We start from the raw sequence: 113,696 nt of genomic DNA, 5'->3' as shown, positions 1-113,696 counted from the left end.
GAATCTAAAAATGGGACAATAAGAACTATGCTATTATTAATATGTATATATATACATATGATATCATGATAGACATCAACGTGACTCCCATAATATTAGTCAAATGTGTCCGATTTTCAAATTTCATATCATTTTTATTAACATATAGGTGACATCCTTTCGAGTTATGTTAAATCTATCTTGGATAATATTTTGGTTTTAGCTTTCAATTACACTCCAAATTATTTTTTAGACTCAAAAAACGTGTTGTTTATCTTTAGTTTTTTTTAATACAATTTAATACAAAATATTTATTATCGTAAATAACAAAAATGCCAATATATATGTGTGTGTGTGTGTGTGTGTGTGTGTGTGTGTGTGTGTGTAACGACCCTAACTTGTGCCAAAATTTAAAAAAAATTCGGCAGAACCTCCCCTAAAAATGGGCTTTCAATAACCTGTCCCAATACATAAAACACATAAAATCATCCAGCATCCCATTCATCCGTTCATTATACCTCAACATAGTTCCTCTCATGGTGGAACATCCACACACCAATTAATCTAAATTAACATAATTACAGTCCCAAAATACATGGTTAAGATTTAAAATCCCTGTCTTACAACGTTACATGATACAATTGCATGGAAACATATACCATAATTCCATTAATTTCATTTACATCAAACAAAAGATAAGTTCGTTCTTAAGTTACAAAGTCATGAATACTAACTTAGTTACATTTCCACAACTACGAATATACATAGAACGGTCAAAATATAAAATAGCAAACAACTTTCAAGCTTGAGGTGGATTGTCGTCCACCAGTTCATTTCCAAGACCTGAAAAAAAATAATATAAATAGTAGGGTGAGCATAAAGCTCAGCAGGTGACACTTTGTGAATCCAAACAAAGCATAGGCCAATGGGAAATGGGGATCATACAATGTCGGGAAATAATACAGCATAACGATTCAATCTCAAGTATATCCAATGCAATGGTATGAGATGCAATGTATGCTAGTGTCGCTCCTCATTTTCATAATCCAAAACATCGTTTCCAAACTGTTAATACAGCCCGCCCTTTAGTAGCCCCGCCGCGACACGAGAGGAGGATTGGCTAGTGTCCCTGACCCTTGGTAACCCCGCGGCGTCATTATGGGGCCCAGCTAGCTCAACCACGCTAGGGCGACTCCCTAGTCCCCTCTAGGTTATATTAACCTCCGGTCCGTTGGTAACCCCGCAGCGACCGGGTTTCGCATAAAACCATTTCATCAAAAACACTTCCCTGAAATTCCCTATATTTATTTCAAGAACAATTTCTCCCATTTCATGCAAACCCAATGGTATGTGCATGTATATATGTTCCATACATTCAATGTCATGGCATTTAAAATTCTACACCATAAAATTAAACATTCAACATGTTCAACATCTCCCAAGTAATTATTAACACATTAAGATATAACAAAATACATTTAAGCATGTTTTACACATAAAACAACTCACAATCAAATACATGAATTTCTTTAGACAACATTTAAAATAATCATTGATACAATTAACTTTTAATTAAGCATGCTTGGCACAACAAATGATTATAACTCACAATGGAACAAGAAGGTAGTGGATTAAGGTGTCCCTACCTCAAAATGAGCAAAATCCCTGGAAATGGGTTCTTAAATTCGAGCTCCCAAAGAGGACCAAAAGCTGGAATTTCTGGTACTAGCACGTAGAGCTCGTCGTGCTCGTCGTTTTGCCTCAAACGGCACCTTAATCCGATAAGAGATGAGGGAGAAATCAAGAGTGAAAGCTTGCAAAAGAAAAAGAAAAAAGAAATACAAAGAGGCAGAGAGCTGCGAGATAGAAGAAACAACAGAGAACAAAAACAAAAGGGAAAAAAAACGTGGTCTTATAACCACTTAAACTTCGTGGGTCCCACACACTTTTTTTTTTCTTCTCTTTTTCTTTTGCCTTTTTAAGTTACAGACATTACATTCTCCCCAACTTTAAAAGATTTCGTCCCCGAAATAAAGACATACCTGGAGAAGAAAATAACTTTGGATACTTGGAGCGAACCTCCTGTTCGAACTCCCAAGTAGCCTCCTTGACTCCGTGGTGTCTCCAAAGGACTTTCACCATTGATATCGTCTTGTTCCTCAACACCTTTTGTTGTGTGTCAAGAATCTGAACTGATCCTTCCTCGTAGGAAACATCCTCATCAATGTCTACATCAACCCAACTCAAAATGTGAGATGGATCTGGCTCGTACTTCCGTAACATCGATACATGGAAAACATTGTGGACCCTATCCAACTGTGGTGGCAAAGCAAGTCTGTAGGCAACCTCTCCTACACGGTCCAAAATCTCAAACGGTCTGATGAATCGTGGCGACAACTTGCCACTTTTCCCGAATCTCATCAATCCTTTTCGTGGAGAAACCCGTAGAAAAACATGGTCTCCGACCTCAAAGGATAACGACCGTCTCCGCTTATCCGCATAACTCTTCTGTCGACTCTGAGCTGTAAGTAACCTCCGTCTTATCAACTTAATATTTTCAGTAGTCTCGAGTACAATGTCAGGTCCTAAGGTGGCTGTCTCGCCTACCTCAGTCCAACAAACAGGAGACCTACAAGGTCTACCATACAACGCCTCAAATGAAGCCATCTGAATGCTCGCCTGATAACTGTTGTTGTAGGCAAATTCAATAAGTGGAAGGTGATCCTCCCAACTACCACCCAAGTCAAGCACACATGCCCGGAGCATATCCTCCAAAATCTGGATAGTACGCTCCGACTGATCGTCAGTCTGTGGATGGAATGCCGTACTCAGATGTAACGCTGAACCAAACGCTGCTTGAAGTCCTTCCTAGAACTTCGAAGTGAACTTAGCATCCCTATTTGACACAATGGTTACAGGAACTCCATGTAACCTTACAATCTCTTTCACATAAAGAACACCAAGCTTCTCTGCATCATCTGTTGCCTTAATAGGCAAAAGTGAGCCGTCTTGGTCAATCTGTCAATGATGACCCATACGGACTCATTGCCCCTTCGTGACCTTGGAAGACCTATCACAAAATCCATAGCATTATGCTCCTATTTCCACTGCGCTACAGGCAATGGTTGCAATAAACCGGCTGATTTTTTATGCTCGGCCTTTGTGATACCCCTCGGATCCGAGACACAGGTTGATCAGGCCCAGGCCCAAACCCGAGGGAATATCAAACAATTAAAGTATTTTAAAACGAACACAGATGACAAAAACCAATAATGATAAAATAAAACTAAAAGAAATAATAATAATAAAATCCTCCATTTGTAACTAAAAATTTAAAACTCCAATCTTCCAAAACTTCAAAGTTACAACTTGGGAATCCACTGATGGACCCCTAACTAAAAATTCAACTGAGACTGAAACTGAAAAATAGATAATACTAGAAACATCGGGGAAAAGTCCTACGTAATCCGATGAAAGTGAGACTGTCCTCGACAAGCACGATCAAGCTCTAAGGTTGGTACCGTCCTGTACCTGAAAAGAATAATAAAGGAGTGGGTCAGACCCACGAGCAAGTTCTAATCTAACTTCAATCCATACAGTGACCCGATACGCAGATATACCGTAGACACCTCACAATATCTATCTAGTCCATACGTATAAATATATCCACACTAAGGGACATTCACTAGTCTATAATAGGGGTCTCAACCTGAATAGAAGGCAACATGCGAATACGCACCCAAAGGTGGGCATGAGTACCTAGACCTAACAGGGTACACCTCAATCTATTATAACCAGCTACGCATCTACTGCATATACGCACCCTAACCAACGAGTCTGAGACTCAAGCTCAACTCGTGGTACCATAAACATATATATAAAGTCCGTCCAAATCCAGGGTAAGCAGTTCAACTATTTATTAAACTGGCCTACAATAAACCAACTAGTTAGTCACTCAACTTATTCAGTGGATATGACTTAACTACCATCCGTTAATCCAGGAAGTCATCTAACTTGGTTACAGCTGGTCTGACTTAATCACAATTAGGATTCGATATCTTTCAATCCATTCCATTAATCCATTAGGTTAGGTTTATGCGTTTTGAGCTAAACCGTCTCTAGTATGTCACCGTCCCATACCGGTACATACAATCCTCCATATTCAGGTAAATTACAACATATATAACAGTTTAATAATTTACAGACCCAAAAACCACCATCCAAACAATTGCAGAAAAATATTTAAAGCTTCAACAATTTAAATCCAAGCATTTAACCATATAGTTGCAGGAGACGATTTAACAAATCAACAACTAACATCCAGAGCATGCATAAACCAAATTTAATATGTCAGGGACTCCATCATGCATGTGAATAGGTTAAATAATCCTATTATTATCCAATAAATTGCTAAAACAATTTCAGAAGATTGTTTAATATTTCGGCAATTTAAATCCAAGCATTAACCATATAGTTGCAGGAAACGATTTAATAATTCAGCAACTAGCCTCCAAAGTATGCATAGATCAAAATTAATAATTAAATGACCTTATCATGCACTTGAATGCATTCTAAAATAAGTTTTATAAACACATTATATTCCATCAAATTGCAGAAATTGAATTCAACAATTAATTCAACTTCCAATTGTTAACAACATAGGAAGTGCCTTAATTTTTACACTGTTTGTCCCGACAATTTAGAATTAAACTTTAATCAATTTAGGGTCTTAATAACACTCAAAATTCATTCCTTAATCCCTCTGTAAAGTTCCAAATTCACTCAAATAGTCTCCATGCTCCAACAGTGAACATAGTACGTAGAAAATTAAAAAAAAAACTTAAAATAAATCAAAAATAACAAGGGAGCCTGCTCCAAAATTTGGAGCATGCTCTTTTCTAGCCTAGAGCCGGCTTTAGGACTCCTTAGAGCCGGCTCTACTTTGTTGTGGGAGCCGCCTCCCACTTCTATGGAGCCGGCTCTCACCTCCTTTGAGAGCCTTCGTCCCCGGTGCGTCGTTTCAGCTCTTATGCTCCTTCTCCGGCTTATTCCTAACACTCTGTTAGTTTTTAAAACCAAACTTAGGTGTCATATTAATACCCAGTAGCATCCCAATGGCTTGATAACAACAATTAAAATCAATTACAAAGATTAAATTTGCTACCGAACTAACCCGCGTTAGGAACAAAACTGAAACTATAATTCTATTCTAACCTCTCTGTTTCTCTTCACAAACTGATCTGAGGAGTCTTGTATCATCCCATTAACATCCCCAGGGTTTGTTTACAGAAGATAGAAACAAGAATCGTAACTAAAATCTCAACAGATTTTAATATGCTTTAATGAACAGAACTGGGAGCAACAATACACGAACTGTAAACAGATTTGAATTCAATGCAAACAAATAATCAACAAGCATACATTAAACACATAAGTTTCATTTACTAATTAGTTAATCCCTAGAGACTATCTAGGTGCACAGAACACGAGCCAAAGAGAAGGAGGAAGATAAGAACTTGCTTTTGAGTTTCAGACTTGAAACTCTAAATTCCCAGTTCTGTATTGCCCGTTCAATTCCCCACTGCTGTTCCACAAACCCACGTTCCTTCTACCTTGCTTCCACCTATCCTTCCTTTCCTATCTATCTCTATTCTCCCTCTGTATCCCACGGTCTCTGTTGTTTTTACAGAAATTATGTTTAATTATTCTCAAACCCTAAACCACCGTGACACACATACTTATAGGCTTAGTGATTAAACCCTAATCCATGTAACCTTAAAGCCAGAGCCCATCTCGGCCCATAAACCGACCTAAGATAAATACCTACGTCGGCCACCTATGTAAATTGCAACCCTAAATTCACGTAAAGAACAGAAAACTAAATTCCCTTAAATTTAAATTTTCATTAAATAAATTGATTAAACAATTCAATAAACACAACTAAATAAATAAATAAAATTATATAAACAGTTACCAAAAACATATTACATCAAATTAATAAATAAAATAAACACATGTCACATAGGTAACCAATTAAATCAAATTAATAAAATAATTAAACCAAATAATCACCCAAAAATACAATAAAAATAATAAATAATTGCCGAGACTATCCTTTTAAAATTAGGGGTATTACATTCTTCCCCCCTAACAAAAGGAATTCCGTCCTCGAAATTCGCTCTTACCTTATTCCAATATTTCAGGAAACTGCGAGCGAATGACATCCTCCCGTTCCCAAGTGGACTCAGCCTCATTGTGATGACTCCACTGCACACGAACCAAAGGGATAACCTTATTGCGAAGGATTTGATCCCGACGGTCAACAATTCGACATGGTGGCTCCAAATAAGTTGCATCCGGCTGCAACTCAATCTCCCCAACATCGATATGCTGATACCGATCCTCATCTCGAAGAAATTTCCGCAACATGGAAACATGAAACACGTTGTGGACGCGATCCAAAGTATCCTGTATACAAATGAGTGTGTAGCACCTGTATCAAATAAAACACGTCCATATAAACCATGAATAGGAAACTTACCCTCAATAGTTTGAGGTGCCTGAACATCCTGTGGCATGGGGTTATACACCCTGCCATAGTGCAACTGCTGTGGTGCCTGTCCCTGAGTCTGCGGTGGTGCCGGTAAAGCCAGATGTGTCTATCCCTGAATCCGTGGAACCTGTGGAGCTGGTAGAGGCACTGGCGCCCTCTGTCCCTGCTGCACATACTGTCCATGTCCCTGTCCTGCTTTAGGACACTGCCTGGTGGTATGACCATACTCTCCATAAGTGTAACAACTACCCTGGAAAGTACCAAATGGCCTCCTCTGTCGGTTAGCCTGTGGCTGACCCTGTCCTGCCTGTGGTCCCCCATTCTGTTGCATCTGAATAGGTGCCCCATTCCGGTGAGCATCTGAACCACCCTTGTGCTTCTTCCAAGGCTGTTGTCCCTGGAACTTGCCTTTGTCATTCTACCGGTGACCATTGCCATTCCCCTTTTCAGCTGACTGGTTAGTAGAGTCTTTATCACCCCGCTTCTCACCACGAGCCTATCTAATGTCCACAGTCAACTGATACTGTTGTAGAGCGGCGTCTACCACCTGAGCATAGGTAGTATAGGCTGGACTACCAGTAATAGCTCTTTCGATAGACCACATCAGTCCCTTAACGAAGCTGTTACGCTTCTTCTCGTCTGCATCCACCTCCTCCGGTGCAAAAAGAGACAAGCGTGTGAACTGCTGCTCATACTCCGCCACTGTCATGTTTCCCTGCTGCAGATTTAGAAACTCGGTTTTCATAGCTGCCCAGACCGCATAGGAAAAATATTTCTCATCAAAGCGAGCACTGAACTCATCATAAGACAATGTCATCCTCTCCTCTGGGGTGATAACTGACTCCCAACTTGAACGTTGTAAGCATCTGTTTCTGAACCTCCGTGCACTGAACCAAACGAAGATGATGCTCAATGTCCTGTTTCCACTGGTGAGCTGCTCTCGCATCGGTAGAGCCTGAGAACACAGGTGGACTCCCCTTTGTGAAAGAGCTCCTAGCCTTTCCCCAAGAATCCGACTGAACCACTGGTACTGGTAGCGGTGCCGGCTGTACCTGAGGCTGATTCTGAAGTGCAGCTGTTACCCCAGCTTCTATAGCCCGAGCAACAAGGTCATTGAGGTGTGGAGGAATCTCTGGATCTCTGTCCCGACCCTAAGTCTGTTGAACTTCCTCCTACTCCTCCTGAAACCCTGGCATTTGCTGCTCTTCTTCCATTTGCCGACGTTGTAGACGTTCCTGCTGTCTACGTGTCGCTCTCCTCTGTCGACTGTTCATGTTCTGTCCTCTTCCAGTGTTAACCATGCTGTTAACATAGAATGACAGACATCAGTACGAGTTTAAACGAACCGTGAAAGAATTCAACGAATCCAAAACATGAGCTCTATATAAAAAAAAAACACTACGCGGAAGTCTTAATACGAAACGTCCTAGAGACACTTGAACCTGGAGTGCTCTGATACCAACTGTGATACCCTTCGGATCCGAGACACGGGTTGATCAGGCCCAGGCCCAAACTCGAGGGAATATCAAACAATTAAAGTATTTTAAAACGAACACAGATGACAAAAACCAATAAAGATAAAATAAAACTGAAAGAAATAATAATAATAAAATCCTCCATTTGTAACTGAAAATTTAAAACTCCAATCCTCCAAAACTTCAAAGTTACAACTTGGGAATCCACTGATGGACCCCTAACTAAAAATTCAACTGAGACTGAAACTGAAAAATAGATAATACTAGAAACATCGGGGAAAAGTCCTACGTAATCCAATGAAAGTGAGACTGTCCTCAATAAGCACGATCAAGCTCTAAGGCTGGTACCGTCCTGTACCTGAAAAGAATAATAAAGGAGTGGGTCAGTCCCACGAGCAAGTTCTAATCTAACTGCAATCCATACAGTGACCCGATACGCAGATACACCGTAGACACCTCACAATATCTATCTAGTCCATACGTATAAATATATCCACACTAAGGGACATTCACTAGTCTATAATAGGGGTCTCAACCTGAATAGAAGGCAACATGCGAATACGCACCCAAAGGTGGGCATGAGTACCTAGACCTAACAGGGTACACCTCAACCTATTATAACCAGCTACGCATCTACTGCATATACGCACCCTAACCAATGAGTCTGAGACTCAAGCTCAACTCGTGGTATCATAAACATATATATAAAGTCCGTCCAAATCCAGGGTAAGCAGTTCAACTATTTATTAAACTGGCCTACAATAAACCAACTAGTTAGTCACTCAACTTATTCAGTGGATATGACTTAACTACCATCCGTTAATCCAGGAAGTCATCTAACTTGGTTACAGCTGGTCTGACTTAGTCACAATTAGGATTCGATATCTTTCAATCCATTCCATTAATCCATTAGGTTAGGTTTATGCGTTTTGAGCTAAATCGTCTCTAGTATGTCACCGTCCCATACTGGTACATATAATCCTCCATATCCAGGTAAATTACAACATATATAACAGTTTAATAATTTACAGACCCAAAAACCACCATCCAAACAATTGCAGAAAAATATTTAAAGCTTCAGCAATTTAAATCCAAGCGTTTAACCATATAGTTGCAGGAGACGATTTAACAAATCAACAACTAACATCCAGAGCATGCATAAACCAAATTTAATATGTCAGGGAGTCCATCATGCATGTGAATAGGTTAAATAATCCTATTATTATCCAATAAATTGCTAAAACAATTTTAGAAGATTGTTTAATATTTCGGCAATTTAAATCCAAGCATTAACCATATAGTTGTAGGAAACGATTTAATAATTCAGCAACTAGCCTCCTAAGCATGCATAGATCAAAATTAATAATTAAATGACCTTATCATGCACTTGAATGCATTCTAAAACAAGTTTTATAAACACATTATATTCCATCAAATTGCAGAAATTGAATTCAACAATTAATTCAACTTCCAATTGTTAACAACATAGGAAGTGCCTTAATTTTTACACTGTTTGTCCCGACAATTTAGAATTAAACTTTAATCAATTTAGGGTCTTAATAACACTCAAAATTCATTCCTTAATCCTTCTGTAAAGTTCCAAATTCACTCAAATAGTCTCCATGCTCCAACAGTGAACATAGTACGTAGAAAATTAAAAAAAAAACTTAAAATAAATCAAAAATAACAAGGGAGCCTGCTCCAAAATTTGGAGCAGGCTCTTTTCCAGCCTAGGGCCGGCTCTAAGGAGTCTTAGAGCCGACTCTACTTTGTTGTGGGAGATGCCTCCCACTTCTATGGAGCCGGCTCTCACCTCCTTTGAGAGCCTTCGTCCCCGGTGCGTCGTTTCAGCTCTTGTGCTCCTTCTCCGGCTTATTCCTAACACTCTGTTAGTTTTTAAAACCAAACTTAGGTGTCATATTAATACCCAGTAGCATCCCAATGGCTTGATAACAACAATTAAAATCAATTACAAAGATTAAATTTGCTACCGAACTAACCCGCATTAGGAACAAAACTGAAACTATAATTCTATTCTAATCTCTCTGTTTCTCTTCACAAACTGATCTGAGGAGTCTTATATCATCCCATTAACATCCCCAGGGTTTGTTTACAGAAGATAGAAGCAAGAATCGTAACTAAAATCTCAACAGATTTTAATATGCTTTAATGAACAGAATTGGGAGCAACAATACACGAACTGTAAACAGATTTGAATTCAATGCAAACAAATAATCAGCAAGCATACATTAAACACATAAGTTTCATTTACTAATTAGTTAATCCCTAGAAACTATCTAGGTGCACAGAACACGAGCCAAAGAGAAGGAGGAAGATAAGAACTTGCCTTTGAGTTTCAGACTTGAAACTCTAAATTCCCAGTTCTGTATTGCCCGTTCAATTCCCCACTGCTGTTCCACAAACCCACGTTCCTTCTACCTTGCTTCCACCTATCCTTCATCTCCTATCTTTCTCTATTCTCCCTCTGTATCCCACGGTCTCTGTTGTTTTTATAGAAATTACGTTTAAACCACCGTGACACACATACTTATAGGCTTAGTGATTAAACCCTAATCCATGTAACCTTAAAGCCAGAGCCCATCTCAGCCCATAAACCGACCTAAGATAAATACCTACGTCGACCACCTATGTAAATTGCAACCCTAAATTCACGTAAAGAACAGAAAACTAAATTCCCTTAAATTTAAATTTCCATTAAATAAATTGATTAAACAATTCAATAAACACAACTAAATAGATAAATAAAATCATATAAACAGTTACCAAAAACATATTACATCAAATTAATAAATAAAATAAACACATGTCACATAGGTAACCAATTAAATCAAATTAATAAAATAATTAAACCAAATAATCACCCAAAAATACAATAAAAATAATAAATAACTGCCGAGACTATCCTTTTAAAATTAGGGGTATTACAGTCTTCACCTGCTGACAGGTGAGGCATCTAGCTACAAACTGTGCAACATCATTCTTCATCCCGTTCTACCAATACTGACGTCTCAAATTGTGATACATCTTGGCACCACCTGGATGAACTGCAAAGCGGGAAGTGTGAAACTCCCGTAAGACGTCCTCACGACAAACCGTAGGAACCACCAACAAACCCCTAAACTGTAGACCCCCATCTGCATACAAGGCCCAATCTTTCACTGTTTCACCACTGGAGATCAAAGCGTGAATGGCATCTAAATCCGGGTCTTGTCTCTGTGACTCAATCACTCGTACAATAAGAGTAGGCTGAGCCACAAGACTAAACAAGAATGTTGGCTCACTGTCAACATCGTCATCAAAACAATACAATCCCATCTCTGCCAAATCCTTAAGCATCTTCCACTTCCGAATAGCCAGACAGGCCAAAGTTCCAGGAGATTTTTGGCTTAAGGCATCTGCTACCACATTTGCCTTGCCCGGATGATACTGCAAGTCAAAATTATAATCTTCCAAGAATTCAACCCATCTTCTCTGTCATTGTTCAAGTCCTTTTGGGAGAAAAGGTACTTGAGACTTTTATGATTCGAGTACACCTCGAATCTCTCACCATACAAGTAGTGTCTCCAACACTTCAAAGCAAACACAACTGCCGCCAACTCCAAATCATGAATAGGGTAGTTGTACTCGTGAGTCTTCAACTGTCGAGACACATAAGCCACTACTCTACCATCCTGCATCAACACACACCCTAAACCATCATGTGAAGCATCACAATAGATTACATAACCCAAGCCACGCTCAGGTATCACCAACACTGGAGCCGTAGTCAATCTTGTCTTCAATTCCTGGAAAGATGACTCACAGGCTTCATTCCTTGCAAACTTAATCCCTTTCCGGGTTAAACGGGTCATAGACGCTGCTAAACGGGAGAAATCTTTCACAAATCTCCGGTAGTAACCAGCTAGACCAAGAAAACTACGGATCTCAAACACATTCTTGGGTTGCTCCCAATTCAAAACAACTTCAATCTTTGATGGATCAACTGACACTCCGCCTTCTGAAACAACATATCCCAAAAACTTCACCTCTTGTAGCCAAAACTCACATTTCTCATATTTGGCATACAACCGGTGCTCCCGCAAAATCTGTAAAACAATACTTAAATGGATCTCATGCTCCTCCCGAGATCGTGAATGCACAAGAATGTCATCCACGAAAACTACCACAAACTGGTCCAAGTAATCGTGAAAGACGAGGTTCATTAAGTCCATGAATGCCGCTGGAGCATTAGTCAAGCCAAAAGGCATAACAAGGAACTCATAGTGTCCATACCGTGTACGGAATGCTATCTTCGGGATATCCTCATCCCTAACCCGCAACTGATAATAGCCAGACCTCAAGTGGTTCCCCTCAACTAATCAAATAAATCATCTATCCTTGGCAAAGGATATTTGTTCTTGATGATGGCGCGATTCAACTTCCGATAATCGATGCACAACCTCAAAGAACCATCTTTCTTCTTAGCAAACAAGACCGGTGCGCCCCATGGTGACACACTCGGTCGGATGAAACCTTTCATCCTCAAATCATCAAGCTATCTTTTTAATTCCTCCAATTCAACTGGTGCCATACGATACGGTGCCATAGAAATCGGTGCGGTACCGGGCATCAAGTCAATAGTAAACTCCACTTCTCGGTGTGGAGGCAACTCTGTCAAATCCTCCGGAAACACATCCAGAAAATCACGAACAACTGTAGGATAATATTCTTCCACAACATCATCCTCTTCGGCTATAAGGCTAGCCAAAAAGTAATCACCACGACTCCGTCCACGAATTCCATAAAACGATAAAATGTGGGAATCACTCCGATCTCCCACAAAAAAGAAACAGTCTCCCTCGGGAGTACAAACTGTAACCCTTCCTCTGTAACAGTCAATCGTGGCATGAAAGGAAGCTAACCAATCCATCCCGAGAATGACATCAAAGCTAGTCATCTCTAGGAGGATAAGGTCAAACACAAAAGTCCGCCCGGCTATCACAATGGAACAGTCCCTCGCGACTCGGCTCAAAGACACTGAAACTCCAGCTGGCGTATCAACACACAACGCCCGATCCATAAAACTGACCTCTAACCTCGATGCAAATACAAATGATGATGAAATGAAAGAATGAGATACACCAGAATCAAACAAAACACGGGCCCAAGAACCAAACACTGGAAATATACCTCGGAGAACTGAAGATCCATGAGATGCATCAGTTGGTGCAAGGGCAAAGACACGCCCCTGTGGTGCCTGTGCCTATGAACTACTAATCTGAACACCAGACTGTTGTGCCGACACAGTAGGAGTATCCCTCCTAGCTAGTCGTGAACCCTGAGAAGACAAGGCAGGCTGTGGTGGTGGCGGTGGTCTGAAACCTGATTGAACCGTAACCGACTGTAATGCCCTCTACCGTGACCCTCTGCCACTGGTGGTGCCTGCTCCCTGACTCGGACAGTCCCGAATCAAATGGCCCTGCTGGCCACACCCATAACAAGCCTTCGGAGCTGAAGAAACTGAAGTCAATCTCATAGGACAATTGGACTTGTAATGCCCAGGCTGCTGACATTGAAAGCAAACAACTGCACTCCTATCAGACCCAGCTGGCAACGGAGTGGTAGGAGCAGATCGTGCAGACTGCTGTCCCTGAAACTGAGATGGATCGCTCCTGTTCCTTTTCCAAGAAGATCCTTCTGAAGATGGCCCTGCACCCCTCTTTTGCTTCAATTGCTCTCTTCTTGCATCCTTCTCTTTATTACCAGCTTCCAGCATCAAAGCCCTTTCCACTGCTTCAGAGTAAACCTTAATGAACTGTGCTGTGATCAACGGCCTCATCTGATCATTAAGACCAGAAACAAACTTCCGAGTCTTGTTAGCTTCATCTTTCACCATTTCTGGAGCAAAGCGAGAAAGTGAAGTGAACTTGTTTTCATATTCTGCCACTGACATGCTCCCTTGGATAAGGTTATGAAACTGGTCTTGTAACTCCCATCTTTTGGAAAGCGGAAAGTACTTTTCATAAAACAATTCCTTAAACTTGTCCCAACTCATCTCCTCCACCTTGTACAGGCTCGTAACCGACTTCCACCATAATTTGGCATCCTTAGCAAACTTATAAGTAGTTAGGATGATCTTCAAATGATCCTCCGTCACATCCATTGAAATCAATTGAGTTTCAACTTGCTCCATGTAGTCATCTACTATCATTGGATCCGCACCGCCTTCAAACATAACCGGCATCGGCTAAGAAAACCCCTTAATAATCTTGAGACGCTTCTGAGCTGGCGTCTCCTCAACTTGAACTGTAGGTTGTAGTGCCGACTGTGACTGAGCAGCAATCGTTGCCCTCACGACATTTTGCAACAAACGATTAAACTCCAGTGCCACAGAACCTTCACCCACTTCTACGGGTGCTTCAACATTATCCCTCCTTGTGGGGACAACTCTCGGGGGAATCAAATCCCTAAGAAGTATGTCCTCATCATTTAGCTCCTCCGGATTGGAGCTGGAGCTCTCGCCAACATCACCCCTAGTCGGTCTAGGGCCAACTTCCCTGATTTCCTCACGCCGTGACATCGTTTGATAAAACAAAGGAAACAATTCAATAACGACAACACAAAGGTCCAACCGTGAACAACCCAACGCAAAAAGATACTGTACAAACATTTAACATGTAATACTATGCAATGAAAACATTAATATAGGCATATAAGCACATAAACACGTAAGCAAGTAAGCAGTTAAGCATGCTTTTTCACATAGCAAAACACTTTTCCAAACAAGGAAATAACAATGCAAATGACTTCCCAGACAACCCTAGGTAAGCCTCTACCCGTCATCCTAATGGTATTCGAACCATCGCTCTGATACCAAATTTGTAACGACCCTAGCTTGTGCCAAAATTTAAAAAAAATTCGGCAGAACCTCCCCTAAAAATGGGCTTTCAACAACCTGTCCCAATACATAAAACACATAAAATCATCCAGCATCCCATTCATCCGTTCATTATACCTCAACATAGTTCCTCTCATGGTGGAACATCCACACACCAATTAATCTAAATTAACATAATTACAGTCCCAAAATACATGGTTAAGATTTAAAGTCCCTGTCTTACAACGTTACATGATACAATTGCATGGAAATATATACCATAATTCCATTAATTTCATTTACATCAAACAAAAGATAAGTTCGTTCTTAAGTTACAAAGCCATGAATACTAACTTAGTTACATTTCCACAACTACGAATATACATAGAACGGTCAAAATACAAAATAGCAAACAACCTTCTAACAACTTTCAAGCTTGAGGTGGATTGTCGTCCACCAGTTCATTTCCAAGACCTGAAAAAAATAATATAAATAGTAGGGTGAGCATAAAGCTCAGCAGGTGACACTTAAGACACACATCTTGTGTCCTTGTGAATCCAAACAAAGCATAGGCCAATGGGAAATGGGGATCATACAATGTCGGGAAATAATACAGCATTACGATTCAATCTCAAGTATATCCAATGCAATGGTATGAGATGCAATGTATGCTAGTGTCGCTCCCCATTTTCATAATCCAAAACATCGTTTCCAAACTGTTAATACAGCCCGCCCTTTAGTAGCCCCGCTGCGACACGAGAGGAGGATTGGCTAGTGTCCCTGACCCTTGGTAACCCCGCGGCGTCATTATGGGACCCAGCTAGCTCAACTACGCTAGGGCGACTCCCTAGTCCCCTCTAGGTTATATTAACCTCCGGCTCGTTGGTAACCCCGCAGCGACCGGGTTTCGCATAAAACCATTTCATTAAAAACACTTCCCTGAAATTCCCCATATTTATTTCAAGAACAATTTCTCCCATTTCATGCAAACCCAATGGTATGTGCATGTATATATGTTCCATACATTCAATGTCATGGCATTTAAAATTCTACATCATAAAATTAAACATTCAACATGTTCAACATCTCCCAAGTAATTATTAACATATTAAGATATAACAAAATACATTTAAGCATGTTTTACACATAAAACAACTCACAATCAAATACATGAATTTCTTTAGACAACATTTAAAATAATCATTGATACAATTAACTTCTAATTAAGCATGCTTGGCACAACAAATGATTATAACTCACAATGGAACAAGAAGGTAGTGGATTAAGGTGTCCCTACCTCAAAATGAGCAAAATCCCTAGAAATGGGTTCTTAAATTCGAGCTCCCAAAGAGGACCAAAAGCTGAAATTTCTGGTACTAGCACGTAGAGATCGTCGTGCTCGTCGTTTTGCCTCAAACGGCACCTTAATCCGATAAGAGATGAGGGAGAAATCAAGAATGAAAGCTTGCAAAAGAAAAAGAAAAAAGAAATACAAAGAGGCAGAGAGCTGCGAGACAGAAGAAAAAACATAGAACAAAAACAAAATGGAAAAAAAAAACGTGGTCTTATGACCACTTAAACTTCGTGGGTCCCACACATTTTTTTTTTTTTTCCTTCTCTTTTTCTTTTGCCTTTTTAAGTTACAGACATTACAATATATATATTCAAACTAACACATTTTTTTTCCCCTGTAAAAAAAACCTAACAAATTATATATTTATAATTTTCTTTCCTTTTTCTCATCTCCACTATGTACGCGTAATAAAACCCCACTAGAAAAACAACAATAATAATAATTCTTTCATCTTATTTAGAAAAAAAAAATAGTAAGGAGAAAGAAAAGAGAAAATGGTTTTCTTAATTAACTGAATACAATGTGTAAAATAAAAATTAACTTGTTATAAAAAATACTGTATATATTTAAATAAATTGTAATTATGAAAAACATACATCGAGCAAGTCCCGATTCTCTTATCCTCATTTTATTTCAAACTTTACCACTTTTGGAAGGAAAATTATTTTGCCCAGACAAATACGTACTTTGCCACTTCGGTCAAATAAAAATAATGCAGTAGGCACATGAAGTGGTAAGTATGGCTATTGAGAACTGATAATCAGATTTGATACTTCAAAATTTGCAATGCTGTTTAGCAAAAGATAGGCACAACTCTCTTAAACTAAACGCCAAACTCTCGGCCTAACTTAGTGGTGGGGATGATGGTTGCATTCCAGAGCTAACCCAGGCACTCCTACGCATCTCAGTGAACCGAACTGTGTCCTTTACAATAGTCATAGACCAAGTGCTTGGTGGCTTCTGTGCCTGTTTAACCCAATCATGACCAGAACCGTCCTAGTTTACCACACTTTGCGTCATCATTTTCCGGCATCGACCTCGAACGATTGGAATGTTGAAACGACGGGGTGACTCCAATTAGTCTTCACTCTCCCTCCTTGTGTGGCCCAATCATTAGCATTCCACACCAATCCATGAATTCCCATAGCTTGACCTTTTATCCTAACATTATCGACCATTAACCTGCAAAGATGCCAATACGAGTAATACTGCTATTGCGTAAATCCAACAACTATGTATTAAAAAGATAATGAATTATATTTAAGAACCTACACTATTGTAAGTTTCGCAATAGTGGTTGTGAACATGGTGTAACGGATTCGGTCAAAAAAAACTAACTTTGTTTTTTTCCTGAATAACTTGCATTTCTTTTCAACGGAAAGAAATTGTAATATGCGTGAATTTCCTTCAATATAAACCAGGAGGCATATATGTAATATGTTTGTCTACCAGTGGTTTGTAAGAAGACAACACAAACTTCATGTTTGTGCATGCTTTAACATTTCTAAAGTATATATATGCGCGTGTAAGTGTGCGCATTGCACATTCGGTTGCAAGGTTTGGTTTGAAATGCGACACAAATTCCGGTCACGAATTATTATGTACCTTCACTATTACCACAATTTTTTTTCCTAGTAACTATTACCACAATAATAGCAAGAAGACATACAAATATTGATGTATGTGACTTAACATTATACAATGTGGGTAAAACACAAAGGTAAATATGTACAGTTAACGAGTAGCCTATCACAGAGCAATTTATTCGATCCCTAACAGTTTGGTTTTCTTAATACTTTAAACATGGTCATTACTAATTAATTTATTCAAAAATAATTTTTATATGTGGAGATTATAAAGTGAATGGTGAACTAGTATCATAGATTACGAAGACTGCCACAAAACATACACTATCCATATCGGATGACATTAGCAAATCGTTGCATCAAGTCCGTCTGGAGGAATTTTATGGTCTTAAATTATTTATCAAGACTATATGCATTGGTTGAAATTACAATATTAAAAAATGACAATCACAAACTAGAGAATTCGCGCACAAATAATGGTTGGATCAACAATTCAGAATGAATAATCATAGAAAAGTCACAAGATGCCATGATAATAGTGCCAGATTGCAACACAACAGTTTACAGTCAATGGAACTTATTAAGAATAAATCACCCTGATATTATCTCAACCGCAAGTTCGGTAGCCCTCTAACACCAATACACTAGTAATAAGGTTTACAATGTTCATCTTCATGCTAGAATTTTCAATGAACCCTAAATGAACCCAAATGGCATGTCTAACTCAATTGTAAACACTGATTTATCTGCGACTGGTAGGTTAGATCATTTGAATTTCGTTTCCAACTTACTTTTGTACTAAAAGATATAAAGGAATGTCAGAACACATGAATGCTCCAAAGTTAAAGAAAAATTTGCAGATGCCTGAAGTTCGAGGCCATAAGAGGTATTGCGATATTAGTGTGTGGTAGACTGCGTGCTGACTTAACGAAACACTAATTTCACAAAGTGACTGCCCTCAATTCAAACCTCTGTTTTCGCCCTCTAGTCTAACAATTGTTTTATGAGAACTTTGTTTTTGTTTTTTTTTTTTTTTTTTTTTTATAAAAAAAAAATGCCTGTTTTTACTTTTTAGACAATTATCTTTTATATTAGCAAAAAACTGCTTCTGAATTTAAAACTTAGAACGAACCCTAACCCTAACCCCAAAATGCTAACGATAACAACAGCAAAGAAAAAACCCAAATCAAGCACATATATGATCATAAATAAAAGGAAAGGGGAAGCAAAGAAACTAATGCATTCCCCTAGAAAAATTAGAATTGCTAATGGCATGAGAATCACAATTAGAGTTTCTGCAGCGAGCTCGCGGAAGCCCAATTTTCGTGAGCCAATGGACTAAAGGCCTCGTAGCGGCCTAACTAAATGGACTGGGGCCCACTAGTGATCGCTGGAATTTTTTTTTTGTCCGCCGTTTTGCATTAGACAGTTTTTGTTTTATTTTGCAACGGCTCTGAGTACCAAACAGTGCCTTTTGGCAGAAATTTTTTTTTGAAATAACCTAAAAATAGGTTATTTAGAGCTCTTTTTTGGGTAATAAAAAAAATAAAATTCATTAAATAAAAAATATATTGTTTAGGCATTGTTTGTCCCAAAAAAAAAAAAAAAAAATTTGCTCCAAAAATAAATTAAATTTTTTTTTTTTTTTTTTTTTTTTGTTTTTTCCCTTAAAATTTGGCTTTTTTTTAAAAAAAATTTTTGCTTTAAATTTTAAATGTGTAGACCAAATAGTATATTTGGCCGTTAAGGTACTGTTTGGCTGACACAAATAGTGCCTTAACGGCTATAATTTTAAAAAAAAAGTTTAAAAATTCAAATTTTTTTAACTTTATTCAAAAATAAAAATTTAATTAAAAATTTTAAACTCTCTATAAATACCTCAACTCCTACCATCACTCATCACATCTAACACATCTCTATTATATACCATTTAATTTATTTCTTCTTCTATTTTCTCAATCTTAGTTATTATTTTCAAAGTTATTTCGATTCCATAGATTCTCGACATCTATTTTATTACAACACCCAATTTAACCCATCAAACGATGAGTTTTTGCCATTTTCAGAAGACAATATCAATTTTTATGGAAGAGATTCTCAATTTCCTTCTCATCAACCATCCCAACCTTCTTATCAATCATCCCAAACTTCTCATCATGATTGTGGTACTAGTGTTCCACAATCAAGTAACTCAAAACCCCCGCCAAAACAACTGGCTATCCGACCTACTAATTGGACCAAGGCTGGAGATGAGGCTTTATGTTGGGCGTGGATGTCCATTACCTCTAATGCGATTATGGGGCAGACCAAAGTAAGAAGAAGTCATGGAAGTGAATTCTGGAACAATATAAACTACATATTGGTGTTCCAACTAAGCAAAAGGATGAAGGTTTGATGAATCGTTGGTTGGTGATCCAATAAAAAATCAACAAATTTTCCAGCTGCATGACTACCATATAAATGAATCATCCCAGCGGCTTCAACAGTGATGATATGCTAAGTTATTTATTGTTTAAATATAACTCGTAAATATTTTAAATAGTCAGTTTTTAATTTTTTATTAATTTTTTCGTGTAGATGATAGCAGCTAAAAACTTGTTTCGTAGCCAAATAGGTGATGAATTTAAGTTAGAAAGTTGCTGGAAGATCTTGAAGCATAACAATAAATGGAATTCACATTGTGCCGAACAAGTGAGAAAAGGAAAAAAGAAAAAAGAGCCGCAGCATAGGAGTGGATTTGACTTTGACATTAATTAGTCTGTTGGGCACTCATTACCATCTACTCTGTCAAGTCATGCAGCCACGACAGATGAAAATTCAATTGAGGAATCACCACACATAGGGGAAAATGATTCACCCGATGTGGAAGAATATCAACTACAAAGACCAGCAGGAAGAAAAACGGCGAAGCAGTGTCGAGCAAAAATTAATTCAGCGAATGAATTGCAAATTTCATTCGTTTTGAAATTTAATAATATCACCACCAGTTTTGAGAGTCGTCAGGAGAAAATGCAGGATGCCCAAGTGGCATAAGAGGTAAGAAAATGGAGAAAGAGAAGATAAGGCAGCTAGAGATTCTAGAGAAACAGAGACTTGAAGAGAATGAGCTCATGTTAACAGATCCAAATTCGGCACCAATAGAAGCGGGGAAAGTTTGGATTATTGCACGACAAAATGAGATATTGGCATCTTTGAATTCACGGTCCGCCCCAAAGTTCCCATAGGATTTTGTAATTCTTGGTCTATTTATTTTCTTATTCCAATTTAGGATATTGTATTGTTTAAGTTATTTTTAATTGTTTTGTTTAATTTATTTTTTTTAATTCATAATGGATAATGTATTGTTTCAAGTTCTAATATCAATCGTAATTTTTTTAATAATTTGGAAAAATATTATTTGATTGAAAAATATTGCTGTTGCAAATATAGACGCTAAAAATATAACCGTTACGAATATAGTCGTTTAGGAAAAGTTAAAAAAAAAAAAATTTAAATTAAATTAAATTAAATTTATTATTATTATTATTATTATTTTGGCAAGCAAAAATTCGGAAACCCTAATGGATTGCATGTTTTTGGAGAGCGAAAGTTACTGACGTATCTTTTGAAAAAATTGATGTGGCGTTTTTAAAGAGTCAAAATTTAGAAGCAAAAACATATATATTTAATATATATATTTACTTATATAGAGAGAGTGTGTGAGAGAGAAAGGAAGCGATAACTAACTATCATGTGTGAGTCGCTGCCCTCAACACTCACCATAACTATAATATATTGATGGAGTAAATATACACGTATATCTATTTTATAGTGTGTGTGTGTGTGTGAGAGTGTGTGTGTGTAGAGAGAGAGAGAGAGAGAGAGAGGGGGGGGGGTGGTTGGGGTGGGAAAGCTGAGGGTACACACTCTACGGTAAACTTTTGGTGAGTCTCAATGCGGATGAGAAGACACGTGGAAAAATGCAGGGATACTGTGGGAAACTGATGAATTAGGAGGGTGTTTTTGTAAAAGCAGATGCCAAAGATTTGGAGCAAAAAAGAAAAAAAAAAATTTGGACCATTTCTCGATTTGTGCGTGTCATCCTTGCGCAGGGGCCATGCTAATCTTCTCTGTATCGTTCCAATTTTATCGGATGTCCCCGAAGGGACGCTAGTCTATTGTGAACCAACCGTATATTAAATCCAAAGACTTTTAGTTTCTAGTCGGTGTGGGACAAGAAGTTATCTCTTCGAAAAAGGTGCCTTGCACAGCCTAAAAGGCTAAAGCTGTACTCTACATAAATAGCCTGCAAACTTTTGCAATCCAAGTATTATATTCTAATAAAATTCTTCAATTTCATCATATCTTTATACAATTTGGATGTCGGTTGCCCAAAACGAAGTGGAAAAAGTAAAAAAATTAAAAAAATTTGCTCACAGTTGCATGAGCTCTTCTCTAAACTTAGGTACAAATATAATTTTTCTTAAAATATAAATACATTATATGTTCTATCAATTTTAATTTGTATGACATTCTTAAAAGTATGTTTAATTAAAATTTAAATTATAGGTAATGCAGTGAAAAAAGGAAAAAAAAAAAAAAAAAAAAAAATGTTTCCATCCATTTAGCAAGTAAAAAATAATTTGAGAGTTTTTATTAACAATCCAAAATTGTACGCAAACACTTCACTTTTATTTATTCATAAATTAATTGACAAAAATTATCCTCACTCCTCCTTTTTCTCTCCTCCTTGATTTCTATGACTTTCCCAAAAAAATATATATCCTTTTCGTCTCTTTTTTTTTTTTTTTTATCTTTACAGTAAGAGTGCACCAAAGAACCGAAATCGTGGAACCGGAACCGTGAGAACCGGAACCGTTTCAGGTTCCAAATTTAGGAATCGTGTACATACGGTCCCGGTTCCGATTCCAGCCCGTGGGAACCGGTAAGAACCGGAACCGTATATATATATATGTGTGTATATATGTATATATATATAATATATATTATATATTTAATTTTATACTAAAAAAAGAAGTAAAGATAAGGCTGGAGGTCAAATTTCTGAGCAAGGTGTCTCCTTAAGTGATGACCTCCCCTCCCATGGACCGAATAATAATGAAGTCATAGAAAATTAACATTTGATCTAGTCGAACCTCCAAAATCAAAATAAATATGCTATATCTTAGCCTTTCAGAGTCTTAAATACGTAGTTTATGTTCCATTTGTAATCTAATTTATGTTCCAATTGTAATCACCATTCAGGAATACATTAATAATAGCTTCTTTATCTCTAAAAATAAGAATATGTTTTTTTTTATATTTTTTATCGTAGATGATAGAACCACATCACATTTAAAAATCATCTAAACTTTCGGCAGAAAAGGCAACAAAAAGCATAAAACAAACACAAAAGGCCAAAGGTAGAGCCTTGTCTTGAAAGAAAGTGGATATGCATCTCTCATTAGTCTCATATTCGCCATGCCCTTAAGTAAGGAATGGTGAAACTAGGTATATGTGCTTGCACAGAAATAGTTTTCAACCAAAAAATCTGGTTAAGTCACACCTTTTTCCCCACCCTTTAAGTGGGCAATCAAGCCGTGCTGTGCATAGGGGAAATGCTGGAATGATGATATCATGGTGAACATACATATTTGAATCATCATCAGCATCCTCATAAATCCAAACCTGCTTGTAAACATTGAGCTTACCCTGAGTGGCTGGCTAATATCAGTGTTTAATTTTATGAAACACTACTGAGTTACAAGTTACAACTTACAACATTTCAGTGTTAAATTCGGGGAACATTTCAGTATTATAACTTATAATACTGCAAAAAGGAAAAAAAATCAAACAGTTAACGGTTCTCATAAAACCGAATCGGTTCTACGGTTCCGGTTCCGTTTTCAAGGAACCGTCGTGAATGGTTCCGACCGGAACCATGAGAACCAGAACCGTGTGCACTCCTACTTTGTAGGTCTTTCATTTTTTACTCCAACTAAAACATGAGACCTACCATCAAATTACTCTCGTTTTCATTTCTTCTCTTTCTCTTTTGTATGCTTGTTGTTTTTACTCCAATTGAATAGCGAACGCCTACCATTTACAAATATCTATTTACCAAGTATTAATTATTTTTGTACACCATTTACAAATATCTATTTTCCAAGTATTAATTATTTTTTGTACAATGGTGAATGAGTAATGTATAATTCCGACAAACTTATGTCACTTAGCCTTTTTAAGTCAATTTTTGGGATTACATGGAAATAAATAAATAAAAATTTAAGAACATTAATAAGTATCTATTTTTATCAAAAGACGAAGCTATCAAAGTTCGGAAAAATTATCCCTACTCTGTGCAATTAGGAAAAAAAAATTTTCTAAAGTTGAAAAGCTATGGAAAAAAGAAAATAACTTTTAAATAAACCATAAACACTACACAATTTATTATTATAACTTTTGAGATTTCTATTAGTCCATATTTGTCTTATTGTCCCCATTTTCGTGTTAACATTGTCAAAGTTATTTGGTTTCCATTCTTTCTTTGGTATGGGTTCTTTTTCAACTTCTTACTGTATTGCTCTTATTAATCTCTCTTTTTTATTATTATTTTAAGTTGATATGTTGACAATAATTTGTGTTTTAATATATTGAAGGCAATCTAAATGCTAATAGGAGGGGAAAGATGGTAGGAAGAGAGGAGAAACAGCAAAATAGATGAAGGGTCGTACCAAAGAGGAGAGAGAAAAAAGGTTATGTATGAAACAATTTGGAGGTTATTTTTGTCATTTAATTTATAAAGATATAGAAGTGGACCGCGGTAGTATAATCTTGGAACGAGATTTTCTGCTCCCAAAAATTTTAGTATTTAATTTAAAATTCTTCTTCTTACAGCATAGCATAGCATTTGGTGTGAAACACTGCTATACTTTTTTTTAAAGTGTGAGTTACGCCAGCAGCTACGGCTGACGTGGCTCTACACCTGTTTTTGAAGACTCCTTTTTGTTTGTCTGCACTCCTTTCTTGTTTTTAACTTTATTATTTTATTATTTTTTAAACTTTATTTATCAAATGATTTTTTTTTTTCAATTGTTTGTTTTTATTTTTCAGAACAGAAAACTTAATTAAATTCTTATACAAATTAAATGACTTTTTTAATTAATTAAATTGTGATTTTTTTTTTAATTAATTGATAAAACATATACAATAAAACTGAAACAAATACATACACTATTTATTTCACACCCCCCACCCACACCATCACTTTTTCTTTTAAAAACATAAATGGACACAAAGACCCTTTAAGCAATTGTCGCTACTATTTCATTCGCCACAGCAAAAGCCATTATCCAAAGTAGGCTTGGCTGTGGATGCTCCAAGCATAGTATCTAAACGAATTACATACATACTTGAGTTACAATATAACTGTTATATGATCAGAAAAAGAGGCGGAGTGTGGTAGACAAATGCAGAAACTAGCGTTTGGACTTTGGACCCTCTTTTGTATAGACCAAATCTTGTAAAGACTTGTTCCACTCCTCAGCAAGCAGCTTCAAAGGTCTCCCCAGCCACAAGCTCTGGGACCTCATTATCATCATCCTCTTGTGCTGTTGCCGTGGCCGAACCTGCTCCGGAACCAGGTGCCTCTTTTTGGAACAGCTCTGCCAGCTTAATCCCTCAAGTTGCCCAAGTTATCAGGTCTTAAAAAGATGAAACAAAAGGTCATATTTAACCAATCTTTTCATTTCTCTTATGAGTTCCAGTGAAGGGAAATAAACAGGAACAAAAAATAGCTGTAAAGACACAGGTACATACCCATTTGATTAATAATTTCAGGAAGAATATCTTGCAATTCTGGAACAGAAGAAAATTCAAGGTAATATTAAATCTCTAGTCAAAATAATCTAAAACTAGCAGATGACAAAACATACATATTGAAATAACAGTTGAGATACAATATTAGTTAAATGACCCAAAACCTACATTCACAATTTTATCATTTCAATTCTGCTGTAAATATAATGAATTAAATGACCCAAAAGCTACTTTCACAATTTTATCATTTGAATTCTGCTGTAAATATAATAAATTAAATGACCCAAAGCTACTTTCACAATTTTATCATTTGAATTTTGCTGTAGATATAATGAATTAAATGACCCAAAAGCTACTTTCACAATTTTGTCATTTGAATTTTGCTGCAAATAACAGATGTGTAGCAGACACAATGTAAGTAAACGATCAATAAATTATAAAGCAGGGGAGAAAGCATACTCTTGGTCTGAGGAGAACCACTAACCACCCAAGTGTTGGCAGCAATAGAGGCTTGAATTGATACATGAAAGAAAATAAGTTATCAGTTGTGTAAGAGGAGCAGAAGGATTCACTGAAAATACAAGGTTTACTGCCATAACTGGTGTTACCTTTAGGATTAATAAACTAGATTAGACATCATCATCTTTGAATATGTTGACTTCCTCAATTGCAGGAATGGCATTCCCCCCTATTCTCTTCAGGGTGCTTTGAAGTCTCTTGTCATCTGTGGTGGTTGTCTTGTGAACAGCTTTCTTCTTTCTGCAGTTACGAGCAGTACGCTTAAAGAAATTGAGCACAAGAAGGAAAAGAAGCTAAATTTAAGGAGGTGAGATGCCAAACGTTTAAGTTAAATCCACAGGAGAGGTATGCTTTAATCAATACAACTTGATGCATACCAATTAGCAGGACATACAAATTCTCAAAATTTAATTCTCATCTGGTTTGCGCAACAACAGTGCTACTTCACCAATACAAGATTTTAGGTTTCCTCCAAGAGACACAAGTGTTCCGCGCCCCATCCAAGCCTCCTACCAGCCCAATAGTCCCTTTCTTTACAAAATAAGCCATGACACCAAGTAACTAGTGCAATCTTGCTAAATATTCTATATATGAGGTCAGATTTTGAACTAACAATAAAAACAAGCAAGATGATGATGTCTAATCAAATTCAACAATAGGCGGGAAAAAGGTGATGATGAGATGATAATCTATAACCAAATTGTTCAAGAGTTAGAACTATCTTAATTTTTAACTATCTTGTGATGCCACGCCAACTGGATATTTACAGATACAACTTTTTTTTAGCTAATACAACTTTGAAGTTAGTTTGATTAGAATGTACTCAAAATTATTATTGGCTTAAGAGAAGTTTAATTCATTGCCGAGTAAATCCAGCAAATTTGATCAGAATTAAGCAGCAAGACAACACACACCTTCGGGTATCATAGATTATAAAGTGAATGGTGAACTAGTATCATAGATTAAAAAAACTGCCAAAAAAACACACATTGTCCATATCATACGACGTTAGCAAATTATTGCACAAATACTATATGCAATGGCTGAAATTATGATCTTAAAATATGACAATCATAAACCACAGAATTTGTTCGCAAATAATGGTTAGATCAACAATTGAGTTTGAATAACCATAGAAAAATTGCAAGATCTCATGGCAATAGTGCCAGATTGCAAAACAACAGTCACTATTCACTAAAACTTAATACTAAGAATAAATCACCATAATATTATCTCAATTGAAAGTCCAGTAGGCCTCCAACACCAATGCACTAGTAATAAGGTTTACAATGTTCACCTTCATGCTAAAATTTTCAATGAACACTAAATGATCACAAATGGCATCTCTAACTCAATTGTTACCATTGATTTATCTGCAACGGGTAAGTATGATCATTTGAATTTAGTTTCCAACTTACTTTTGAACTGAAATATATACAGAATGGATGGATTTTCCCGCAAAGCAAATTTTGCAAAGGCCTGATGATAGAGGCCACAAGAGTATTGCGATATTAGTGACTACCCTCAACTAAAACTTGTGTTTTCACGCTTGGCATTGATCAATTTGGGATGGTTGGGTTCTGTGTCAACCCAAAACAGGATGGAAAAAAATATGCTCCATAAAATCTTACTCGAAAATAAAACAAAGCAGAAACTAGCTCTACCATGATTAATTTTGGGTTCGTTCAGTCTGGTACAGTTATTTGGTTTAAAATAAAAACAATAAAAAGAAAAGAAAGTTTCTATAGAATTTGAGATGCCATGATTTACGAACAAAGAATGAAGCAGGATAAAGGAGAAAAAGACGATTGCAATGGCAACTTCTGTTTTACTAATATAATTAGGCATCCTAATTATAGAAATTAAGCAAACACTGTTATTGTTGGCATTTAAATTTGTGATGAATTGAAGAAACCAATTAAAGGACAAAGATACAAGCACGTCAGTACGTGAATATCATACACCGAAACGCACAAAAAAAAAGGGGAAGCAAAGAAACTCATGAATTCCCTAAAAAAAAAAAGGTTTAGAACAAAGCAATTAGTGATGTTACTACTCCAAGAGAAGCCAAAACATTTATTGAAGCAAAAAACTGCTAACGAACCCTAACCTCAAAATGCTAACGATAACAACAGCATAAAAAGAATCCAAATCAAGCACAAATATCCACGCACATACATAGACCCACGGAGAGAAGCTGATAGAGAGTGAAAAGGGAAGAGATGACTAACCTTGCCCCTTGGTTTCGAGGGTTAGAATTGTTGCCCTCAACAGCACCATAACAATTATTTTATAGAGTAAATATATACACATATATCTATTATATGTCCAGAGAGAGAGAGAGAGAGAGAGAGAGAGGAGTAGACAAATTGTTGGGGGGAACGCAGAGATGAAAGAGAGAGTTGGGAGTTGCAGAGGGAGCTCCACGGTAAAGCTTCTGGTCAGTCTCAAGATGGATGAGAAGACACGTGGAAAAAATCAGGGGTACTGTGGGAAACTGACGAATTAGGAGGGTGTTTTTGTAAAAGCAGATGCCAAAGATTGTGGCAAAAAGGGAAGAAAAAAAAATTTGGACCATTTCTCAATTTTTGAGTGTCATCCTTGCGCAGGGGCCATGCTAATCTTCTCTGTATCGTTCCACCGAAGGGACACTAGCCTGTTGTAAACCAAACCTATATTAAGTCCAAAGACTTCCAGTTTCTAGCCGATGTGGGACAATAAGTTATCTCTTCAAAAAAAGTGCCTTGCATAGCCTAAAAGCCTACAACTGTACTCTACATAAATAGTCTGCAAACTTTTGCAATCTAACCATTATATTCCTATAAAATTGTTCAATTTCACCATATCTTTATACAATTTGGATGTCAGGTGCCCAAAACGAAATGGAGAAAGGAAAAAAAAAAAAAAAATTGCTCACAATTCCATGAGCTCTTCTCTAAACTTAGGTACAAATATAATTTTTCTTAAAATATAAATACATTATATGTTCTATCAATTTTAATTTGTACGACGTTCTTACAAGTATGTTTAATTAAAATTTAAATTATAGGTAATGCAGTGAAAAAAAAAATTGTTTCCATCCATTTAACAAATAAAAAATAAATTGGAAGCTTTTATTGGAGCTCCAAAATTACACGCACACATTTCACTTTTATTTATTCATAAATTAAATAACAAAAATAATCCCACTCTCCCAAAAAATATATATATAGTTTCCATCTCCCTCTCTGTTTTTCTATCTTTGTAGGCCTTCAGTTTTTTACTCCAACTAAATCATGAGACCTATCATCATATTACTTTAAGAAAAAGTGATATCAGTGTTTAATTTTATGAAACACTACTGAGTTACAAGTTACAACTTACAACATTTCAGTGTTAAATTCGGGGAACATTTCAGTATTACAACTTATAATACTGCAAAAAAGAAAAAAAAATCAAGCAGTTAACGGTTCTCATAAAACCGAATCGGTTCTACGGTTCCGGTTCCGTTTTCAAGGAACCGTCGTGAATGGTTCCGACCGGAACCATGAGAACCAGAACCGTGTGCACTCCTACTTTGTAGGTCTTTCATTTTTTACTCCAACTAAAACATGAGACCTACCATCAAATTACTCTCGTTTTCATTTCTTCTCTTTCTCTTTTGTATGCTTGTTGTTTTTACTCCAATTGAATAGCGAACGCCTACCATTTACCAATATCTATTTACCAAGTATTAATTATTTTTGTACACCATTTACAAATATCTATTTTCCAAGTATTAATTATTTTTTGTACAATGGTGAATGAGTAATGTATAATTCCGACAAACTTATGTCACTTAGCCTTTTTAAGTCAATTTTTGGGATTACATGGAAATAAATAAATAAAAATTTAAGAACATTAATAAGTATCTATTTCTATCAAGAGACGAAGCTATCAAAGTTCGGAAAAATTATACCTACTCTGTGCAATTAGGAAAAAAAAAATTTCTAAAGTTGAAAAGCTATGGAAAAAAGAAAATAACTTTTAAATAAACCATAAACACTACACAATTTATTATTATAACTTTTGAGATTTCTATTAGTCCATATTTGTCTTATTGTCCCCATTTTCGTGTTAACATTGTCAAAGTTATTTGGTTTCCATTCTTTCTTTGGTATGGGTTCTTTTTCAACTTCTTACTGTATTGCTCTTATTAATCTCTCTTTTTTATTATTATTTTAAGTTGATATGTTGACAATAATTTGTGTTTTAATATATTGAAGGCAATCTAAATGCTAATAGGAGGGGAAAGATGGTAGGAAGAGAGGAGAAACAGCAAAATAGATGAAGGGTCGTACCAAAGAGGAGAGAGAAAAAAGGTTATGTATGAAACAATTTGGAAGTTATTTTTGTCATTTAATTTATAAAGATATAGAAGTGGACCGCGGTAGTATAATCTTGGAACGAGATTTTCTGCTCCCAAAAATTTTAGTATTTAATTTAAAATTCTTCTTCTTACAGCATAGCATAGCATTTGGTGTGAAACACTGCTATACTTTTTTTTAAAGTGTGAGTTACGCCAGCAGCTACGGCTGACGTGGCTCTACACCTGTTTTTGAAGACTCCTATTTGTTTGTCTGCACTCCTTTCTTGTTTTTAACTTTATTATTTTATTATTTTTTAAACTTTATTTATCAAATGATTTTGTTTTTTCAATTGTTTGTTTTTATTTTTCAGAACAGAAAACTTAATTAAATTCTTATACAAATTAAATGACTTTTTTAATTAATTAAATTGTGATTTTTTTTTTAATTAATTGATAAAACATATACAATAAAACTGAAACAAATACATACACTATTTATTTCACACCCCCCACCCACACCATCACTTTTTCTTTTAAAAACATAAATGGACACAAAGACCCTTTAAGCAATTGTCGCTACTATTTCATTCGCCACAGCAAAAGCCATTATCCAAAGTAGGCTTGGCTGTGGATGCTCCAAGCATAGTATCTAAACGAATTACATACATACTTGAGTTACAATATAACTGTTATATGATCAGAAAAAGAGGCGGAGTGTGGTAGACAAATGCAGAAACTAGCGTTTGGACTTTGGACCCTCTTTTGTATAGACCAAATCTTGTAAAGACTTGTTCCACTCCTCAGCAAGCAGCTTCAAAGGTCTCCCCAGCCACAAGCTCTGGGACCTCATTATCATCATCCTCTTGTGCTGTTGCCGTGGCCGAACCTGCTCCGGAACCAGGTGCCTCTTTTTGGAACAGCTCTGCCAGCTTAATCCCTCAAGTTGCCCAAGTTATCAGGTCTTAAAAAGATGAAACAAAAGGTCATATTTAACCAATCTTTTCATTTCTCTTATGAGTTCCAGTGAAGGGAAATAAACAGGAACAAAAAATAGCTGTAAAGACACAGGTACATACCCATTTGATTAATAATTTCAGGAAGAATATCTTGCAATTCTGGAACAGAAGAAAATTCAAGGTAATATTAAATCTCTAGTCAAAATAATCTAAAACTAGCAGATGACAAAACATACATATTGAAATAACAGTTGAGATACAATATTAGTTAAATGACCCAAAACCTACATTCACAATTTTATCATTTCAATTCTGCTGTAAATATAATGAATTAAATGACCCAAAAGCTACTTTCACAATTTTATCATTTGAATTCTGCTGTAAATATAATAAATTAAATGACCCAAAGCTACTTTCACAATTTTATCATTTGAATTTTGCTGTAGATATAATGAATTAAATGACCCAAAAGCTACTTTCACAATTTTGTCATTTGAATTTTGCTGCAAATAACAGATGTGTAGCAGACACAATGTAAGTAAACGATCAATAAATTATAAAGCAGGGGAGAAAGCATACTCTTGGTCTGAGGAGAACCACTAACCACCCAAGTGTTGGCAGCAATAGAGGCTTGAATTGATACATGAAAGAAAATAAGTTATCAGTTGTGTAAGAGGAGCAGAAGGATTCACTGAAAATACAAGGTTTACTGCCATAACTGGTGTTACCTTTAGGATTAATAAACTAGATTAGACATCATCATCTTTGAATATGTTGACTTCCTCAATTGCAGGAATGGCATTCCCCCCTATTCTCTTCAGGGTGCTTTGAAGTCTCTTGTCATCTGTGGTGGTTGTCTTGTGAACAGCTTTCTTCTTTCTGCAGTTACGAGCAGTACGCTTAAAGAAATTGAGCACAAGAAGGAAAAGAAGCTAAATTTAAGGAGGTGAGATGCCAAACGTTTAAGTTAAATCCACAGGAGAGGTATGCTTTAATCAATACAACTTGATGCATACCAATTAGCAGGACATACAAATTCTCAAAATTTAATTCTCATCTGGTTTGCGCAACAACAGTGCTACTTCACCAATACAAGATTTTAGGTTTCCTCCAAGAGACACAAGTGTTCCGCGCCCCATCCAAGCCTCCTACCAGCCCAATAGTCCCTTTCTTTACAAAATAAGCCATGACACCAAGTAACTAGTGCAATCTTGCTAAATATTCTATATATGAGGTCAGATTTTGAACTAACAATAAAAACAAGCAAGATGGTGATGTCTAATCAAATTCAACAATAGGCGGGAAAAAGGTGATGATGAGATGATAATCTATAACCAAATTGTTCAAGAGTTAGAACTATCTTAATTTTTAACTATCTTGTGATGCCACGCCAACTGGATATTTACAGATACAACTTTTTTTTAGCTAATACAACTTTGAAGTTAGTTTGATTAGAATGTACTCAAAATTATTATTGGCTTAAGAGAAGTTTAATTCATTGCCGAGTAAATCCAGCAAATTTGATCAGAATTAAGCAGCAAGACAACACACACCTTCGGGTATCATAGATTATAAAGTGAATGGTGAACTAGTATCATAGATTAAAAAAACTGCCAAAAAAACACACATTGTCCATATCATACGACATTAGCAAATTATTGCACAAATACTATATGCAATGGCTGAAATTATGATCTTAAAATATGACAATCATAAACCACAGAATTTGTTCGCAAATAATGGTTAGATCAACAATTGAGTTTCAATAGTGCCAGATTGCAAAACAACAGCCACCATTCACTAAAACTTAATACTAAGAATAAATCACCATAATATTATCTCAATTTGAAAGTCCAGTAGGCCTCCAACACCAATGCACTAGTAATAAGGTTTACAATGTTCACCTTCATGCTAAAATTTTCAATGAACACTAAATGATCACAAATGGCATCTCTAACTCAATTGTTACCATTGATTTATCTGCAACGGGTAAGTATGATCATTTGAATTTAGTTTCCAACTTACTTTTGAACTGAAATATATACAGAATGGATGGATTTTCCCGCAAAGCAAATTTTGCAAAGGCCTGATGATAGAGGCCACAAGAGTATTGCGATATTAGTGACTACCCTCAACTAAAACTTGTGTTTTCACGCTTGGCATTGATCAATTTGGGATGGTTGGGTTCTGTGTCAACCCAAAACAGGATGGAAAAAAATATGCTCCATAAAATCTTACTCGAAAATAAAACAAAGCAGAAACTAGCTCTACCATGATTAATTTTGGGTTCGTTCAGTCTGGTACAGTTATTTGGTTTAAAATAAAAACAATAAAAAGAAAAGAAAGTTTCTATAGAATTTGAGATGCCATGATTTACGAACAAAGAATGAAGCAGGATAAAGGAGAAAAAGACGATTGCAATGGCAACTTCTGTTTTACTAATATAATTAGGCATCCTAATTATAGAAATTAAGCAAACACTGTTATTGTTGGCATTTAAATTTGTGATGAATTGAAGAAACCAATTAAAGGACAAAGATACAAGCACGTCAGTACGTGAATATCATACACCGAAACGCACAAAAAAAAAGGGGAAGCAAAGAAACTCATGAATTCCCTAAAAAAAAAAAGGTTTAGAACAAAGCAATTAGTGATGTTACTACTCCAAGAGAAGCCAAAACATTTATTGAAGCAAAAAACTGCTAACGAACCCTAACCTCAAAATGCTAACGCTAACAACAGCATAAAAAGAATCCAAATCAAGCACAAATATCCACGCACATACATAGACCCACGGAGAGAAGCTGATAGAGAGTGAAAAGGGAAGAGATGACTAACCTTGCCCCTTGGTTTCGAGGGTTAGAATTGTTGCCCTCAACAGTCACCATAACAATTATTTTATAGAGTAAATATATACACATATATCTATTATATGTCCAGAGAGAGAGAGAGAGAGAGAGAGAGAGAGTAGACAAATTGTTGGGGGGAACGCAGAGATGAAAGAGAGAGTTGGGAGTTGCAGAGGGAGCTCCACGGTAAAGTTTCTGGTCAGTCTCAAGATGGATGAGAAGACACGTGGAAAAAATCAGGGGTACTGTGGGAAACTGACGAATTAGGAGGGTGTTTTTGTAAAAGCAGATGCCAAAGATTGTGGCAAAAAAGGAAGAAAAAAAAATTTGGACCATTTCTCGATTTGTGCGTGTCATCCTTGCGCAGGGGCCATGCTAATCTTCTCTGTATCGTTCCAATTTTATCGGATGTCCCCGAAGGGACACTAGCCTGTTGTAAACCAAACCTATATTAAGTCCAAAGACTTCCAGTTTCTAGCCGATGTGGGACAATAAGTTATCTCTTCGAAAAAAGTGCCTTGCACAGACTAAAAGCCTACAACTGTACTCTACATAAATAGTCTGCAACCTTTTGCAATCTAACCATTATATTCCTATAAAATTGTTCAATTTCACCATATCTTTATACAATTTGGATGTCAGTTGCCCAAAACGAAATGGAGAAAGGAAAAAAAAAAAAAAAAAATTGCTCACAATTCCATGAGCTCTTCTCTAAACTTAGGTACATATAAAATAATTTTTCTTAAAATATAAATACATTATATGTTCTATCAATTTTAATTTGTACGACGTTCTTACAAGTATGTTTAATTAAAATTTAAATTATAGGTAATGCAGTGAAAAAAAAATTGTTTCCATCCATTTAACAAATAAAAAATAAATTGGAAGCTTTTATTGGAGCTCAAAAATTATACGCACACATTTCACTTTTATTTATTCATAAATTAAATAACAAAAATAATCCCACTCTCCCAAAAAATATATATATAGTTTCCATCTCCCTCTCTGTTTTTCTATCTTTGTAGGCCTTCAATTTTTTACTCCAACTAAATCATGAGACCTATCATCATATTACTTTCGTTTCCATATCTTCTCTTCAAATATCTATTTACCAAATATTAGTTATTTTGTGTACAATGATGAATGACTAATGTCAAACTTCATGTCACTCAAATTTTGGGATTAGATGGAAATAAATAAATATTTATGAATATTAAGTATCTATTCTTATGAGAGACGAATCTATCAAAGTCTATAAATATTTTTTTTTTTAAATTGAAAAGTTATAGAAGAAAGAAAATGACTTTTAAAGAGACCATAAACACTACACAATTTATAATTATAATTTTTGAGGTTTCTGTTAAGCTATATTTGTCTTATTGTCCTCATCTTTTTCTTTGTTACTTGTACATACAAAATTCGTAATTAAATAACAAAATAGGGGCAAATAATAAGTTATTGATTTATAAAAATTCGACTACAACTTTACAAAAAAAATATATATATATATCATTTGATTCGATCTCCTTTGTTGGTTGGATCCAAGGGTTGTTGGAACTTGATCTTGAATCGGGTTGTTAACAATCTTCTTCAAGTATTTGTAGTTGAGGAAGACCGCCAATAATTTTTGATCGAGGGCTGACGAAGTTTGATCTCGAACAGTGTTGTTTGGTGATTCTTTAAACTTGTTCAACCACAGAGAAAAAATGGCATGAGTTTGATATGCTTGTTGTTCTTTGTTGAATTTGACGAAGAATGGCGACTTTGAATATACTTGTTGTTCTTTGTTTTCAGATAATTTGTTGAATTTATTGAAGAACTGCACGACTTTGGATGTGATTGTTATTCTTCTTCTTCAGATAATTTGTGGAAGAACGACTTTGGTTGTGTTTGTTGCTCTTCTTCTTCAGATAATTTGTGAAAGAATGGCACGACTTTGGTTGTGCTTGTTGCTCTTCTTCTTCAAGGATTGAGTGTTCGGTATTCCAGGGTGCAAAACAATGGGGCACCAGGGGGTTGGGAAACGGCGGGGTCAGGGGAGCGTCAGGATGGGGTGTAACCTTAACGTGGGGGAGGTCCCCCTACAATCGCAGGCGGCGTTTAGGGGGTGGCTACAAATAAAAAAGGTCATAAAAAAACAAACTGACGTAAGCCCTCTGGATTTATGAGTCTTTGAATTTCTAAACCCCTTTGAATGTCTGAGTCTCTCAATTTTTGGACTCCTTCTTCCTTCCTACATGCCTATATTTATAGGCTTCTTGGATTAATAGGATAATGAAATTTGCCCTCTCTTGATAAAGACATAATTATAACTGGACCGGGCCGATTATATTATGATAATTATCCATAAAAATAATTATTCCAAATATATTTTATTAGGAATAATTATCTTTTTATTTAATCACTTCGGTTGAACTAATTAAATAATTTAAGTTGACTAAGTTTGGATCAATTAAATACTTTAATTAAACATGGGACCCATATTTGATGGGTTAACTTGCAAAGGAAAAAGCCCATAAAATTTTAGTGTCTACAAGATTCTTTTTCAACTTCTCACTGTATTGCTCTGATTAATCTCTTTTTTCTTTTTTTTCAAGTCGATATGGTGACAATAATTTGTGTTTTAATATATTAAAGATAATCTAAATGCTAATAGAAGAGGAAAGATGGTAGGGAGAGAGGAGAAACAACAAAATAGATGAAGGGTGAGTCGTAACAAAGAGGAGAGAGAAAAAAGCTATGTATGAAACAATTTTGAGGTTATTTTTATCCTTTAATTTATAAAGATATAGAAGTGGAGCATGGTAGTACAATATTGGAACTCGATTATCAGCTCCCAAAATTTTGAGTATTAAATTTGAAGTTCTTCTTAGAGCATGACATAGCATTTGGTGTGCAACACTGCCACACTTTTTTTAAAGTGTAGAGTCATGTCAGCTAAAAAAAGTGTAGACTCTATTCCTTTTTCGAAGTCTACTTTATATCTTGGTATGCTCTCTACTTTTTTGTTCTTAACTTTTTTATTTTATTATTTTTAAAAATTTATTTATCAAAAATAAATTGATTTTTTTTTTCAATTGTTTGTTTTTGTTTTTTAGAATGAAAAAAATAATTAAATTCTTATACAAATTAAATGACTCTTTTTTAATTAATTGATAAAACATATACAATAAAACTTAAACAAATTCGTACACTATTTATTTCACACCCAACCCCCACAATAAAACTTAAACAAATGCATACACGAAAATGGACACAAAGACCCTTTAAGCAATTGTGGCTACCATTTCATTAGCCACAGCAAAAGCCATCATCCAAAGTAGGCTTAATGTTACACCCCGCCTATGGAGGTTGTGCCACGCAAGCGACACGCAGACGCTGAGGAGGACGCTGCATGGCATGGGAGTTTCTAAAGTCTTCCGGAATAGTCTAGAGTTATGTGGAAGATTCTAGATATGTGTAGAAATGTGTAGAAGTGTGTGGAAGGTTCTAGAATTCTCCAGAGTTGTGTGGAGTAGTATGGAGAATTCTAGAATGTTGTAGATACTAGTAGATAAGTATGGAAGTGTGAAGAAGGTGGGAGAAGATTCTAGATAATCAATCTCTACCGTTGGTTAGAATGCATCCTAGCCGTTCATTAGGGATGGGGATGCCTATAAATAGAGGTAGGACTTTATTTTGTAGGGAATAAGTCCTAGAGTGAGTCTTGAGAGCCTTGTAGAGAGTTTGAGTGCTAGCCTTGTACAAAGCATTCTTTGAAGTAATAGAAGTGTTTTTTCCTTGCCAACTTAAGTGCTTTAGTGTGTGTTAGTGTGCAAGCCAAGTGAAGAGAGGGCGAGGGCCACTACAACACTAGTAAGCGCACGAGGGGAGTGTGTTAGCTAAGGTGTACACGAGAGTTAGGCTGACCAAGTACTTGCGAGAGTGGAAGCAACGTCTTGGTGCCGCACGGGAGCAGCTAGAGTGATGCTGAAACTCTAAGCCCGTGACATTAAGCTATGGATGCTCCTAGCAGAATATCTAAACGAATTACATACATACTTATGCTATGTTTGGCGGAAATAGAGTAAAATGTTCATTCTAATCATTCATTTGTTTGATGTGCAGGAATGGAATGACCATTCCAGGAATGAAAATCCACTACAGGGAATAAAATCTATTCAATTACTAAACCTATGGAATGACCATTCCATTCTAGAGTAAAATTAAATATTTTTGTAATATTCCCAATAAACCCTCATTACATTCCAATAAGGCAAAAATCTTTGGCATTCTTTATTAGACGTGGTAAAGGTCTTCTACCTTCCCTCTTTTCTGAATATACCCAGAACTGCCATTGACAAAAAATTACAGGACCTTCAACTAAATTGCAGGTATTAATCTCTTTATCTTCCTAGTATATCACTTCTTCTTTTTTTCTTTTTTTTGTTGAAACATTTGTGTGATTTATTCAACTTTATCTCTTCGAACATTTATATATGGAGCAATGATAACATAAAATAAAAATTAATAATCATATGAGTCAAGAGTGGACTTGTTTGACTTTTTGATGAAAAGCAAGTGGACAATGTTAGGCTAAGGTGTAACCATGGATGAAGATTCCGGTCCCAAGAAACTAAATATCCCATAATTCTTCTAGAATATTAATTAAATTGATTTTATTAAAAAGTAATGTAAGGGGATGAAAATGATTTTTTTTAGAAAAATCATTCAATTCCAAATTTAATGATAGTTAACCAAATTATAAAATGATAGAATAATAATAATCATTTCATTTCATAACGATACACCATGTCATACCAAACAATGAAATATGAATCATTCCGCATTCCATTCTATTAGTGGGCACCAACCATAACCTTATAAAGAGTTACAAAATTTGAAACAATCTTTTATGACTTGCATAAGACAAAAAATTAACTACTAATTCGGATTTGGAACACTAGTTTGGATGAATATATGACCAGAATAGGAGGAGTGTGGTAGATAAATGCAGAAACTAGCGTTTGGACCCTCTTTTGTAAAAGCAGGGGTACAGTGGGAAACTGATGACTTAGGAGGGTGTTTTTGTAAAAGCAGATGCAGAAAAGGGGGCAAAAAGGGAAGAAAAAAATTTGAACCATTTCTCGATTTGTGCTTGTCATCCTGGCCGCAGGGCCTTGCTAACTTCTCTTGTCGGAAGTCCCAGAAGGATGTTGGTTATTTCTTTTAACTCAGATCTTGAATTCAATAATCACTAAAGTATCAATTATCAAGGCTGGTTCTCTCTCTTAAATTAGATCTTGAATTCAATAATAAAAAAAATGGGCCTTAATGTAAAAATTGCCCTTTTTTATTGTCATCATTATATTGAATTCAATGCTCTTGGTTGGTGATGAAAAATAGAGGTAAAGAATGCACCACTCTGTCTGTCCAAAGATAATTAAGTATCTGAAAACACACAAAATTGTGAATCACAAAGATAATTGAATATTCAAAAACACGTGAATCACAATTCTTAAAAGTACCCCACCTTTTTCCTTTTTAAAATAAAAAATAAATAAATAAAAGAAAAAAAAAAAGAAGAAAAACCAATGGATATGTTGGATCCATAGGGGTAATACGAGCACTTGAATCGGCCTATTTTGCATAGTAGAGGTTTAATTTTCATTTTCCAGTAATCCAGAAGAAAATATTAAATCGTAGGTTTAAACTTATAATTTCCTTTCTCCTTCTCATAATTTTCTGATGCCTAATGTAGATTTGTTTCAAACGAAAAGATCTACACATGACAGGAGGCGTAGAGGCTGGGTTAAAAAAAACTCCCTACATATATATAAATATATATATATACACAAAGTTGTTTTCAACAACCCGTTGAACTCAATAATATCAACCCCCAAACAATGTTTTCTGATCCATGAAAGATATAGTTCATACACCATTTTTTATTTTATTTTTTTAAAGGATTTTGGCCAACAGATCTACCCATATGGGGTTAATTTGAGATTATCATTCTAAAAAAATAAGCAATCAAAGATCTTCAGTCAATTAGAATCTATAAAATAAATAATATCATAAACACAAAAATATTAGAGGGGTAGGTAACCAGAAGGGAAAAAATAAAAGAGAAAGAAGCTTGATTGTTTCAAGGAAAAAGCCATAAACAATATATACATACATATAAGTGTGTGTGTTTGAGTGTGTGTAAAAGAGATGCTGAAGCTGAATGAGAAAAGAGAGAGAACACCGAAAACCATAGGGAATGGGTGGAATAGGGAAGCAAACAGTTACAACATACATGTATATATATATAGATGTATATAATGCTTCCCTACCAACCAATCCCCATAGATTTTCGGAAAACATCATCCCCCATTTCAGATCTGCTCTCGGCCGCCATACTTACCATACTGGAGGTGTAAAATGAGAAAGAGAGATATAGTGATTTCCTCCAAAACCCTAACGCCTTTTAATAGGGACGGTAGTCTATTGTGAACCGAGCATATAGCCGATGTGGGACACAAGTTATCTCTACGAAAGACGTGTCTTGCACAGCCTAAAAGCCTACAACTACAACTGTACTCTACATAAATAGTCTGCAAACTTTTGCAATCTAAGGATTATTTTTCTATAAAATTGTTCGATTTCATCGTCCCTCTTGTCTAAATTAGCTTCGTAGTTTGAACTTGTTATACAATTTGGTTGTCCAATTGCCCAAAACGAAGTGAAAAAAGAGGAGTAATTAGGTATCTATATATATGCTTTTTAGTAAAATAAAATACATTATATGTCCTATCAATTTTAATAAAATTATGTTTAATTAGAGGTAACAGAGTGAGAAAAGAAAGATTAAAAATAAATAAAAAGTTTCCATCCATCTAAGAGCATCCCACCTTCGAATTTTGTCTCTTTAAAAAATATTTTCAGCTTTTTTTAAGAATCACATCACTCCCATCAGGCAATGTGAATTTTTACTCTTCAAACCACGATATTTTTTAATTAAACAATAATTTTACAAATTATTAAAAAGTTATAAATGATATTATAACTTTAAACAATACATTATTTATTATATAGATTAAAAATAGTTATGATTGATATTATAGCTGTATACCATACATTATTCCTTATATGGGTTAAAAAAAATAAGATTGATGTTATAAATTTAAACAATATATTATCCATTATATGGATTAAAAAAAGTTATGATTGATATTATAATTTTAAATAATACATCATACATTATATGGATTAAAAGTTAGTATATAATAATAACTTTTTAACTTAAATTTACCGCCTGTTTAACTACAAAACACCTATTTAGCTTATGTCATCCACATGAAAAAAATTAAGAATAAATTAAAAACAGAATGTTTAAAATATTAACGAGTTATATTTAAAACAATAAATAACTCACCATGTCATTAGTGTTGAAGCTACTGGGGGATTCATTTCAATGTTAGTCATGCACTCATAAATTTTATTTATTTATTTTTGGATGGTAGACCAACGATTCATCAAAGTGCCTGCATTTTGCGAAGATGGAACACCAAAATGTTGTACATAACTTTCGAGGATTCACTTCCATAACTTCTTCTTACTTTGATCTGCTCCCGTAATCACATCGGAAGTAATAGACATCCACGCCCAACATAAAGCCTCATTTTTTACAGTGGACTAATTTGAATTTCGGATAATCGGTTGTTGTGTGGATGGTCGAGAGTTTCTTGATTGAGGATCCACGAAATCATATTGAGTTTGAAAATAATATCTAAGATTGAGAAAATAGAATTTTATTTATTTTTTTAAATATATTTTGTACTTAATGAATTTATTTATTTTTTTCAAAAAAGAGCTCAAAATAATTCATACTTGGGTTAAAAAAAACAATTATGCCAAATTATGCCTTAGGGGACACCGTTCTTGACCGTTACTGCCAGTTTTTTTTTTTTTTTCAAAAGCCACTCCGTCCAAAACCGTTGTTTTGACAAAAAAAAAAAAAAGCCTTAAAGTTTCTTTGGATTCACTTCCCTTTTTAAGAAAAAAAGTAAAAATAATTGGCAAAAAAACTTGCACACATGTATTCTCATCTTCCATTTTTAATATTTTCATGAGATATCACTGGACTAGAGCCTTTAAGGAGAAAAAATCATGACTTAAATTCTTATCTTTCATTTGAATAAGTAGTTGAGATATTGAAAAAAGAAATAAAAATAATAAGATATTATTTCAATAACATGACATCTTATTATTATTATTGAAATGAAAAAATCTGACAATGCTATAAAATGACACCGCGTATAAGATGCGTGAGACTTGATTTGGACCGTCCATTATTGTAAAGCACATGGAATTTTTGTCCACAGCACTTGAATCTGAATTGGATGATGATTATATTGTTTTTTTTTAAAATACTTGAGGTAATTACATAAAACTACAACAATCACACATAAGTAACAAAGTATACAGTAGAACCATCAAGTGCCACCATAACCTTGGTCCTTTTTCCTTTCTAAGTGAGAATGGTAACTCCTTAGTCTACGTTTCCAAGCGAGAAGTTGAAAGATCATGTCTCATTATGAATAAAATAAACTTGGTGTCTGAAAGTTAAAATGAAAAATATAAATATATATATATATAGAAGATAAATGCTTGAATATTACTGCAATGATAAGTATTGTTTTTTCATCACCATCCATACATGTAGTGATACTACATTAGTTACTAGTAGTACTACAAGATACCAAAATGATTAGAGCAGTGATATTTAATCACCAGCAATGATGGAGTACACTTCTAGATGGGTAACAGAGAAAGGAACCAGTAAATAAATCAACATCAGAAATACACCTTAAAAAACATCAGAAATATAAAGAATAACAATCTCTGTAAAGGTCTCCCCAGCCACAAGTTCTGGGACCTCATCATCATCATCAGCATCTTGTGCTGTTGCCGCCGCACCTGCTCCGGAACCAGGTGCCTGCTTTTGGAACTGCTCTGCCAGCTTAATCCCTCAAGTTGTCCAAGTTATCAGGTCCTAAAAAGATGAAACAAGAGGTCAATATTTAACCAATCTTTTCATTTCTCGTATTAGTTGTCAGTGAAGGGAAATAAATAGGCACAAAAAATAGCAGTAAAGACACAGACACATACCCAACTGATTAATAATTCCAGGAAGAATATCTTACAATTCTGGAACAGAAGAAAATCCAAGCTAATATTAAATCTCTAGTCAAAATAATCTAAAACTAGCAGATAAAATTAACCGATGAAGGAGGAGTTGAATTATGTAATGACGGAAGGGGTCTAGGAAGAGAAAGGACCGCCCTGCCCAACTCTAAGCCAACAACCGATGACAGAACATAGATATTGAAACAACAGTTGCGATACAATACAAATTAAATGACCCAAAACCTACATTCACAATTTTATCATTTGAATTTTGCTGTAAATATAATGAATTAAATGGGCATCGTTCCACTTACTCTACTCCATAGGGAAAGAGCTTTTCTCACTACAGAAAGAACCTTCTGGGAAGGAAGGTAATTGTAAGTTTACGGTTACCTGAAATAATCATTATTGCTGTGCAGGCATTACTAAGTGTTTTCCCAAGGTCGGTTCACAGTTCGATCTATTTAAGAAAATACGTGTCAAGAGGGTAAATCTGCTGTACACGGAACAACCAACTTTCATAATTTTATCATTTGAATGTTTTTGTAAATATAATGAATTAAATGACCCAAAACATCCATTCACAATTTTGTCATTTGAATTTTGCTGCAAATATAATGAATTAAACGACCAAACCCAGATGTGTAGCAGACACAATTTAAGTAAATGATCAATAAATTAAAAAGCAGGGAAGAAAGCATACTCTTGGTCTGAAGAGAACCACTAACCACCCAAGTGTTGGCAGCAACAGAGGATTGAACTGATACAAGAAAGAAAATTAAGTTATCAGTTGTGTAAGAGGAGCAGAAGGGTTGATTGAAAATACAGAATTTGCTGCCATAACTGGTGTTACCTTTAGGATTAATATGAACTGGATAACGACATCATCTTTAAATATGTTGACTTCCTCAATTGCAGGAATGGCATTCACCCCTGTTCTCTTCAGGGCACTTTGAAGTCTATTGTCATCTGTGGTGGTTGTCTTGTGAACAGCTTTCTTCTTTCTGCAGTTACGAGCATTCGAGCAATACGCTTAAAGAAATTAGGCACAAGAAGGAAAAGAAGCTATATTTAAGGAGGTGAGATGCAAAACGTACAAGTTAACTCCACGGGAGAAATATGCATTCAATCAATCAATACAACTTGATGCATACCAATTAGCAGGACCTACAACAACCAGGGAATTCAAATTCTCAAAATTTAATTCTCATCTGGTTTGGGCAATATCAGTGCTACTTCCCCAATACAAAAATTTAGGTTTCCTCCAAGAGATACAAGTCTCCCGCACCCCATCCAAGACTCCAACCAGCCCAATAGTCCCTTTCTTTACAAAATAAGCCATGACACCAAGTAGTGCAATCTTGCTAAATATTCTATATATGAGGTCAGATTTTGAACTAACAATAAAAACAAGCAAGATGATGATGTCTAATCATATTCAAACAATAGGCGGGAAAAAGGTGATGATTATAACCAAATTGTTCAAGAGTTAAAACTAGCTTAATTTTTAACTATCTTGTGATGCCATGCCAACTGAATACTTACAGATGCCTTTTTTTTAGCTAATACAACTTTGAAGTTAGTTTCATTACAATGTACTCAAAATTATTATTAGCTTAAGAGAAGTTCAATTCTTTGCCGAGCAAATCCAGTAAATTTGATCAGAACTAAGCAGCAAGACAACACACACCTTCTGGTATCATAGATTAAGAAAACTACAAAAAAAACATGCATTGTCCATATCAAATGACATTAGCAAATTGTTGCACAAATACTATATGCATTGGCTGAAATTATGATCTTAAAATATGAGAATCATAAACCAGATAATTTGTACACAAATAATGGTTAGATCAACAATTCAGAATGAATAACCATAGAAAAATCGCAAGGTCTGATGGCAATAGTGCCAGATTGCAACACAACAGTCCGTAGAACTTCATATTAAGAATAAATCACCATGATATTATTTCAATTGAAAGTCCAATAGCCCTCTAACACCAATGCACTAGTAATAAGGTTTACAATGTTCACCTTCATGCAGAAATTTTCAATGATCACAAATGGCATCTCTAACTCAATTGTTACCATTGATTTATCTGCAACAGGTAGGTTAGATCGCTTGGCATTAATCAATTTGGGATGGTTGGGTTCTGTGTCAACCCAAAACAGGATGGAAAAAAATAAACTCCATGATAAAATCTCACTGAAAATAAAACAAAGCAGAAACTAGCTCAACCATGATTAATTTTGGGTTAGTTCAGTCTGATTCAGTAATTTGGTTTTAAATTAAAAGAATAGAAAGAAAATAAAGTTTCTGCAGAATTTGAGATGGCATGAAAAATCAAGTGTTATCTGAACGAACAAAGAATGAAGCAACGGATAAAGAAGAAAAAGAGGATTGCAATGGTAACTTCTATTTTACTAATATAATTAGGGTTTGATAGCCTAGCTTCTATTGTGAGGAAAGGCATCCTAAACACTGTTGTTGTTGGCATTTAAATTTGTGATGAATTGAAGAAACCAATTAAAGGACAAAGATACAAGTACGTCAGTACGTGAACATCATACACCATAACACACAAAAATTCATAAATTAGAGGAAAGGGGAAGCAAAGAAACTCATGAATTCCCAAAAAAAAAATGTTTAGAAAAAAGCAATTAGTGTTGTTTCTACTTCAAGAGAAGCCAAAACATTTATTGAAGCAAAAAACTGGTTCCAAATTAAACCCTAACCCTAACCATAAAATGCTAACAAAAACCCAAATCAAGCACATATATAGACCCATGGAGAGAACCTGATGGAGAGAGAAAAGGGAAGAGAGAACTAACTTTGGTTTCGAGGGATAGAATTGTTGCTCTCAACGGTCACCGTAACAATTACTGACGGAGTAAATATATATACACATATGGGGTAAGTGCAAAAAACACCCTGTGTTTTCAAAAATGTGCAAATAACACATTTATTATTCAAACTTCACCCCTCTAATTTCAAAAAGTTACAAATAAGGGCTTTTTGTCAGAGGCGTAGGTAAAAATACGAAAATACCCCCCAATATTCTTTATTCAATTATAATAAAAAAAATTGGAGAAGTTGAAATTACCCAAATGGACATTGACCTAACTACATCATTTTGGATAATGAAATAAAGCACAATTGCAAATTACGGTGTTTAGTCATTCTCATTATACCATCATCCATCAACCATGCTTCATCACCATCACTGCTCACCCCCTTTCTCACTACCGACGTCTTTGTCTCATCGGCCGACCTCATCGATCCAGCCAACATCAAACATAGAACCCGTGCATAAGGGTGTGTACATGTATACACACGAACATATAACAAAGCAAAAAAGACCCAATTGGAAAATCGCAGAAAAACCAATTGGGTTGAAAGATGAAATGAGAATTAGATGTACCAGAACGAAATTGTTCTCGCAACCATGCTTCTTTAGATTCAAATCGTTGTCGCGAATGGTGATTGTAGTATAATAGTTGAAGATGAGTACAATCACTGCACAATGTCCATTGAAGTCGACGAAGCTTTGTTTGTGCATCTCCATTGAATCCGGGAAGCATTTGTCAACGCCGAGTTTGGTTGCGCAACCGATGGTGGTGTTGCTGGGTTTCAATTAGGTTTTGTAGACAATTCAAATTGGTGATGGTGGTGGTGTTGGGTTCGATTAAGGCTTTGCAAGTTGTCTGCGATGATAGTGATGGTTTGATTTGGGGTTCCTCTTGGGTGTGTCATGGATCCGATTGGGTGGTGATGATGGTGGTAGAAATAGTGATATATATATATATATATATATATATATATATATATAATATATTTCAGCCTGCGACACCTGCAATCTTTGGTGTGATCCAACTCTTCCATCTAGGGGTGAGCAAACAATCCGTCAATCCGGTCCGAACCAATCCGATCCGTGTGGTTTGGTTCGGTTTTCAGATCTCATGGTTCGGTGATGGTTTAAAAAATTTGCAATCCGGTATTCGCGATTCGGTTAACGTATTGGACCCTAAAAAAACCGATCCGAACCGTTAGTAATATATATATATATATATATATATATATATATATATATATATATATATATATATAAAATATTAAATATACTTATTACTTACCTATCTCCTAAATAACCCTAGCTCCCATCTCATTCCATTACAGTCGCGCCTCCCTCAGCCTCTTCTCTCTTCCTGGCGTTACATACTTCAAGTCCATGACCTCTCTCACTGGCATTTACCTCGGAGCTCGCTTTCCCACTCCTGTAAAAACTCCATCAAATTCGTCGATCCCCTCTCTTTCTACTTTCTCTCTCTAGATCTAGGACGTGGGTTTCACAGCTATTCCAACTCTCTTCATTATCAGTGCTGCCCTCTCAATATCAGCCAATGGATCAGCTCATGCCTTTGTCCACATCTACGACCAAGATTCTTTTATAGAAGTCGGCAATGCTTTCCTTCTCTCCGACGGCATCGAAGGCATCGTTGCTTCTCTCACCGTCGTTCATCTCACCGACAATTTGATCCCATCATCAAATAATGATGGCCGTTCATATATCAAGTAATATTTATACATTTATTTATATCTGTAGATACATATATATATGTTACAGATATAAATATGTGTGTATGTTACATATGTTGAATTTCATTTGCTATTGGTGAATTTGGTGTAGATCTGCAACTATATTGCCTGTATGCTTGAATTTCCTCAACTTTCTGTTTGGTTGCTGCGAAAATTGAAGAGAAGGAAAGATAAAAATACCAATTGCATTTTACCTAAATTGTGTATTGCATTATTTAAATTCAAAAATCTATATTTCAGAATGCTGACTTGAAAGAAGCCAAATGTAGTTGTATCAGGCTGTTAATGGGCCATACTCCGTGAAAACCGATCCGATCCGATCCGTTACTTCACGGATAGGTTTGGTTCGGATTGAAGGCCCCCACGGATCGGTTCAGATTCAATTTTCACCAATCCGCGGGGACCGGTTCGGCTTGATCTTTATCCCTAAACCAAACCGATCCGAACCGTGATCAGGCCTACTTCCATCGTTGTCGTAACGATAAACAAATCGATTTACACCTGCCATCGTCGCTTGATCAAGATCTTCACCAAACACGCCCAAATCTGAACTCCCAAGAACCCTAAAAAATAAGAGTATCAATCATCTCCCACAACCATAATTCGGCTGTGATCTAAACTCTTTCATGAAGAGGATCAAACCTATCGGTCACCTTACTTCAAAAATCGCCTCCTACTGTTGATGTCCCCAAAGAAAAAAGACGATCTTCCTCAACCTGGACGAGACTCTGGTTCACTCCACGCGAGAAAAGTGTAAATTCATTATCCTACCGACATGACAGTGTAGAGAGAGTATGTAAAGTCGATGTGTAAAGATTATTGATGAGGTGTAATTTTTCTGGACAGATGGATGGCTAGGATTGTCTGGGACCATAGATGAGGTGGTGCACCGGGACTCCCTAATAATCTCATTGAGGGGTAGTTTGGGAAGTCCAAAAGGGCAATGTTGGTATTTAAGAGCATTTTTTGGTTACATGACATGCACATGTCGCTTTTTGGGGTCAGAAGCCCCCATTTGCTCACTTTTCATACTACGGGGGTGTAATTTAAACACGAGGGGTGTTATTTGCACATTTTTCAAACTAGAGGGGTGTTTTTATTTCTCGATTTGTGCGTGTCATCCTTGTGCAGGGGCTATGCTAATCTTCTCTGTATCATTCCAATTTTATCGGATGTCCCCGAAGGGACGCTTGTCTACTATTAAGTCCAAAGACTTCCATTTTCTAGTCGATGTGGGACAACAAGTTATCTCTTCGAAAAACGTGCCTTGCACAGCCTAAAAGCCTACAACTGTACTCTACATAAATAGTCTGCAAACTTTTGCAATCTAACTATTACTGATATTCCTATAAAATTGTTCAATTTCATCATCTCTCGTCTAAATTAACCTCATAGTTTGATCTTTTGTGTACAATTTGGATGTCCAATTGCCCAAAACGAAATGGAAAAGAGGAGTAATTAGGTACAAATATACTTTTTCTTAAAATAAAATACATTATATGTCCTATCAATTTTAATATATGACATGATTGTTCTTAAAATTATGTTTAATTAAAGGTAATGGGGTGAAAAAAGAGAGAGAAAAAAATAAATAAAAAGTTTCTATCCATCTATGAGCATCCGAACTCCAAATTTTGCCTCCTTACAAATATATTACTTCAGTTTTTTTTTAGTGACACATCAGCAATTTTCAGAGCTAGCAATTTTGGTTCTCCAAAAACAAACACCATTAGGCTCTCTGAATTTTCGCTCACCAAACGACAATAATTTTCAATCAAAAAATAACTTTGCAAATTATTAAAAAGTTATGAATGATATTATAACTTTAAACAATACATTATTCATTATATGGATTAAAAATAATTAGGATTGACATTATAACTTTATACCATACATTATTCCATATATGGGTTAAAAAAGATAAGATTGATGTTATAAATTTAAACAACACATTATTCATTATATGGATTAAAAAAGTTATGATTGATATTATAACTTTAAACAATACAATATACATTATATGGATTAAAAGGTAGGACTAATGTTATGTTTTACGATATGACAGCAACTTTCTAACTTAAATTCACAGTTTTTTTTTACTACAAAACACCTATTTAGTTTTTATCATCTACACGAAAAAAATTAAGAATAAATTAAAAAGCCGAATGTTTAAAATATTAACGAGTTATATTTAAAACAATAAATAACTCATCATATCATCAATGTTGAAGCCACTGGGGCAATTCATTTTGATGTTAGTCATGAACTCAGAAAATTTTGCTGATTTATTTTTGGATGGTGGACCAACGATTCATCAAAGTGCTTGCATTTTGCGGAGATGTAACACCAAAATGTTATACATAACTTTTGAGAATTCACTCCCATAATTTCTTCTTACTTTGATCTGCCCCCGTAATCGCATCGGAGATAATAAATATCCACGCCCAACATAAAGTCTCATTTTTTACCGTGGACTAATTTGAATTTCGGATAATCTGTTATTGTGTGGATGGTTAAGAGTTTCTTGATTGAGGAACCGTAGAATCAAATTGAGTTTGAAAATAATATATAAGATCGATAAAATAGAAGATGAAGTATCTTAAATGCTAGATAATAGAGATGGGTTGAATGTGCGGTGAATAGTGGTAAGAGTTAAGGTATTTATAAAAGAGAAATTAATTTTTAAAGTTTTTTTTTTTTTTTGAAAAAGTAAAAATTAAAATTAATTATTATTATTATTATTTTTAAAATTATAACCGTTAATGCACTGTTTAAGACAAAATAAATAAAAATTAATGCAAATTTGTTTTTATTTTTTAAAAAAAGTTTTTTAATTTTTTTTTTGGACAAACAACGGCTAAACAATATATTTTTTACTTAATAGATTTTATTTTATTTTTATTTTTAAAAAAAACTGAGCTCAAAATAACCCATATTTGGGTTTTTCCCCAAAAAAGACAATTATGCCAAATTGTGCATTAGGGGTCCACCGTTCCTGACAGTTGCTGCCAGTTTTTTTTTTTTAAAAAAAAAACAAAAAAGCTGCTCCGCTCAAAACCGCGTTGTTTTGGTAAAACAAAAAAATCTCGGGCTCGCACTTTTGTGCTAGCCTTTGTGGGCCCGTCTAATTACCGTGAGCTCGGTGTATTTGGGCTCTCAAATCGCAAAAAATGGGTTTGGCTGGGCTGGGCTGAGCTTGGCTAGTTTGATGCAGATGCTCCAAGTAAAAGATTTTTTTACTATTAAATTTAATATTCTCCGAGAATAATATCAATGAAGTGGAATACTATTAAATTTGAGTGCGGGTTAGACACATATTTTATATTCACGAGAGAGAGAGAGAGAGAGAGAGAGAGACAGAGAGAGAGAGTGAGAGTGTGTCTAATTTAACGAGTCATGGTTATACCCTATGTTAACAAATTCTTTTACCAAGTTGACACAAAGAGTGACTACTGCCACTACTTAAATCTAATACGAAGTTAACTAATTTAAATTACCGTTAATCATGTTTTGTATTTTAATCATGTCAGTTTAATTAATGATTTAAAATAAATTAATTTGGTACTCCTATTCTCTTCAGGGTGCTTTGAAGTCTCTTAGTCATCCGTGGGGGTTGTCATGTGGACATCTCTCTTCTTTCTGCAGTCACGAGCAATACGCTTAAAAAAGTCGAGCACAAGAAGGAAAAGAAGCTAAATTTAAGGAGGTGAGATGCCAAACGTACAAGTAGGGATGGCAATTTGATCCGTTCCCGCAGTTATCCGCCCCACCCTGCACCATTTTTGACAGTTTTGAGAGACCATTTTACTTATTTGGGCGGAGATGGTTTGATGTAACAAAAACCCACGCGGGTTTGGTGTGGGGGCGGGGAAAGGTCGCACCGTCCCGTTTAGATAGGCAAATCACTTAAATACTCACATTTCATTAGTATATATATTTCCCATTATATATTAAGTACCTTATATAACAATATTAACGTAAAAAATGAATTTGATTAAAATGAAATTTGCAATGGTAAAGAATTGAAGATGAGAATTGAAGTAAATCTATTTCAACAATAAATAAATTATGGTTTTAAACGGGGCGGGGCGGGTACCCGCAGGGGTAAAAATGTTAAACGGTTACGGGAATGGGGTGAAAAGTACTCCCGTTTTTGCGATTTTAGGCGGGGAAGGGGCAGGGTTTCTAAACGATTGTGGGGGCAGGAGAGGGTACACTCGCCCAAACCCGCCCCCGTTGCTATCCCTACGTTTAACACCCACAGGAGAGGTATGCTTTCAATCAATCAATACAACTTGATGCATACCAATTAGCAGGACCTACAACAACCAGAGAATTCAAATCCTCAAAATTTAATTCTCATCTGGTTTGGGCAACATCAGTGTTACTTCACCAATACAAAAATTTAGGTTTCCATCAAGAGATACAAGTCTCCCGCGCCCCATCCAAGCCTCCAACCAGCCCAATACTCCCTTTCTTTACAAAATAAGCCACAGGACACCAAGTAACTAGTGCAATCTTGCTAAATATTCTATGTACGAGGTCAGATTTTGAACTAACAATAAAAACAAGCAAGATGACGATGTCTAATCATATTCAACAGTAGGCGGGAAAAATGTGATGATGAGATGATAATCTATAACCAAATTGTTCAAGAGTTAGAATTGGCTTAATTTTTAACTGATGACACGCCAACAAAATAATTACAGATGCAATATTTTTTAGGGGAAAATATCACTTACCTTTCTCGAGATTAGGCCTAATTACAGATAATACCCCTAACGTTTTAAATATTACACTGACCTACCTCCCTTTCTCGAGATTAGGCCTAATTACAGATAATACCCCTAACGTTTTAAATATTACACTGACCTACCTCCAAATGTAGCGGTGTTAAGTTCAGTAAAAATTCATATGAAAGTACTAATATACCCCTATTGTTATATTGATATAAAATATTAACAAATTATTTTGCCAAATGACAGTCTTACCCTTTTATCTTCTTTGCCTCAACCTATCTTTTTCTTGCTCTTGTGGACCATCGGGTCTATTCTCTCTCTTTTACCCCCCTCTAACATTTCAGGCAAAGAACTTGTTGTCCAAATCGCCGGCCCCTCCTAACCATCCTCGGCTTCCTCTTCTTCCCTTTCATCTGGTCCGTCCTAGAGGCCCTCCACAACGCCGAGATCGCCAACGCCTGCCCCAGTAACGGTGATTTCGTCCTCTAGGTCCACCGCGCCTTCGCACCCTTTGTCGACTTGCTCATGGCCACCTAAAAATTCCTCTCCGGCGTGCCTCTCAACCTTCCTCGTCCACTGCATTGACTACCTCGAGAAATATTCCCTGTCTTCAGATACCCAAATTGTGAGTTTCAATTCTTCTCGGTTCAACCTCAGTTCCTGCGTACTTCAATTCTGGCGGTTTCCTTCAGCCAACATGTGAGTTTGAGAACGGCGACCAAACCGTAAAAGCTTTTGTACCCAACTGCCAGCTTCATGTTGGCAGAGCAAAGAAAAATAAATTCTAACCCCAAATCATTTGCGATCGCTTTGTGCAATACATTTCTTGATTCCTTTACATGTTGATTGCAACAATTAAACAGAGTTTCATTTTGAATAGAGTTCCAAATATGATGAGAAAGATGTTTTTTTTTAGGGTATTTGAATTTTTTATTTGTTGTGGTTTATTATATGGGTCTTTGTTTAAAGTTTTTGTGTTAATTCTTCAACAATTTCACGATTAGAATCATTGTTGCAATCAATTGGAAGTGAATGAGTATTGGCAGAGTCTTAGTGGGTACTGGGTACATTTAAATAAAATCCATTTTAGTGTATTTAATTTTATAATTTGTTACTTGGGTTCTTGTTTGAAGCTTTTATGTCAATTCTTTTAACGATTTCACAATTAGAATCATTATCGCAATCAATTGGAATTGATACCATCTTTGCACATATATATGGTTCGTGGTGGGTATAAATCCTTCAATGAATTAATCAAATTCTACTTGTACTTACTTCCGATTCAATGAGTTAACAAACACTAGTGTGTTTGTTTTGGGGGGATTTTGTGTCAATACATGGGTTTGTCGGTAACATAACCTTCACTTATTCAATATTATCATCGTCTCTGCACTTGCGTCATCAACGACTATGTGGATCCATGGATTCCAGCGACATGGGCCCTCCATGGATTCCGGCGCAATCCCGTTGATTGAGATTGTCTTCCCATTGACATAAAAATAAAGGGTGATTGTTTTTCCATTAATTGAGGATATATGAGTAATTATCAATTCAAAAGTAAGAGTTAAAATGTCTTTGCAAATATAGTAAGGGCAAATGTGGTATTGCAGGGTTAAAAATAGTTGATGTCATCAGAAATCATCATTGACCGGCGTTGACTTTCACCGGAGGAGGTTAAGTGTTACGACGGAGCAAACCTTGAGGGAAGACGGTGTAATTCTTTCAACGTAAGGGGTACCGCCTGTAATTACCCCTAACCCCAAGAGTGGTAAGTGTAATTACCCCTTTTTTTAGCTAATACAACTCTGAATCTGAAGGTAGTTTGATTAGAATATCAAAAATATTATTAGCTTAAGAGAAGTTCCCCCCCCCCCCCCCAAAAAAAACAAAAAAAGCTTAAGAGAAGTTCAATTCTTTGACGAGTAAATCCAGCAAATTTGATCAGAATTAGGCAGCAAGACAACACCCACCTTCTGGTATCATAGATTATAAAGGGAATAGTGAACTAGTATCATAGATTAAGAAGACTACCAAAAAACATACATTGTCCATATCAGATGACATTAGCAAATTGTTGCATCAAGTACATCTGGATGAATTTTACGGTCTCAAATTATTTAAAGAATATATGCATTGGCTGAAATTATGATCTAAAATTATGACATTCATAAACTAAATGATCGCAAATGGCATCTCTCATTCAATTGTTACCATTGATTTATCTGCAGCGGGTAGGTTAGATCATTTGAATTTAGTTTCCAACTTACTTTTGAACTGAAATATATACAGAATACATGAATGTTCCCAAAAAACAAATTTTGCAAAGGCCTGATGATTGAGGCCACAAGAGTATTGCGATGTTAGTGACTGCCCTCAACATAAACCTGTGTTTTCAGGCTTGGCATTGATCAATTTGTGATGGTTGGGTTCTGTGTCAACCCAAACAGGATGGAAAAAAATAATCTCCATGATATCTCACTCGAAAATAAAACAAAGCAGAAACTAGCTCAACCATGATTAATTTCAGTAATTTGGTTTAAAAGGAAAAGAATAGAAAGAAAAGAAAGTTTCTGCAGAATTTGAGATGGCATGAAAAATCAAGTGTTATCTGAACGAACAAAGAACGAAGCAATGGATAAAGAAGAAAAAGAGGATTGCAATGGTAACTTCTGTTTTACTAATATGATTAAAGTTTGATAGCCTGGCTTCTATTGTGAGGAAAGGCATCCTAAATATTAGAGAAATTAAGAAAATACTGTTATTGTTGGCATTTAAATTTGTGATGAATTGAAGAAAGCAATTAGTGATGTTACTACTTCAAGAGAAGCCAAAACACTTGTTGAAGCAAAAAACTGGTTCTGAATTAAAACTTAGAATGAACCCTAACCCTAACCAGAAAATGCTAACGATAACAACAGCAAAGGAAAAACCCAAATCAAGCACATACATAGACCCATGGAGAGAACCTGATAGAGAGTGAAAAGTGAAGAGAGAACTAACCTTGGTTTCGAGGGTTACAATTGTTGCCCTCAACAGTTATCATAACAATTATTGATGGAGTAAATATATACACATATATCTATGATATACATACATAGAGAAAGAGAGAGAGGGGGGGGGGAGAGAAGAGTAGACAAATTGTTAGGGGAACGCAGATATGAAAGAGAATGTTGAAGTTGCAGAGGGAGCTCCACGATAAGCTTCTGGTGAGTCTTAAAAGGGCTGAGAAGACACGCGGAAAAAATCAGGGGTACTGTGGGAAACTGATGAATTAGGGGAATCACAATTAGTCATGCTACTTCTATAAAAGAAGCCAAAACATTTATTGAAGCAAAAACATATATATTTAATATATATATTTACTTATATAGAGAGAGAGTGTGTGTGAGAAGGGAAGGGAGAACTAACTATAGCGTGTGAGTCGCTGCCCTCAACAGTCACCATAACTACGTAGTATAATATATTGATGGAGTAACTATACACATATATCTATTTTAAACTGTGTGTATGGAGACTTAGAGAGAGATAGAGAGAGGGGAGGGGGGGGGGGGGGGGGGATGAAAGACAATGTTGGAGTTGCAGAGAGAGAGGTACACACTCCACGGTAAGCTTTTGGTGAGTCTCAATGCGGATGAGAAGACACGTGGAAGAAAGCAGGGGTACTGTGGGAAACTGATGAATTAGGAGGGTGTTTTTGTAAAAGCAGATCCTAAAGATTTGGGGCAAAAAAGAAAAAAAAAATTGGACCTTTTCTCGATTTGTGCCTGTCTTCCTTACAGAAGGGCCATTCTAATCTTCTTTATATCGTTCTAATTTTATCAGATGTCCCCAAAGCTAAGTCTATTGTGAACCAAACGTATATTAAGTGCAAATATTTTCAGTTTCTAGCTGACGTGGGACAACAAATTCTCTCTTCGGAAAACGTGCCTGCAAACTTCTGCAATCTAATAAGTAATATTGTATTATATTCCTATAAAATTGTTAAACATTCCTTGCACAGCCTAAAAGCCTATAACCATACTTTACATAAATAGTGTGCAAACTTTTGCAATCTAAGTATTATATTTCTATAAAATTGTTAATTTCATCATCTCTCTTGTCTAAATTAGCTTCATAGTTTGAACTTGTTATGCAATTTTGGTGTCCAATTGCTCAAAACGAATTGGAAAAAAGGGTAAAAAAAAATTTCATTGCAAAAGCAGAAATTATAAGAATCAGAAAAAGACATACAAATTTTGGAACAAAGTAAGAAAAAATAAAGAATAAGTTCCTGATTTATTCGATTTGTTGAGAATGACAGTCAAACTCGAAAATCACCATAATAAAAATACAGCAACAAGAGTGAGCAAAAGGTCTGTCCATTATAAAGGCAACAGCTCCAAAGTTACATGAAAAAAAATCATCCAAAAATCCACCCAAGATCAAATCAAGGAGAAAATATCAAATCGAGTCGGGAACAATCACAAATTACATGCTAAATTTATTGAAGGCTTGAAAAACAAAATGAACTAAGCACAATATTAAATTTGAGTGCATGTTAAACACATATTTTATATTCACAAACTTGTCATGTTGTATGGATCTGTGCGCACGAGAAAAAACAAAAAAAGGAAAAAAAAATTAAGAAAGAAAGAAAAAGAAGATATAATCTATGTGATTTAACTAGTAACATACTTCGAATGATTATACCTTACTTTTAAAAATCCTTCTTATCAAGAGTGACTAAATTTAAAATTCTCTGTCATGACTTAATGCAATGTTGGGTAGAAAGGAAAGAAGAGGGGCGGGAAAAAAATAAAAAGGAAGGAACAAATTTCTTTTATTCGATAGAAATGATATAAGAAAAGAAATAATAATAGGAAGGATTTCCTCTTTCACAAATTTTCTTCCGCCCAAATATGGGTGGAAGATAGGAGAAAAAACAAGTGAGTTTATTATAATAGTTTTAAATTATTACATCACCTTTCAAAAATATTTAATAAATTTCATAAATAAAGTAAGAGATGGGTTTAATAGTAAAAATAATTTAAAATTTTATATTTCATTTTATTCTACATTTCGAATTAAATTATCAGTTTTTTTTATTCTCTTCTATTCAACCAAACAAAAAGATTCAACCAAACAAAAAGAAGAAACGTTAAATCTATTTCCTAGGAATTTCTAAGTCATCCTTTCTTGTCTCCCTTCCATTTAATTTTTTCCCTTCCTACCGAACTAAGCATAAATCTAATATGAAGTAAATTAATTTAAATTACTGTTAATCATATTTGTGTTATAATCATGTCAGTTTAATTAATAGTTTAAAATAAATAAATCTTGTCTGAGTATAGAAACCCAACCTATTTAACTTGATTTAACTTGTTTAATTAAGCATATCATATCAACCAGAATATAACACAAGTATGCACTTATTTAAGTATGAATAGTAAGTAATTATGTTCAATAAAACAACATCACCTGAAAAACTACACTAAATTACATCTAGTCATGAAGAAATTTTTAAGTAAGCCTATGCTTAATTTCATAAGAGTCCGACTTTGAATCATTTCTCTGATTTAAATAAAGGTGATAATATAGGTATTCTAGTTTTTTTTGGGATTACACTTCACTTCCCTTTTTTAAAATAATAATAATAATAATAATAATTGATAAAAAAAAAAAAATTACACACGTTTGTCCATACCATGACTTGAATTATCTTTCATTTGCAGAGGTAGATGAAACACCGCTAGACTAGAGCCTTGATGAGAAAAAAAAAGGAAATGACTTTGAATACACATTTATAATTCTTGAAATAATAATAATAAGATATCATTTCAACAACTAAAATCTTTAAATGAAGTGCAAGTGGTGAAAAGGAGATATAATTATCATTTTTTTAGATATATTATTGATAATCATTAATCATAATTGAAATAACTAGCGAAATGGATACTTATAATACACACACACATACATAATGCAATTGAATTATGTACACGTTTCAGATTATAAACATGAGAATCTTTATGCTTCAAAAATGCTGAAGAAATGGAATGGTAATTTTATTATTATTATTATTTTGAAAAAATAAATATAAATGTAGTTGGGAGAGGAAAAAATCTGGCAATGCTATAAAATGACACCGCGTGTATGATGCGTGAGACTTGATTTGGACCGTCCATTATTCTACAGCACATGAAATTTTTTGTCCAAAGCACTCAAGTCTGAATTTTTATTTTATTTACCAGAACATAAGTCTGAATTGGATGATGATTATACTGTTTTTCAAAATACTTGGGTAATTAAATAAAACTACAACAATCACATATAAGTAGCAAAGTATACAGTAGAACCATCAAGTGCCATAACCTTAGAGTCCTTTTTCTTTTCAAAGTGAGAAGGTAGCTCCTTAGTCTACCTTTCCAAGTGACAAGTTGAAAGATCGTCTCATTATGAAAGACACACATATATTATATCATAGGTATATATATATATATATATATATATAGGGAGGGGGAGAGAAGGAACAGCCTGTTACTCCCTACAATGCTGTGCCAACTTGTCAACTGGCCACAAGTTAATGTTGAAAAAACAAGTTCAGGATCTATTATCAAATGTATTACAAGCATTCCAAACACTTGCCTTCATTCTACAGACTCAACTGCGGACAGAGAAGCCATTTTTATTCCCATCTGCAGACCTAATGATACCAAAGTGATTAGATGCATCAGAGAAAAGGAACCAGTAAAAAACTTAATATCAGAAATATACCTTAAAAAAACATAAAAAAAAATATATAAGGAATAACAATCAAGCTAAAACTTGTTCCCCTCCTCTGCGGCGGCTTCAAAGGTCTCCCCAGCCACAAGCTCTGGGACCTCATCATCATCATCCACTTGTGCTACAATATAAGCTAAAGAGCCAAAACCTACATTCAAAGTTAAAATGAATTAAATGGCCAAACCTAGATGTGTATCAGACACAATTTAAGTAAACGAACAATAAATTCTAAAGCAGATGAGAAAACGGAGAAAGCATACTCTTAGTCTGAGGAGAACCACAAACAACCCAAGTGTTGGCAGCAATAGAGGCTTGAACTGATACATGAAATAAAAATAAATTGTCAGTTGCGTAAGAGGAGCAGAAGGGTGTGACTGAAAATACAGGGTTTACTGCCATAACTGGCGTTACCTTTAGGATTAATAAACTGGATAATTACATCATCTTTAAATATGCTGACTTCCTCAATTGCAGGAATGCAATTCACCCCCCTCTTCAGGGTGCTTTGAAGTCTCTTGTCATCTGTGGTGGTTGTCTTGTGAACAGCTCTCTTCGTTCTGCAGTTACGAGCAATACACTTAAAAGAAATTAAGCACAAGAAGGAAAGAAGCTAAATTTAAGGAGGTGAGATGCCAAATGTATAAGTTAAACTCCACAGGATAGGTATGCTTTCAATCAATCAACACAACTTGATGCATACCAATTAGCAGGACCTACAACAACCAGGGAATTCAAATCCTCAAAATTTAATTCTCATCGGGTTTGGGCAACATCAGTGTTACTTCACCAATACAAAAATTTAGGTTTCCTCCAAGACATACAAGTCTCCCGCGCCCCATCCAAGCCTCAAACCAGCCCAATAGTCCCTTTCTTTACAAAATAAGCCATGACACCAAGTAACTAGTGCAATCTAGCTAAATATTCTATATATGAGGTCAGATTTTGACCTAACAATATAAACATGCAAGATGATGATGTCTAATCATATTCAACAATAGGCGGGAAAAAGGTGATGATGAGATGATAATCTATAACCAAATTGTTCAAGAGTTAGAATTAGCTTAATTTTTAACTATCTTGTGATGCCAGGCCAACTGAATATTTACAGATGCAAATTTTTTTTTTTAGCTAATACAACTATGAAGGTAGCTTGATTAGAAAGTAATCAAAATTATTATTAGCTTAAGAGAAGGTTTTTTTTTTTTTTTTTTTCCCTAAATTAGCTCAAGAGAAGTTCAATTCTTTGCTGAGTAAATCCAGTAAATTTGATCAGAATTAGGCAGCAAGACAACACACACCTTCTGGCATCATAGATTATAAAGTGAATAGTGAACTAGTATCATAGATTAAGACGAGTGACAAAAAACATACATTGTCCATATCAGATGACATTAGCAAATTGTTGCATCAAGTAGATCTGGAGGAATTTTATGGTCTCAAATTATTTATCAAGAATATATGCATTGGCTGAAATTATGATCTTAAAATATGACAATCATAAACCAGAGAATTTGTGCACAAATAATGGTTAGATCAAACAATTCAGAATGAATAACCATATAAAAATCACAAGATCTCATGGCAATTGTGCCAGATAGCAACACAGCAGTCACAAGAACTCAATATTAAGAATAAATCATGATGATATTATCTCAATTGAAAGTCCAGTAGCCCTCTAATACCAATGCACTAGTAATAAGGTTTACAATGTTCACCTTCATGCTAAAATTTTCAATGAACACTAAATGATCACAAATTGCATATATAATTCAATTGTTACCATTGATTTATCTGCAACGGGTAGGTTAGATCATTTGAATTTAGTTTCCAGCTTACTTTTGAACTGAAATATATACAGAATACATGAATGTTTCCAAAAAGCAAATTTTGCAAAGGCCTGATGATTGAGGCCACAAGAGTATTGCCATATTAGTGACTGCCCTCAACTTAAACCTGTGTTTTCACGCTTGGCATTGACCAATTTGGGATGGTTGGGTTCTGTATCAAACCAAAACGGGATGGAAAAAAACAAACTCCATGATATCTCATTCGAAGATCAAACAAAGCAGAAACTAGTTCAACCATGATTAATTTTGGGTTGATTCAGTTATTTGGTTTAAAATGATAAGAAAAAAAAGAAAAAAAAAGAAAGTTACTACAGATTTTGAGATGGCATGAAAAATCAAGGAAGTGTTATCTGAATGAACAAAGAATGAAGCAATGGATAAACAAGGAAAAAAAGATAGCAATGATAACTTCTGTTTTAGTAATATAATTAGCCTAGCTTCACTTATCAAAAAAAAATTAGCCTAGCTTCTATTGTTTGGGAGGCATCCTAAATATCATAGAAATTAAGCAAATACTGTTATTGTTGGCATTTAAATTTTTGGTGAATTAAAGAAACCAATTAAAGGACAAAGATACAACAATTACATGTGAACAGATAGATACATCATACACAGAAATACACAAAAATTGCCAAACAAAGGGATAGGGGAAGCAAATAAAATAATGAACAAAGAATTGCTAATGGCATGAGAACCACAATTAGTGATGTTACTACTAATAAAAGAGAAGCAAAAACATTTATTGAAGCAAAAACTGGTTCTGAATTGAAACATAGAACGAACCCTAACCCTAACCCCAAAAGTGTAACGATAACAACAGCAGAAAAAGACAAATCAATCACAAATATGGAGATAACCTGATAGATAGTGAAAACGGAAGAGATGACTCACCTTGGTTTCGAGGGTTAGAATTGTTGCCTCAACAATCACCATAACAATAATTGATGGATTAAATATATACACATTATCACATATATCTATTATATATATACACACACACACACACAAGAGGAAGGAGAGAGAGAGAGAGAGAGAAGGGTAGACAAATTGCTAGGAGAACGCAGAGATGAAGCAGAAAGTTGGGAGTTGCAGAGGGAGGTCCACGGTAAGCCTCTGGTGAGTCTCAAAGCGGATGATAAGACACGTGGAAGGAAGTAGGGGTACTGTGGGAATTTGATGAATTAGGAGGGTGTTTTTGTAAAAGCATATGCCAAGGATTTGGGGCAAAAAAGGGAAAAAAAAATTTGGACATTTCTCGATTTGTGCGTGTCATCCTTGCGCAGGGGCCATGCTAATCTTCTCTGTATCGTTCCAATTTTATCGGATGTCCCCGAAGGGACGCTAGTCACCTGTGGACCAAAACGTATATTAAGTGCAAATATTTTCACCCCTAGCCGATGTGGGACAACAAATTCTCTGTTCGGAAAACGTGCCTAGTAGGCTACAAGCCTACTGCACAGCACATAGCCTGCACACTTTTGCAATCTAATAAGTAATATTGTATTATATTCCTATAAAATTGCTAAATTCCATAATACTAAAGAAAAAAAATGCCCACAGTTACATGAACTCTTTCTAAATATCAAATAAACTTGGGTATAAATATACCTGTTTTTAAAATATAAACACATTATATGTTCTATAAATTTTGTATGACATGATTGTTCTTATAAGTATACTTAGTAAAATTTTAAATTAAAGTAACGTGGTGAAGAAAAAAAAAAAGTTAACTTAGAGATCTTTTTGTACTATCTAATTTAAGTATGTGTAAGAAACATATTCTATAATTACAAACATGTCATGTTGTATGTATCATGGTTCACAGTATTGTTTATGATTGCAGTGTAACAAATTAGGATAAAGTCAGTATAAATTGACCAATATGAATCATATATCAAACTTGAAAAAAGATTACGTACCGACCATTACGTCGCGTATTGAATAATACGACAAATCATAGTATGTACCCTTGTACATAAAATAAAAAAAATACAAAAATGCATGTAATATAAGTAATAGTATACTTCAAATGATCACATCTCAGATTTGTCCTTCTACCGAGTTGGGAAGAAAGAGGTCCAGCGGCAAAATTTGAAACAATCTGTGAATATAACAAAAAATTAACTTATTTAGATTGACATTAATAATGTTTATGTCATAATTGTATTAGTTTACTAATCTTTTAGAATAAACAAGTCTTATTTGACTTTAGGAACTCAACCCATTTAATTTGAATTGACTTATATATCCTAACATGTCAAATCTTTAAGATGATTAAAAAAAAAAAATCTTTAAGAATATAACACAAGTATACCCTAATTAAGTCTGAATGATTAGTAACTTTATTCAATACAACACAACATACGTTATTAAATGGGCAATGGTCCAACTCGTACAAACTTGGCATCCCCAAGGCGAGAAATTATTTATTACAATCGTTGCAACAATGGCATGGTATGATAGATGGCTACAAATAGAGACGTATCCAGGAATTCATATGAGGGGGGGGCAAATTTATATAGAGGAGTTTTTTTCATAATTTTAATGGCGGCAATTTCAAAATTTTATGGATATAAATGCAAAAAAATATAAATTTAGGGGTCTAAAATGCAATAATAAAAAATTTTAGTGGGGGCGGATGCCCCTACTAAGCCCTTCACAAATCCATACTTGGCTACAAACACTTTACCAAAGCAAAATGGACTTACAATAGAACCAAAAAGTTGATATATGTGCTTTGGTGTAGTGTTTGTAGTAGACCTGTATAAGGGTTGAATTCAGACCTAAACACTGATGATCCGATCCGAACCCGATAAGGATATACTCGATCTGATTCGATAATTTGACGGATATTTTATGAATCAATCCATAACTGATTTGTTAATAAACGGATATCCGATCGGATAATCTGGTTCGATCCGATAAGGGTGTGTGTACTTCTTTTTTTAAAAAAAAAAATTTAATGTCAAAAGAGAATAAAAATAATAAAAAACAAAGTTAAATAAAATTATGAAAAAAGAAAATTGGATGTTTTACTTATTGTTAAAGTATAAAAAATTGGGAATAAGAAAAAAAAAAAAAAATAGAGTGAGTAAAGAAGGAAAGGACAAAATGATGATAAGAATTTTTTATAATATAAAAAATATTATATATCGTATATATTTTTTTTCATAAATTATATATCATAAAATTAGATTATATATTTTAATGTATTATATAATATATTATTTCGGATTGAATTGTTATCGTATCGAATTGACCATAATCCATATTCGATTTGTTTAGCTAATAGATTATCGGATTCGAATATTTAACGAGTTATCGAATTAAATCTTCAATTCATATCTGAATTATCAGATCGAATTTATATTAAAATTCAATCCATTAACAGGTCTAGTTTGTAGTCGTCCATTGTACCACACTATTGTTATAACAGTTGCAATGCATAATTTCTTACAAATAAGAGGTCAGAATTCGACCATCCAAAAAAAAAAAAAAGCTTGTATGTACGGAATGATAGAGGGGTTGCCAGCAACGTGGTGGCTCTAGACGCTTGAGATATGGAGTGATTGATTTTCAATTAATAAAAATAATTGGCAAAAAATAAAAAAGTGAAAAAATGAAAAGATTAAAATCACAATAGTTGCAGTGATTAGTTGAAAATCAATCCTCCTCAACTCAACATCAGTGATGAAAGCGAGTGTACAGTCGCCCTAGCGCCTAGCACTCCTTATACAGATCATGATGTTTAAAGGAATTAAGAGGTTAGGGATATTAAAATTTATGATTAGAATTTTAAGTCTATGAAATTTTGAGCATGTCAAAAAAAAAATCGAGAATTAATCCCAAATCCAAATTCGAAGTGAGTAAAAAATAAACTAGGTGCACACACATGTTATAAAAATAATTATATTTAGGACGTGATTTGTGTGAGAAATTGAGAATACATAATGCATGAATATATGGTCGGAAATAAGAGGCTAATGCAGAATCTAGTGTTTGGACCCTTGTTGTATTTTGCAGGTGCACCTCTTGTAAAAACAGTACCATAAAACCACACAACATGAACTTTGATTTGTACAACACATTGTTGTAAAAACAGTTTGATTTGTGTTATAACCTAATTGTATCTACCCAAGACAAAATGTGGTCGAGTAGTTTGCAAAGGTGAAAAAAAAAAAAAAAACAAGAGAGAGAGAAGAAGAAGAAGAAAGACAGAAAGATAATTGTTGGAATATTACAAATAATCTCAATCTAGGTTGAGGAAGCAGTGCTTGTTTTGGCTGAACCCAACCCACCACACATATCATGTGTTAGAAAATTAAAAATGTGTGAAGCATTGCACATTGCAAAATTCTTGTAAGAGACATGCCCCATCAATTATTCTGAATCATAGTAATTTAGGAACATTTTTTTTTTTTTCATTTTTTTTTTTTTGGAAATGTAATTTAGAAACATGTTAAGAAAAGTGGTGAGATACATTTGGGGGTGAACCGAAGAATGAAGGTAAGCACACATTGTGTGTGTTGTGTGCTTGAGAAAATGATTTTTACACCCAATATACTGCTTTTAATTGGTCATCTACAAAAAAAAAAAAAATTAAGAGTGAAAACCTACACTGATTTGTATTTTACATAAATAACAGATTAGGCGGAGAGAGGCCAAGTGACATTTGTCATCACTGCTACCACATTAGTAGCATAAGTTTAGAACAAAAAGTTCAATACAAAATTGCTCACAGGGTCTTGGAGAAGAATCCCGCATGCCCGGTTAAAGCCTCAAAATTTTATTTTATTTTTCTTTGTTCAAAGATCAAATTGGGGATTGGTATTATGAGCCTATCCAAATTTTGAGAAACTAAAACAATAGAACTTCAGTTCGTATTCCCCATTTACAAAAATGAATTAAGTATCATAGTCCCATATGCAATTTGCTCAATCTTGAAATATGACCAAAATAAACCATTTCATTTTTTTTTTTTTTTTTTTGGCAATTAGATTTATTCTACGTGACCTTCAGACAAGAAGACAAAACGGGGTCATTTTGGCACTTTTGCCAAGCGCTGGTAAAACTTGCCTTGTCCGACCTTAGTCAATTCCACCATTCATAAAAAAATGCCATGTCCATATTTTGGTAGATTCTCACTTAACTATCAAAATCAAGTTCAGAAAACAGCAAATGTTGAGAGACAAGCAAAATCAAAAAGAAAAACTTCATATATATATATATGTATATATATTATGTAGAGGGGTAGAGAGAGAGAGGGAACTGTGTTGTTCCCTACAATGTATACCAACTTGTGAGCCGGGCACAAGTTAATGTCGATAAAAATAAATTCAGGATCCATTATCAAACGTATTAGAAGCGTTCCAAAAAACTTCCGGTGTTGCACTTAAAAGCTATTTTTTGTCCCACAGACTCAACTGCGGACAGAGAAGCCATTGTAAGCCCATTGCAGACCTAATGATACCAAAGTGATTAGAGCAGTGATATTTAATACAAGTCTCCCTATCACCAGCAATGATGGAGTACACTTCTAGATGGGCAACAGAGAATGGAACCAGTAAATAACTCAACATCAGAAATATACCTTAAAAAACATCAGAAATATAAGGAATAACAATCCAGCTAAAACTCCCTAAGACTTGTTCCCCTCCTCTGCAGCGGCTTCAAAGGTCTCCCCAGCCACAAGCTCTGGGACCTCATCATCATCATCCGCTTGTGCTGCTGCCGCGGCCGCACCTGCTCCGGAACCTGGTGCCTGCTTTTGGAACTGCTCTGCCAGCTTCCTCAAGTTGTCCAAGTTATCAGGTCCTAAAAAGATGAAAGAAAAAGTTAAATATTTAACCAATCTTTTCGGTGAAGGGAAATAAATGGACACAAAAAATAACAAGACAGGCACATACCCAATTGATTAATAATTCCAGGAAGAATATCTTGCAATTCTGGAACAGAAGAAAATTCGAGGTAATATTAAATCACTAGTTAGACTAATCTAAAACTAGTAGAAATGATGGAATGGGTCTAGGACAACAAATTGACTGGCCTGCCCCACCTTAAACCAACAGCTGATGACAGAACGTGCATATTGAAACAACAGCTGAGATACAATATAAGTTAAATGACCCAAAACCAACATTCACAGTTTTATCATTTGAATTTTGCTGTAAATATAATGAATTTAATAACCAAACCCAGATGCGCAGCAGACACAATTTATGTACACAAGCAATAAATTATAAAGCAGATGAGAATAAGGAGAAAGCATACTCTTGGTCTGAGGAGAACCACTAACGACCCAAGTGTTGGCAGCAATAGAGGCTTGAACTGATACATGACAGAAAAATAAGTTATCAGTTGCCTAAGATGAGCAAGCAGAAGGGTGTGACTGAAAATACATGGTTTACTGCAATAACTGGTGTTTACCTTTAGGATTAATAAACTGGATAACTACATCATCTTTAAATATGTTGACTTCCTCAATTGCAGGAATGGCATTCACCCCTATTCTCTTCAGGGTGCTTTGAAGTCTCTTGTCATCTGTGGTGGTTGTCTTGTGAACGGCTTTCTTCTTTCTGCAGTTACGAGTAATACGCTTAACGAAATTAAGCACGAGAAGGAAAAGCAGCTAAATTTAAGGAGGTGAGATGCCAAACATATAAGTTAACTCCACAGGAGAGGTATGCTTTCAATCAATCAAAACTACTTGGTGCATACCAATTAGTAGGACCTACAACAACCAGCTAATTCAAATCCTGAAATTTTAATTCTCTGGTTTGGGCAACATCAGTGTTACTTCACCAATACCTACATCCAAGAGATGCAAGTCTCCCGTGCCTCCAACCAGCCCAATGGTTAATCTATTTACTCATGATACCAAATTATAAATTATCAAGCATTTTTTACTGGACCATTACGTTTTTCAGCATATGATTCAGCTATAAAGCTATCTATTAAAATAATGAAATCCCTATTACTTGTGCAATCTTGCTAAATATTCTATATATAAGGTCATATTTTGAAATAACAATCAAAACATAACATTTTGATGATGATGTTATGATCATCTTTAAACCAAATTGTTCAAGAGTTAGAACTTGCTTAATTTTTAACATCTTGTGATGCCACACCAACTGAATATTTACCCATGCAATTTTTTAGCTAATACAACTCTGAAGGTAGTTTGATTAGAATGTAATAAAAATTATTAACTTAAGAGGAGTTCAATTCTTAGACAAGTAAATCCAGTAAATCTGATCAGAATTAAGCAGCAAGACAAACACACCTTCTCATGCTACCCTTTCCACCAGTGCGAACTGCACCGGCCATCTTCATGAGCTTCTCAACATTCATCTGCAATGGACGGAGATGGCCAATGAATAAGAAAATAGAGAAACATCTCTACTCATCATTAAAGAACTTGTTGCAAAACAAAATGGTAAGCAGATCACATGAAAAATAATGCAAATCTTCACAGTCCTCTAAAATACCAGAATCACCAACTATAAAGAAGACACTTAACCATACAAAACATATATATGTCATGAAACCAAAAAATAACCAGTGAATCAGGTTCTAAAATGCATAGACATAATGTGTGTTTGCATTCACGTCATTGCTATTCAAACTAATGAAATAATATAGCTTGATTAATGGGAGTGAAAATATTATCAAATATCTAACACAACAAATCATTTATGTTTGACATCCCTTTAATTAATAATAAGAATTAAAATGAGAACACTACAGCGCATTGAACCAAACCCCAGATTCGAATTTTCTGATTCTATGCAAAATCGTCACTAAAGGATGACAAAACAATAACGAGACACAAAGCAAAAGCCCCAAATTCGAGAATATACATAAATATATACAGAAACATTTACAAATAAATACGAATCTATATGCTGAAAAAACCCTACTTCATAGAGTTCATATGACATGGCGGCTGGAGAGGTAAAACCCTAATATCTCATCCATCAATTATCACGAAACAAAATAGAAGAAAAACAAAAACATTATTTGTTGAACTATCAGATCTCATCCGATACTGATACTGAAACTGAAACTATTCTCACTTGCAATCAGATCACCGATATGTATATATATAGAGAGACTATATGATGGATTTTTTATTTACCTCGGCAAGCTCTGGAGTAGAACGGAAAGGGATGAGCGGTTGAGGTAAGAGAGTAAACCCGAGACCTCTGAGACTGAATGGATAAAGTACGAAACCCTAATAAATTTATATGCTAACATACAGCAGGGTAATTTAGTAATTATGACTCGCGGAGGCGGGGCGGGTAGCCCGTTTATCCTGTTACGTTCCCATTTCATCCGCTCTCTTAATATCATATAAGATTTTTTTTTTTTCCGCAAGCCATTAAAATACACTTAACAGAAGGAAGATATCTGCCATAGACACTCCAAACAAACAACAATGAAACAAATGAACTAAAGTGGATCTAATGATCGTGGGCATCTCACTTTTTTCGACAACAATAATATATAAATTAAAAAAATGCATACCCTTTAATAGGATGAGTTGAATTCGAATTCATAATTATTTAACACAATCACAAAGTTAAAAACTCAATCCGACTGAAATTAATTTGTAAATTTAGTCAACAATTCATGGAAAATTATTGAATTTGGATTGGTTTGTACAGGTTACACTTGTAGATTCATTATAAATTTGGTATATTATGTCATTTTTAATTATTAATTTTTTTCATAAATAGTAAAGAAGAAAAAGTTAATCCTCAATGTCTGGTATGCACTTAACTTTTTAAAATATTTTATAAACTTGCTTCAAAACCTTTGCTCTTTTATTTGTGAGTTTCAAAATATGGCCCAAAAAGGAAAGGAAATAAAAGAAAAAAAAAAAAAAAAAAAACAAACAAACAAAAATGGAGTTATTTTTCATTGTGATATTGTAATTTGAATTTGGTGCCGGTAGCCGCCAAAGGTCAGAGCCCCCGAGGAAAATTTGTTGACCCATTTGTTGCTCTTGGAACGTGGATGGTAAATAATCTGTTACAATTCGATACATAAGGGCGTTTAGGGTTTGAAGTGGTGTAAGAGAAAGACTTTGAAATTCGTACAGAAACAGAGTGGGGTTGAAAACTTATAATTTCCGATTTTACACGTAGTGAAAACTTTCGCCGAATCCCAACCGTGAACATATGATGTTGCCGAACCACGTATAAAGTTTTGTATTCTTTGTGTTGTTTGTTTACCTTTCTGTCGTGATTTTTGATTCTATCTTGGGTTCGTTGTGTTTGTCATAACATTCGAATGACGAAATTTCGTGGAAATGTAAAATGTTATTTTGACATTTAATTTTGAATTAATTTAATATCATTTAATTAATATATACTCCCCCTTTCTTCGTTTTAATTGTTCTTTTTGGGAGTCTAACTTTCTAAGATGATGATTTTAATTATTTTTTTATTGTATTAATAATGAATGAATTACCTAATTTAACTCGAGTGAGTTCACAATTCACATTGATGTGATGGTTTAATTTTTATATATTCAATGTAAGAAGGTAAAATTGATAATATTATAAAAAAAAAAATAATAGATAGACTTTTTAATTAGAACAATAATTTTTTGAGGAAAAAAATAAATAGACACTTATTTTGGAATAACAAAATATAAATGATTTGTACTTAATTTTTTCATTAAGATAATTTACACTCACAACCCTGAGGTTTGGGTTAAAGATGCCTAACTACAACTTTGACATTGTTTGGACAATGACAACCCCTAATTTTGGTAAAGTTAATAAAAGCACTACAAACCCGTGTAAATTGTCATTAATATCCTTTAACTTATGCATTAACCAATTTAAATTATGAAACTACCCTTCTAACATTTCTAAACATATGAAATAGTAAGGACTTGCTTGATTTATAACTTTGGAAACAATTTTATGGTCTTTTCGTTTAACTGAAAACAAAACACAGTACAAAAACTCTATTTGCTTGATTTGGTCAATTTTCTAAAAACTTAATTATAAAAATGCATATTTTCAAAAAACTATAAAAGATTGTTTTCTGGTAACAGTTTTCTAATTTTTAAATTATTGAGAACTATTTTCAGAATTACAAATCAAGCAGACCATAAAGTTTTACCACCAATTTCCCCTCACCTTTCCCCTTTCTCTCCCTTCCCTCACTTACCAATATGCCACTGCGACCACTTCTTGACCACCATCGCCACCATATTTTCCTCCTTCATTTATTCTCCAACGCCATCCACACCTCCGACCTCTGTCCAAATCACATCACTGCCTTGCTATCGTCGTTGCTAGTTGTCGGCAAATCACTTCTTATTTCGGGATCTTCAATTTATGAGTTCAAGTCATGGTTGAACCAAACACCATCTTATGAGGACAAGCCTTTGGGTGAAGTAAACAAGAGTAATTTTCAGCCTCTATCACTAACCATAAGCCTAAGTCATCCCCGGGGTATGGTTGTGTCTTCTTTGTTGCCGCCAACGGAGGGCCTAAAATAGTTGGCTAGTGTGGATGTGGTTCAGCCACGTCACCAGAGGTCAAGTCAAACAGTCAACACCTTGACAAGATCCACCTCAGCAAGGCGAGCAGTAGTCGACCGTTGGGCCTCAAATTTTGACCCAACATTCGGTCGATGGACCTCGGGCCTTGAACTACGAGCCAATCTCTTCACAGTCAGTCCATGGGCCTTGAACCTCGATCTGGCCTTCACAATTTGTCGATCGACGGGCCTTAAACCTCGATTTGACCTTATTGACGATCGACATATCCTGAACCTCGAACCAATGTAGCCGTAAACCATTGATTGATGGGCTTTGAACCTTGATCAAAGCAACGAAGAGTTATGGTAGGGCTCTTCGAGTGACAGTGGGATGTAGAAGGGGTTTTGGAATGGAGGATGAAAAATTAGTAATGTCTTGCTCACTAAGGCAAGACCTAGTTTGAGGATAAGAGTAAAAGACAGCTGGAATAGTACAATTGCCTTTACAGCCTGTCATTTTTTTATTATTCAACAGGAAAGGTACACTTGGCAGTTGATCCAAAAATATAGGGATTAGGGCATCATGACCCAAATTGGCCCACTCTAAAGATAGAGGTCCAACAATGTACCACCTGGATGACCTAGGGCTATAAAAAAGAGGCAGTGACAAAAGAAGAGGGCAAAAACTGATGGCAGCTTTTTCCCTACCATTGCTCAAATTCTCTTTCTTGATTAATTTTCTTTCCCTTCTTTCTACCCTTCTGCATTCTTCACATTGCCGAGTGGTATATTCCCAGACTTCTTTGACTCTTCCAGGACCCACGAGAAATCAGGTATCTACAGCTAGAAAATCTCTACACTCGCCAATAAGTGCATCACCTGCGTTAAGAGCTCTCTGACAATCGTCTTTCACCGCCATTACCACAGTTGGCTTATAAGTTCACTTCATCCTCATCGTTGAGCACATCGCTAGACACCAGCCTTGGTAAGTTCAATCTTTGCTCACCATTAATCTGCAAATCCTTTTATTCAATTAATTATCGCCTGGCAATTGCATCACCGTTGTCATCATCTAAGCTCGTCGTATCCGACTGGCCTTGCTTCCTCCTTGCTCGCCACCTTTGGCTTCCTACTTGCTCTTTTTGTTAATGTAATAGTAAGACATATATATATATGCAAGAATACCAATTGACCTAGTTTGAATACTTAGATTGGATGGATTTTAGAATAAATTGAGGATTAAAAATTTGGAGGGTGATTCTTAGGTAGTGAATATGATGGAAAACTATATACTGAAGTGGTGGTGGAGGGGCTGTGGAGTGGCAAGGTTTTAAAGTAGTAGTGGTGGTTGTGGCTTTTATTTGTTTTTTCATTCATGATGGTCATTCTGGTCAATTAAAAGGAGTTTAATTTAAGGGTTAAGTGCAAAAAAAGAGCCATTTACTATTGATATAATGCAAAAAGGTCATTGTGTGATATAAAACCCTTATACTATAAATTTGGTGCAATAGGTTTCTGTGTGGTATAAAATGACGATAATACACTCACTTCAGTTGAATAAATTAATAACTATAAATACAGGCCATGTAAAATGACCATTTTGTCTAATTTGTGTAAAATTGTGTTTGTTTGAAACAAGAATAAAATAAATCTCAATTTGTATAAAATTGGGATAAGTTAAACCAAATAAACCTAAAACTGAATATAATAAAAACCGAAACAAAACAGTCCCCTACTATATAGGAGACACTGTAGCACTATTTATCAAAAAAAAAAAAAAAAATCCCAAAATCACCTATGCCGCCTCCTCCTCACCATGGCCGCTGCCTCTTCCCACTGCCCATGCCGCCTTCTCCCCACTATGGCCACCGCCTCCTCCCACTTCCTCCCCACCATGGTCGCCGCCTCCTGCCACTGCCCACAACCATTTCTCTCCTCTCTAAACCCATCAACAATATAGTTATCCCTGTTGCACAACTAGCTACCACCATCCCTATTGCAAAACCACCACCACCGTCCCCACACATAATCACACACTTTAAGGTATTCCCATTGTGTTTATCGTAACATAATTTTAATTTTAATTATAATTTTATTTTATGTGTCTATTGAATTGATAAGAATTTTAAAAAAAAATTTACAAAGTTTTCATATTTAGTTTTTATCAAGAAGTGGTCAAAAGAGCTTATTTGCATATTTTTTTGAATTTTATAGACTAACATGCACATTTTCAAAAAGTATGAACTAGTTCTGCACAAACCTTATATATGAGATTTTTTTTTTTTACATTTAACCCTTAATTTAATAGGTCAATTCAGAAATTAAAGGACAATTACATATTTTTATCCATGTGTCTTTATTCAATTTACCACTTGCCCAAAGTTGTATCTCTACTTGTTTTTAACTCAAACTTAGGTGCAAGTGCTAATGTGTAAATTGCCCTTTTTGTTATTTAACAAATTCAAAAGAATTGTTTAGTTTTCTTCCAAAAATATATTGCAAAACAAAAAAATAAAAACCGAGAAACGTTCGTAAAATGTTATTGTCCTTTAATTTGTTACAGTATTAATCTATTTCAAAATTTTATTGGTAATTTTTGTTTGGCTTGGAAGGCTGGAAAACTTGAGTTATGAACACAGAGGGCGTCTAGGATTCCCCCAGGGTTGAGGACAAGAGAGAGAGCAAAGGGGAGTGGGAGAGAGAAGAGGGTTGTGAATGTCGGACCCATATGAGAGAGCGAAAGCAGGGAGGCTGGCCTTTAAAGGTGGCGTTCTCGCCACTCGCACCAAATCCATCAACAAGAAGAAGAAGAAGACCAAGAAGAATGAAAACTTACCTGACGAAGCCGCTGAATTTATCTCCGACGAGGTCGTCGCCGCCGCCAGTGGGGGCGAGGAGGGTTCAGCCGCCGATAAAGGAGAAGGAGGAGAGATGGTTTACACAATCGACGCCGCAAAGCGGATGAAATACGAACAGCTTTTCCCGGTCGAGGCCAAGAAATTCCGTTACGATCCCAAGTTTAGTTCCAAGACCGTCGAGGACGCTCTTGATGATCGTGTCAAGAAGAAAGCCGATCGTTACTGTAAATAGAAACAATCCATTCACTCAGGTACTTCATTATTTGCTTTTTCGTTTTAGGGTTCCCTGAATTTCTCTTTTAATTTCACAATTCATTGATTTGTTTGTTTTTTTAATGCTTCGTTTGAATAATTTGGCTGTGAGTTGATTAGTTACCATCTCTTTATTGGTGAAATCTCCTCCTCGGTGAATAACACGATTCTTAGCTCTCTTGCGATCCCTAGGGAGAGTGGATTTAACTAGATTTGGGGGCACCTACAAATATTTTTTTGGTCCAGCAAGCATTTGTTTCTAGTTTTCCCTATAAAATAATACCAAAGATTTGGTTTTTCTCCACATTCCTAAACCCGTATAGGCAGCACTGGGATAATGGATTTTGGTACACACAGTTATGCACACATATAGTTTATATGGCTGGGTTTATTGAGTTTCTGGATTGGGCACGAATCAAGGAAATTTAGTTAGTAATGTGCTTCTTGCTCATATCAAATAGCCAGTCCAACAAGTACCTCTGGCTTTGGCATGAATTACGTAATTCTAACAAGTAATGGGTCTTTTGTAGACTCTTGAAATAGATGCTACTGTTTGGAAATTCTAATAAGCGAGTTGTGCAAGGGTGTGACACTTGCCGGGAAACAGTGGCTACTCCTGTTCTCTTGCTGCCACTGCCAGTTTCAGCTCATCCCTGGTTTGATATATCTATGGATATTATGAAAGGTTATCCTCCATCTCAAGGAAAGATGTAATAATAGTTATGGTTGTGGACCTCCTCCCATTTGTATATGGTTGTGCCATTGCTAAACTATTCGTTACATCTTCAAGATACATGAAAGCCACAATTGATATTTAGTGATCACAATATGGTGCTTACTGGCAATTTTTTGAAGTAACTCTTTCTTATGCGAGGGACACGATGGAATACGAGCACTGGTTATCAAAGACTGATTGAAGAGTCATGTCATGCCTAGATCGATAAATTTTCAGAATCATGCACATTAAGTTAAATACCTTCTTGCTCCATAAAATTAAGATGTTAGTGAATGGTCAATTAATGCATGTGAAGCTTTCACACCTCCCGTCACCCCACGTACATGGAGAACAAATATAGCATGTTAAAGTTGTTGCAGCTTAATGGAAAAATGCTGACATGACACTTATATGGGAGGAGTGGGATAAGGATGCTATTCTTGTTGCTAAAAAAATGGGGAAAAAGGGGGAGAACTAATGCAGATGGAAAGACTTGAACTCAAGAACTTCCAAAATCTTAATAGCCGATACCACATTAGACATAAGACAACCCTTGTCCCATAAGCTCAAGTGGTTAGGAAATAGGCTAAACCACGCCATATGAAGCTCATGTAATTAGAACCTACCGAAGACTGTCAAAGTGATACAAGAGGCACCTGTTGTTGAATGTCTTTGACATTTGTCTATTTACATCTCTTAGGCCTTACATACCTTACCCAATGAATTAAAAAAATAATAATATATACCTGAATTTTGTAGCAACTGCTTGTGTGCCATTTTTTCCTTTTCGCATTGGTAATAGTTCATCACCAGTTACCAGCATAAAATTATGGCGTCTTTTCTAAACCATTTATTTAGTAAAAAAATTGTCTTAATTTCTGTTATTTTTTCCCTGCTGAATCCCTGCGATGATTGATGTCCCTCTGTAGCCTAGAGGAGAAGATGTAGAGTGCTGTTGTTGGAATTTCTATGTCACTTCAGTAGTTTAAATGATAGCTTGTTTTATACTTTTCTCGGGGTTAATAATGTTGTTTTGCATGTTGTGCCCAACTTTAAGTAATAATATGTCTGGCAAAATGTATCTATTGATGAATGGCTATTTTTTATTTTTATTATTTATGGATCCTTCATTCTTGGGACAAGCAACATGTCGGGATTTCATGTTTGGCCAGACTGGACTTCCACTTATTTGTATTTTATACAAGCATGGTGTCTGTGCCAAGTTTTATGGTTGTAGACAGTGTTGTTAAGGCTTGCGCCTAGGCGCGAGGCACAGGTCTAGCGCCTGTTGTCATCCTAGGCGCACTAATGTTTACTAGGCGCGCGCCTCGGTTGTGCCTCATCCTATTTGTCTGGCGCGCCTCACTATTTTTTTTATTAAAAAAATGATTATTCTATTTCTTAAGCCAAAAAGGGTACTTTTGGCAACTTGATAAACAAATAAGAAAGCCCAAGCGACGGAACTTTTGTTCAAAAGAATAAACAAATCAGAAAGCCCAAGTGTCAAAAGTGTCAACCGAATAGAGAAAGAGAGTGAGACGAACGACAAAGCCTTAGTTGCAGAGACGAACATCGAAGCCACGCTAGTTCTTTATTATTCTCCTCTCTTCTCTACTTCTCTCCCCTCTCTTCTCATCTTTGTTTACATCTCTCTCTCTGTCTTGTTCTCTTCTCTCTCGTCTTTTTTTTTTTTGGGCTCTGTTTTTTCTCCTTTTCTTCTTTAACACTTTCTCTCTCTTCTTGTCTACTTCTGTCTATCCGTCTTTTTTTTTTTTTTTTTGGCTCTGTTTTTTCTTTTATTTTGTTGTTAACAGTTTTTTATTTTTATTTTTTGTAACAGGTTTATTTCTGTGCGTGCTATGTTTTGCCTCTCAAAATAACAGATTTTGTTTTAAAAAAACAAATTTTGTTTTGCCTTTCAAGAATGTGCTCTTGGATACTTGTATAGTTGATGGACTTACTTTTTTATATTTTATATTAATCGTTAGAATATTGATATGACTTATGAGATATGAATGTTTTTGTGGTTTTTTAAATTTTCAATCATGCGCCTCACTTCACTCAGGGGCGCACCTCGCTATACGCCTCGCGCCTCAGCTCCAAAGGACCTCTAGTGCGTTGGTGCGCCTTGAGCCTTTAATAACACTGGTTGTATATTATATATAAATGCTGTGTATGCTTTGATCTGCTCTTGATTCAACTATTGATTCATGGTGTAATTTTTTTCCCCTCAGGCATACAGGAGGTTCGATGGAAAGGTGAAGTTGCTGGGGTTTTCTGGTTCTGCCTTTGCTCTGTGTTCCTCCACCTTCTCTAGTTTAGGCTTTTGTCTAAATCTACACAATGCAAAGTATGATTACTCTTATCCAAAAATATTTGATACAGTATTTGTACTTTGTTCGGCAATAATAGATTTTGGTCATCAAGTGTTGTTGTATTGTGGAGAATTCTCTGTTTTGTTAGTATGATTATGTTTGCTTCAAAAGTGCTGCAGCTTTCTCTTTGGCTGACTTTCATTACATAGTGGGCTGATTTAAGGGGTTTACTAGCTAGCCTTGAACTTCACTCTGTGTTCCTCCACCTTCTTTTGTCTAGGCTTTTGTCTAAATGTACACAATGCAAAGTATGATAACTCTGATCCAAGAAATATTTAATGCAGTATTTATACTTTGTTCTGCAATAATAGATTTTGGTCATCAAGTGTTGTATTGTGGAGAATCTTCTGTTTTGTTAGTAGGATTATGTTTGCTTCAAAAGGGCTGCAGCGTTCTCTGTGGACTGACTTTCATTACATAGTGGACTGGTTTAAGGGTTTAAAAGCTAGCCTTGAACTTTGGTGCTTGGATTAAGTCCTACTTCTTTTCTAATTTAACCCTGTTGTGATGACAATTATAAAAAGTGTTATCCAGCAAGGGCAAATGAGTGGGTGAACGCGATCTGAAAATGTGGTTTTGATCCTGAGTTAATTCTCCGATGAGAAGCAAACTGATCATTGTTCTGGTACCTTGTTACTCTATGGGAGAAGTTGACGAGTATTTAAACTCCAGGGACAGAAAACAACTGGCTAACTTCCCTCCTCCTAATCCTGAGATAGGTGAGGCTGTTTTCTTAATCAATTGCCACACATTGGAGTAAAAAAGATGAGAAAAGATTCAATACATTCTCCTTTTCTTAGTGGTTATACAACCCGGACAAATCCATTATTCATCTAGTCTGTGACTCTGCGTTATATTAGTCGTCCATGTTCATAAAACTAGTTACTCCTGATATAATGGTATTAGTGTCCTTACTAATATTGATAACCATTGTGCTAAGTTACCATAGTGCAGATATTGATCATTATGCCATATTCATTTCAAAATTGATCCATTCCACTCTTCTTTGATTTAGAAACCCTCAAGCCTTCTATTTGTTTGGCATAGAGTGTCCTGTGCCGGACCTGTAAACTTACACCTCAGAGAGAGACCTTTAAATTGAGATATTTAATCCGTGGACTTGCACTTGAATGATTTAGATGGATTTGTTCTTTAAGTATCCCATGTCTTAGTTTGAGAATCTGAAATCTTGTAGGGATCTCTATATTTACTTCCTGCCTACTCAGGTAGAGGCCCTGATGAGAAAGGATTTATATCATGATATGCTACTCTTGAGTATCAACGTATACTCCATTTTTCAATAAGATTTAGTAAGCTTCAGAGAGTGATGACTAGTATATACTACATAGTATAAAATAAGATAAAGTAAGCTTTAGAGAGTGATGACTAGGATATAGTGTAAAACAAGACTGATACTGATAACACCTCAAATAATCACACTTGGTTTTCCACATCAAAAATATTGTGGTACCACAGATATGGATACTGATATTGACTGCACCAGGCCTAAGCTTATAAACACTGTGATCTTATAGTAGATGAACCCTTCTAATTGCTGTTATTTTACAAATTAAAGAACTTGCACGGCTTAAGATGTTTTTGTAGAGCAGTTCTTGGATTCACTCTTGCAGGTTCGAAAGAATAATCACCTGTGTCTACTTCCCAAGCTCTAACCCAGACTCTTCGGAGACATAATTTAGCTTCTCCTCTTCCTCCTGTTGCTCCAATGTCTCGTAGAGTGGAGCATTCCTGGTCTCAGGAAGCCACAAACTCAACAGACCACTAAAGATGGAAAGGGCCCCGAATACCAAAAAGGAAAGAGAGGGGTTCTGTCGGCCAAGAACAACTAGCAGAGGAGCGAGCGAAGCCCCTAACATCAAGGCTTGGCGCAACAGAGACACAGCAAAGTTTCTCATATTGGTGGAGAAAAGCTCAACGCAGTAGATATACAGCACATCAAATGCTGTTGAAGCAGCCATGAATCCTATCGATTCTAATGTCAGTTGTGTGCAGCTCCATTTATATTCATCAGTCTTTTCATGTCTACCATGGGAGAAAACAACGCGGAGGATGCATGAAACTCCAGCTACGTAAGCTGACTGGGAGAAGAGTTGACGGCGATTTGTGAAGCTCAAGAGCACGCTGCCAATAAAAACTGCTGGAATCTCCATCATTGCATTTAGTGCCACGGTGAAATAGAGATTGAAGTTTAGGTTTTCGACATTGAGTTGGACACCATAATAGGCAAAGCCAACTCCAAAACCTACCACCATCACTGTGGCAATTCTTTTAGCAGCCCATTTAGTGGTCCACAGGTTCATTTGTGTGTCTGATGTTGGTAGTGATTTTCTACCTTGACCAACCATTTTGGAAGGGAATGGCTCTGAGAGACTCAGGTTGGTTGGCAGCTTCTTCCCGTTCAGTGTCGCGTATCTTTCCAAGACCTCGAGTGCTTCTTTGCTTCTTCCCCTGACGAGGAGCCACCGCGGTGACTCTGATACAAAGGGGAGTATAAAGAGGGAGTAGAGGAGAGGGAGAAGAGAGATGATTCTGTATAAATTTCTCCAGTTAGTTCTGGTGGGATAAGCAATCAAGGGGAGCGAAAGGTAGCCTGATGTGAAAAAGAAGAAGCCGTATTGGCCAACTTGACCATGCCATTTGTGGCCAACAGCTTCTGTGGAGAGGACAAGACAGCATACGCCGATCCCTGAACGTGCAAACCCACTGGCAAACCGGAGCAGTGCATATATCCAGACATTTGGTGAGAGGGAGGTGAGAAAAGCGGTTATGGAGGTCAGGAGACATGAAAGGAGCACCGTTCTCTTTCTTCCCAAGAACGATGAGTCAGCCAAGCGACCATAGGCAGCATACCCTGCCCAGAAATTTTTGTCATATGTATGATGAAAAGTTTTGGTCATGTCCAGCATTACTTAAAAAGAAGAATTCTAGTAGAAGGATAAAGGAAGTACCCAGAAGAGAACCAAGGAAGAAGAGGGACGCTGGAATTGCAGCAAGAAACTTTCTGTCACAAATGAGTCCCCACTCTGCAATGGTAGAGCTTGTACTGCCCCCGACCCACTCCCAACTACCTGGCACCAGCCCACAGACTGAAGAAGCATCCCGGCCATCATTGCTGCTATTAATGCATGACGATGATGAACCTATGCATCTCCAAGAAGCAGGTTGGGCGTCGCTGAAGATAGTGATCAACATGTTCTGGGAATCAAATATCCATGCGAGTGATACCAAGAACACATGCAGCAGCTGTGAGAAGCCAAATGATCCAACAAACCTTTCAACTATTTCATCTACTGTCAGTTCTATCTTGTTTGCCATCCTTCCTTTTTCTGTCAGATTTGATATTGCAAACTCTTGCGCTTCGTCGTCTTCCATTTCTTGTTCAACTTGTTAGTGCTTGTGTCACTGTCAACCTCCAATATATATAGACAGAGAATCCTTTTTTCCCTCAGTTTTGGCTTTTACTTTTTCTCGGAGATTAAACTAATCTCCCTTCTTTGAATTATTACCCTATAAAGTATGAGAAACATATAAAACAGAGGTCTTATATAAAAGATTGGAATAAATGAAATTATAGCCCAAACATATGGTTCTTGCATGTAGAATGTAATTATGCATATGCAGCAAGGCATAGGCAGTAATTAAGTCCTTCCAGCACCACATGCATATAATGCATACATACATATATAAATACACACACACACACACACACACACACATACATATGTTAATGAACCAAAATATTAAATAAATCATAACCTCATATTACATACAATAACCTCAAGCCCAAACATATATCATGTTTGCAGTATTGTTTACGGTCGCGGTATTGGTCATGATTGCAGTGTAACGAACTCGGACAGAATAAGTGCAAAACTGACTGATATGAATCGCATATCGGACTTGAAAAAGAGTCGCGTATCGGACAATACGACGAACTATCATGGTTGGGCTTGAGTTGATATGGCTTGCACGGTGATAAAATGCCTGAGTTGTTTCTTTCATAGCCATAGTACCTTCCACTTCAATTTTCCTCTTTCGTGTAATGTGGTGTTTGAAGTGCCAAGGCACTTGGAAAGCTCCTTTTCATTATAACTTATATAAGAAAGAGCTGTATATGGTTATTCCGTGCATAATCAAGTATAGCAAGGACTTAAAGATCTGTTTCAAGAGTTTAGGGTCCTGAAAATGGACAAAAATGTCAATCAACTGAATTTTCTCGTGCCTTTCCATTTTTAAGGTCTTTAAGACCAAATTCTGTAATAAAGAAATTAAATCTAGTAAATTTTTTATGCACCAAGGATTGGGGGTAGTGTTGATACCTATTCTCCTTTCAAAAAAAAAAAAAAGGTTCAAATTAGAGTTCCTTTGCTTCTTTAGGATTGACCGTTAACTTACATCTATTTCAATAACCATCCATCTAACATTAGGCCAAGTCATAGAAAGAGAACTAAAAATAATGGAAATCTATTTTAATCAATTTCTTAAAGTGAGTGAATAGCTTTCCATTAATTAGCTCCTTGAACCACCTTTGCTCTTGGTTTTAGTTTGGCAGCAGCTAGGAGTATTATGAAAGTTGTTCTACCAAAAGAAAAAAATATATAAAAAATAACCGCCGCGTTTGAAGCTTATATTTGTACACAAAGAACATGTCCTTATAGCTTTTTGTTTGGAGATTACAAATTGCCCACAACAGAACTCCCCCATCTCCTCCCTTTGAGGGAGAAGGAATTATACCATCCGACCAATGGCTCATTGGTACTGTGTATAGTTGCATAGCAACTCAAAGTAAAGTTCATGGATTGCCGTAAAAGACGAACCATGATAGCCTTTATATATATATATATATATATAACTAGTGGTGGTTTATGTGGCAAGCATGATGGGGACAGATGGCTGGCTATGTGCACTGGCAAGACGTGTTTGCCACTAATGTTAGAATTTATGAAAGGAATTCAAAAAGATGCAAAGGTGAATCCTTGTGGCTGCAATCAATCCACACACTCTTTCAATACATCATCCCTGTATCAGTAAAAAATATGGTAGGTAAAACTTAAAAGAAAAAAAGAAAAAAGGATTCACCATTGAAGGGTATCATGGGAAATCATGGTTTAAGAGATCTCTCTGTTAAGACTTGCACAGACAATAGAAATCAAGATGCGGGAAGTTCTTGTGTGATGTGTACATGGTGTCTCAACTTCAGATTGATTGTGTACATGATTAACTATCATATGCACACGATTGGCATCTTCTTTAAACATAATCATGCAACTTTTTGTTCGGCTTTTGTTCCGAGTAATCCAGCTAACAGTAATTGCCACCAAAAGAAATACAATATCACCTTGCAGTAAAACTTTTTCCTTTTAGCTTTCATAAATACAAATGCAATTCAACTTGATGCTACAAAACAACAGGTGACATGATATTACAGGTTCTCTTCCTCTGATTTTGTTTCCCAACAAAAATGTGAATTGCGGGAAGTATCAACTTCTCTCAATTGCCAAATTCCAGATTTTGGTCTCATACCTGAGATAAGTAGTTAAGGAGAACACTGCTACGCACACCACTAGCTAGCGTTGAAATATAAGAAAAGCTTCAATTTCTGCAGAAGGATCCCGTGGGTACCATAAGGAGGCTTACTACTCATGATCCAGTCCTTCTCAAGAAGTCCTGCTTTAGCAGCACTGAGCATCTCATCATGGAAAGTAGACAAGATGCAGTAAATAGAAGTCCTCAGAATGTCAGCCATACAATATGCTTTCGAGTACTGAGGGTTTCGTATCCTTTTTCCAGTGCCACCAAAACCCACATCACTCCTTCCTGTGCTCACTGTTGCAAATTTCATAAAAGTCGGACCCGTCACAAGATTTGGGGATTGCAAGTTGATCTTCTTCCCCATAAATGTTTCAACAGCAAGCAAGCAGGACAATAGCGTTGAGATAACAGCCGCATTGCTACCAGAGAGTTGAGCAACCCCAAATCGGTCCTCCTTGTGTGAGTGAGCTGTAAGTGAAGAGCTCGCCCGGGCACACCATGCACATAGCTGCATAAAAGTAGGCAAACATTATTAGCTTCTTTAATTAGCACAGAAACATAACACGGTTCTTTCCTCTCTCTCAACGTTCACACTTTCATTGTGGAAATGCCATTATAACTGATCTTTAAGCACGTTAATATTTATAGCTTTAAGACCTCTTTCAATGGTAACTTCTTAAAATGTGCCATTTTGCACTTTTATCATCAATATCTCTAGCCAAGGTGGCGGAATAAATTTGGGCAAGAGTTATTTCCACCCTTTCCTCTCATATTACTATGACTTGAATTTGAGTAACCAATCTAGCATCATCTCTGTTTTTTCATTGTTCTTTCTGACAAGGGGAATGGAATAATTCTATACAACCGGATGGACAAAAAACATTGAAAATTGGCATAAAAAAGAATGGTTTGTTCTTCCTTTTAAAAGGAGACACTCTAGAAAGATCACAGACTAAAATCAGAGTTCAGAAATAAGGTTCCTATATTGAAAATCGACTCTATGTCAAGGCCCAAACTACATCACCTCCATAACACAACTAAGTATAATGTCACGGACTTGAACCTTTTCAAACTACCGTGCGGCCTTAGACACTTTCAAGCCCCCTTGAAGCGCTAAGTCAGCCTACCCGAGTGTGCTAGCTTAGTGAAGACTAAGGCTAGACAAGTGTTTTGCTTACTTGGGTGTGTAGGAAGAGGTTAGGCAAGTGAGCAAGAGAGTTTGGGAATGTATAGAACTTGTATTGCTTGAGAGGAGAGATTACAACTTGGTTGCTTGGTGAGGAGCAAATGAACTCCCACCTCCTATTTATAGGTCTTTGGCCTTACAAGAACATTCTAGATGTGTACAAATGTGTGGCCTAGATTTAGTGTCTAGAATCTTCCAGAAATATCTACACAACTCTAGAACTATCTACTATGTACAAGACAAGTCTAGAGAATTCTAGAGAATTCTATGCAACTCTAGACAAGTCTAGAAAAGGCTAGACAACTCCACACTAATCTAGAGAATTCCAAAAAGTTCCATACTTGTGTAGAGAAGTCTAGAAAGCTCCAATCCATGCAGGCTCCATGTCATCATCTGCTGGGCGCCTGCGTGGCATAGCCTCTTGGTAGTGGGGTGTGACATTCTCCCCCACCTAAGCTCGCGACGCCCTCGTCGCGTCTTCTTGCTTGAACCGCTGGATATGCTCTGCAAACTGCCATAGTGTATCCTCGTGCTCCCAGCTCGCCTCGCTATCTGGCAGGTTCTTCCATTTCACTAAATACTCTGTATATTTGGGCACACCTCTCCTGCTCATCACACGATCTGCAAGGATGCAATCAACTTCCTTATTAAAGGATGTGACAACGGCCGTGGGTGCCCTATGCGATATGCCCCGAGTATGGTCTTCCGTGTCTTCATGATAAGGCTTGAGCATGCTGACATGGAAGACTGGATGTATCTTCAACTTGGGTGGAAGCTCCACCATGTAGGAGACCTTGCCCACCCGCTTGACGATGGGGAACGGGCCCTCGTACTTCCTTACTAGTCCCTTATGCACGCTCCGGAAGGACTTGAATTGTTGGGGTAGTAGCTTAACCATCACCTGGTCTCCCACTATGTACTCCTCCCGCCTTCGCTTGGTGTCGGCCCATTTCTTCATCTTCTTTGCCGCCTTGTCAAGGTACGCCCTAGCCAAGTCAGACTGCTCATGCCACCTCTTGGCAAATTTGTAGGCCGCCGGACTCTTACCATCGCAAGTTGAAGCAATGGCGTTGGGTGTCATAGGCTGTCGTCCGGTGACAACCTCAAATGGACTATGATTGGTAGCCTCACTCCGCTGCAAGTTGTAAGAAAACTGTGCCACCCCAAGGAGTTTGGCCCAATCTCGCTGATTAGCACTCACATAGTGCCTCAAATAAAGCTCCAGGAGAGCGTTGATGCGCTCTATCTGCCCATCTGATTGGGGGTGGAAACTCGTAGAGAAGTTGAGATCCGTCCCCATCTTCTTGAAGAGTCCCGTCCAAAATCTACCCGTGAAATGCGGGTCTCTATCACTGACAATATTCTGCGGAACTCCCCAAAGCTTGACCACATGGTCAACAAATAACTCTGCTGCCCTCTCTGCTGTGCAGTCTGCTGGTGCGGGTATGAAGGTGGCATACTTGCTGAACCGATCTACCACCACTATAATGCTCCCGCAACCCTCTGACTTGGGTAAGCAAGTGATGAAATCCATAGAGACGCTCTCCCAAGGTCTCTCCGGAATAGGCAGTGGCTCTAGTAGGCCTGCAGGATGCTGTTGCTCAATCTTATCTTGTTGGCACACAAGACAAGTTCTCACATATGTCTCCACGTCATCTCGCATCCGAGGCCAATAGTAAGAATCTTCAAGGAGTGCTAGTGTGCGCCGCATACCTGGGTGACCAGCCCATTTGGTGTCGTGGCACTCCCGTATTAGCTCCTTCCGCAAGTTGCCCCACCTGGGCACAAAGAGTCGGTCCCCTGTAGTGAGAAGTAAATCATCCCTTAGCCAAAAGCGCCGAGTCTTCCCTTCCTTAGCTAGCTGAATAAGGCTTTTGGCTAGAGGGTCATGCTGCAACCCTTCTTTGATTCGCTCCACAAGAGAGTGCTGGGGCCGACTAATAGCTGCGAGCTCGGCCTTGCGACTAAGTGCATCCGCCACAACATTGGCCTTGCCCGGCTTATATTCGAAATGGTAAGTGAACTCCGCTAGGAAGTCCTGCCAACGAGCTTGCTTGGGGCTAAGCTTCTTCTGTGTCTGGAAGTAGCTGGTGGCAACATTATCCGTCTTGATCACAAATTGTGCCCCGAGCAAGTAGTGCCTCCAAGTACGTAGGCAATGGATGACCGCCGTCATTTCTTTCTCTTGCACAGTATAGCGCCGCTCAGTGTCATTAAGCTTGCGGCTCTCATAAGCTATGGGGTGTTCTTCCTGCATCAACACGCCCCCAATAGCGAAGTCTGATGCATCCGTGTGCACCTCATATGGCTTGGAATGGTCAGGCAAGCTAAGTACCGGCTCCTCCGTAACTGCCCTCTTCAAGTCATCAAATGCCCCCTGGCACGACTCTGTCCAACTCCAAGCACGCGCCTTCTTGAGAAGGTCTGTCAATGGGGCTGCTCTCGCCGAGTAACCCTTGATAAAGTGGCGGTAGTAGTTGACAAGCCCAAGGAATGAGCGTAGCTCTGTCACCTTAGTGGGCGGCTCCCACTCTTGAATGGCCCTCACCTTTGCCTCATCCATCATCAACTTGCCATCCCGTATCTTATGCCCTAGGAACAACACCTCCTCTTGGGCAAATGAGCATTTCTCCGTCTTCACATATAGGTCGTTCTCCCGTAGGACTTGGAAGACCGCCCTCAAGTGCTGCACGTGCTCCTCTAGAGTGGTGCTATACACAACAATATCATCCAAGTACACCACCACAAAGCGATCCAAGTAGGGATGGAAGAACTTGTTCATCAAAGTACAAAAAGTAGCAGGTGCATTGGCGAGGCCAAACGGCATAACAAGAAACTCATAAGAGCCATACCTCGTCACACACGTAGTCTTAGGCTCATCCCCGTCCGCTATCCGCACCTGGTAGTACCCCGAGCGCAAGTCAAGCTTAGTGAAGTAGCGTGCTCCACCAAGCTGATCAAAGAGATCGGCAATGAGAGGAATGGGGTACTTGTTTTTGATAGTCACCTTGTTGAGCGCCCGGTAGTCGATGCACATGCGCAAAGACCCGTCCTTCTTCCTCTGGAACAGCACCGGTGCGCCATATGGGGCCTTCGATGGTCGAATATAGCCCGCCTCTAACAGTTCCTTAAGTTGCCTCCGTAACTCCTCCAACTCTGGGGGTGCCATCCGATAGGGCACCAAAGCAGGGGGTTTAGAACCCAGTTCCAGCTCAATCTTATGATCCACCTCCCTCCTAGGTGGAAGCTTCTTGGGCAGCTCCTTAGGCATCACATCCGTGTACTCGTCTAGTACGGCTCGTATCTCCTTAGGCACCTCTTCTTGTGTGGAAGGGACTAGCTCATCATCGGGTGTCTCCAGTAACGTAGCAAGGTAGCTAGTCTCTCCCTTCTTGAAGCCCTTCTTGAACTGCATAGCTGACAAAGCTTGGGCTTCCAACTTGGCGCCTCGCTCCACCGGCACCATGCATGCTGTGTTGCCTTCCATAATACACATAGTGTTAGCAAAAGGAATGGGGAAGGCTCTCACCTTGTCTAAGAACTCCAACCCAAGGACTAGTTTGAAGTCGTCCATGAGTACCACCGATAGATCTATGTGGCCACCCCACTCGCCAATGCATGCTTGGACGCCGTGTGCCATGCCATGTATAGCCTTTGCCGACGAGTTAACTGCCTTCATGGAGCCCCCTTCTTTGCTATACTTGAGGCCCAACCTCTTAGCCTCGTCAAGGCTCACAAAGTTGTGGGATGCACCCGTGTCTACCAAAGCACGTGTGGGTGTCCCATTGATGCTCGCCTCCACGAACATTAGCCCTTTAGCCGCCGCCTTAGGGACTTCAGTTTTAGCCTTGATGGCATTAAGGATTTGCAGTGAACCCATCTGCGCCTCCTCCTGTTGTTGTTCTTCATAGCGGCTCGTCATGGCATTGAGGGTCTTCCGCTTTGGGCAATCTCGTACCCAATGTGGTCCATCACATATGAAGCAAGAACCCTTAGGCTTGGGTGCTCCTTCCTTGTTCTCCCTTCCCTCTTTGCCTCCATGGCCACCACCTGGCTTACGGGACCAATCCTTGTGGGGTGCAGCACCCTTGTCTCCCCCACCTTTGCCGGCATACCTCCCCTTGTCTTTGTCTTTGTCTTTTGGCTTGGACGAGGGTTCCTTCTTGAAGCTGAAATCAATAAAGGACTCCGCCTCTGCAATAGCTGTGGCAAGGTCTTGCACGTTGCGCCGCCTCAACTCCGTCTTAGCCCACAACTGCAATCCATCCATGAAGAAGAAAAGAGAGTCCTTGTCGGATAGATCCGGGATCTCAAGAGTCAAGTTAGTGAATTCCTTCACATAGTCCCGAATCGACCCAACCTGTTTTAGCCTTCGGAGTCTGCCCCTAGCTTCATCCTCGGCATTCTCAGGATAGAAATGCTTCTTAATTTCCCTAGTGAAATCAGCCCAAGTATCAATAGAGACCGTACCTTTGCCTATGTCACCATACTTTTTCCTCCACCATAGTATGGCATGGTCGGTGAGGTAGTGGGTCGCCGTGCGTATCTTGATGGTCTCATCGGTCATGCCCGTAGCCTCAAAGTATTGCTCCATGCTGAAGAGGAAGTTCTCCAACTCCCTCGCTACCTGGTTCCCACCATAGCACTTAGGCTTGGGAATATCAACCCGGGGTGCTACTACCCCCGTAGTAGCTGTGCCGGACGCCACCGCCCGTTTGCACAATGTCCAGTCCGCTCGCATTTCCTCCATTTGCTCGCGGAAAGTGCCAAGCTCCTGATCAACATAGCCACGTAGGGTGGCGAACTCCCCCAACATAAGTTCTCGAAGTGCTTGGAGCTCCTGCCGAAAGTCACCACTTAAGGTATTGAGTGACCCTTTGACAGCATTCTGGACCTCAACATCCTCTGACTCCAGCCCATCCATGCGCTGGTGAGCATCCTCAAGCTGTTCCAACATGTTGGCTATGGACCCCTCCATCGTTGCCACCCGTGCCTCTAAGCCCGCCATGATGTCCTTCGACCTAGCCCTCGTCCTCACTCCGCCTGGAGGGGGATTTGTTTCCCTTCCACGTAGAGTCTCCTCTTGGGTGCCAGTCACGTCTGATAGCTCCGCCATAGCTTCCTCCACACAAGGTGTGACGCCTCACGACCTTAGCTCTGATACCAACTGTCATAGACTTGAACCTTTTCAAGCTACCGTGCAGCCTTAGACACTTTCAAGCCCCCTTGAAGTGCTAAGTCAGCCTACCCGAGTGTGCTAGCTTAGTGAAGACTAAGGCTAGACAAGTGTTTTGCTTACTTGGGTGTGTAGGAAGAGGTTAGGCAAGTGAGCAAGAGAGTTTGGGAATGTATAGAACTTGTATTGCTTGAGAGGAGAGATTACAACTTAGTTGCTTGGTGAGGAGCAAATGAACTCCCACCTCCTATTTATAGGCCTTTGGCCTTACAAGAACATTCTAGATGTGTACAAATGTGTGGCCTAGATTTAGTGTCTAGAATCTTCCAGAAATATCTACACAACTCTAGAACTATCTACTATGTACAAGACAAGTCTAGAGAATTCTAGAGAATTCTATGCAACTCTAGACAAGTCTAGAAAAGGCTAGACAACTCCACACTAATCTAGAGAATTCCAAAAAGTTCCATACTTGTGTAGAGAAGTCTAGAAAGCTCCAGTCCATGCAGGCTCCATGTCATCATCTGCTGGGCGTCTGCGTGGCGCCTGCGTGGCATAGCCTCTTGGTAGTGGGGTGTGACAATAAGCTTCACAAAATATAAAGCTGTCTAGCTGTACTGAATATTTCAACTTCACACAATATTTGCTGTTAAATCCATGTTGAATGTATCATCCAAATTTGTAAATAGTGAATCGTTAAAAATAATAAGAACCGTAGGGTTTAATTAAACTAATACATAATCTTAGGAACACAATGAATTGACAATACAGGTTCTCATTTCCCCCACACCATCTGAGTAAGTTATATTGACAATCATAACTGAAACAACCACATACTGAAGCACAAAAGGCAAAATTACATCTGGATAGAGAGCAAGAAACACATATACCATAACATTATACTATAATATAAACATGTAAGAGGAATCAGTTCTGTTATAAGTGTGACTAAACCTATTCCTTCCCCAAATTTGGAATTCCTTCGGTACGCTCAAGTTATAGTATGGGGCTAGGAGGATGCTTTGAGAGGTGGAACAATCGAGAGGGTATTTTCAATGTGAGATCTCAGTACAAGGTGCTTAAGAGAGGTGGGTGAGAGGGCTTTTCTTAGGAAATCTTTAGACGGACGACAGTTCTTGGGGACATTTGACCTTAGATAGCTTGTTGAAGAGGAGATACATTATAGTCAATTAGTGTTGCTTGTGTAAAAAGGGATGGAGAGAGAGTCATCTTTTGCTGCATTGGGTTGATGGATATCTGCGGAAACTTCTGCGCTTACTCTTTTTTGGGGGTGGATGATACCCGAGACTGGTGGGTAGCATGAGCTTGCCGGCTCAAGAAGTTAAAAAGACTGGGAGGAGAGTCAGTACTGTGTGACAGACAGCTCCACTATGTCTATGGTGGAAAAGATACAATGACAGGAGTCACAGGAAGAGTAGATCCTTTGTAGGTGTGGGATTCCCTATTTATTTCAGGATCACAGGAGCTATTTTATTTGTACGTTATTCTATAAGAGCATTTGGATGGGATAAGAGTATAATTATTAAATTTGCCTACTAGCATAGCATATGCATTGCGTAATGCATCCGTTAGGTGCCTTTCTAATGAATATTTTACTTATTAAAGAAAATGGATATGCATATTCTATCTGCACCCTTTATTCAACTGTCCGAACATGACCTGAATATTGAGAGGCGGAGATCCCCTGAAGGATGTAATAAAGTAGTACATAAGGAAAAATTATTTGACCATTGTCCACTACTACTATAAACATAAAGAAGATCAAGAAATCCTCTGCAGACGGTAGAGTGTCCTTTAATAACAAATCAATAGGAGTAAATCAATCCTCTAGACAGGGAGCAACCTAGAGGATGTAAAGTGGCACAAGATGTTCAGAGTAAAGATAACATACATTTAAAAATCAGAACTGAGAAAATCAACATATGAATTCCCTAAATTTGCAGACAGAAGACTGCCAAATAAACATGACAATAGGACCTGAATACAGGTGTCCTGTTCTACCCAAGAGATGTATGACAGCACAAACAAGAAATCATAAAGGCAACAGTAAGATAAACAAAGGGAAAAGAAAGAATTAAACATACATTGAGATTAATTCGTGTGGAAAGCAAGAATTATATGTGCTAATAATAATCCGAATACCTATTTAACAATGAATTTAGTACCTGCAAGTCATTAAATGGTTCATAGAATCTTGAGTATAGTTGTGAATTCGTTGGTGACTGTAACTGATGAGATAATTGTAAGGATTTCTCAACTGAAGAACCATCCAAACCTTCACCCAACTTCAATGCTAGTTGTTCTAGGGGCTTCAAGCATACAGCTATAACTCTTTTGTAAGTATCTCCGGTTTCCTCAAAGAAGGCAGCTCTACGCCAAGTATCAACATTACGTTCACAAACCATGCAGAGATCAAGATAAGCAAGATACTGCAGAAGAGATCTGGGCGGGCTACCCTCCAGTGCTGCAAGGAGAGGTTCACTTGGATTTGTTTCTGCTGCGGCTGATCCCTTTGGGGGTGCAAATATGAACCTTTTTGTATTTAGCACCTATATAACCACTCAAAAATGTCCATTAACACTAGAAATGATATTGAAGAACAATTCGAAATAGATGGTATCTTGTAATTTAAACTATCACCTAATGTACATGAGCTGATATGCAATGCCAGCTCATGTACTCTAGTATGCCCCTGATCTCTTGTACTCCAGTTTCTTTCTTCTTTTTTTAATGAAATCATCCCATTCAGGGAAAATATATATATATATATGCAATGCCTCTCTAAAGAATTGCAGCTAAATGGGTGTAAACAGGGATGGAAATTGCAATAGAACTGATTTTGAAGAACCAACCTGATGTAAATGATGGCTTAATTCCCAACAGAGAAAAACTATGAAACTTCCAACAAAAAAGATGATCTGCTCAGCCAAGAATTTTCCCATTGTAACTTGACCGGTAGACTCATTAGGCAGAAAAACTGTCAGCACAGCTGAGAAAAGGTAACCCACAGTTGAAAGCTTTAACGCTTTTCCAATAGCTGAAGGGATCCCCATCTTGAAGCTGAAGAAAGGAGGACGCTGTAGATATGAGCAATCAGAACTTAGTCACAAGCATGATCAATAAGAAACCAAATCACAATAAACTAAACTACAGTTCCAAATGACATGCATATAAATACAAGTGAGAACAACAAATTCCACAAAGAGGAAACAAATATGATGAATGTGAGTTGATAACTCTGAGATACAAAGTTAAAAAATTGATCATGAATGTTGATCATATGAACACATCAGTTGTAATAATAAAATGGGTATCATATCAGTCCAGCTACTAGCAACAGAAGGCCAGCAACATTATGGGCAAGTTATGCTAATGGTAGATCCAACTTGTGAACCCCAGCAGCAAATCAAACTATTCTCTCTCTAAATATTGTTAAAAGACATGCTTCAAAGTTGCACTGAATAATAGACGTATGCTTCCCAAAATCTCAAAACCTATGTTTCAAGGACTTTCAAATTAATGAAGTAGCCATGTCGGACGACTCTTTTAAGCATCAATCCTTTCCTATAAACATTTACTCATGTCTTTGTGTCTTGGCATTGGAGATTCTCATAAATCCATATGAATTTAGTCGTGTCTTAGTCCATATGAATTGCCTCAAAGCCACTCAATATACATAGTTCATTAACTTGAATAAGTATCTTATACTCAGAAGTTGTTGTAACATAAATAAAATCATAAAACAAAAATAGAATTCTCATTTTGGATGCTAAGACTGACTGCTAAAAGGAAAGGATTGATGTTTTGATTACTTATATGCTATGTTTGAAAGAACCGAATCAGCGGCATTGAAAGAGATTTGGTTAAAATTTTGAACTAAATTTACTTCAATCTCAAATCCAAAGTACAGATTCAGTGCTCCCAAAAGCAACAATAATGTTTTCGAGTATTCATGGCTTCTCACAAATGGAAAACTTGGCCCAAGTCTACAAAAGCCAATCCACCATATTAGGGTAGTTGAGATTCTCAGATATAAAGATTGCCCAAATTGAATTAAAGGCGGAGCATCAAAAGATTTAACCTAAAAGGAGGCACAAAACTAGCAAAAGACTGATACTGATAAACATATATAGATATAGACAGGCACACATACATACATACATACACAAAATGAAAGACCTAGAGAACAAACAAATACTAAAAGTCACCTGAATAATGGGGAACTCCAAAACCCATCGCCTCTTGAAGATATAATGCAACCCGTAAAAGAACCCAACGACCAAACCCCTAAACCCTAGTGTCCCCAAGAGGTACCGCGTCGGTAGTCCAGCAAAAGCGTCGCAGTTCCAGCAAACACAAACCACCGACAAAAAACCCGACCACGCAGACGAAGTCAAGAACAGAAGAAAACCCAAAGAAACCGTCGCCCGCCGACGAAAATCGGACGACGGGGATTGACCACCGGAGACGAAGATGAATCGGACGAGTCCGAGGGCGAGTTCCGACGGGGAAGCGGAGCAGTGGGGTTGCGGAGAAGCGACGGCGAAGACGGAGGCGGAGAAGAGGAGGAGAGAGAGGTTAAATAAGAGGAAAGCGAGGAAGCCTGAGAAAGAGGGAGAGAGAGGGTTTTGAGTGAAGTGTGAGAGAAGCAAGGATTTACATAGAAGGAAAATCGCTGTTGACTGAACCGATTGCCAAATTAGAAACCCTAGAAATCTATTCTTGATGAGCATGTCTCCATCTCCGACTCCACCCAGAGAGGACATCTCTTGAATTTCTTGAAAATATTTTTGAGACGTTGTGTGCGTTTCACTGCCTCCAAGCTACTGGCATTTCTGAGCTCTTTATAGGCGGGAACATCAGCGGCGCAAAAATAATAATAAGCATATTATAAGCACAAAGTGCCTAATGATATTGCTTGTCCAGACGTGCATATCAACTTTATAATTTAAATGAATAATTTTTTTTTTAATTGAATAATTAAGAAGTTTAAAAATCATTCTTTAAAATTGGTCTATCTCAAGAGTTGGAATCCTCTATGATATGAATCACTCAAGTATTTTATTTTTTCATGTAAATATGATTGAAAAAAAAAAAAATTTATAATGCCCCCTAAAGTTTTTACTTTCTAAATTTATCTCCTTAAACTTTTTATTTCTTCTCTCTTTCTCTTTAAATTCATTTAATTTCCTTACAACCAAATTAAATTTTCCCTTTCCAATCAAAACTTTAATTTTTTACTCTTTGTTTTTTCCATTTTCTTTCAAGTTCTCTTATTTTTCTTTTCTTTTTCTCATATTTGTCAAGTATTCATTTGTTAAATTCAGACATTACAATGTGATGGCTTGTAACTAGGTCATCATCTACGAAGATCAATATAAACTTGGACAACACTTGGTGCTTGAGCATCCCGAGTAACTCAAGTTCCAATCCATCATGTGTTGATGTGTGTACGCGCGCATATACAAGTTACAAGGGTAGCCCTAGTCTGTACAAAGCTCTAAAGGCCAAAGAAGCTTAAAGAGCCAAAAAGGAATAAGCAAAACACAACCATAGAGAAAGCAGCACTGGACAGCAAAACAGGCATCAATCAACAAGAGGAAGACAAATGGGAGAGAAACTGTAAGCCCCAAAATTACATTACCCCGGCCATCAGCACATTTGAAGAAGAGCCCACTCATGATGCAGCCACAGTCCTTGGGATACCGGGAATCCCTTCATCAACCACAACTTTAGTTTAACAATGTCTATAATTCTTTTTTTTGGAGAGAAACCACTGTTTGGTGTATTCTTTATTTTCTAAAAAGCAGAAAAAGATGTGTGACACAGATCATTTCCATGCCCTACAATCTCTTTCTCACACACAAACTAACAGATTTGATCATTGCCACAGGGTAATTTGATTAACCATGTTGATAAAGCCTGGTACACCTCTCCATCCATAACCTCTCATTAAAAGATAGTCATAATATAGTGATACAGAACCGTGCAGTATATATATCTCAACAATATTAAACTGTTGCACGAGAGGATCCTAATTAGCAGTTCATTTTGATAAGCAATACATAATAACAGTACTCATTTTAGAGAGAGATTTACAAAAATTAGTTTACATGTCTAACAACGTGATCCTTGGGAGCAAGGCTTTATCTTTGCACTCCATCGCATTCAATCTAAATGCTAGACAATGGTGTATCTAGCTCATCAATACTGTCTTGTGTTTTGCTTATAGCCTTGGCGGAGCTCAGATCTGGGCTTTGCAACCTCAACAAATATTACCCTGCCATCCAGAAACTGCAAGAAAGTGGTTGAGGCTCATTTTATTGAAGGGTGATGACTGATTTCACATCTATAAATTAAAAGAACCCAGAGAGGGTTTACAGAACAGATTGATGAATTTGAAAAAATTAAATAATTACTTGAAAAATCATTTTCTCTTATTTAAAAGGAGAATTTAGAGTCAGAGACAACCATGCACCATCTTCTTCAGATATATAATAAAAAAAAAAAAAAAAACATTGGGGCTAAGCAATTTTAAGGTGCCTCTCTGAAAATATATTCAGAAGTTCACATATATAAAAGTAATCTCTGCTGCCACTCTCTGGGTCAGTTGAAAGAAGATAAATAGGAAAATTGTATGTTAAGGAGACTCCAAAACAAGTAAAGAATGATAAATAGTTACATTGGTTCTTTTTGGTGCCCGTGCATTCATGTGTTCTTATGTTCTTCTGATAACTCAGTGTTCAATAATATATTAATCTGATTTTCAAAGAGCCCGGTAGCCCATTGTAGTATTTAGTATCCTGCAGTTATTATGTTCTTCTGATAACTCGGTGTTCAATAATATATTTACAGGAAAAATGTCTGGTGAAATATATGCACAAAGCTTATCATCGTCAAGACAAGTAAATTAGTCTGTTTGGGGATTGAATATCCAACAGAAATGGCTGGATAAATTAGTCAATATTTTTAAGGAAGTAATTTGAGCTAACAAAAGCACTGGCATAGGAGAATGCATCACTTCTGAAAATTGAAATTAAAATTTCTCAATCAGGGGACTACTTTTTTTTTTTTTTTTGACAAGTCTCAACCAGGGGACAACTGTCGAGTCTGTTTATAAGAAGTATAAATATATATAGAGATCAGTTTAAGAAAAGCTGTATCACCCCTGGCCTTCAGTCTCAAATGAGGGTTAATCGAGTTGAGCACAATTAATAGTTTTCAGTTACAAACGCATAAATCCATTTCTCTCTCTCCTTTGAAGGTACAGGTTCCTTTAAGTAATTATAAGGTGATATGTATAACAATTTTCTTCCCTAATATTTTGTATTTCCTCCATGTTCTCCATATTATAGATATTTTAGATTAGGCCACCTCTTGTTTCACAAAAGAATAATGATATATACACACACGGAAAGAACCAAATCTAAACAATGAGAAAAAAAAAATTCTTATCCACACTAATTGCATATATACAAATCTGCAAATCAAGTAATTATAAGCTTTAGCAAATGTAGTACTATCTAATAATAACTATGCAAAAGTGTATTCATCTCTACAATACTACTACCTTTAACATACCTTCCCATGCATTCCCTCAATGGCTTTCTTAGATTCCTCTTCGGACGCATAACGCAGGAAAGCAAAGCCCCTTGGTCTATTCGCTATTCTATCCATCACCAGATTCACTATAAAAAAAATAGATACCTCTTTCAGAAACTGAAAATTAATAGACCAAACACCAAGTATATTGAAGGACTTCAAGGAAACAAGTTAGCTGAGAAGTCAACATTTACTGTTCAACCTTCAATGAGTTGGCCAAAGTTTTGAAAAGCATTTCTCAAGCTCTCTTCAGTAGTACGGAATGAGAGACCTGCGGGCAATAACAAGAACATTGATGCATCTAACAGGAGACAAATGAAATCCTGTCTTGTTTAAAGAAAGAATCTTGTTTTGTACAATGGATTCTATTTAAAAACTATAGAAAACTTTCAAGCAAGTAAAGACCAAGAAAACAAGAGTAACCAAATTGAAATCCAATCCTGCAAAAACAGAAAATTTTTAGAAAATGCCAAAGGTATGTCAGCCCAAGAAAACACTCCTAATCAAACTCATAGTAGGAAGTTAAAAAAGTAGAAAGAATTTGTAAAAGGAAAAACAAGGTTAAAAGAATGAAAACTTTCAAAAAAAATTCCAGCAAAGAAGAGTTTCCAATTTCTATATAGAATATGGAAACAACAAATCCCTAACGATAACAATATTACATGACTTTGTTACAAGGACTCTCCTATTTCCCTCAACTTACCCGTAGGCCGTATCGACAAGGCACAACGTGAGTATGGTTATGAAATATATGTCCGATACACAAAACCTAATCTGGCACTCCAAAACTTTACAAGTTGATGATGGAAGAAGAAGACAAAGCTCAAATTGTACTAAAGAAGGATTTCATAGATGAAAAACCCTTTTTTCACCACATTGTCCAGTTAATATTAATTTTAATTGAGCATACATTAAATATATACATATATATTATGCATTACGCTATTATTCAACAAAGCGAACATGTCATTGGATACATTCCAAATTCTAAATACATTGCAAGTTTTGGACATATTTCAAGCTAAACCAATGAAATATTTGCTATGAAGCAATAGAATTTTAAATAGCATGAGGAAGCAAAGTAGAAACCTTAATTTTTTGTTACACTTTCGAAAGACAAGCTCAACTTGACAAAACATTATTCAAATAATTTGAGCCAGCTATGTAATCACGCTTCACCAATCACCATCCCGGATGAATAAACTGGCGTATTTCAGAAAAAGCCACATGTTAATGTTTAGTAATGATATAGTTCCATTAGACCAACCAAACAAGTTAGATATTAGAAACTTAGTTAAAGTTATGAAGAAATGGTTTAAAATCAAAGATATGTAAGATAAATTGGATGATGTAAATTTAAGAAAAGTAGGAGTGGGGAAACGAAATCCTGAAGATTGATAAGTGGGAACTATCCAAGAGGGTATGCAGTTACCATCCATGAGTGATGAGTGACTAAAACTGTTAATATAAGTAATTGGTGAAACAATGAAGAAGTGGTTTTAACAACGATAATAAGGAACTAAATTATTTTTAGCAGAATCTAGTGTTTTTCTACTGAAGAAAAAATAGAACCATTGTCGCAATAAAATTAGAGACAGGGACAGAGCTAGAAATACAGAATATGTCATCATCAGCATTGCTTCTGCCAACACAGGTGCTAGGAGGAATAGAATGGATATAAAGAGCTAACAGTCTGCACAAAGTGACTACTCTTATATTCGGTTCTCGCATTTACTTGCCTGTGCATTTCAGCCAATCGAATTAGAGAATAAAAATAATAATAATAATAAACTAGCTACAAAATGGGATTTCACTACATTGTAATTGAGAGTGAAGAAAACCAATCCGAATCAGCAAACATGTTGATATAGTAGAGGGGTGCGTATGATAGAATTCATTATGGTGGAGTTGGCTGCCCATGGCTCCAAAGGAGAGAGAATGGAGTGAGAGAGGAAACTTATCACTCATTTATTTCTCTGGGTGCTCTCTCATTTTGCTTATCTACCATAAGGGATTTTTCCAATAGCCCGGTGTACCACACTCGAGCAAATTATAAAACCCAGAGCACAAATCTGCGAAAATCTGAAGAACTCATTTGTTCCAAATCTCCCTTCTAATTTGTATCTCTATCACACTATTGACAATAAAACAATAGGCTTAAGTTCTAAAATGTTCGTCACTGTAATCTTTCAGTCAAATTCTGAAAAAATGACCACCAATAAGCAGAAATAACATGTGTGTATGTGTGCAAAGAATCAATTACACTAACCAGCAATGACAATTCAACAAATTCACCGAATTGATATCATCGCCATTTCGGGAGAAAATAAGTAATGGAAAAACAAATGATGAATATATAGAGAGAGTGAGAGAGAGAGCTCACCGCTGACATAGAGCTTGGCAGAGGGATTGAAAGTAGTCTTTGGCGATGAAGAAGGAGAAGTAACACACGCTACAACAGCGAAACCATTGTATCGGAGTCGAGATTGGGATCGATTGAAACCTAAAGATAAGGAGGTTCTGGGACTATGAATATGCAGAGGACAATATTGTCTTTTTCTCTGAGTTGATGATGTCCAGGCATGAGAAACAGTGACAACTCTTGCTGCCATTGCCATCGATCTCCAAATCAAGCAGAGAGAAGAAGAGGAGGATTAGATAACAACGATAACTGTTTCAACTTTCACCTCGTTTCAAAAGGAGTTGAAAAAGCCCATGTGATAAGACCACTGGAGGCCAGACGGCCCAGGATAGGAGTTTGCTCAGGCTCAAGTCAGAGGCCAAATGGGCCCAGAGGGTTTCAGGTCTTGCAATGGGCCTTTTTTGGATTGTTACAAATAATTTTAGAATTTTATTTATGGTGGCCATTTGCAACCCACCAATAATGGATGGATACTGGAGGCGGCATTCCATCCAATTAACTTTGCTAAGTGTTTCTAAAGTTATATTTCAAAAATGATTTGGAATTCCAAAGTTTGATGGACTGGTTTATGTGAGTAGGGATTATTGTCATTAATATTTCTGAAGTGATAATAATATCAGTTGAGCTCACATAAAATTATTCAAATTTGTACGATTGTAAATTTTTTTATCATTACTCTTTCAAATATTTGAATCAAGTAGGCCTAATATAAATGGAACAATTTTAAACATTTCTCTTTTCTTTCTCTAATTTTTTTTGTTTATTTATTAAAAGGACATACCACCAACCTTTTGATAAGCCGTATCATTTATGTGCGCGTACAAATAGAAGGTAAAGATCACTCCACGTACACAAGATATGATCCTTACAAATAAAGTGGACCCTGCTTCACGAGGACATGATCCAAGGGTTTAACATTTCAAACTCCAATTAAATGTTATATCATGCATGAGTATGTGTGTGTATATATATATAACTATATAATTAAAACAATTACTTGTAGAAGTAAACTTAAGAAAGGGTTAGTGGGTGGTATCCATAAAGAACTCAGGAGTCAGAACACAGGGTAGTACTGTAAGATGGAGTGAGAATTAAGGGTGAGGGCTTGCATGGAACGTTTGTCTAGAATCTGTAAAAGAGAAAGTCAAAAATGACTTAAAGACAAGGGACTTCGAATCCTTTTATTCATTTATGTGTGTGTGCTAACCGTGTATATCTATATAAATATTGCAGTACGTATTGAGTCATGAACTGGTAAAGAAAGGGAAAGGGTCTCGCAATTCAGGAGATCGAGATCCAAATAAAGATCGAAATGGCGCCACTGGGATTGCCTCCAGGTTTTAGGTTTCATCCCACCGAGGAAGAGCTTGTGAATTACTATCTCAAGAGAAAAATTCATGGACAAGAGATTGAACTCGACATCATTCCCGAGGTTGATCTCTACAAATGTGAGCCTTGGGAGTTAGCAGGTTAATTCATTTCTACCTTATATTTTCATTCTCCATATATACACACACACACACACTATCATTACATTCATTCTCGTTTAAGACTCAATTTAACATGAATTTCTCGTCCACCAAACACCCTCTTTCTCTCTCTGTATCATGTCTTTACGCATGGTCTTTAATTTTTTCTACCTAGCATGCAGGAATAGTACCGTAGGATCAAATGTTACTCGTCTATAGGGAATTAATCTATATATCTCTTAGGCTGTGAGTTTTTTTTTTTTTTTTTTCCTTGGTTACTCTTTTTTTGTGCTGTTACAAACTTGCAAATAAATTCCTGAATTTAGCAATTATATTTACGTTTGGTCAAATTAAGAACAAATTATAATATTGTCAACTTAATTAATTTTGGTTGCTGCAGAGAAATCGTTTTTGCCTAGTAGAGATCCAGAGTGGTACTTCTTTGGACCACGGGATCGAAAGTATCCGAATGGGTTCAGAACGAATAGAGCAACTCGAGCTGGGTACTGGAAATCGACCGGGAAGGATCGGAAGGTAACGTCCCAGAATCGACCCATTGGTATGAAGAAGACACTGGTTTATTACAGAGGAAGAGCTCCTCAGGGTATTAGGACGGATTGGGTAATGCATGAATATCGTCTCCATGACAATGAATGCGATCATGACACTGCTGGAATTCAGGTAGTTCGTATAATGAACATGACCACAAACATATTTAACACTACATAAATAAGATACCACATTGGTAAATATACATATATATATATATATACATATATATATATATGTTTGCATGTATATATAACTGCTACAATTTGTATAGATTGTTATGAATGCATAAATGAGTTTTGTCTCACAAAAAACTAGTCCTTTCGGGTATGGAACCAATCCTTCCTTTGTCCCACATTAGAGTGTGTGGGTGGTGGCATGCTTAATTCACAATTTCATACAATTCATTATTATCACAGTCATCATCATCATTTGTATCATTTCAACTGTTTTTTTATTACTTTACATATATATATATATTTTTTTTGCATACAAAAAATTTTATTGGAACATTGATACATAAGTAATAGAATGCTTGGAGTATTTCTTGATAAAATTATCTTGTCAATATCGATATAAATGACATTTTCCTCATGATATAGTCAGAATCCTGAATGTAAAATTATATACATATATATATATATATATTAATTTTTGGTTACTCAAAACATTTTTTTTTTAAAACTCAAAACAATTTGATTTATGGACTAGTGAACATGAAAATGGGGTTGATGGTGAGGAGAGGAAGGGAACGTGGGAAGTAGTATTGCATGACTTACTTGCATGGAAAGTTTGGCCTTTGTTATTCCTCTTAGAGGTCTTTTTATCTTTCTTTAGGGCATATTTGTGTGTTACTAATTAATAAATTATATATATAAAAAAAAGTCCTGACATATTCGTTGCTTGTATTGATTGGTATAGATCTCTTACATGATGACAAAGCTTTGGCTTCACTTTGTCTTTTAATTCCCTAATGAGACAAAACCACTTTATATCACCCCCTATGATTGAAATTGAATAAATATCTTCGCCACCCTATCCTCACTTTCTTTAGTATTACTGGATATTTTAACCAAATCTTCTTTATTTTATTTTAATATTCTGATCTAAACTTGTAGACTCTACCACTAATTAAATCCCTTATATACATTAATTAAAATAATATAGGCTAAGCCCAAAAGCAGCTCTCATCTCACTTTCACAGTGTAAGAATCTGTCGGTCACTTTTCACTTTATTCCAAACACCATAATGAGACAATGAATGGGATACTATATTTTACATGAATGATCTGTAAATTTAATTTTAGCCGTCACACAACAGTGCCATTGCCATAATACATGTTTCGAACATAAAATCTCTATAATACCCTTCTTTATTTACGTGAAGAGTAACTGTAATGTTTTTCACGTACAGGATTTGTATGCATTGTGTCGTGTGTTCAAGAAAAATGGAGTCTGCACTGAAATAGAAGAACAAGGGCAATGTAGCTCGGCGTTAATCAATAATAATCCTCATAGCATCATGATGAGTACCGATTACGAGACCATGTCGCCGGATGTTCCTTTGGCATCGTCCTCGTGCATCGACGAAGAAGATAAAGATGATTCATGGATGCAGTTCATCACAGAGGAGGCATGGTGTTCTTCCAACGTTTCCATGGGTAACGAAGAGGTCTCGCAAGGGACGTTCACAAATTAAACAGAAATTAGAGGATGGATGGTCATTAACAGAAATTTTTCATACAAATAAGACAAAATGTTTCAAAGAATTACAAATTTTTTGCTTTCTATACCATATATAGATCATGCATCTCTAATTGTACTTAGTTTGCTTAATTATCCCCATTATTATGGCTATGGCTTCTGTAAAAGCCAGTCAATATGCGGCTAAAGTATTTAGGTTTATACCTCTTTATATTTTGAGGTTACTGTGGATTCTAATTGTGGAATAAGGCCGGGGCATAAATATTGTTTTCTTTTTTTGGGTGGAGGTTGGGGTTACTTCTCTGGTGTGAATTCATTTTTATATTGGTGTTGAATTATGCTTGAATGAAGGTACGATGTTATTTGAGTAAATGTCGAAGTTGTCTCGAGAAACATTGTTGTTGAAAGTTTTTTATTAAACAAAACTGTAAATATATTGGAAGCATTAAATTGATGCCGTAAAATTGAAATCGGGAAAAATTCAATTTATGTACATTCAAACACATCATCTATCATGAACTTAACCCTATGTTAACTAATACCTAATCCGAGGGGAAAAGGAGTGTACCCAAATAATATCCGAGGGGAAACGGAGTGTACCCAAATAGTAGACGCAAATGAAGTAATAGGCCATTACGAGTCTGAATCCTCTGCTATACAGTCTGTAATCCCCTTTCTGTAGTAGTATTATATACTTTTCAACACATTACGTCATTATAGCTGCTTTTTCATTTCAACATGTTACAAGCTGGAAAAAAAAAAGAAAAAAAGAAAAGAAAAGTAGATGTATATTAAAAATAGATGTAATGGTGTTAAAAATTACCGCAGCACCAAAATTTACAACAGAAGATCTGTAATTATATCTTTTTTTCAACAACTGTCACTGCTAATCCTACGCATATGAACCATAGGGCCGGTTCCAGACTATCCAATTCTAATACACTGCATGGACAGACTTATCGAAAAAATATATACACTGCATGGACACAACATACAATTAGTAATAAATAAACATCCTTGCGCAGCTGCGCTTATAGTCCATATAAAAAAGTAAAATATAATATATAGTAATAGCAATAAAAATCACCAAATAATGTTACAAGCATTGTGCCCTCAGTGATTTGGGAGAGAAACACGAGCTGATGTTCAACATGTTACACGATAAAGTGAGAGATGACTATGTCACAGAATCCAGCAGACACACTGGTCCATCTCTTTCAGATTTGGCCACTTTGTCTTGATCACTTGGGTTAAATACTTAATAGTGTACGGTTAAAGGAACGGCAAAATTTTTGCTTAGGTTAAAAGCATTATCTTAAACCTTCCACCGCTCAAACTCTGCGGAGCTTAACATGAATGAACTGGCATTCCGATGCCCGCCGCCTCCAAATTCCTGAAAGTAATTCACAGTGCAATTCAACTTCGTTTTAAATTTACTTATTGGGAAACAAAATCATGAGCAAAACAGGGAAGCAAGAATAACCTGTGAGATGGGTGTTGTGTCTTCGCTTTTCACACTTCTGAGGCTTATTTTCAACAATTGATCATTTTGAAGCTCAGGAACTCTATATACAACGGCTCCAATGCCCCTAAAAGAATCAAAAGAAACAATAAAAAATAATAGAAACTAAGAATAAGACAAATGAAGGTCCAGCATGGGTTTGTGCAATGTATCTGATGAAGGTCCATGTGCATTTTCTAAGAATTCAAGATGATTTTTCTAAGAAGGGGAGCAAATCAGTGGAAAAGACGAGTAAAACGGAAATAAACGGTGAACTGCAGCTTTAAAGCCTCAATAAAATTTCAACAAGCAGTAAATTTTAGACAAAACATACACAATGAACAAAGATAATGTCCGCTAACCCAAACAACATACGAACAGTGGACAGAGAACCCCTTTCTGGAAAGTGGATGGTTACTGTCATATTTGATGCCCATATCAATGCATCTCTTCATCCTACCAGTTAACCAAAGTACTTGAACAAACCATACAATATATGATAGTGGATAAAATAAAGTTGGGTATGATACAAATGAGTTTCCAATTGGGGGTAAAATCGTTGGAACCTACTCATCAGTATGTGTCACAGTCTTATTTTTTTTCTCACAAGCCTGTGGCAATCTGCCCAAACAGGACTACTTAGATACGTCCATATAATGCCCAAAGTTGAAAAATGGAGCAACCGAAACTGGGTATTGGAGTTTCCGTTGAATTATATCAAACCTCTTTGGTTGTTAGATAGAACCTGTTCCGTGTCCAACACACATTGTTCAGGGACATGGGTATGGGTTTATATGTCCGACGGTTTTGGTTGGACATTTCCCTAAAAAAATATGTCAAATAATTCAATTTTATCATATTATTGCTTCAAAATGAGTAAAATGCCTATATTGAATACAATGTGTGGGTACCTACATTTCGAGTCCACGTGGCAAATGTCACATCATCAACAATGGCCCTCACAGCTCGGTCAAGCGGTCACGAGCTACACTACATTAGTAGCGATGGCCCACATAACCTGGTCAACGGTCAGAGTTACCACGGCATCAACATACTTCGAGCAGAAGAACGAAGACCTGAGTTGGGAGCAGGACTCAGGATTACCTGGGATCTAAGAAGGTTTTGGTTTGGTGGCTGAAGTCCAGGGTTCGTCGAGTCGACACTCGGCCTGACTTGTAGAGAGAGAAATACTATTTTGACTCCCGAACATTTAACCCCATCTTATTTAACATTACTTTATAATTATTTGAGAAATTAATCTCTTTTAATTATTTTATTAATGGACCCATACATGATGTCATTGATGACATCACCCATTCTCACTTGGCCTCTAAAAGGACATACCTAAGGCCAAGAAGTGGGTAGACACAAGAGAAAGGAAAATTCCTCCAAGACATTGAGAGCTCCAAGTCTATTTCTCAGATGGGTGGTCTTCACAACCCTTAAGATGGATCAAGGGAGTCGATGGTTTTTGTACACTGCCATCCCCTCTCTCTCTCTCTCGTTTGCTTGAGCTTCCACCTCTCTCAATCTACCTCGGATTCCATCATGTTGCAAGAATTACCTCACCATTTGTTACTTTGTTATGATTTGGAACCCACCTAAAAACCAGGTACCTACACTATGTTATTTTGACATTAGCTTACTAAGAAAATAAAATAAAAATATTAAATAATATGAATATTTATCAGTGTCCATGTATCTTTTTGCTTGGGATTTGACACGTCCGATGTGTGGGTACTTTTACCCCCACCCAACACACGTACCCGAATCCATGTAACATATAGAGGCTCAGCAATTAGCGAGTTACTTGCCACAATTCCTCTAATCATTATGGTAACCAAACACCTATCTATCGATTAGGTGCTGAGATTAGTCAAGTCAGCATTTGTAAATTTCCAACTTAAATACCCAATTGGCACCCAGTTCTCAACCCATAAAAAATAAACAGAGAATCAACAGTGAAGGAAACCTGAAATGCAGTTGTCCTCCAATTAACCAATATTATATATGGTGTGTTTGTGTGCACACATTTCAAACTGGCTTTGTTTTTCACTAAAAATTCAAAACCAATTTAATAAAAATGTGAACAGTTATCTTGCAATGCAATATAAATCCAATCCTCATAAGTAAAACAAATCAAACAAGAATGTAATAAATTCCAAAACTGTCTGAGTCATACACAGATACAAGGCAAACCAGATAAATGATGTTTCAAGGAATCATACAAGGAAAAAAAATCAAGATATGATATTTATACACTAATTGTGCTGGCACTCATGTTATAGATTCTTTATGTGCTTTCAAAATTGTCATTTTGTTAGTAGATCCTAAAGTTGACATTCAATAAATGATTGACATATACTGAGAAATGCTCAGATTCATCCTGCTGAGTTGAGTCTAAAACCGGTAGTGTGAAAGTATCATCTCTACCAGAGTTCTTGACATTTATAAGTAGAAGTCAAATGAACCACAGGTCCCTTGGCTGGAATTGAATACTGGGGCAAAAGCGCACAAGTAGGCTGGACTTTGTCGGCTGTTGACCTAGACAATAGGTGATGGAGCAACTGCTAGATGTTTAGCTAAAGATTATACAACCATATCATTATCTAAAGCAGAACCCTCTGTCATGAAAAAAAGGGGTGTACCTTCAGAGAAGGTAACATTAGCATTTGTAACCACAAGGAGTAAGAAACTCGAAGAGGAGACAACTTGACAAGACAAGGAGTAACAAACTGGACAAAACATAAACAAACAAAAACTGCAAGGTGGCTCAAAGAATGGAAGTTGCAGGGACATTGTAGAATAAGGAATTCGACTGTTAAGAAGAGACGAGGGCATCCAATTAATAAGATTACATGCACTCAGAAAATCATCAGTCCAGAATTACTTAGAAACGTGCATCTATAGCGCTTGAATTCTAGAGTACCTCTAACATGCTCAAATACATTATAAGATCTTATATTACTAATAGAACAGCCAAATTGGGTCTCAACTTCTTTATAGAACTGAAGACTTTTAAGAATGACCTCTAATTAAAAACAATCAGTTTATCATTGAATAATCATCTACAACCGACACATAATAAGAGAACCTATATTTATACCCAGATGGATCCCTATATCAACATGTACCAACTCAAAAGGATCAGAATCAGATGATTCTAATACCATGTTAGACATCCACTTTCCCAAAATTTTAAGCTGTTAAGAAATGAACCCGACTATGCAAATCAAGATCTCCCCAAGCTTTAGCCAAAGTTGAAATATTGTCATATTAAAAGCAAAAATGCTGCATCATCTAATTCAGTTAAGTGACCAACGACAGATGTTTATGCCACAACCTTGCTATATCAACCCTCAGTTTACACTTTACATGATAGTCTAATTTTTTTTTTCCCAAATTATTATTGTTTAGAATTCCAGTGCAATATAATAAAGTAGCATAGCATGGCAGCAACTTAGACAAGCTGGTTCAAATGAGAGACAAAGCATGAATTCAACAAACCTCAACTTCATGCTGTGGCTTTTATTAGCTAACTGGTGTCCAAGCTCACTCCTCAGCTCAGAGACAGAATCTGCATAAACAGCCTATAGGTAGGAGATTGGAATTAAAAAATCATTGTTTTCTAATTTATTATAAGCAACAAGAAATTAGGAAGTCAACAAATTCAAAACGCGTATAATACTCAAAGGATGGTGTAAGAGGAAAATAGCTTTACATTTTATACTAGCTTTGGGAAGAAACCAAAACATTTCCCAACCTTCATACCACTTCTTGGTCACCGACACTCTGAAAGGGGCTGATGATGAATTTGATGATGAACAAATAGAAGTATATTTTGCAAGGTGGATTACCATAAATATTTCAATTAAGTGAAAGAAATAGATAATCAACTTGAGGATAAAGTGAAAACGAGGAAAATCTATATTTACGAAAGCCCGGACATAGATATTAAGCTACGCAATCAACAAACTGTTTTCCTGGGGCATGTTTTAACATTTATTATTCATTCCCTGAAGGCAATCATCAACTTCCAAACTCAATTTCTCAAAACCCAAATGGAATGTCAAGTCTCTAGGTTTTTAATTTCTCGATCCCACAAAACAAATAGTTGCCTAGGTTTTACACACACACACACACACACACACAATAGGAACCTACTTTAATTGCCTAAAGTATCTTTGTTAAATATATCAACATTGCTGGGTCTATGAAATGATTTCAAGAAGAGGAGGTGGCAGAGGAAAAATAAAAAAGGAAGAAGTGAAAATAGAATGAGTTCAGAACTGTAGGGTTCTAATACCATCTACCACATCTCTATTGAGAGTCGTGCGCATGTAAGAGCCCAGTGGACTCACATATGTGATTAGAAACCTAGAGCGGATTGAACTCTTCTTCTTTTTGAATGTGTTTTAAACTTTAAAGGTTGCTAATAAACAATTCACGTAATCATTCACCACGCATAATCAACAATCAAGGAATTTAAGTAAAATAAAGCAGCGCAATAAAAATAACAATATAAAGAGATACCAAGAGTCACATGAAAACCTACAATGAAGAAAAAATACAGACATCGTCCTGATACCAACCAGTGTACAATTCCAATTTCATATTTAATTATCCTTTACAGCTTTTGTTGTCTTACAAATATATGGTAGAACACAAATGTTGTTTTCTTGCTCAAAGCTGCATTGGATCATCATTTCTCAGCATACATACAAGCAAGGGACAGTTGTCCATCTGCTTCTTTCAAGACTTTTGAAAAACCATAGTTGTTCAAAATCAGGATCACTTGGACATGAAAGAGAGTGAGAGAGAGAGAGAGAGAGAGAGAGATTCAATTTGTGGAGTCAGTATTAAAGATGAGAATATACTTGAAAATCCAAAATGGTAACTACATCCAAGGTGAGTTAAGCGGTAAGAACAGAGAACATTAGAACTTACAAAATCTTTTGTAAAGGATGAATCTAAATTCAAAATTGTTATAGAATTAGAATGTCAAAATTTTGTGAAAAATATTAATTTAAACAGCTATCAACTACTGCTGCTACTACCAATGGTAATAATAATATTGTTCTTTCTTTTAAATTGGATATGTCGAGCAAGAAGGCAATGATTATTTATTTTCATAGACCCTTGTTTTACAATTGAAACCCCCTTTTTCCATCTAATGTGTTCAAACTACTTTGAGTGAAATCATTCGATTTATTGATAATTCATCATTTTTCTCATGTTTGTGGTATTGCCATTATAAACTCGGATTCTTCCATGAGAATGCCAACAATCTTACAAGGTTTGAGTAAGAAGTATAGAGTTGCAGCTCTGACGTGGAAGTTCCCGCCAATACAGAAGTCAGAAGTATAATTTTATGAAATGTTTATAAAAATATTCATTTTCTCAAAGTCCTTTGTTGTATTTCACTTCCTCTCTTATATAAAAGCAACAAACTACCATAAATCTAGCTTGTGCTTGAATCACACATCACTACTTAAAATTTAAAAGGCTTACAAGACCAATAATTGATGACAGAAACAGAGTTTCATAAGCTAACATGAAGTATTTTTAGTAAATTCACAAGAATAGGTAGACTTTATACTAAATTGTTTCTAAATAGTACATGGATAACTTACCCATGTAGCAATGTGGACACCACTCAACCAAAACTGTAATGTTTATATTATGAAAGCACTATACAAAAAATGGTAACTTGCAAATTTACCAGGCAACGTCCAAATGCTCCGCCACCCAATGCAATGACATATGACTGCTCAAGGACCTCATTTATTAGTTTCTGCTTGCGTGATATGCTCGCCATGCCCTGATTGATGATAGACTCGAGATCTAAAGAAAGCAACTGCAAAATTTTATGGCATTATCCGAAGTAACAAAGCATTAGAAACTAGCATAAAAGCAAGGAAAAAAATTTGTAGTTATGTGCCATGATTATAGTCATTTTAGTGCAGCATCAATATAATTATATCCTTTATTGCATCTCTTTGATATATCTGTGACACAAACAAATATTTAAATATTATTAAAAATAAAGATGTGTAATAATAAACCTCAATTTATGACACCAGGGCGGGATTAAACTCACCAATTTGTTAACTACTTAACATGAATGACATAATCAAATCTCCTGCCTCCCAGAAAGAGAGGTTTGGGGTTCATGTCCCAATCGGGATGCAGTTTCTGTTTGGGGTACTTATCAGAAGGAAGGCAGGAGATATGTATGTGGTGCAGTCCACTTTAATAATGAATATTTTATGGGTATGAATTTCACTTTATAGAACTAAAATGGGAAAAGGAAACGAAACCAAAGGTGTCGTAGCATGGTGATAAAGTGTTGTAGTCATATATTGCTCGAACTGAGGGCTGATCTAACTCTCTTACTAATACAGCTGCAGCATCCCCGCCCTGCCCCAGGGGCGTCCCAAACTACAAACAAAAGCAACCACCACCAGTCCTCTGACCAAACTCTTTTTAAGTCCCTTGTTGGCACCTGGATCTTTGAAAATATGGTACCCAAATGTCCATTCACAAAATTAATCTGGGTCTTACAAAGGTTTGGGGTAAGTAATGATTCTTGTCAGCAATGCTCAATACAATTTCTCAGATTCAAATCTATTGCCTTTTGTTTCTATATATTTCAATTCTCGACGAACATAAGAGTCTGTCATTTCACACCAGTCAATTAACTATGTGTGTCTGCCAACATTAAGCAAGACAAAAAACTATAATTATTGTGAGATATGCGTCAAAAAACTTTGATGAATCCTAATGTAGATATTTAAAAGAGCAGAATCATGGAATGTGCATTCAAATTTGTGCCTCCAAGTGTCGTGTCCAGCAGAGGACATAAATTCTTTGCAGTCTAAAAACTTTCTTCAATAATGATAAACGTGTCTAGTCTATCTTCATAGTTCCGTTTAGCTTAATAACTTCGATGAAACATCAGACTTCGCATAACAATTATTTATACGAAAAAAAAATCGAAGGCAAATGAGATTTCAATAGCCTGCGTCTGTTGTAGTCTTTTAAAAGAATGTCTTCACCAACAAAAAGAGCAATAAACATCCAAATGATTACCTGCTGAAACAAGGAGGGATTCAATCTGACGTTGTACTCGATGTTCAAGTCCTTAAAACCGCCACTGAAAGCTTTGCTATTATGAAGCCGCCACCTCCACAGGTCTCCGTCTTCAATGTAATCAAAGAGCCGCCTAGCACGTTCAAATTCACGAACTGCCAACTCACATGGATCACCAACATTAACATTCCCCATTGCCATGATCTTTTCCTTGAAAAAATCATAAGCAATTGTAGCCCCACTCCTCTCCATATCTATCACCCTGATCACATTCTCGGCTACCGAAGTATTGTCCCCCAAATTCTCAAGTGCAGTTTTGTGATGATCAAGTACCACCACGCTGCAGAGTAAAGAACCAACAGATGCAATCATGTATATGTGTTTATTGTCCCCATACACAAACACACACTGTATGTTTCTTTATGCTATTGGACCCCAAACTATCAAGTGCAATTTTGTGATGGTCTAATCTAGTACCATCGTGATCAAGCTACAGGGTAAAAGAACGAATGTGTGTGAAATTGTGTGCAAACGCGCGTGCATATACACCCATGTATATGTACATGTATATATGTTTCTTGACGCTTCAATGGGAATAATACACACCAAAAGAGGGGATGGGAAGAGACTGAACCAGACCTGTGAACTTTTGAAGAGAGATTCTGAACGAAACCAGCGGGTCCGACAAAATCTAAGAGGTAAACATCATCAATTTCGTTTAGAGGAAGATCTTCAGCCCTGAAAATTACAATTGATCAAAGAAGATAATTACATTAACAAACACACAGACACACACGGATATACGTATATATAACACACAGACGCACATATAGAGACATAGAGACCTGAGAGGAGAATATACGGTATTGGGGAAAAATAAGGGCGAAGTGGATGTGGAAGAGAAGTAAAGGTGAGCGGCCAAAGCGGCGAAGGCGCCGTCGGGGCAGGGATAGTGGTAGAGTACTGCCGCTCTCTTCGTTTCCATTAGAAGACGACCGAACAACTCCGCCGACGTTTTCACCGTCATCGTCATCGTCATTTTTCGTGCCTGTATAGTGTAAACATGGGCCAAATACAAATATGGGTTGGAGTTGGGTTTACATGGGCCAAGCCCAAAAGGGTCCAACCTATGTAAGAATTGACAATTCTTACCTCTATCACACTTGATAGGAGGATGTAAAAATAATCATTTCGGTCCACAGACTATTTTATTTATTATTATTATTATTTTTAGGCATGATTTAGAAGTTAGAGGTGAGAATGCTATTCTTACTTCTTTTTAGTCACAAATGATGGAGGGATGTACAAATAATCATTTGGGCTCACAAACTAAATTTAATATGATTAAT

At 36.4% G+C, this 113,696-nt stretch overlaps 7 protein-coding genes, 2 long non-coding RNA genes, 5 other non-coding genes and 3 pseudogenes across 22 annotated transcripts; 2 read left to right on the top strand and 15 right to left on the bottom strand.

The window, feature by feature from the left end:
* Positions 1-21,869: 21,869 nt before the first annotated feature.
* LOC132297715 (U6 spliceosomal RNA) lies at positions 21,870-21,972 on the bottom strand. The gene has a single exon (XR_009479381.1). It is a non-coding gene; the product is annotated as a U6 spliceosomal RNA (small nuclear RNA).
* A 3,032-nt stretch (positions 21,973-25,004) lies between these two features.
* On the bottom strand, positions 25,005-28,599 carry LOC132293657 (uncharacterized). Of its 5 annotated transcripts, none has more exons than XR_009477878.1 (5): positions 28,372-28,599; positions 26,518-26,671; positions 26,230-26,380; positions 26,081-26,131; positions 25,005-25,660 (listed from the first exon to the last, which is right to left on the bottom strand). It is a non-coding gene; the product is annotated as an uncharacterized LOC132293657 (long non-coding RNA). The 5 variants fall into 5 exon arrangements; XR_009477875.1 differs by lacking the exon at positions 26,518-26,671 and having other exon boundaries at positions 25,005-25,506; positions 25,622-25,660; positions 28,372-28,578; XR_009477874.1 differs by lacking the exon at positions 26,518-26,671 and having other exon boundaries at positions 28,372-28,578.
* Positions 28,600-28,703: 104 nt separating this feature from the next.
* On the bottom strand, positions 28,704-28,797 carry LOC132297719 (U6 spliceosomal RNA; annotated as a pseudogene).
* A 2,129-nt stretch (positions 28,798-30,926) lies between these two features.
* LOC132293656 (uncharacterized) lies at positions 30,927-34,716 on the bottom strand. Of its 4 annotated transcripts, none has more exons than XR_009477872.1 (5): positions 34,262-34,716; positions 32,440-32,593; positions 32,152-32,302; positions 32,003-32,053; positions 30,927-31,582 (listed from the first exon to the last, which is right to left on the bottom strand). It is a non-coding gene; the product is annotated as an uncharacterized LOC132293656 (long non-coding RNA). The 4 variants fall into 4 exon arrangements; XR_009477873.1 differs by having other exon boundaries at positions 32,457-32,593; XR_009477871.1 differs by lacking the exon at positions 32,440-32,593 and having other exon boundaries at positions 30,927-31,428; positions 31,544-31,582.
* LOC132297714 (U6 spliceosomal RNA) lies at positions 34,594-34,696 on the bottom strand. Its single transcript, XR_009479380.1, has one exon. It is a non-coding gene; the product is annotated as a U6 spliceosomal RNA (small nuclear RNA).
* Positions 34,717-42,855: 8,139 nt separating the features above from the next.
* LOC132295649 (nascent polypeptide-associated complex subunit beta-like) lies at positions 42,856-46,991 on the bottom strand (annotated as a pseudogene).
* Positions 46,992-49,107: 2,116 nt separating this feature from the next.
* Positions 49,108-49,210, bottom strand: LOC132297717 (U6 spliceosomal RNA). The gene has a single exon (XR_009479383.1). It is a non-coding gene; the product is annotated as a U6 spliceosomal RNA (small nuclear RNA).
* Positions 49,211-56,496: 7,286 nt separating this feature from the next.
* On the bottom strand, positions 56,497-56,602 carry LOC132297723 (U6 spliceosomal RNA). Its single transcript, XR_009479387.1, has one exon. It is a non-coding gene; the product is annotated as a U6 spliceosomal RNA (small nuclear RNA).
* Positions 56,603-59,193: 2,591 nt separating this feature from the next.
* LOC132295648 (nascent polypeptide-associated complex subunit beta-like) lies at positions 59,194-61,451 on the bottom strand (annotated as a pseudogene).
* Positions 61,452-62,607: 1,156 nt separating this feature from the next.
* Positions 62,608-62,710, bottom strand: LOC132297716 (U6 spliceosomal RNA). Its single transcript, XR_009479382.1, has one exon. It is a non-coding gene; the product is annotated as a U6 spliceosomal RNA (small nuclear RNA).
* A 3,979-nt stretch (positions 62,711-66,689) lies between these two features.
* On the bottom strand, positions 66,690-69,612 carry LOC132293655 (basic transcription factor 3-like). The gene is made up of 6 exons (XM_059791207.1): positions 69,511-69,612; positions 68,656-68,723; positions 67,797-67,945; positions 67,641-67,697; positions 67,277-67,315; positions 66,690-67,184 (listed from the first exon to the last, which is right to left on the bottom strand). Exons 2-6 carry the CDS (start codon positions 68,721-68,723, stop codon positions 67,009-67,011), a joined length of 489 nt encoding a protein of 162 aa, XP_059647190.1. The 5' UTR covers positions 69,511-69,612; the 3' UTR covers positions 66,690-67,008.
* A 4,855-nt stretch (positions 69,613-74,467) lies between these two features.
* On the top strand, positions 74,468-78,182 carry LOC132293653 (uncharacterized). The gene is made up of 2 exons (XM_059791206.1): positions 74,468-74,981; positions 77,932-78,182. Exon 1 carries the CDS (start codon positions 74,588-74,590, stop codon positions 74,960-74,962), a length of 375 nt encoding a protein of 124 aa, XP_059647189.1. The 5' UTR covers positions 74,468-74,587; the 3' UTR covers positions 74,963-74,981; positions 77,932-78,182.
* A 1,113-nt stretch (positions 78,183-79,295) lies between these two features.
* On the bottom strand, positions 79,296-81,567 carry LOC132293652 (organic cation/carnitine transporter 1). The gene is made up of 2 exons (XM_059791205.1): positions 81,042-81,567; positions 79,296-80,944 (listed from the first exon to the last, which is right to left on the bottom strand). The coding sequence occupies exons 1-2, from the start codon at positions 81,463-81,465 to the stop codon at positions 79,728-79,730; spliced, it is 1,641 nt and encodes a 546-aa protein (XP_059647188.1). The 5' UTR covers positions 81,466-81,567; the 3' UTR covers positions 79,296-79,727.
* A 1,772-nt stretch (positions 81,568-83,339) lies between these two features.
* LOC132293651 (uncharacterized) lies at positions 83,340-94,880 on the bottom strand. Its single transcript, XM_059791204.1, has 4 exons — positions 94,217-94,880; positions 92,861-93,085; positions 92,174-92,557; positions 83,340-84,133 (listed from the first exon to the last, which is right to left on the bottom strand). The coding sequence occupies exons 1-4, from the start codon at positions 94,772-94,774 to the stop codon at positions 83,657-83,659; spliced, it is 1,644 nt and encodes a 547-aa protein (XP_059647187.1). The 5' UTR covers positions 94,775-94,880; the 3' UTR covers positions 83,340-83,656.
* A 1,040-nt stretch (positions 94,881-95,920) lies between these two features.
* Positions 95,921-100,297, bottom strand: LOC132293650 (organelle RRM domain-containing protein 6, chloroplastic). The gene is made up of 4 exons (XM_059791203.1): positions 99,994-100,297; positions 97,813-97,881; positions 97,590-97,696; positions 95,921-96,302 (listed from the first exon to the last, which is right to left on the bottom strand). Exons 1-4 carry the CDS (start codon positions 100,226-100,228, stop codon positions 96,213-96,215), a joined length of 501 nt encoding a protein of 166 aa, XP_059647186.1. The 5' UTR covers positions 100,229-100,297; the 3' UTR covers positions 95,921-96,212.
* Positions 100,298-101,283: 986 nt separating this feature from the next.
* LOC132293649 (NAC domain-containing protein 54-like) lies at positions 101,284-104,051 on the top strand. Of its 2 annotated transcripts, none has more exons than XM_059791202.1 (3): positions 101,284-101,501; positions 101,902-102,182; positions 103,465-104,051. In XM_059791202.1, exons 1-3 carry the CDS (start codon positions 101,345-101,347, stop codon positions 103,747-103,749), a joined length of 723 nt encoding a protein of 240 aa, XP_059647185.1. In that variant the 5' UTR covers positions 101,284-101,344; the 3' UTR covers positions 103,750-104,051. The 2 variants fall into 2 exon arrangements, with proteins under 2 accessions (XP_059647185.1, XP_059647184.1); XM_059791201.1 differs by having other exon boundaries at positions 101,902-102,185.
* Positions 104,052-104,737: 686 nt separating this feature from the next.
* On the bottom strand, positions 104,738-113,485 carry LOC132293648 (uncharacterized). Its single transcript, XM_059791200.1, has 7 exons — positions 113,193-113,485; positions 112,987-113,085; positions 112,348-112,687; positions 110,978-111,112; positions 108,763-108,845; positions 105,238-105,343; positions 104,738-105,147 (listed from the first exon to the last, which is right to left on the bottom strand). Exons 1-7 carry the CDS (start codon positions 113,384-113,386, stop codon positions 105,070-105,072), a joined length of 1,035 nt encoding a protein of 344 aa, XP_059647183.1. The 5' UTR covers positions 113,387-113,485; the 3' UTR covers positions 104,738-105,069.
* Between the last annotated feature and the right edge of the window lie 211 nt (positions 113,486-113,696).

Source organism: Cornus florida, unplaced genomic scaffold, assembly GCF_030987335.1.
Source record: "Cornus florida cultivar Cherokee Brave unplaced genomic scaffold, ASM3098733v1 CherokeeBrave_3.0.0_Hap2_Chr02, whole genome shotgun sequence".
Lineage (NCBI taxonomy): Eukaryota > Viridiplantae > Streptophyta > Magnoliopsida > Cornales > Cornaceae > Cornus > Cornus florida.
The sequence above is the reverse complement of the archived record's forward strand: the minus strand, read 5'-3'. Positions and strand labels throughout refer to the sequence as shown.

Coding starts and splice junctions, on each gene's coding strand:
- LOC132293655 (XM_059791207.1), bottom strand. CDS start 68,723: ATGAATGTTGAGAAGCTCATGAAGATGGCCGGTGCAGTTCGCACTGGT. Junction 67,946..68,655: donor GGAAAGGGTAGCATGAGAAG/GTGTGTTTGTCT, acceptor TCGTAACTGCAG/AAAGAAGAAAGCCGTTCACA. Junction 67,185..67,276: donor TGGAATTATTAATCAATTGG/GTATGTGCCTGT, acceptor TCATCTTTTTAG/GACCTGATAACTTGGACAAC.
- LOC132293653 (XM_059791206.1), top strand. CDS start 74,588: ATGTCGGACCCATATGAGAGAGCGAAAGCAGGGAGGCTGGCCTTTAAA.
- LOC132293652 (XM_059791205.1), bottom strand. CDS start 81,465: ATGGAAGACGACGAAGCGCAAGAGTTTGCAATATCAAATCTGACAGAA. Junction 80,945..81,041: donor CTTCCTTGGTTCTCTTCTGG/GTACTTCCTTTA, acceptor ATTTCTGGGCAG/GGTATGCTGCCTATGGTCGC.
- LOC132293651 (XM_059791204.1), bottom strand. CDS start 94,774: ATGTCCTCTCTGGGTGGAGTCGGAGATGGAGACATGCTCATCAAGAAT. Junction 93,086..94,216: donor TGGAGTTCCCCATTATTCAG/GTGACTTTTAGT, acceptor TCATATCTACAG/CGTCCTCCTTTCTTCAGCTT. Junction 92,558..92,860: donor TAAGCCATCATTTACATCAG/GTTGGTTCTTCA, acceptor GTGGTTATATAG/GTGCTAAATACAAAAAGGTT.
- LOC132293650 (XM_059791203.1), bottom strand. CDS start 100,228: ATGGCAATGGCAGCAAGAGTTGTCACTGTTTCTCATGCCTGGACATCA. Junction 97,697..97,812: donor CTTTGGCCAACTCATTGAAG/GTTGAACAGTAA, acceptor TTTTTTTTATAG/TGAATCTGGTGATGGATAGA. Junction 96,303..97,589: donor TTGAGGGAATGCATGGGAAG/GTATGTTAAAGG, acceptor ACTTTCTTGCAG/TTTCTGGATGGCAGGGTAAT.
- LOC132293649 (XM_059791201.1), top strand. CDS start 101,345: ATGGCGCCACTGGGATTGCCTCCAGGTTTTAGGTTTCATCCCACCGAG. Junction 101,502..101,901: donor TGAGCCTTGGGAGTTAGCAG/GTTAATTCATTT, acceptor TGGTTGCTGCAG/AGAAATCGTTTTTGCCTAGT. Junction 102,186..103,464: donor ACACTGCTGGAATTCAGGTA/GTTCGTATAATG, acceptor TTTCACGTACAG/GATTTGTATGCATTGTGTCG.
- LOC132293648 (XM_059791200.1), bottom strand. CDS start 113,386: ATGACGATGACGATGACGGTGAAAACGTCGGCGGAGTTGTTCGGTCGT. Junction 113,086..113,192: donor ACCGTATATTCTCCTCTCAG/GTCTCTATGTCT, acceptor TGTAATTTTCAG/GGCTGAAGATCTTCCTCTAA. Junction 112,688..112,986: donor CTCTCTTCAAAAGTTCACAG/GTCTGGTTCAGT, acceptor TTTACTCTGCAG/CGTGGTGGTACTTGATCATC.